At 32.5% G+C, this 127,073-nt stretch overlaps 2 protein-coding genes across 2 annotated transcripts; one reads left to right on the forward strand and one right to left on the reverse strand.

Moving 5' to 3' along the window:
- Positions 1-1,181: 1,181 nt before the first annotated feature.
- On the reverse strand, positions 1,182-95,525 carry LOC129220127 (clathrin heavy chain 1-like). The gene is given in 32 exon segments (XM_054854471.1): positions 1,182-2,463; positions 3,646-3,721; positions 13,918-14,139; positions 14,669-14,842; positions 14,844-14,951; positions 16,833-17,114; positions 17,198-17,316; positions 29,933-30,089; positions 33,252-33,416; positions 33,766-33,923; positions 35,490-35,682; positions 37,619-37,802; positions 38,956-39,336; positions 40,362-40,627; positions 40,706-40,924; positions 41,485-41,555; positions 42,295-42,475; positions 43,251-43,322; positions 45,800-45,892; positions 47,266-47,403; positions 47,482-47,664; positions 47,783-47,875; positions 48,927-49,127; positions 49,218-49,415; positions 56,460-56,633; positions 57,480-57,593; positions 74,747-74,908; positions 74,983-75,101; positions 80,950-81,099; positions 84,261-84,272; positions 87,760-87,967; positions 95,275-95,525. Coding segments are annotated over 32 exon segments (5,022 nt in total). The 5' UTR covers positions 95,320-95,525; the 3' UTR covers positions 1,182-2,359.
- An 861-nt stretch (positions 95,526-96,386) lies between these two features.
- On the forward strand, positions 96,387-119,468 carry LOC129219902 (60S acidic ribosomal protein P2-like). Its single transcript, XM_054854217.1, has 4 exons — positions 96,387-96,519; positions 103,490-103,662; positions 114,004-114,090; positions 119,372-119,468. Exons 2-4 carry the CDS (start codon positions 103,491-103,493, stop codon positions 119,446-119,448), a joined length of 336 nt encoding a protein of 111 aa, XP_054710192.1. The 5' UTR covers positions 96,387-96,519; position 103,490; the 3' UTR covers positions 119,449-119,468.
- Positions 119,469-127,073: the final 7,605 nt, after the last annotated feature.

The raw sequence follows: 127,073 nt of genomic DNA on the forward strand, positions 1-127,073 counted from the left end.
GTCAATTTCTTATATTTGAACAAAAAAGTATAAAATAAATTGCAAAGTGGCTGTCAACAAATGTTGTCATGTTTTGAGGAGAGAAAGAGGATATGTGAAGCTGTGACAGAGTGATAATGGGGTAAAAAAGTATGACACATTTTTGGTTGAAATAAAAACATTTAAAGTTACAACATTTTGTACCGAAAATTTTTGATGTTGACTAAAGTTTAAACTAAGTCCCATTTAAAAGTTTCAAGTTAAGAAAATGTTCCCACGCATTTACACCTCAAGGAAAAAATAATGAGTCGTTTTCCTTTTCGTAAAATTCGAACAATCTTAAGAGAACGTAAAAATACTGCAGCTGCCCAAAAGCACACCAACAATCTTTGATTTTATGTCTCTCCTAAGTTGCTAAAATAAAAACAAGTGTAAAAGTGTGGAGATGCAAACTCTATATACTTGGCAGATAAACAATATTATCAGTCCCTACATACGTCCCTGACAAAAAGAATAAATATCTACAACAACTTTGTTTCTGAATTGCATGCGTATATCTGTATGTAATCCAGTGCTGCAAGCGACAAAGGTGAGACAGGAGATAAGGTAGAGTTTAACACAACATATAAGAAGGTGCATAATATTGGGGGGGGAGGGGGGGAAATAAGAAACTGACATCATTTTTATGGACAGCCCTAAATCTGATATATTTATTAAAATAAAAGTTACGTTAAAAATTACAGAATTAATCGGTGTTTGACTCTCAAGGGGTACTACTAATCTGCTGAATTTCATCCCAATCTGAATTTCCGAGGCCGTAAGGTCTCCTTGTAAGATTCGACATAAACACTTTTATAGAAATCTTTAGACTTTAAGTTTAACGCATGCAAAATAGCTCAAACTGATTTTTATTATATTGGTTGTTCACCTTGTAACACAGATATACTTTTCGATAACCTTAATTTATTGGATTTTTTAAAATCTAATCTCAATAACAATATGGTAGAAGGTACTTAATTCAATTACCAAATTACAAAGTAAGTCTTTAGATTTCAATTTTATTTAAAATAAATATATGCAATTTATTACATATACTCACAGCAGGGGAAAAAACGTATGTACTATGGATTTTTGCAATATCAAGATTAATAATGTAATGTTAAACTTCACATAAGTAAATGGATTTAATTAAAAACACTCCATTTATATATTCTTATGTTTATTCATATAATTTTACAACTGTATAGTAAATTATATACACAAATGCATTCTGTAAATATTAAAGAAAACTGCACACAATTACTAATTTTTACATTTTAGTATAGCTTTTGAAAAGCCAATGTTGACTAACTGCTTGTAATATAATAAGCACAAGGCTCTTTTTTAAACGTTTACCATAGAAATATAAAATTTACTTGTTTTGCATAGTTTCTAAAATTTTTTTATTCAAATAAAACCTTTTGTTTAAGAGCCCAATTGCTATGGTTAAAATTTAAAATAGTTCTCCCCCTTTATTTTCCTTCATTGAACACAGACGGAATGCATTTAACTTGATAAATACAACACTGCATATTCGAAATTTAGTCTAGATCAAGCTACAGAAAATTCAGGAAGATTCTTAGCTGTACGAAATGTACACCACACACTTCAGTATTTGTAGTCTGCTCTCCAATTGCTCACATTGAAAGGCAATATTCAGAAGATACATCTCTTAGAATACATTACACTTCATCTACTTTGTGGCGAGCCTTTTCAGTTATATTTTTTAATACGATGACAAAGCTTTGTATTAAAAAATTCAAACATTAGACATATTTTGTGAATAATTTGATGAAAATATAAATACCTAATTTATAAAAAAATTTATAAAGAACAGATTCAACAAAGTATATAACAAATATAGTCCAACAAGATGAAATAACTTCAACTTAAATACTACATTCACAAACAGAATTACTTCATACTTATTAAATTTTCCTTTGGTAATGTTAAATATCAAAATATAATTGGAAATTAGTTTAACAGAGTAAAAGACTCGAAATATCCCATCACCATCTGATAAGAAAAAGTAAGAATAAATCTTAAGTTGAATGCATAAAATTTAAGTGCTCCAAACGTCAAAGAGGAAGTAAACTTAAAATTCAACAATTACTAGAGTGATGACAAGGGAGAAAAACAATAAAAAAACATGAACTATTGACAAGATGAAAAAATGTAAGATTACAGTTCAAGTCCATATATTCTATTTCACCCTCTTTCTGATCATAAACATTTAACAGGTTGTAAACATTTAAATAGTTCTATGTCTTCCAGTGCTGGCCCTGTACCTGCAGGTTTTGCTTGACTCCACTAATTAACAGAAGATGCTACCTTTTGACTTCTACATACCATAACCTTGATACCCAGGCATCGGAGGTGCATATGCTTGGTAACCACCACCAATCATACCTGGCCCAGCAGTAAGCATGAGTTGGGGTTCTGGGGCTAGTGGAAAAAAAACTTCGTTACTTAATATGTCTGAAATTTCAGGGGTGAAATCAATTAAGAAATTTTTTAAAACTAATGTGACCGCATGATAAATATTCATTTGCAATTATGCCTCGGTAAAGTTCAGCAATTAGAAGTTTTTATTTTTTTGTTTGTTTTAGTTACAATATATAGTGAGAGAAAAAAACCATTTGTTTTTTCAAATTTTGTAACAATTAATAAAAAAAAGGAGTAGTAGTTGGAAATTTTTCGTCGGTCCTAAAAGTGTAGTGAACCAGAAAATGCTAAATAGCTTTTAAGTAGAATGATGTTGTGTTTTGCTTACCCATTTTAATAAAGTTCCAATACATTTAGGGACTGTTCAGCTCAATATCACTGTTTTTTTAAAGGAATAGACTTCAACATTATGAAAGCAATGGAAAAATTATATTTCTTTTTTCAAGATTGAAAGAAATGCTAACTGATGGCTTCCTTCTTCAAAGAATTTGGTTTTGGGATGAATGTAAAGGTTAATTGAAGATTAAAAATGGAACATGCAGTAAGTGCTAAATAAATTTTTTTTACAGGGCATCAAAAATAAAATTCTAGGCGATTTGTGGCACTTACTGCATTTTCCTTTTTTTTTTTGCACTATGGACTTGCAGTATAGACCAACGAAGATAAATAACCTTCAATAACCTTTAATGACACTTACTACAATCTCCACTGCATTGGCGCAACTCTTGCCCCACTGCCAGATCCTAACAGCATTATTTTAACTACTTTTAAGGGGGGGGGGGGGTGATAGACACATAGTTTACCACAGTGAAATGCTTGGCATTTACTTCATTTTGAAAAAAAAAAAAAAGCATTTATTACCTTTTTCCATTTTAGTCTTCAACTCTTGAACTCGTGAACTTGTGTGTCTGTGAACTTGTCTTCTCATTTCTTATTTATTGATTCATTTTAATTTAAAGCTTAGCTGGAAATAACACTGATTTTACCTTTTTTTTCTGACAAAAAGACTAATTTTATCACCCTAATAATTTTTAATCATAATTTTTGAGGTTTAAAAATCTAACTGAATAGCATATAATTACATCAACATTTCAGGATGTCAAAACATGTACTAAAATAACAGGATTTTTTAAAAACACTTAAAATGGTAAAATAGATAATCAAATTAGAATTTACACTTACCATAAACTATTGGTTTTCCCTCATTTTGAGCCGATTCCTCGAGTCTCTGCGTTTCCAACTCTTCTAACTTATCCACCTGTAAATTAAAAATGCATATTGTTAAAAAAACTATGCTGAAACAAAAGCTGTCACTCAAGTAAAAGTAGCAGAAATTAAAAACAAACATTTAAAAAAGCTCAAATATTTAGACATAAGCAAACAAAATTATTTTTCAAAAGAAACTAAGCATTACACACGGCATTTTTAGTAATCTTTAAGGGAGCAGAAAAAAAAAAAAACAACACAGTTCAACAATATATCGACTTTGGCAAGACATATATGCAGGGCTCATAGCAATTGAAAAAAATATATAGGAATTTCGGAAAAGTATAGGATCTAGTATGTTTGAAGCACTGTACAAAAAAAAAAAGAAGCAATTTAAAGAGTAACAGATGCAAGAACAAAGGAATTTTCGTCCCCACGGACACTTATATAAATCATGTTTAAAACAATTTTAATTCAATTAAGCAAAATTGTGTGTGCATGTTTATTTTTTTTTAAACGTGGAATTCTACATGAAATTTAAGAGAACTTTATTACATTTTTAACGAGATATTATTAGAAGCATACTACTAACTCAAAATACCCATTTACTGATTATTTAAAGAATTTTATTGTAAAATGGTATGAAAAGCATTTGCAAAATTCAGATTTTAACTCATGTGCTTCGAAAAATGGATCTCTCACTGATTACTAAAACTAGGTAGTAATTAATTTGGACATTCTTTTTTTAATGTCCCTTAATCCTTCATATTGGTGCCTCATTGCTTCAATGCTAACACTAACGATGAGAAAGCCAAGAGCACAGAAGTCCCGCCTCACTGGTTTTGTCGGACATTTCCAGAGAAAACTATTACAAAAAGTGTCCAATACTGCCTCCCCTTCATTTCACTATTTACTGAAAAAAACTAATTTTACTAAATAAAGGCAAAGAAAAGACTGCGCTAATGCATCACGTTTGCAGGAAATTGTAAGTCTCGTATGCTAGGTTTAATTGAAGCAGCATGTTCGATTTTCAAGTATTCAGCAATTTTTTAATGCTAAAACTGGATTTTGAGAAATTTATTCATTCAAGTGGCTGATTCAACTAAATAGCGCTCACTGTAACAGCATTATCCATAAGTTACAGTTAATGTGAGCATAATACATGTATAAAGGATGAATTTGAACTAATCTGTCAAACGAAAGGGGGTGTTTGAAGAGCCCAACTGGAGTATAGAACTATCCATTATCCTGTTCAATTTTTAACACCGTAACCGAGTTTCGGTAGATAGAAAAAGAAAAAACTAATTTCTGAGATTAAGAATGATTCCTGAAATTCTTAGAAAACCTACACACAACATAAGAACATATTGGAACTAGTATGTTGTGGCCATCACGAAACTTTCTTCTATATCTTTCTTATAATTCTGAACCCTCCCCATGCTTAACGAGGAAGCAATATTCCCAACAAAAACAAAATTACACATGCAAAAACTTGACGACCATCCCAATGTCTGAATTATTACAAAAGCAAAGGAAAGAGCGAAAATTGAAAGTTATTTTAAAAGCCTTGCTTGATTTAATTACAAATATTTTATTTGTTAACAAACATAAGATGGCAACAGTTAAAAATTTTAAATCATTGGGATAATATTTCCGGCCATTTCCATACAATTAAAATCACGAGAAATACGCAGACGACAATCTATTACGATTTATCTTTCTTATTGTTGCATTAATAAAGCTATTTTTATTCGCAAAAAAAAAAAAAAAATCAACACCTCTTGGAGCGATTGGCGTCAAAATTGAACCAAAGTCTGTTTACATATGGATTCACATATATTCCAAATTTCAACCAGAACGTAGCATTACTTCTTGAGATAGGGCACTCACAATGGAAAAAAAGAACGGGCTATTGCGCTACCCCCTTTTTAGCTGTTGACACCAAAATAAAAACTAAGGGCTACTTGCCGATAAATTTTTCTTTCATTCCGTTCATTATTTCTTGAGATACAGCAGTCACATTTGACGACAAAAAACGTTCTATAGCTCAACCCCCGTTTGAGTTATTGACACCAAAATTGAATCAGCACCTGTTCTTATTAATGGCAACATATGGACCAAATTTTGTTTGATTCCGCCAGTTACTTCCTGAGGAATAGCAAGGCCGCGTAACTCAAAAAACATCCCAATGCTCCACCCCCCTTGGAGGAATTCGCGCCAAAAACCAATGGGCACAAGTTCACATAAGGGCACATATGTGTACCAAATTTCGTTCGATTTCCTGCGGTAGTTTTTGTTGTAGAGCGGCCACAAAAAACTGGTCACACACAGACGTGACACACACACATACATACACACACACATACACACACACAGACAGACAGACATTTTCCAAAAATAGTCGAAATGGACTCAGTACACCTCAAAACGTTCGAATCCGTCAAAATTCGAAAATTTGCACGAATCCAATACTTTCTTCTATATATTAGATATAGAAGAAAGTAAAAAGCAGACAAAACCCTATAAAAATGACTTTGTTCATCGAGATAGTTGCATTTTTCAGCGAGCTACAAGCTTTGAAACATTCGAAGTACTCAAAGTTGAATTGGTATTAAAATAAGTACACAGCTACCACCGTTCATTTGAACTACATTTAAGATTATGTGTAAAAATAAAAAAGCTTTCAAAATCTTTACAGCAGTACACTTAAGTTAACATGACATAGGGGAGACTGGAGATACTTGATCCCTAGGGATACATGATCCCATAGCCAAAAATGTACCAAAATCATTAAGTAGAGATTTGAAACCTGACAATTATATTGAAGTTTTACTTGTACATAAAAACTGGCAACATTGTTTTTTTTGCTAGCCATTTTTTGTTTTAGCTCAACTGATTGTTAATAATAGAAGTATGTTCGTAAAAATCGCATATTAGGGATACTTGATCCCAGGGATCAAGTATCCATATGACAATATAAACACAATGAAAACAATATAAATGTTGTTTACTTAGTTGAAATTAACTTTAAACATTCAAAATTATGTTAACATAATAAAATTTATCATAGTTCGAGTGATAGATTTAAAAACTCACTGCAGTAAATGATAAAAAATTAAAATATCAGTTCGTACTTTTAACCCACATAACACCTAAAACATATAAAAATGAAACTAACTACTGATGAATTATGTTCTGATTAGCCAAATGAGCTTGAACAAGTTGAAATACATGTCAAATTCTTGTTTGAATGAAAATAATTTCTTTTCTTTCTTTTTTATAATCCTTTTCTTTCTTTTTTAATTTCCTTCTCTCTTTCTAAAAATTCAATGAAATTCTTAATTTTATTATTGCAAGACAAGAAGCAAATATGATTTTCATGCTTGTCATCCTGTATTTTTTATTTGTTGGAATTTTAGCTTCATTACGCTACTTTAAAAATTTTTTAGTTTTATTTATAAAATATAGTATTGTTCACAACTGATCAAAAGCATCATAAGTTCATGAAAGCTGTGTACATATTTTTTAAATAAATGTCTAGTGAAATTTGAAACAATATTATTTTGTATTCACATTATAATCTAATAAAGAAAATTAGAAATGTTTTTTTTAGAAACATTATGTAGAAAACTAAAATCTATAAATAAATTGCCGATCTAATGAAAATTCTATTTATTTTCTTAGTGGGATCAAGTATCCCCATGAAGGGATTATGTATCCCTTGATGTGGAGATACATGATCCCTTTATGAAATTTTTGAAAAAACTTTTACCAAAACTATCTGTTAAATTTCAACTAAAAAAATACTGTTAGATAGAGGAAACAATTACCTTTGTTCATACTTAAAAAAAACCCTGATAATTTGCAGCAGAGGAAAAAAAAATGAAAACTAAAGTGGGGATCAAGTATCCCCAGTCTCCCCTACTATTTTTTAACTGTTAAAATAAATTATTTTGTTTTCAATTGAGATTTACATAGATAAATATATATATGAAGGGCTTGGGACAAGAACCTAATAAGCTACACTTATGAAAAAATGAGTTTTTTGGTTTACATGCTGCTTCGACATTCTGTCCAGCAATTCACTAAACATCAACTAATGTTATTGCTACGAAGAAACATAAGCTATTTTTGATGAAGAATATGACAAGCCATTTGCTAAGACGGTGGAACCTGGGAAGGACATGTCATGTACTTGGAAGAACTCTTTGAATTTAAAGAATCTGCTTAACAATTACAGTGATTATTCTTCTTTAGATTTTGATGTGAGTGTTGAAAATAAAGATAATCAACCTTCAAATCATGATTCATCATCTTCAGAACAGGTAAGTTTATAAAATAATTAGTTGCTAGTCATAATATTGCTGTAGAAGTTTCAGGTAATTATTTGGCAGCAACATAATATACATTAAATTCTCCCCCCCCCACAAATAAACACTGTCTTGAGTTTTTGAGAGGAAATTCTTCGTGCTGAAAGTTTATTTAATAATACCGTAAAGAATTTTACATAATTGATTGTAGGAGTCAATATTGTTGTAACCTTATAGGAGGATAGTGTGGCATGTCATTATTGCTCCTTAAATGTCCTCATGTTTATCCAGGTTTCTTCAACTATTTAGTCTCTTCAAACTTGGAAAGACATTGAATATTGCGGGCGCCAGTTGACTTTTCAGCTTTAGCGAAACACATCAAGTTTATTTATCAAGCATTCATTAAATTGAGACTTCTACAAAGTGCAGTTCATTCGAGTTAGTCGACCTGCTGATATTAAACTTCACGCACTTGAACCGAAGCAGTGGCGGATCCAAGAGGGGGGGGGGGCAAGGGGGGGCTATAGCCCCCCCTTGAGGTCCGAACTTAACTAGATAAAATCAAAATTTCCCAGACTTAATACTGCAATACATTTGCGAATTTCAATATGCATTACATTTAAATATAACTACTAAATATAGTGGCATATTAATAGTAGAGGAGGGGGGCTAGGAGACTGTAGCCCCTCCCATTGTCCCATTGGATAAAAACTTAAAACAGATTAAACTGATCTGCAATGGAATGGCTTGGAGGAAATAGTTTCGTTCCTCAATCTTTTTTTTTTTAAATCTGAAAGTTATTACTTTCAGATTAAATCAGCCATATATATTTTAGTTCCCAGGTTAAGGGGGCTATATCCCCCCACCCTACATGAGCTCAGAAATAACTCTAAAGGAAACTAATTTTTAAAACCAAAGATTTCAAATACTTCAATACTTTTGTGAATTTAAGTATACATTATATTTAAATAAATATATACACTGTAGCGCATTAATGGTGGGTTGGGGCTAAAAAAAACTGTAGCTCCCATTCAGTAAAAACTTATAACAGATTGAAATGTGATTTTCAATAGCATGGGAAGGCTTGGAAGAAAGCTTTGTCCTAATGCTATCAAGGTTTTTTACAAAATCATAGCGACAAAATCATAGCTGGAGGATAGGAACAGCTTCTGTTGTCAAAGAAATGACAGGAGCACCAAAAGGTAAAAGTCGGACTTTGCTCCGATGCCTGCAGACCTTAGCTGGGCTTTTATATACACCTGATTCTTTGACTTACTTGGAGCTATTTTCTAAGGCTAAAAGAGATGCAAAGTCCTCCTGGACTGTCCCTTCTACCCATAATTGGTACCAGGCGAAGTGCTCGGGAGGTGCATTATCTCTCAAGTGTGGTAGGCGAGATCAGACGACCATCACTAGGCTCATTAGTGGGCACCTAAAATCATTGACTTATTGCAATGGAAAAAAGACTTTTCCAACCTGTGTGAAGTGTGCCGACCATCAGGCCACCCCCGAACATATACTGAATTGTCTGGGACTTTCAAGATTGGATCTTTTGGCTGATCCAATGTTGGTGTTGGATTTTTTTTTGAGAGTGACTAATTTCATAGACCTGGTTTAGCGCTGCTAAACACCGGAGATTTGCAACAACAACAACAGGTTTTTTAATCTGAAGTTATTAATTTCAAATTAACACAGTTATATATGTTACTTTGTCCTCAGGTTAATGAGGCTATAGCCCCCCCCCCCCAACCTACGAGATCAGAACTTTGTGTTAAACCGAATTTTTGGAGATTTTAAATACTGCATCACTTACAAAGAGAGCCTAAAACTTTTTAAGCCTCCAACTTCAGAAAATTTTGTTGGGTGAGCTGCTGCTTTCCCCTAATGTCAAAGATTACTTAAAATTGCATTTTTAGTACACCATTTCCGAATATTTCTGGTAAAAATTTTCTTGCTTTTTTTTCCATTTTACATAATCTTCACCCTTTTTTGAACAAACATAGAATAAAATTTTATTTTGGCGTTTCAATTTCCAACTACTTCTTGTGTGAAATATTGTCGCCTAAATGAGTTTTAAAACATGTTTTTAGGATGGAAAAGGGCTCTCGAATCTCCTTCGCCTAACAATACTATAAAAAATCTTAATATTGCTTTTCTAGCTTCAATGTCGAAATTTTGTAAGGAAAGTCCTCAAACACTCTCTGTTCCCTTAATGTGACTAAAAACATTCAGTTTTAGGCCTTCAAGCATGAAACATTTTCTTTGGAGAAAACCTATTCCATCAAAATATAAATTAAAACTGTGTTTCCAGGACTTCAATAAACTTGTGTTTCCAGGAGAACATCGGAAATTTTCCCAATTCCTAAACTTAATCACACATCCACTAAATTGCGTCTTTCAGATTTCAATGACGAAACTTTTCCAGAGAGGGCCTCCGAACCCTCTTCATTTCCTAAACATCACCACTTATTATAGCCTTAAATTTGAGAGTTCAATCTTGAAAAAACTTCCGGAGGTGAGCCGCCTAGTAACGTAAATTCACCAGAAATTGCGCAAAACTCCTACTTAAAAACTCCAATTTTGAAAAATTCACAGTAAAACACCAAAGTATTCTTCTCCTAACACCCCCAAAGATAGCCTATAATAGTGTTTTCCTCGAGTTCTGCGAAAAACTTTCAGAGAGAGTCTCTGGACCTTCCCCATTACCTTAACATTATCGCAGATGACATAAAATTGAGTTTTTAACCTTTTATTTGTGCAAATTTCAGGAAAGAGCATTCGAATCCCTAATATCGCAAAAGAAAGCTTGAAATTGACTATAGTGAGGAAAAACTCAAGGAGGAACCTCAACTCCATCTCACCTAACTTTACCACCAAAATGCTCTGAAAATTGCATGTCATAATTTTTTCAAATTTTCATCCATGAGGGTTCTCACCCCGTTCACCCATCCGTTTCTTTTTACTATACCTTTCTCTAGCAATAGCTGGAGTATGATGTTTATACCCTAGCTTTTATCTTCACTTTTTTGATAGGGAGCCATATAATGTTTGCACACCTCTTCCTGTTATGCGAACGTATTTTTATCCACCAATGTAATAATCTGCTCAGCTTTATATCAGGTTTTTGCCAGAGCATGGTTTTATGATTACTCTAGACTCATGAGTACAAAGCTAGAGCTCTATCTCTGTATGCTGTATTTGACCTCTCTGGTGTTTGCTTGCAATTCCGTCTTGGCTCTGGCCATGGGGCGGTAATTTGTAGCTTTATATCCAACTGCGGTTCATATAGTATTTTCACACCTTTAAAATCTCTGTGAGACTACTTCTATTCTTTAGTATACTATATAAGTTTATTTCAAATATTTATTTTTTCCTAAATTTTTTGGGGAATTTTTTTTTCCTTGTGGCAAAAATTTCATATTATTTAAACAGGGGTGCCTGTTCCTCTAAGAGCGATGTCCCCCCTTATCCCAGATTGAGAGTACCCGCAAAAACGACAAAAAGACCCTCTAAAACAGTGACTCCCCACTTAGACCGAGGTTAGCCCCCCCCCCCCTAAGGCGTCACTCAAAACAGACGAGATAAAATTTTAATCACTCCTTCCATTCATTCCCGATTTATTAGAACTACTATAGTAATGAAACAATGAAGACAATGCGTCTGAATTATTATGGTATAAAATATAGTACGGTTTAACATATTCTAGAATTTTGTGAAATTTTATAATTTTGAATAAAATGTTGAATCTATTTTCCAAAAAGCTACTTTGGTCATTTTCACATAGACAACAAAAAATTCACTTTTTTTTATATGAATAGATTTTTGGGGCAGAAATGTGACAAGCCAAAAGATGAGCAACTTTTCAATCATAACTTTTGTTTTTCATAACTAAAACTTAAATAAGAATGAAAATGGATTATGTCATTTGGAGAAATATAGAATATATAAAACCAAAAAAAAAAAAAAAAAAAAAATTGTAGAATTTTCCAAGTGTTGGAAATGGGCTTACTGAAAAATTCACATTATGTGGCAAATCACATTTTTGCTTTAAGCGTTTCATATATATTTAAGGATCCACTTTTAATTGTTATCTGAATCCATGTTTAACAATAACTTGAACTTTAGGCTAAAAAGAAAACTTGATACGAAAGAAATACACTGGATTCATGTAATGGATCTCATGCCTGGGTTATACAAAGACAAAATACTGATATTGAACATCCTATCATGAAGAATTTCAACTATCCACTATAATATTAAAATCTGTTCGCGTCCGTCGGTCTGTCTGTCTGAAGATCGATCTTCTCGAGAACCACTGCGAATCGGGAGTCAAACGAGATACCGATCAATTTGAAATTTTCCAAAGAAAACAATAGGACCAATCTCATAATTGTACGACTTTAATTAGCAGAGATATTAATTAAAACGTTAATTGACATAACGCTATTCAGGAATTTTTATTTCTTTCCTGTTGCCATTTTGCATATGGGTGAGCAAATAAAATTCTAATAATTGTGTCAAAAGAGATTTTTTTGGCTGCTGTCCAAATCTTAAAACAACGTTTCCATCTAGAATTTCATTTTTAATTAGTTTAAAATTGGTTGCTCTATTCGGACATTTATCGTCTGCCCTTTCTTATTTTTTCACATTCAACGTTCTTAACTCTTTTCAGCATATGAAAAATGTTTCTTTAGCAATGTTTATTAATTGAAGTGTAAGTTTATCATTCACCGACCTCATATTTGGGTACATTTAGGATGTGCGACTAATTATGTTTATTTTGTTGCACTTTTTTCCGTCACATGGGTGAGTTTTCGAATTGTAATAAATCTTTTTCCTTCCTGTTTCGATTTTTGCAATACAGTTTGTATAGTTAAAAGAACACGTTAAATTAAGATTGTTTGGATTTCTTTAAGTGAAACACAGTTGAACAAAAAAGATTGTTTTTAAGGATTTTAACTAAAGCTTAATTGGAATCTGATGGCTTGATATTAAATTAATGCTTATTGGTATTTAATAAGTCAATAGTTATAAGTTATAAGTGCTTTAGTTTCACGTAATCAACAAAAAAGTGTGTGTCATTTTATGTAAAAAGCCGATTGTAATTGTACATAAATATTTCAGATATATTCTATCAGATTTAATTCAGTTTAAAGTGAGCAGATATTATAGTTGAGAATTAGGGTGGTTCAAAAACACATGTAAAAAAAAAGTTTCTCCTAGATACCGGGACACCCCTCAATATTTGTAGGCTTGTGGACAGAAATATACTGGAAGAATTTTAGCTTCCTATTTCAACTGAAAGAGGGTGCTCAAGCCCCTCCCCCAAACTTCAATAGTATAGGGAGGGGGTTGAAAAAAAATGCATCGAACTGAAAAAACAATGCTACATATTATAATATACACTAGAAATATGCATATACATTGCACTTAAACAATTATTTACAAAAAAACAGCTGGGGAAATTAAATTTTCTCAATTTGTGGCATTTTCTATGCTACGGCTGATGTTAAATTTGGGGGTCATTGAGCACCGTCTTAAAATTTGAATAAGAAGCTAAAACTTTTACAGCATAATACTATTGGTAAGTGTAAAAAAAATAGCGCGTGTCTTTGATTGCAGCTGAAAAAAAGTTTTTTTGAACCACCCTATTGAGAATGCATATATTTTTATCTTTTGTGCTAATTGAAAACTCATAACTTGTATTATTGATAAATATGATTAACGTTAAAGAGGTTTTTGCCAAAAATATGCTCTACTGGTGTTTTGCAAACCTTGCATTACGCGTAATTATTTACTCCTTAGCGCTTTAGAAACTGATGTCAGAATAATACAAAAACATCAATTGAACAGCTCTTTAATTTTTTAAGTAGCCCGTGCAACGCCGGGCACGCAGGCTAGTTGTTCTTTAAAATTTGAATGTAGTAGACAGACTTACCTTTGTAATATATTCCCTCATGACTTGAATTAGATATGGCATTGCAAAGTCTACAATATTATGCCGCCACGATAGCTCTAGAATAACATCTGGATGTAACAAATCATAGCACTGAAACAAACATGCAGCAAAACATTCAAAATTCTTTTCATCTAAAAACCATGACAATAACTCTTCAGCCACTTCTGCCATTTTGGATTCTGCTGCATACTCCATGGCATCCTACAAACGAAACGACAAAAATAACTTTAAAAATGACAAAGTTAACACTTTACAGAACCTTGTTTTTAATAATTTGTCTGCGAAAAATAATCTATTAAATTCAACATAGGATTGAATCTTAATTCTACCCAACTCTTACTCTCAATAAATTCAGGAATTATCAATTACTTTTCAATACTTTTATTTTTCAAGTGAAGTATTTGATAAGAATTTTTAAAATGCCAAAATCAACTTAATTATAAAAAGTTTTACTCAGATTTGATTAACAATTAGAATCTGTAAAATCCATGACTTAATATTACTGTCGCCAAAAACTAAAGGTAATGTGTAGCCTTAAGAAATGCATGTACAAAGTGGTCATTCCAGTTAACAGGAGAAAATACAATTCAAACTTAGCTTTGTTGAAACATAAAACAAGAGTTAAATGATCAGTTGCTATACCATGGATAAAACTCTGAATACAGACACAAGTTAAATTTTAAAAAAATTAAGCAGAAAAATATTAATTTCACTCTTACGAAAAACCTACCTTAAATAATCTGTCTTTTTTGCATAACTCAACAGACTGTTTCCATCTATTGTTCCCTTTATACAAGTAAGCAGCAATGCGCCGAAATTCTATCAATTCATGTTTCTCAAGCCGTTGAGCCAGAGCAATATTGTCGAAATTGTCAAATGCATCTATGGATGTTCGAAGACCCTGGGAAATCCTCTTCTTCAATCAGCAAACCATTCAAAGCTTCATTGATAGCTTTATTATTAAGACTTTGAACTGACCTTAAGTATGGTTTTACAAGTGGCAGATGATTTACCTGTAAAAATGATAAGTTGATATTAGTTAATTTAACAGAATGTTTGCTTTTCTAGAACTTCTGTTGGGAAAATATAAATTAGTCCGAAGTTAATCACGAAAATACTAACTAGTACTAATCTACTAATCCAAAGATTATTTTATAGTAAAATATAACTGCCTGCAAATTAAATTCATAAGATCATTTTAATAATAAATCGCAGCATTTCACAATGGAATCAGGTTCAACTTTATATCAAAAACCTGATTCAGAAAAGTATACCTGCCAACATTCAAAGAAAAAAATCCAGTAGATTTTTTCAATTTAGCAATATCGCTTTTTTCCATGTTATTGAGAGGAAAATAGGGATTTTTTTATTATCTCTTCAAGTACAATCATATGCAAGTTCCGTGAGTCATATACAGAGTTTAATTAATGAAAATATTAAATGGAAGAATAAAAGTAATACTTTTTCAATGAAAAGTTATTTAGGGAAAAAAAGAATTTCAATTATCTGTAAACATTCAATCATAGACAAGTTTTTCAGGTCTTCAACAAGATTTAATCTACTTTTTTCGACCACAAAGTGTCCAATAATAGCGGTCGTTTTGTGTACAAGAAGAAATGTTGTAATTAAGCAACATAGGCTTAGCGATGAGTGCGCGAAGCGAGATCGCAAACGTAAACAAGAATTGATGTTGCCAGATTCCAATGTGCTTAAGTTTGAAATTGAGTAGGAAACTTTCAAACAATGGAGTAAAAGCGCTAAAACGATGTAAAAATTTATTTTTAAAGGGGTTAATTTTTTTCATTTTCGAGAAAATCCCTAAATGAAGGGATTTTTTTTAGAGATTAATAAAAACCGGGAGATTTTCAATAAAAATCGGGAGACCGGGAGAAATGTCAAAAAATCCGGGAGTCTCCCGGGAAATCCAGTAGAGTTGGCAGGTATGGAAAAGGCTAAAATAATTCTAAAAAGATATATGGAATAAAATATCATTGGAGTAAGATAAATATCATCTGGAAAACAGTATGGAAACTTGAAGTGATACTAGCAAATACTCGCCAACAAAAGTATACAAATGACTTAAAAAATGCTAGCAGCACTTTTGCTGACTACATGGTTAATACCAGAGAACTCAATCTCCCTCACAAACGGATAACTAACACAAACCTGGAACTTGGGAACATCAAACCAAAATAGGAATAAAATGGACAGCAGAAAATGCTCAAAGTTTGACGTTAATATTTTATTAACGTCAAATGAGAACTTGCATTAAGGCGACACACAAATCTAGCGTCAGAGCAGAAGGCGTCCTGACTGTAAATATGAAGACTAACTCATCAACTTTGCAAAAACTGTAGACAAACGTTAAAAGACTAAAAAAAAAAAGACTAAATGTTGAAGGAACACATAAGACAGGAAATTCAAGTTGCTACGTAACTGTATACAAATCATAAATGAATTAAGTTAGAATATAAAAGATAAAATTCAGGAAAATTAAGTAAATGAACGAACATCTTGTGATATAAAATATTTCGTACAGCAACATACATTTGCTCCATAGTTGACAACCAAATGGTAAAAGACAAAGAAATAGTTCTGTCTCATTATGAAACTTATACTGACAATAAAAAAACAGCAAGTTGGTTAAACTATTTTGCATATACATAAATTACTGCAATTTTAAGTTTCAACAATTCTAAATACTAATGCAGCTTTGAATTTCAATCACAATTAACATAGCTAAAATTGCGATGATGGCATCATACAGCAAACACGGCTCCAGAACTTTTGTTTCTTACTGATTTTTTTAAAAAAAAAATATTTGCAGAATGTTATGAAGGAAATAAATATAGAAAACAAAGAAACTAAAGCTCAAAATTGAAGAAAATAAAAACCTTAGTGAAGTAGTTCACAGCTCTTGTATGATCCATGCGTGGAGAAAGAACTAGCAGAAGGTCATTGAGAAGCATTGGCTTAAAGTCCACATAGAATTGGATAGCTTTATAATACAGCTCTATATTAGCAACTTTAGTGATGATTTCTTTGAAGTGGCCTTCCCTCCAGGCCTCTGTTGGATGATGCATCATTGTTACCACAGCATTATCATATTCTTCATACTTATCATACAGAAACACTAACTCCGCCCACAAATGAGCTTGCTCAGCAGCTCTCAAAACCTAAAATAAATTGAAATGTAAGGCATCTTTTATATGAATAAAAGATTTAGGTACTTAAAATATCAATTGGTAAAGAAATTCACCTTTGGAATGTTAACACGGGACCAGAATAGTTCTAAATGCTCTTTCATTTTAGAAGGTTTATATTTGGAATACAAAATACCTAATTCTGTAAACATTCCCATATGTGCTCTTTCCAAACCTAGAAATAGAATAAAAGATAATATAAGGAATTGTTTTAATGAACAATGAAATTCTGGAATTTAACATTTATAGAAAGAGAATAGGCAATATGGTTTTATGAGCAAATGGAATTTAGTTACTTAAAATATGTCCCAGAAGTAAAAGAATAATACAGACAGGTTGTTACGGCTTCTTCCTTTTACGTGCAATGTTCGGCTTAATAGTTTTTCTGTTTATCGTCTGCGGTTTATATTTCTTTTTATGTATGGCAACAGCGAAGAATTGTAACGGAACAGGTGGGAGTTGGTGAATAACAACGTGGTAGTTGAATAGTTTTTTTCTCGCCCTACGTCGGCGGAGAACTGTATTATGTTATAGTCAATAAAATATCTTCCTTTGTTTAAATACGTTTTGGAATTAATGAAGTTTAGAATTATTGATTTATGAGATTTTCTGAGTGAATTGGAAGAACATAAAATATTGGAGGCACCCGGCGAGATAAGTGCTTTATACTAAGATAAGTGCTTTATTCTAAAATTCTTTATTCTATTTATAAAATCTGTTAAGAAGATAATTGGACGTCTTGAGAAGATTTAAAGCAGATATTTTATTTACTTGTATTTATTGCATAAGATCATTTTCCGATGTTTCATGAAAATATTATTATTTGAAGTATTAATTTGATTTGTAGAATATTTTATTGTTAATATTTTGATGCGTTCTTATTGAGGATTACACTTAATTTTTTGGAACTGATGCTGATTTGATATTGGTTTATGCGAGATGTATAAATTTATTTGAATTAAGAATTTGGACTTTAATTCGATTACTTTTGACTTAGTATTATGGAAGGGGCAGATAGAGCTCAAATAATAGCTTCTAGAGGAAGAATTAAAGCTTCTGTAACAAGACTTGAGAATACATTTAATGATATAAATACGAAAAATGAAGTTTTGATACGTATTCAAAGGTTAGATACTTTATTTACGGAATTTGAAAAACTTGATGTATTATTAGATGATAAAGATTCTGAAATAGCAGAATTTGAGGAAAAATATTTTAGATTAAAAGCTCAGTATCAAAATAAAATCGAAAGCTTTCATGTTCCGTCTCAGATAAGAGAAGTACAAATTAATGGTGGTGGTTCTGCTGTAATGCAAAATGCGGAGACAAATTTAAGTAATTTCCAATTGCCAAAGCTAAATATTACGCCTTTCTCTGGCAATTTTAATGATTGGATAAATTTTAAAGATCTTTATCTTGTAACAGTTCATAATCAAGATTCATTATCTAATGTACAAAAGCTTCAATATTTGAAAGGGTTGCTCACCGATGAGCCAGCGTCTTTAATTAAGCATATTCCCTTATCTAACGCTTCATATTTGGAAGCATGGGAAAAGCTATTGGCTAGGTATGATAAAAAGAAGAAAATTGTACAGTCTTTGATAGGAACATTTTTAGAACAGAAAGGTATCTCACAGGCGAATGATACAAATTTAAAGAACTTTATGGATACACGTGATGAAATTATTAGAGGATTGAAAGCTCTTGGTGAGGAAGCATCAAGTAGAGATCCTTGGTTAATATATTTAATGCTTCAAAAACTTGATGCAGAAAGTAGAAGGCTTTGGTCTTCTGAGACTGCTAACGTAGACTTTCCTTCTTTGAAATCATTTTTTGATTTCTTGAAAACAAGATGTTCGTCTCTTGAGTTAATAATGAACAACGAGTTAAAACAAGTAGAACCAATGAAAAATAATGTTGGTATAAAAAATCGCTCAGGTGTCAGAATTACTAAAAATTGCATTAAGTGCCATGGAGTGCATCCCTTGTTTAAATGCGTGAAATTTAAAAGCATGGATTTTAGTGGGAGAAAGAATTTTGTAAAACGAAACCAATTGTGTTATTTGTGCTTAAATTTGCACAGGGTATAAGACTGTCCGAATTCACATTTAAAGTCTATGCTGTGTCAAGCAAAGCACAATACATTATTGCATGAAAATATTAAGGGGAATACTGCTAGTGTTTCTGAATATTTAGTTGAGAAAAAAAGATTTCAAACTACCGTAGAAGAAAATGACAATCCACGAGAGAGTTTTTCAACTGATTGTGAACTTGACTCTAACAACGTAAATCGGGGTGTTATTTCCAGTACTTCTGTAAACAATACTAGAAGTGTTTCTTTTCTTCCTACTGCTCAAGTTGTAATTCAAGATAGTTCTGGAAAATCTTACACTTTCAGGGCTTTGCTGGATTCAGGATCTGAGTGCTCATTCATCAGTGAGAATTTAATGCATGTGTTACGATTAAGAAGAAAAAATGATAGAATTTCTTTGACTGGGATCGCTGAAGTGTCCGCTGGTCAAACTCGAGGCTCCGTAATGCTTGACATTGGGTCGAAATTTTCTAATGAGCGCATCGAAGTTAAAGCATATATTTTGAATAAATTAACTGCTCAGTTACCATCTGAATTTTTGGATTTAAAGGACTTAGGTTATATTAAAGCTATCAGTAATCTTGCGGACAAAGAATTCATGCGTCCGCAACCAATTGACATTATTTTGGGTTCCGACTGTTTTTTCACGATAATGCGAAATGGTAAAATTGTTGGTTCGAAGAATGAACCCATTGCCCAAGGTTATTGCTGGAAGAATTCTTCGTAGTGACATTTCGTCTCCCATTGCTCATTCGCATTTTATTAATGTCGAAGAAAACACAAATATAGATGCAATTCTTCAGAAATTTTGGCAAACTGAAGAATTACCCGTGAAAAAGAGACTGCTATCCGAAGAAGAGGAATTTTGTGAAACTCATTTCCAGACTACCTTTAAAATTAATGATCAGGGTCGATTTGTTGTCAAGTTGCCAATTTACAAAGATAAATCATTGTTAAGAAACTAAGAAAACTAGCTGTATCGAGATTATTTGCAATGGAAAGAAAATTCAAAACTGATAAAGAGTTTGAAGATGAATATAAAAGTTTCATGATTGATTATGAAAAATTGGGACTCATGACACGTGCTGAAACAAGCCCTGACTTTCTAAACTCTGATACATACTTTCTTCCTCATCATGCTGTTATCAAGAATGATAGTGTTTCTACAAAACTCAGAGTTGTTTTCGATGGTTCGTGTAAGCCACCTGATTCTCATTCCTTGAATTCTATCTTGGCTGTTGGTCAAACAGTGCAACCAGATTTATTTGCTATTCTCATGAGGTTTCGTATGAATAGAATAGCATTTTCAGCAGATATTCAACAGATGTATCGGCAAATTCTTGTTGATTTTGCGGATCAAGATCTACAGAGAATTGTTTGGAGGGAGTCGGAGAGTTCTCCAATTAGTGAATTTCGATTATGTACTCTTACCTATGGTACTTCGGCAGCACCATTTTTAGCGACGCGAGTGTTGCATCAAATTGGTTTAGACATTGAAAACGAAGATCCTACTGCATCATCTATAATTAGGAATTCTTTCTACATTGATGACTTAATGTCAGGTTCAAATTCGAACGAAGAAGCTATTGCAACAATCAAAACACTTTCTGAAGTTTTGGAAGCTGGAGGATTTCATTTGAGAAAATGGCGTTCTAATTCTCCACAAGTACTGTCTGATTCTTTGCCTACTTCACCCAAAGAAGTTCAAAATTTAGAGATTCATCCAGATGAGTGCTCTAAAGCTTTAGGTCTCACGTGGGACTCCTTAAACTACTGCTTTGTTTTTAAAGTTAATTTCAAATTTGAAGGTAATATTACAAAACGAACATTTTTATCGCAATCAGCCAAGTTATTTGATCCTCTTGGGTTTTTATCACCATGCACTATTTCTATCAAAATATTTTATCAGCAGTTATGGCTTTTGAAATTGGACTGGGATAGTCCTCTGCCTCAAGAACTTGCTACGAAATGGGAAGCTTTTCAAAGGAACTTTGAGCAAGTGTGCTACATTCGCATTCCGAGATGGATTCAAAGAACTAATAAGAACATTATTCTTCATGGTTTTTGTGACGCCTCAGAATGTGCTTATGCTGCTGTCACCTATGCAGTGCAGCCTCGTTCTGATGAGGAGTCAGAAGTAATTATTTTGACATCTAAAAGCAAGGTTGCTCCACTGAAGTCTGTTTCAATTCCCAGACTTGAATTAAATGGTGCTCTGTTACTAGCAAGATTGTATTCTTCGACAAAGAGCATATTTTCAGACTGTGATATCTCATTCCATGCATGGACAGATTCTCAAGTCGTTTTAACCTGGTTGTCGTCTCCTCCTCGTAATTGGAAACCTTATGTTTCTAACAGAACTTCTGAAATTTTAGACTTAGTACCAGTTAAAAGTTGGTCGTTCGTCCCAACGAAGGAAAATCCGGCAGACATTGCGTCCAGAGGATTAGCTCCTAAATATCTTCCGGATTGCACAATTTGGTGGAAAGGACCTTCGTGGCTAAAATTAACTGAAGAAAGCTGGCCTAAACAACTACATAGAGCTGAAAATTCAGAAACTGTCTTGAAGGAGAAAAAGAACTTTAAATTTAGTTTCAATACTTCTGTTAATTGTAGTATCATTGATAACTTATTTCAGAAATTTTCTTCATTTTCTAAAATTATTGATATATTAGCATTTTGTTTTAGGTTTATCTCAAATTGTAGAGTGAGAAATCGTAAGCCAAAACCAGGTATTTTGAGCAATGATAAGCCATTGCCACTGACTACATCTGAAAGAAAGCAGGCAGGTAAAGTGGTAATTTCTTATATTCAATCTGCGTACTTTAGCGATGAAATTGATTGCATCAAGAATGACAAGTCTCTACCATGTAAAAGTTTATTGCTAAGTTTATGCCCATTTATTGATAAGGATGGCTTGATTAGGGTGGGAGGAAGGTTGCAAAATTCGCAGCTGCCTTTTAGTGCTAAACACCCAATTATTTTACCAGCTCAGCATAAAATTAGTTCATTATTAGTTAAACATTTTCATATGTTACATTTTCATGCTAGTACTACTTTATTACTAGGTATTTTGCGCCAACAATATTGGATTATAGGTGCTAGAAAAATTATCAAAAAATGTATTCATAACTGCGTTATTTTTTGTAGATATAGATATTCTGTTTCAAAACAAATAATGGGTAATCTTCCTGTAGATAGAGTTACTCTTACTAAACCGTTTTCAGTGTGTGGGGTAGATTATGCTGGCCCAGTTAGTATTTTGAAGCATAGAGGTAGGGGTGCCAAAACTACTAAAGGTTACATAGCGCTATTTGTTTGTTTTGCCACCAAGGCTCTACATTTAGAGTTAGTTAGTGATATGACATCTGAAACTTTTATTGCTGCTTTGCGCAGATTTTGTTCCCGAAGAGGAGCTCCAAAGCACATCCATTCTGATCATGGTACTACCTTTGTCGGGGCTAAAAAACAGTTGTCAACTATATATAACTTTGTGTCCTCTATTAATAAAGATGAAAAAATAAGTTATTTCTTGTCCCAAATGAATATTGAATGGCATATGATACCGCCACTTAAGTCCTCACTTTGGTGGATTATGGGAGGCAGGCGTTAAATCAGTAAAATTTCATATAAAACGGGTTATCGGGAATACAAATTTAACGTTTGAAGAACTAACCACTCTTCTGACTCAAATCGAGGCTTTACTTAATTCTCATCCTCTCATTACACTTGATGATAGTGATTTGAGCCAGTTGAGCATGTTAACACCCTCCCATTTCTTGATAGGTGAAGTAATTTCTTCTCCTCCTGAGTATGTACAGGAAAGTAAGTTGTCACTACGCTCTAGATGGGATATTGTTCAAAAAATGAAACTTGGATTTTGGAAAAGATGGCGTGTGGACTATTTGAGTTCACTCCAAAATAAAAATAAAAATGGAAAACTAAGGACATTAATTTTGTTGTAGGGGATATAGTCCTCATAAGAGAGGATAACGTTCCTCCTTCTATTTGGCCTTTGGGTAAAATAATTGCTACCCATTCAGGTAAGGATGGTGTGGTAAGAGTTGTTACTTTAAAAACTGCAAAAGGTAGTTTTAAACGGCCAATAGGGAAGTATTCGATTTTCTAATTTCATTTTTATATGATAGAGTAACATACATGAATATCATCTGCGAAAAAATTTTTACGATACGACTAATACTTTTTTTTTAAATAATTTTTTAACGTTCACGCGCGAGTGACGTCATTTGCTTGTTAACGAAATCAGTCCTTTGACTGACGTCACTGCCGCGCTGCGAGGCGGTGGGGTTGGCTAGGACAAAGAAGTGCTTGGCGATCTTTGGGGGAAAGCGCGGGAAAACAAGAGCCTTCTAACAGCAGCCAGCAGCGCCCATAAAAGCAGGGCTGCGGAGTCGGAAGGAAAATGGCCGACTCCGACTCCGGACTTTTTAAATTTTTTTTATTTTATTTTTTTCAACTCTGTCTCTCCCTTCAGGGGAAGGGGGCCTTTAAACAGAGATTGAAATATTAATTCCTTTTTATGAAAATTTCGCATTTTGTTTTTTATTGTAAACCCAAGACGCATACAACATTAGAAATTCAATTTAAAAATCAAATTTTCCAATAGTTACGAGTTAAAAAGTGAGATGACATAAAAATCCCTTTTAAAAAAATTGAAAAGGATTGCCTGTAATTTGCCCCCCCCCCCCCCCTTTAATGTCTAACAAATAGATATTAACCAAATCGTGTTCTTTCAATTTTTAAAAGCTGTTACTTGAGAGAGAAAAAAGCTTTTTTTCTAAATCCAAGTTCTTGAGAGGGGGTTTGATGGCACCCAAAGTAAATTTCAGAGTTTATAAAAAATATAAATATTTTAATTTTGAAAATTTTCGTGAATATATTTTAAATTATATTTTATCAATAAAATTTCAACGAAAATAGGGCTCATATACATCAGGAGCTTATTTTACACAAAATGCGGCGGTATACAAATTTTTACGAATAGCTTTTACTATACCTATATTTCTTCTTCGCTAAATTTTTTATTTAAATTTTATTGGCTGCTTTAGAATTAACCTTAATATGAAGATTTTAAGATTAACTGCAATTATTGAGTGTTGTAATCAAGAAATTATTTACACTTATTTTGTTCTATACTTTTTAGTGAGAACCAAATTTATAGAAATAGTCTTATCAAAGAAAAAAACATTAAATTATTTCATCAGATCTTTTGGATTCGTGCTTTCGCTGCAGAACTTCTTTGAATTTGCCGATCACTCTTAAAAGTTTCAACCTTAGCTACGGGCTTTGATTTACTAACTTGTTACGTTTCCTTACTACTTTATATGAGATCGAACAAAACTATATATATATATTGTATATATATATATATATATATATTTTTTTTTTGTCGTGTCCATGGACAATTAAATGGCTCCGTGTGTCTTTAAGACTGCGTCCGCTAGCTGCAACGCATCTGTGCTGTAGAGAACCTCTCGAAGTTCTGAAGCCAGTGGCACCATACCCAGCTGCAGAACATGTGGGATAAGGGCCGGGCACTCAAGAATGTGATCCGGAGTCAGTTGGGCATCGGTGCAGTTCTTGCAGGGAATATAAGTTCTCGTTTTGTCGGGAAGAATTTTCATCCCTTTATAGTGGCTTGTTCTTAATCTTGCAATTGTAGATGTTAGGATTCTGGGGCAATCAAAGTCGGTGATGAGGGGCTTCTTAAAGGTATGTGGCAGAAGTCTATGTTTTGCGACAGCATTTGAGTCTGCTACCGTGATGGTGGTGCAAGGTTTGCCAATGTTTCTGCCTTCTTTTGCTAGGGAATCCGCACACTCATTCCCTTCAATATTCACGTGTGCCGGTATCCATTGCAGCATGCAGGATTTTCCGTTGCCGTGCAAGTCTTCGAGTAGGGCATTTATGGCAGAGGTGATGTTGGTTGCTCCGTTTTTGATTGCTTCTAAGGCCGCTTTTGAGTCAGAGAAGATTGCCAATCCATCAGTTGGGACTGAGATCTCTTGATTGGTCATGTAAAAAGTGAGTGCCTCCTTAATCGCAAGAAGTTCGCTGGTAAAGTTAGAAGCAATTATGCCTGTGTTGATATTATGTGTATATCTATCTCTATTTGGAAGGAGGAAGAGAATGCCAGCACCTCCTTTGTTGAGGGATATGTCAGATGAGCCGTCCGTATAGACAGTCACAAAGTTACCCTGGGAGAACTTTTCAATCGTCTCAAGGCCTTTTTGTCTGAGTGTTTGTGGGTCTTCTTTTTTCGAGCATGGCTGTAGGAGGTTCAAATTAATCTTTGTTTCCTTTGGTGGCTTTCTGGGAAAAAGAGGCTCTTACACAAAGTTCAAGGTGGAATGCTCTAACTTTATTTGGCTCCTGATGTCTCCATCAAGTTAGAGCGTTGATGATCTTTTAAGCCTTTTCCTGTCTTTCCATTCGTTGAACACTCTGGTGGAGATATGGTCTTTATTGTAGCAATGTAGTTTGTTGGTGAACTTAATGGTGGTAAGATTGCGCCTACACTCCAGAGGAGGCAGACCACATTCCTGTTCAGCTTTTTCGTTATTAGTGGAAGAGACTGAGCTAATAATAATTTTTGATGCTCGCTGTTGTATTGAATCTAATTTAAGTTTGGAAGTGGCGGATGCCGGACACCAGATTGGGGCAGCATATTCAAGTTCTGTTCTAATAATAGAGCAATAAGCACTTTTTAGGGCTTTAGGTCTTGATCCCCATGTAGTTTCGCAGAGTTTTCTAAGTATGTTTAATTTTTCAAGCGCTTTGTTAGAAGTTTGTTCAATGTGCTTTGAAAAGCGAAGCTCAGGGTCTAAGGTTACACCGAGATAGGTAGGGAAGAAAACCCTTTCGATGTTGGAGTCTTCAATTTTAATATTTGCATTAAAAGTGCCTCTATGTCGTCTGTCAGTAGAGAAAATGCAAAAGTTTGTCTTATCAGCATTTATGGTCAACTTGAGCTCTTTTGCCCATGCGGCAATGCCCCTCAGAGATTTGTTCAGAGCCTCCTCTGATGCTGCAATGTCTGCGTGAGTATGCCATAGAGCGACATCGTCTGCGTAGCATGTGATTTTCGTGTCTGGATGAATGTGAGGGTGAATGGTGTTCATATATGTAAGAAAAAGAAGATGACTGAGAACTGAACCCTGAGGTACTCCAGCCCACAGTCTACGTGACTCAGATAGCACACCATTGAACTTAACAGAGAATCTCCTGCCTCTAAGAAAGTCATTAATCCAGAGGAGTGCATTTCCCTTGATTCCAGAACTGTGGATAATGTCTACCAGTTTTTGACGCCAAACTCGGTCAAAAGCTGAAGAGAGGTCTAAAAACACTGCGACAGTTTTCAAATGAGGCTTTTCTTGGAAACCATTGATTATTGTTTGACTCAGGTAGAACAACTGGTCCACAGTGCTAAGATTGGCACGATAGGCTGTTTGATAGAAATGAAGAATGTTGTGCTCCGTGAGATACTTCATAAGACGGCAGTGGATTACACGCTCCATAAGCTTACAGAGAATGCATGTCAGGGATATAGGTCTATAACCCTTGCAATTGGAAGCATCCTTTCCCGCCTTGAGGATAGGTATGATGATAGAGCTCTTCCAAATCTTGGGCAATTTGCCACTGCGCCAGGAGATGTTAAAAATGTTGAGTAAGTACCTTTTGGCAATTTAAAAAAACTATATATTTCTATTTTTATATGAAAGTGATTACTTGAAAATGTTAGGCAACAAAACCGTTCGCTGACAGTTGCTATTAGTTAAGTTAAAAAGCAAGCAAACTAGAGGACGGCTACAGAAAGTTCGGAAAGCACTCAAGTTGGCTGATTGCCATAATGGCAGTTATTTTCTCATTAGTATCTTCTTACACACGTAACCGAACCAATTGGTAGTCAATTTTTAAAAAATGCAAGGAGAGTTAATAAAAAGGAAAGAAAAAAAGAAGCCCGGAGTCGGAGTCGGCATGTGTTCTAACGACTCCGACTCCTTTACCCCAAAATCAGTCCGACTCAGTCTCCGACTCCACAGCCCTGCATAAAAGGCTAGTGAAAATCCTTTGCTGTCTGTAGGGTTTAATGCATTCTGCGATTGTTTTTAATTTGATTTTCTTTGTCATGGCTAGTAGAATCAATTACAAGTATTGCTTCGTTCCTGGATGCGTATCTACATCTAAAAAAACTCCTCACAGGCGATTTGTTATTGTTCCGTCCCAGCAGGATCTTCGAAAGAAGTGTTTTCAAGTGTGTTTATTAATTAAAATTTGAAAATGAAAATTTGCACTGCATTTTAATTAAAAACTATGTCAAGTGAGAAATACAGTTTAAAATATATGTTCACAACTGTTCATAAATAAATGTTTAATAAGCATGTGAGATATTTTTTAAAAAATGCAAGTAAACAAAGGAATTTAAACCCTGCACAATACACTTAAATAGAAAGTAATAGATGCATTACTATTACCATTTTAATAACAATGCAAAAACTATTAATACTTTCTTTTTAACATTCAAACTATCTTCAAATTTTAACTATTGCAAATTGATAATTTAAAAATACATTTTCAGTTTATCACCAGAAGCGTTTCTATATATACAAGACCTTTCTCACATGCAAAAAGGTACTTATTTTATGAAATGAACACCATTTTCAAATTTATTATTTTTATCAAAAGAGCAAAAAAATATATTTTTCCTTTTTTTGCTAAGTTGCACAAAAACTCAAGGATAATAAACATGTATTAATGGATTTAAAACAATTTTCCACAAAAAAAAAAGCAGATCAACTTTTATCGCCAACAAAGCGAAAAATTTTCATGCAAAAACTGCTCTAAAACTTAGTACTGGAATCACTTGCAGTAGGGTTGTTACAAAATGCGCGCCTCATTAAAAGCCGCCAAGTAAGAACTGGAATAGCGCTCTTACATTGTAATTTATATATTCAGATAAAAAAACCATCTACACATAAATGGAAATGATCAATCTTGATAAGGGAAACTGATGCGAATAATATGAACTGCAAACATAGACGGATATGTACGTACAATTTTAAAGAATAACAATGGTGAAACTTTGTTGTTTCACTCACCGTACTTCTAGGACATTAAATCTCTCGTCCTTTCGAAAAATGTCAAACACCATGAATGACTTTACTTGAGGAAGGTTATTGGATTGACCTTTCGTGAATCCTAGCTCCATGATGGAAAAAATGCTGGTTAAAGGCTTTAAAAAGGCTGAAAAAGACAGTGCTATTCACCTCCTGGTAGGCGCAACACGGCATGGAAATGGAGATCTGATCGGAACAGGGAAATGACGTCAGCTACTGACGTTTTAGGCCACACCTCTTTTTTGCGCATCGCTCTTTAAAAAAATCATAAAAAATCAATCGTTGGTTTTAAAAATCCGGCCATAGTGAGTTTTTGTGTTTTGTAAGCCTGTCAACAATGTGCAATAGTTAAAATTGGAATATTTGATAGGTTGATACTTCCTTATTGTAAAATTGTGCAAACTTCCAACACATCAAGAATAGTTTCTTGATGGGTGGGAGTATGTTACGGCTTCTTCCTTTTACGTGCAATGTTCGGCTTAATAGTTTTTCTGTTTATCGTCTGCGGTTTATATTTCTTTTTATGTATGGCAACAGCGAAGAATTGTAACGGAACAGGTGGGAGTTGGTGAATAACAACGTGGTAGTTGAATAGTTTTTTTCTCGCCCTACGTCGGCGGAGAACTGTATTATGTTATAGTCAATAAAATATCTTCCTTTGTTTAAATACGTTTTGGAATTAATGAAGTTTAGAATTATTGATTTATGAGATTTTCTGAGTGAATTGGAAGAACACAGGTTGTTGATGAACAAAACGTAATTCATAAATGAATTTACCCCTTCATGTTACTCATTTACTCCACTAAGAGCATTACACATGGTTATGAGTTCTAACATAGCATGCATACATGAGCATAAGCAAGTGTTTTTCCAGTGGAACACACTTTATAAACAAGCTTAATTAAAACTGAATTTTTAAGCTAACTAGCTTTTAATTTTTTTTTAAATTTTATTCTTTAGTAATGACAGAAAATTGAGACTATTTAATAATTTATGCTGTCATGTATTACTAAACTAATTTTAAGATATGGATCAAGTACCTTAAAAAGGGGAAGGGAACAGTTTAATTTATGAAGGTATACATACAATAAAAGAAAAAACAAACTTCAAGCTAAAATAGGCAAAGGTAAGCCCAAAATGTATAGCTCAAAATCAAAAGAACAGCTTTAAAACAGCTTTTTAATGCACTTTTATCTCAGTCGTTTCATAGTAGAAATTTTATACTTTTACTAACAATTACAATTGCTTTATTCAGTTTCATAGTACATAATGTATCATCTGCAAATTTGTTACCAGGAAGTAAACGAAGCATGTTGGATTAATAAATATTTCATTTTTGAAAGTTTAACCCAATGATAAAATACAGCATCCACGATAGGCCACTTGTTAAAAAGTGGTCAATATTCACAGTCCCTCATTACTGGACATTACACAATTTTACTTGCAGTTTTAACATTCATACAGATGCCAATAAAAATAATCCCCATGAATACCAAGGAACTATCTATCATATATACACAAGAGCAAATATAGAGGTTTTATGATTACTGAAATGACCATACCAAGGGCTGCTTCCAAAAGACTAATCAGCTCTTCAAAGTATCCTCTATCTTGGTAATAATTTATTAAGTCTTCAAGCTCATCAGCATGTACAACAATATGAAGACCACACATTTGGGCTAATCTGAATTCTTCATTATCAACACAAGCAAAACAAACCTAAAAAAACCTAGACTTTAGTACAACTGATATCACAACTTAAATAAAACACTAACATATATACATTTCAGAATCTATTCAATGTTGCTAAATTTGAAAAGAGAGCCCCCAAGTTTCTATTACTATATGCACATTAACTATTGTTACAAATTTTGGGAACATAAAATCAATAAGATAAGGGAGGGGACTAAATACAGAGTATGCCGATGAAGCTTGCTGTTTGGAGACAAGAAATAACTTTCACTGCAGTTGCTCTTTTTCTTTCTATCTCCACTCTTTCTTTACCAGTGGTGGCATTTGGGACTTATGGGAGGGGGAGGGGAGGTAAAAAAAAAAGAAAACTAAAAGCCAAGAAATTTTCATCGGCAGCAAAATTTTCAAACTTAGAAGTACAAAATTTTGTTTGGGCTAGTTTTGAGAATATTTAAGCAGATAAGTGAAAATTGATGAATATTGTATATAAACTGTCCCCGAAGAAACTTACACATGAATTAGATTTATATTATTTACCCTGAAATATTTTGAGGTGTCACAAACACTTGGTAATAATTATTAAGTATGGCTAGTTAAAGTAAAATAATTGATTTACTAATACCTAAACTATACATTTACTAAAAATTATTGTTTGTGCTAAATAATGTTTTATAAACAGATATGCAAAGTAAATGTTCTGAAAATTTTGAAGTTTCTGCTTTTTTTGAATAATTTCCAGTTTAAGCTCTTAAATTTGATAATGAAATAAATTAACCATAAAAGCAGGTGCCCCCCTCTCCTCGCCACTGCTCTTTATCACACATAGCTTTCAGTGCCATATTGTGAAGAGCGACTGTCAGCTGCTGGCTAGTGAGGTTGTCTTTCTTCAACCACGCTTGTTGCAACATGGAGCTTTTTCAAATTTAAAAACTAATTTTTTTATGAGCAAAATAGTTAAGATTTTAAAATCCAGGGTTCATACTCTATTTGGATGAAAAAATTCCATGACTTTTTCATGACTTCAATGAAAATTTTCATGACCTTGTTACATGAAGAGAATAGTACTAGTTAATCTCAAACTTGGTAATATTTGGAAATGAGAATTAGCAAAACGTCTGTATGAATGCCACAGCCTCATTGGAGCACTTACTTGTAATGGAAAAAATATAAGTGCACACTTAAAAAACTAAACTAGTTACCTTCTAGTGTCAACAGTGCCTTTAATCATCCATGTAACTTGACAGTATTTTGGTTCTTTGAAGTAAAGCCACATAGTTTAGTTCTTCATGTTTCTAAACCAGATCTTTTTCGAAAAAACCATTCAGTAATGAATCAATCTTCCGATTCAAAAGTATATTTGTTTTGTTTACAAATTTGCATATTTTCAAATGCATATAAATTAATAGGTTCAGAAATTCCAGAACACGTTTAATTCCCGACATTGAACGTAGCAGTGGGTCGCATGATTTAGTTTTGGGTGCCGTACGTTGGGCACTACTGTTTTAGGTCACTAGAATTCCTGTTTTTCTGTATTCTATCGCCTGACTTAAGATCTTTATTTTCTAAAACATTCAACAAATTAAGATAAACTCTGATAAATTAAAAAAGTTCTTACGAGTGATGGAATCAAACTCGCATGCAATTGGTTTTTTTTTTTTTTTGAGTGGGCGTGGCAAAACTAAGAACGTGAAATTTTGCTACTACAGAATAATATGAAACATAAGAAGTGTTGAAAATAACAGAAAATTCGAAATAAGTGATGTCCAGGCAGTAAAATCACATTGCAAAAAATGGCAAGTAGCTGCGATAGAAGTGGATGCAATGAGATTTCAAAATTCAGATTTGATTTTTGGATCGTTCAATTTTCCACTTTTAATAGCTTTTATGTGCTATACTGTTAAATCACTCAAGATTCCTAATGCTCCTTTAGCTACTGTTCCCTTCTATTTGTCCAGGAAATTTTTCCATGACTTGAAATAAATTTCCATGACTTTCAATGAAAACTTCAATTTTCCATGACTTTTCCAGGTCTGAAATTCTGTTATTTTTTTTCCATGACTTTCCAGGATTTCCATGACCCGTACGAACCCTGAAAATCTATCAACAAAAAAAATATTACTAAGTTAAACGATACATTAGTTTAAGTTTATGACTCCAGTATAGTAGGGCTGTTTAGAATATTTTATTTAAAGCCATTTTAATCATGTCTACCTTACCACAATGATATACACTAAGGATAACTAGTTTCAATCCTCTGAATTTTAAACGCATGTGTTTGTAACCAATCGTAAGTGGTTCCAATTTCAACCGATGCTTGATCCTATCTGTGGAATGCCAGTGAGATTTGTGTGTGTGGACTAAAATTATCTTTTACTTACTGAAGTTCCATAAGAGATAGTATGTGCTTTGTACATTAGGATGTCATGTGCTGAATTTTTCATTCATATTCTACTCAGGGAGCTGAAATAGTGAATTCCAATCAAAATATATTTTCATGGACTTCTCCAGAAGTGAACTGGAAATATGGCAACTATTGTTTAAAGAGTGGATATACTACAATTAAATTCGTATTTTAAATTGGAGAGATTTTTATAATATCAAAATTTATGTAGCATATAATTTGTAAAATAATGAAGTGTTTTCAATATTTAAACAAATGCTTCATATTTTTGAAAACTTTACCATTTAATTCTCTAATGACACCCGCATCTTTAAATGGCTTGTTAATATGTTTAGTTCGTTGAACTTATGATTGAAATCAAGTTTTTTCTCCCTAAAAGTAGGTTAAAACAAATGTTCAATTGCAATACTTTTTGTGTAATTGGATTGATTTGATTGTACAAGCATTCTTTTCAAGAAAGTTACTCTTTAAAAATATTTATTGATAAAATGCCATTTAATGTTTCTGTTTATGCTATTAGGGGACTGAGGAGCTTTCTCAAATTTGAAGATTATTTTCAAGAGCAAAATAATTAGGATTTTAAAATTGCAAAAACATTACTAAATTAAGTGATGCTTCTTTTAAATGATATGAAATTCTATTAATTACTCAACAGAAGATTTCTACCATATTTTTGTACGATAATTTAACAAAATATTACAGGATTTTATAGCGATTATTATACAACCAATTTTTTTTGAACAAACACTACATAAATTTTAGTACTAATGATGTCAAAAAATAATTACTTCTTTCCAGGTGCGCGTAGAGTTGGCTTTTCTAGCACTATCCACAGCTCCTTGAAATTCTTTTAGATGAACCAAAGTTATAGCCAAACGTGCAAAGTTAGACACATTGTTGTACAATAGCTTAGCAGGCTCATAAAGACCATCATCAAAACAGCGATCACCAATCTACAAACAAAAACATTCCACTTATGAAATCTGTTGATAATAATGTATCAACTTTTGACTCTTGAACAAAATAAGCCTTTTTCAGACACATTTAAGATTAACCATTGACAAAATTCAGTGCCTATGATAAATAACAAGGAAGAAAAAATTTTCTTTTTTCTACAAATTCAAATCAAGTTAAACATAAGTCAACATAAGTCAAGTTAAACATCGAGATGAAAGGTTCTAAAGATTATATTAACACAAAAACAATTCAAAGCAAAAAATGTTTTGTTTTTAAAAATTTAAAAATGAGGATATTAGTTCATACATTTAAATGTTAAAAAATACTTATGAACATAACACTTACCTTTTGTATATCAGCATGATTAGGTCCTGAGATAAATTCTTCCAAATCTGCCAAGCGGTTTGTTTTTGCATAAGCATAAATTAACTCTGATTCAACATAAGATTCACGAGCTTTTTTTCGTGCCATTTGAAGATACCGTACTAGATCTTCCCAGCTTTCTGGAAAAAGTAGAGAAAAGTTTAAATACATGAAAAAAATTGAAGTTTTGAAAGAAAATCTTCAAGTTTTAAAAGATAAGTAAAAAAGCAACTCAATGCTACTAATTAGTCAAACTTTTAAGGAATATTGAACTAGAGCTTTCAGAATGCTTATGGTGTAAGATTTTTATCTCTATATAAATAAATTATAAATATGGTTCATTTTAGTTCTACTACCTATAAATCTTAAGTGAGATTCACTTTTGAACTAAGAAGAAACTGAACAGAGAAGTAATCGATCAAAAGGGAACATATCCACTTCAAGAAAACTTTTTTTTTATCATTTTCCCTATCTTTAAGATAACCTTAATCAAATTCCCAGCCTGTAGAGGTCTAAACGCAACAAATCCATAATTTATTAGAGGAGTAAGTTAGACTTTATCAAAAGATAATAAATCCACCCTCTACATTTTTTTTCAGGTCATTTAGACAAAAAGGGAACATACCCTGATTGAATCTGTTAAGGGATCTAAGGACCTTTAAACTTCAAAATTTTCGATTTTCGTGGAAAAAAAAAGGTTACGCACAGTTTAATTTTGAACAATTTGATACCTTATTTATTACTATACGCCAAAAACTTTTTGAGTTATTGTAAAAATGCCTAAACTTTCCCCATAGAGATTTATGTTAACAGTAGCTGTTTAAGCCTCTTTTTCTCAGGTGCCGGTTTCTTCGGTTTTCTCGTATTGCTTGCGCGCATGATATCTCAGAAAGTTTCTTATATATATCCGTAAAACTTTTAATGTATGTTTATCTGGTTTATATTTATGACCTGAACCTAAATTAATTTACTTTTTTCAAATTATTTATATATTTTTTTGAAATTTGGTAAGTTAATATCGAAAATTTCCAAAATTTTGGGTAAAAAAAATTTATTTTTAAATATTAACTTTAACTTTTTAGTTGAAATTTAGGTTCAGATCGTTAAGATGTATCAGACAAACATGCATGAAAAGTAATACGGAAATATATAAAAAACTTTCTGAAATATCATACGCGCAAAACGAGAAAACCGAAGAAATTGACACCTGAGAAAAAGAGGCTTAAACAGCTGCTGTTAACATAAATCTCTACGGGGAAAGTTTACGCATTTTTACAATAACTCGAAAAGTTTTTGGGGTATGGTAATAAATAAGATATCAAATTGTTCAGAATAAAATTATGCATAACATATATTTTTTCCAGAAAATCGATAATTCTGAAGATTAAAGGTCCTTAGACCCCTTAAAGGAAAACTTTCCTTTTTCGAAACAGCATAGGTCAAAACCTTCCAAATCACTACCTAATATTTCAGTTTTGAATTGGGAGAAGGAAATGTCTACTACACAACCTTAGGGAAAATGCCACCTAATGTCTGCTAGGTGGCAGGTGATCTTTTGAAAAAGACATTATGCAAAAAACAAATTTAAAGACATTGACATGTTTGAGCAGCAACTATAACGCAGCAATATTAAGAATGTTAAATTTTAAAAAAGGTTCAAAAGCAAAGCTTTAAATACTGATTTCCATCTTAAAACATTTCCAAACCTGTTTTATGGGAAGTTTGCACAACATCCATATACGCGGATGGATCACCAGCTTTAATGTATGAATCGATGGCCTCTTTTACCATGCCCTGCTGCAACTGAGCTTGAGCCAGCAAACTCCAAACAGCAGGCTCATTGCATCGCTCCGCAAATTCATAAGCTCTGTCCAAGTTTTGTATGTGTTCAATTAGCACCTATAAGAGAAAATTCCATTATGTTTGTAATATTATATACTGGCCCATATAAATTCATGGATGGTCTAACTACAAAGCAAAATTTTTGGGCCACAGAAAAAAATTTAAAATTAACAGAACAAACGACTTAATTATGTTTAATGTGTAACAATTTGAAAGTTAAAAAAGTGCAAATGTTTGTTTTGCTCCTTAAGTTCAATCAAGTTTCTTGAAAAGCAATTTTAAATAAAATACTCCAGACCAAGATCTGGCAAAACTGGAGATTGATCACATTAAATGGCAACATTTTCTAAAACAGTGAAACCTGTATAAGTTGACCACTTTGCGATGCAGTACTTTGGTGGTCAACTTAGACAAGTGGTCAACTTATAGAGGGTAGTAATGAAAACTTTTGTAATTTCTTGTCCCATGCATTCATTTTTTAACTAATTGGAATACTTTTAAACTTACTGTCATTGTTTAACATTTTTAAACAATAAGAAACAAGCTGATGTGTGCATCACATGACTTCCTTTTACTCCAATTTAATGTCATTTCCCCCATTATTGGCAGTTTTAATGTGATTCAATTGTTAACTCTCTAAATATCACCAGTGTCCAAATTGAAACCAAATTTAAAATTAAAAAAAATACCAAATTAGTCACCAAGTTGGTGACAAAATTTGGCGACCAAAGGACTGGCGGTATATCGCCAAGTGTCCGACAAATTATAACACCACTTGAGTTTACATCGAAATTAAGTGATTCCCCCCCCCCCAAAAAAAGGGGCAAAAGATCCCCTTAGGAACATCCGAATGCAACCAAAAGAGAAGATCCACAACTAGGCCCCACTAGGAGTTGACGTATCAAATTACAACTTTCTAGGACATACCGTTTTTGAGTTATGTGAGATACACACATACATACGGACGTCACAAGAAAATTCATGGTAATTAACCCGGGGGGTTCCTCAAAATGGATATTTCGGGTGTCTGTAGGTTCTTAGGCATATATCCACGTGTGGGCGGGTCGAAAAAAAACTCAACATTCATTCGAGGGTGAGAAAAATGGAAATTAAGGCCGATTTTTGAGTGAAAATTTTTTCGCGAATACAATACATCCTTTTTTGTAAAAGGAAGTAAAAATGTTATTTAAATATTTTTAGAGATTATTTACCAGAATGACACGTAAAGTATCATACAGATTTAAAATTTCTGTAAATCAATTTAAAAAAAAAAAGCCTCATTGCTTATAAAAAAACTCGATATTAACAATTCCTAAAAATTCATAAAAAGTCAAAAGTGACTCAAATTCTTCATTTGATTTTTTCTTTCACATTTTTAACCATGGTAATCTACTTTTCAATAAAATACCTTCTTATTGAATTTTGGCGCATTTTCTGGCACTTAACATGAGCCCAATAGATTTCGATGGAAACAAATATTTATAGGTTTTTCTAAAATGTCCGGTTACTTATTTGAGGCAGAACTGATGAAACTTTTAGTACAATAATGCTTTTGCCTAATGGTCCAACTTACAAAGGGTATTTTACAATACTTCAAACCGAAGCTGGTGTATATTAGTGGTCAAGTTACAGAGGTTTTATTTCATTATATAAGACAGGACTAATTCCGTTCCTGACAAAAGCGGTCAACTTAGACAGGTGGTCAACTTTACAGGTTTTACTGTACTTATTTCTCATGTTTATTTTTGTACTGGCATTAACCAAAATACTTAATACATACTAGTTTCAAACCATGTTTTCAAATTTTTTTTAAAACTCTGCTTGTTGAATTAGGGTCTTTTTTTTTCGACTTTTACATGACATTCACGAATGATAGAGTATGTTTTATTTTTGAGCTAAAAACTACATTATCTGTCAGTGGCTGAATTGCAAATATATGATTTCACTGGTAACTGCAGAGAACATAATGCAATGAAATTTATGTAGAACTTACTTGAATAGCAGAAGTGTTAACATCAAATTTTTTGAAAATAGCAAACGCTTCTTCATATAGTTCACTACCAATGGCAATATTGGCAATATCAGGTGCATCATAATTATCTAATCTATTGATATATTCCATTACTCTGGTTCGGTCTGCCTTAATCGCTGTTAGAATTAGCAAGTTTTGAAGATTTCTGAAAATTCAAGAGGTCTATAAGTTATTACAATAGAGTAAAATAGTCAAACAAAGTTTTAAAAGTCGAATTTGAAAATAATAGATAAAAACTGCAGTTTTTAATTATTTAACAAAAAAATTTTGTTTTTCAGTTAATTTTTACCAAGAACCATGTTATTATTTGCTATGCTACAGAATAATCGAAATTTGTAGAGCAATAAAGTATAATTAATATTTAAAATAAACATTAACTATACTTTAAACAAAAGAATTACAAATGAAAGTTTATTTTTACACTATTGCATAGCAAAAAAGAAAGTTTTAAAACCTCTATTTCTAATCTGTTTTTAGTTTTGGTTCAAGAATTATGTACAATTTATTTTAATTATCAAATTAAGAGCAATGAAAAACTTAATATTCTGATATAAATCTCTGTAGCATTATGAACTAAATTACGTTTTTTAGCACTTGAAATCCGGTCAATTTTCTCCGAGTTTTTGCCATTTTAAGACACTGTTCTGAGAAAATACCAGACCAACTCTTCAGCTTTATAATATTAGTATAGAAATTAATTTTCCCATTTTCATAACATTTTTATTGTTGCTGCACTCCTATTAGTCATAGTGTAATGTTATATAGCCTGTAGACTTCCTCAATCAATGGACTATTCAACACAAAAAGAATTTAATTCGAACCAGTAGTTCTTTATATGAGCGCGTTCAAACTGTTCAGCTTTTAATTAAATAATTAATAAGAAAAATAAGACTGATGTGTATACATATTTTTTTTACAAATCATTTTTGGCATTTTTTAGGATGTTCTCTAAAATGTACTTTCCAGATTTGCCTCATGGCCGACTCGAACCTACACTCATTGGATCACGAAGTCTGTGTTTTCAGGTCAAGCCACCGTGGCTTCGCATGTTTTGCTTTCCAAGCACTTTATATTATAATATAAATTTTCCTGTTTTCATAATATTTTTTATTGCTGCTCCACTCCTATTAGTCTTTGTGTGATGTTATATAGCCTATAGCCTTCCTCAAATGGACTATTCAACACAAAAAGAGTTTTTCAATTCGAACCAGTAGTTTCCGAGATTAATGCGTTCAAACAAACAAACTCTACTGCTTTATATTATTAGTATAGAAGATAGGAATTTTACCGAAACATACCTGTGATCACTAAAGACAGAATTTTCTAGCACAATTTTTTCAAGTAATTCTATTAGTTCATTTGGCAAATCAGCAGTCATGAAAGCTTTCACTGTGACCGAGATATCTTCTGGATCCTGAGTCTCAGATAAAGCAGTTTGAACTACTTGATCTATGAGTGGTCTTCGATATTGATTGTTTTCATTCAGAACTTCAGTCCACAATTCTTGATCTCTTCTTTTCACGAGGTAACGAGCTTCACTCTTAAAGAGAGAGTTTTCATTGCACACTTTAATAAGTTCTCTGTCACACTGTCCACGTTCATAGGCTATGCATGCAAGATGAGGATCCCTTTTTTCACAGTATTTTCCAACGACCCTGCTATCATAGTACTGATTCTCCCTAAAATTTATAAGAAATATTTATAAAAAAGAATTTGAAAATTTTAAATTCAAAATTTGCATGAAACCTTAAGATGAAGGATTAGTTGTACAAGTAAATTTTTAAGCATTTTAAAGAATTAACGGCATTTAGCTTGCAAACCCAATGCAAATAAGACAAAGGAAAAGGAAGTTCTAAATTTTTTTTATGGTTGTAATTATTGCAAGAAATTTTAATGCCTTAAGTTTCCTCTCTGAAGTTATATCACTGGAATACATTTTTTGCGCTATTAGGAATTAAGTATGCATTCTTTGAAAGTGCTATGCATTTGAAAGTACATGCAGAATTTTTAATGTATTTTATCTTCAGAATCAAAGTGATAATGAAACAATAAAGAAAATAGAACAAATATTTGATAAATAAAGAATATGCTTCCAAATCAGGAGAACTTTTACTCTGATTAATTTAATTATACTGCTAGTTGGAAATCTTGTTTGATAAGTAAAAACAAAACTAAAGTTCAAAAAAAAATTTTTGGTATAACAATTTTTGGAATAATCTACTAAAAATAAAAGACTAACATTCTTCTACAAAAGAAACATTCAGGTTAAAAGCCTTGTGGTTGCTTTTTGATCTGAAAATTATATGCTTAAAGCTCATCTTTGTAGATAACAGAAGTCTATGAAAGTTCGTGTGTTATTGATAATTGAACAATTTAGCAGTCAAAATGATTAATTCCAAAAACGGATGCAAAGAAAACTAATGAAGGTTTGGTACACTGAAATAATTAGCCACTCCCATTACATTTTCTGTCATTACATTGTTAGAAATACTTATGGAGTTTTATTTATTTATTTTTTTTTTGAAAAAAATTATTGGAGTTAATTTCTCTTTATGATTGGATCATTTACTAGTTGAAACTTATGCTCTTGATTGAAGTTTCTTCCCTCAACTCGGGATTCCATTATTTCTCATAGCAGTTCTTGTAATAGAAAATTTACTATTGCATACCGGGAATAGATACACACTAAATAAGATATACTTACTTTAAGAATCTCTCAGGATTATTATTGGAGTCTATATAAATTTTAGCAAGAGCATTATGAGTGGCAGGTTCAATACAACCTTCATGAACCCTCGTCTCTAACCATGGCAATAGCAACTTCAATCTGTTTCTTTTTTCCACTTCCTCAACAAGCTCATCAGTTGAAAACTGACCACGTACGACCATAATCAAAGATTTTATTACATCTTCTGAACAGTCAACATCTAACAAACCTCCAATCACAACAGGCAATCTTGATGGATTCACCTAAGACATAAACCAACCTGATATATAACAAGATTTAAATTCTAAAAAAAATTATTTAGTACATGCAACTATATTTACCTTCTGAACATAAATTTCAATGTACTTCTGCAAATTATTTCTATACAAATACAGTACTAGATCGTGTACAAAGTCGAATCTGTCACACACAATTATCAATGGAAGCTGATCCGTCAGCTTTGCTTCTTTGAGGAAATTTTTGACTCTTTCAGGGTTGTAACAATTGCTTTCTCTGCAGATACGCTCAACTTCTTTAATTTGACCAGTTTTGCATGCAGACTGAAATGAGAAAGTTTAAATTCGTTAAAAACATTTTCACATGCAAAAGTTAGCAACACTCACTCTTCAATCTGAACAAGGTGAAAGATTCAAAAAGACAAAATTAAAATAATAAAAAGATTTACAAGAATTTAACCTTTTGCACTCTTTTCCCTCTCCCAAATTTGTTACCAACAGCTTCTAATATCTTAACTTGTTTGCTTGAGTTAACTGGATACAGTTGAAATGTAAAGACATTGCATTGTCAATATGCAAGTGATATATATTAGTATGGACTTGAAAAATTTAAGTAAAAGGATTGTCACATTTTTAATAGAAAATGTTTTGAAAAGTTTTAAGCTAATCATCTAAATAACCTGACATCAAAAATTATTTTGAATAAGGATAAAAAATTTTCATCTTTAAGTCTTATATAAGTAGAAAAACAATTATCACTCTTTATTGTTTCTTATTCATTCATCTGAGTAACACACTAGGAGACTTCAAAACTTGAGAAACACTGAGCAAGATTACATATACTATTTGAGGACTCTATACATTTAAATTAAAATCATACTAACCTGTATGTATTTAAAATGAACTTCAGGATCTTGACTAAAGTTTACAATGGAACCAAGAAAATAAAAAAGGCCTAAATAAATAAAGTTTTAATATTTTTAAAATTGCAATGACAAAGTTCCTACAAGCATTTAACAATGGCATATTAACAAACAATATTAAAGATAACTTTTAAATACAATAAAATTTGACTCTGCCCTGAAAAGTATATTGTAAAACTCTGTAAAATTATGTTAGCAAAATGTTGAATTATTCAATACTCGAACTAGAAAAATTCACACAGTTAATCATAAATCTCAAAACACCAATGTATTTATTTTCAAAAATAACAAAAACTTATGCTGAACTAATTTTAAAACTCCATATTGTAAACAGTATCAGCAGTTGCAAAATATTACCAATGTTTCTGAATCAGAATGATAAAAGGAGATTCTACTCTAGGTCACGCTCTAGGTTTTTACATGAAGCTTTATTGCACTGCGTTACATAAACAATGTAGTATTGGATTGCGAATATACGAAGTTTTAGATATTTTCATAAAGTCACGCATATTAAAAATTAAATCAATTCTAATTGGTCATGGATACCAGCACCAGTTCTTAATGTTGCTGTTGCTTAATTTAAATATCTTTGCACAAGTGCTGCAATATAAATCAAACTTGCATATCTCAAATTCGATCATTGACATAAAGTTTCAGCTCTTGCTCAAACTTTTCTGGTTGGAGGTATTTTTGTGCATTAGAGTTTACATTATTACTAAAAATATTAAAAATTGTCCGGATTAAGATTTCAAACAATCGGAAAGATTTTACCTTCATAACTTTTAAAAGATTCAAACAAGTCTATTAAGGCAGTTGTTGTAAGTTGCTCATGATATTTTGTTGCGACTTGAACACATATTTGCAGGTTCTGACGAATGTTATGGCTAAGCATAGCTTTCAGGCATTCAATTGAATCTTCTACAGACAGTGAACCAAAATAATTTACTAGCCACTGTAATGAAATAAAAAAATTACGTACATTTAATCACAATTCCAACATTATCTTTAAAGTTAAGGCGATAATAGAAGCTATTAATTTCCTTAAGATGTTTAAAAAATAAAATGGATTTCAAATGATGGACATTACATATTAGATTTCATACCCCATATAGCAATGGGTATCTTTTTTCAATTTGCTTAAGTTTGCATTACTGCTAAACAGGGTTCCCACTAGAGGAAAAAATATGGGTGAGAAAATCTCGCTTTTTGTGGAAATTAGAGAGCTTTTTTTTAAAAAAATCCTATTCAATTAAACAGACGTGACAAAACTGCAAGAAAATGTTGCATTGAAATATTTTTTGAATGCGCAATTCTCATGGTCTCACGCTCTATTGGGAACATTGCTGCAAAAATTTGCCAGGCTTGGGAATTGTCAGTGATGAAGAAATTCTAAATACACAACCATATGAATTGTGTCCTCACATGGACTTAGGGGGATCATTTGCAAGTACATGAAAGAATATATTAAATAAAGTATACAGTATTTGCTATTAATATGTCAGTTCATAAAACTATCAGACATTTTCAAAATTACATAAAACAGATAAAACTTTGCGTACCTCGAGGAAATAGATTTGTGAAACAACATTAAAAAGTTACAGTTTAAAATAAATTAGTGAATTTTTTTTGGAAGAAATCAATTTAAAAATAAAACTTAAAACAATAAAAAATATTTGGTTATCAAAGTTGAAAAACTCTATAAAGACAGATTACAATGAAATAAATACCTCTGAATTTAATAAATGGGTGTGAACAATAGCTCTTTTGATGTCATATAGATCAGTATAATGCTCTAGTGCCTAAAGAGGAAAAAGTACATTAAACACATTTAGATAACATATTTATTGCTGCATAAAATATATTCATTAAAAAAGCCAAGAGCTATAAAGGCAAATTTCACATAAGAAGCATTGCCACCTCAGACATTAACTTTCAACCAGAGACAACAGCCAAAAGAAACTGTCAGATATTTTACATTAATTGAGAAAAATGATTCTGAAATAAATTAAACAGAATTTGAAGTATCATAAAATAATTATTTGCTAATTATATTATACATATTAATAGAAATATTCAATGAAAACTAGGGGGTGCCCTCCATGAGGGATGCCTCCCACCCCTCCTTTAAATGCTATCAAGTACCTTCTACAGAATGAGATCCTCACAAAAGGGAAAGAGACCTCTTAAAACATCACTCCTCTAAATATCATAACTTGCTAATTCCCCTAACTGTGCCATCCATTCTGTATAAGAGATATGCTTTACAAACCTGTGGTTTGTTTAAAAGGCAAGTTTTTTTTTAGAAACAATGATTTCTGATAAATAATTTTATTTACTTTTACAATTCTACAGGTTTTGGGATATACCACCAGTTTTCAGATAAAAGAACACATCCAAATGAATCCAAGATGCTATTTTCTGAAACCTGTAACATCCCTTGAAATTGTTCTGAATGATAACTATAATTATGCACACTTCCACTGCATCTAACTGAAAGATATAATGTATTAATGACAAAAAAAGCGATTCTGCACTATACCTTTCAATTTGCAGAATCTTCAGACAAAACATGCTAAATAGGGACTTTTTCGGAAACCAATTCTTCATCTTGGTTTCATATTCAAAGACTACTTAAAGATAAAAAAAAAAAAAATTCTCGTTGAATCAACAAAGTTTGTCCGATTATGAATAATTGGCTAAGCTGAATCCCTAATTTGAAGGTTTAGAAATTTTTATGCTTCTTCTTAATCTTCCGACTGCTTTGAAAATAAATTGTTTTATGAACATTACAATTCGGTTTTCTTTCCGTTTACTCTCCCAATCAAATGAAAGACAGACTGAAAATTTATAAATTTCAATAACAGATATACATAATCATTTTAGCTTTTTACTCAGCATGCTTTAATTGAAAAACTGAACTTTTACCTACAAGTTTCTATACTTGGATAGTAAATAAAATACTATTAAACTTCAGTGATATTTGCAGTAAAGATAAGTACATGCCAACATTGGGCAGGTGGCAGTCTGCAGAGTTGGCAAGAGTTCAATTTAATATTTTTACATTAAAAAAAACACATTAAGATACAAAAGCATACTACAGAGAAGAATCTCCTGGTAGATGAAAGACATACATTATCAGATTGTATAATTAAGATTCTAGAAACAAACTACAATCAACAATAGCCGATTTTAATGCCATCATTAGTTATTAATCAGTTATTTATTGCACTAGTTGAAAAAAAAAAGTTTGAAACTAAAATCATTCATTGTATTCAGAGGTGGCGAGTGAGGATTATAAGTACAGGGGCAAGAAATTTTTGGAAGCTGAAGACTACTTTTGGTTATTTATTTGAGTTTGGAGAAAGTATGGATTTTTTTTTTTTCTGAATGATATAATTAGTGAGTGATTTAAGGGGGGGAGGATTCGGATACTTTTCCCCGAAAAAATTTCGAAGCTGAAGTATCAAAAGAAATGTCTTCGGTGATGTAAAGATAATCTCCTGTAAATAATCTCGCAACTGGTTTCTTAAAAAAGAAATTTTGGAACAAACTCAGGACAAGGTGTTCAGGGGTTTTCCCTCCCAAATTTTGCAGAGTTAAATCTTTTTAAAAATGCTATTTTGGAATATCTTTGAATGACTTCATGAGGAAGGAATGAGTTTGGAGATTCCCTCATTTATTTTGTGGAACTGATAAAGCCCTAAAACATCGATTTTAGACTTCCTTTGGCGACTTCAAAGGAAAAGGTGGAGGACTACTTTAGAATCGGTTTATTAATTCGAGGTTTAAACACTCATTTTTACTTATTTTTACTGATGTTAGGGAGAAGCGGGTTTGCTTCCTAGAAAAAATTCCAAAGTTAGATTCTTATAACACAAATTAGGCCCTCTTTGAAGATACAAGAAGGAGGCAGTGTGTTTACAAGGGTTCTCCTGCAGAAATTTTTTGAAACCAAAGTCTAAAAAATGCAGTTTTAAGCTATTGTTGGATGATCTCTCCAGAACTTTTTCAAATTATAATTTTTAAAAATGTTCAGGCGATCTACAATGATAAAAAAAGTGCGGGGGCGGTGGCCCCCCTTGCACCCCTTCCCCCAAATTGCCACCACTGATTATATCATTTAGAAATAAAATCCATACTTTCTCCAAACTCAAATAAGAAGTGATTCTTCATGAGCTCACTTATGAACATTTCCAAAAATGACTCAGCACCAATCCCACACAAAATCTACCAAATTATCAGCTAAAATTGAGTTAATTTAAATAAAATATCTTACCCTTTGCAATAGCCCAGCTTTTTCGCATAGTTGAGCAACATGTGCCCGATCATAGTGCGTGAACATTTGATTTCCCAATATTGCATCAGCAACCTGGAAAACAAATATGAAAACATATAGAAATTGAAACTTAATACAAAATATTACAGATCTCAGAAAGAACGATTTGCAGAATTAAGAATTAAAAAATGCAAAATAATAGCAAATGTTTAATTCAAGAATGTCTGACCACTTTCCATTTCTAACAAAATCTGTTGATTAAAAGAGATGATCAGTCACCATAGCCTTTCTTTTATCTTTTATTTGAACAAGTGTTTAGTGAAATGAATGAAAAAAAAAATTAATTTGAATTTTGCCCTCTTGAATTCAAATTATGTTTTTCGCAATCACGAGTGTGTGTTTATGTGCGTGTGTGGGGGGGGGGGAATATGTGCGTTTGTGTGTAGATGTGTATGTGTGTGTAGGCATGTGTGTTTATGTTTGTGGGCAGGTATGAGTGTGTGGATAGTTGTATGAGTGTTTGTGCGTGGGGGGGGGATGTGTATGTGTGTGTAGGCATATGTGTTTGTGTCCAGGCATGAGTGTGGGTAGTTGTGTCTAGGTGTATGTATGCGTGTGTGTATGTGATGGTATGTTCGTGTTTGTGTGTATGTGCGTGCATGTATGTGTGTAAGTGTAGGATATTGACGCAACCTGGAGACTGTTTTCGCTAGAGGAGCAGCATCGTGAGGTGGCCGATCGACGGTGGTGCTGCAGAGGGTGCTGGCGGGAAAATAAAATCATAGGAACGCCAAAAACAGTCAAATGAAAGCAATCAATGCTGCTCAAAAAACAAAAGCAATTATTTTTAATACTTCTTATAGGAATGAAATGTTGGAGACGTAGGGGGAATTAAGCCATTTAAATTCATTGGGATATACTCCAGAATGTTTCAATTTAACTTTTTTCTCAATGATTTTTTCTAAATTTTTTTTTCTAATTTAATTTTAGTTCAGGAAAAAAGGTATTTATGTAAGTTATAAAGGCATGCATGTATATATCAAGGTATGCATATTAACACCAGACATACTTTCAACATAAAGCTTATTTTTATGTTTGCAGGGCTGTCTTCTTTAACTGCACGTAATCAGAAGGACTTAATGTTCTGAATTATAGTACCAGAATAACTACATTGTAAGTCCTTTGAAAAAAAAATAGGTATTGACTAATATTTAACACAGCAAAACATCAATTAAGTTTTTTAAATGCTAGGTATTTTTTTATAGGTCTGCCTTCCCATTATTTCTCACTACTCTTGCAATTAAGTATTCAAGTATCTAGCATCAGTTGCACTACCAAACATTTAGAGTTATTTTGAAGTTATAATACTAGAATAAGAAATAGACTTAATACTCCCTCAAAAACAGTTCAAGTGTAAGTTCTTAAAAATAGAATTATCAATTTAAAAAAAACTATGAAAAACTAACCTGGGGAGCAGTTACAAGATTCATCTCTAAGAGTCGAGTTTGTAAATTTCCTTCTGACGGTCTGTTATTCTTTAACGCATCTAATAAGAATGCAGTGCACTGTTGAACTAGATTTTGCTCCATAAAGATATCAACAATCTGAAAACAGGATATTAACATTATTTATAATAATATTATTCAAAATATTTTAGTTCCTTAAAATTTTTACATACATACTTGGTTAATATCAGCAAGTGGTTCATCATCTTGTACTAACATTTGTGAAAATGATGCTCCCTGGTCTGGATTTATTCTCATAACTTGCCTCAGTAAACCAACATAATCTGGAGTAAATCCAACTTTTTTAGCGTATAGAACAATTTTTTGAAATTGTCCAGTTTCTGCAAAACACTGAATAACCTACAATAGACCAAGAATATTAATTTGCATTTTAAAACATCTTAGGTTTGCTATGTTAATTATATATGTTCAAAATATGCACACTAGAAACTTAAGATTGAATAAACATAGAAATTACCTTATTTGGCACATTTGCACGAAGGTACACTGATAAAGCTAACGTTGGATCTACTTGCTTTACTAAATCACCAAGTTCTTCACTGCATTCCAACTATTAAAAAAGCATGTTTTTATCACAATGTTAATATTTCATTGAATTCCAATCATGCACTAACAGCAAAATATGTTTTCATTTGAAACACTGCCCTAATAATGCGCAAACATTGCCTTCCAGAATAGCAGGTAGGATTTCACTTTAAAAGCCTCATAAGCCAAAGAAACAAACTAATGTGCAAGAATACTTTGAATACAAAGAAATTCAAGATAAAAATATAAAAAGCAAGGAAAATAATGCTTTTCAAATCACTACTCTTGCACTATTTTTTAGAATACATACCATGAAAGTGACAATTAACTCTTATGCGAGTGAAAAAATGCATTACTATATCTCAAATCAGAAAGCCTTGCTTTTCAAATAAATCCTGTTTACTATTCCTTTGCCTACATTTCCCACCTCTAATGTTACATTTTACAGACAACTTAAAAAGTCCACTCACCAATCTTTAGTATCTTTTCTTAATTTAATGCTCACAGTTACCAGACCATGAAACCCATTGGAATTGGAGTAAAAACCCTAAGAATTTTGCTTAACATTTCTCAGTTTCTAATCAATGAGGTTTGTGTCTGTTCCAAAACTAAATAAGAAGTAAATCAGGTAAGCTACCTGGATTAACCAAACCTTGGATTAGTGAGACTCCATTGTATACATTGATCTAGTCCGAAATTTAAATTTTCTATTTAAACACGCAATTATACTTTGAGAAAAATAAAGAAAAGAAAGAAAATAGTTTCGGTACCCAATTTCAATGCTAGATCCTTTTTTATAATATAAAAAAGATAAATTATAAAAAAAAGATTTAAATAGTTATCAACTCAAATAGAAACTACGCAAATATTAGTTTTGCATAATATTTCATTATAATCATATTCAATATCATATTCTTTGCCTCAGGATTCTTCAAGGTTATTTTCCAGGTGTGTCGACGCCATGCTTAGATACGTTATAAACCTCTTAAACACATAATCTCACGGTAAGAAATTAATTTCTTGAATCTTACATGAAATGTCTTACAAGTATTTTTTTAAAAAAATGTCTTTCTTACCTTATCATCTTTCAGCCATTTCTCTAAAAGTTGTTTTCTACCTTGTTGTAAAACAGGACGACACAACTCTAAGGATTCAAATTTATTCAATTGACCTTGATCCAAGAGAATACCAAAATACTGTAACAAAGGAGCTGTTTGACCAGCTTGCGTAGGAACTTGTTGAAATCTCTGTATTGTTTGTGGTGTCCTTAAAATTCCCTTTAAAGAAAAAAAAAAAAAAAAAAACTCAATGAAGAACAATAACAAAAAAGGTGTACAAAATTAACCTACCAAACAAAGTTAACCTACCTTTGGGGCATTTGCTGCAACTTTAGCTGCCTCAGCATACTGTCCATTTGTAAACAGAGTATTGAATTTCCTAACAAACAAATCCTCAGCTCCAGATAAATTATTTCTTACAGCCATCCTCAAGGCAAGATCGGGATTTTGCAACACATTATTTATGTAAGGAATGAAATTTTCTTCTTCAACACTGACTGAAAGAACCTAATAAAACAAGAAAAAAAGAGTTAAAACAAATAAAGTATGAGTGCTTGTGATGTTCAGAGGATCTACAGGGGCCTGAGTGATGATTACAGAAATTTTAGGACAATTTTCATAAAATTTTAGGACAACAAAAATAAACTTAAATGTATTTTATAAGCTTGATTTTCGTAGCGGATGATAAAACTTTTTAAATTCTATCTTGAATATGTGCCTTGATCACAATTGCATTATCTGCTATCAATTGCAATTCTATCTTGAATAAAATGTATTCAATCTTTTATTCTCCAACACAGTGACACATTATGAAATAGAAGTATATCACATACCAGTAGGATAAATATATGTCCAATTGCTTTTTGACTTGCCTTGTTGTTTCATTGAAGTGAATTGCAAAGAATGATGAAAAAATATCCTTAATAAGGAGAGATTTAAAATAAAGTGCAAGTCCAAAATTTACTATGTACATAACTTTTATCAGATAATTTGCTATTTCAGAATCAAAAATGTCCTTGTAAATTACAGATAAACCATTTAAAGATGAAAATGAATGATTTTTTTAAGGGAAACTAAAACTAAGAAAATCTCCACTTTCAAAATTTTATCTTGAAGTGAATTTGGAGCAAAAGCTTTGGATTGCTTCATCATAATAAATTCGTTTTCAGTAGGAGTTTCACAAGGAATTCAAAATACAGCTTGATTTTTCAAGCTACTTGTCAACCCCTTATGTCTCGCCGCATTAGCATTAGACAATGTGAAAATCCTTGATTATCAATACTGGAAACATAATGTACAACCAGTAATTTCTTTTTCTGCATCGCACCATGCGCTGATCTTGCATCCATTTCTGTCTGCTTTTTCCAACAAGGAAGAGAATTTCGTTTTCCGTGGCATTTCAATAAAACAAATTAATATTTACATTTTTTAAGCAAAATGTTAGTGACTAATTTTAAAAATTACATGTGCAAGAAATAATCCAACTTCACAGAACAGCAAAGCACACTGCACAAACCACACACAAGATAAGCTCTATGAAAATAAATATTATCTCCACCCTGGTGTCAAATCATTTAAATTTTGCTCTAAATAAATTTTTTGAACCAACTGTTTACATTTGGGTTCTAACTCAACACATTGTATTTATTTCATTTCAATTAGCTATGATACCCCCTCCCGCAACTCTTCTCTCTGCGACGGAACTGCAATCCGAGAGGAGGGAATATTCCCCCCTCCCTTCCCTGGTTCGCATATTTTTTATTTCTTTTCAAAGGGGAAAAACATCAAAAATATCAGACAGGGTTCATACTCTATTCTGATGAAAAAATTTCATGATTTTTCCAAGACTTTTTCATGACTTCATAAAAAGTTTCATGACCTTGTTACACAAAGAGAATAGTACTATTTAATATCAAAGTTGCCAATTTTTGGAAATGTGAATAAGCAAAACTTCTACGTGAGTGCAACTACCGCATTGAAACACTTCTTTGTGGTTGAAAAAACATTAGTACACACTGAAAAAACTAATTTCGTCTTTTTTGTCTTCTTTACATAAATTTAAGTGAAGTAAAAATACAGTAAGTGCAATATAATGATTATTAAATGTCTAATATTTTCTTTAAAAAAGGGTAGAATGATAAAGAATGGGACAAAGGTTGAGCGAGTCATTCCTAAGTATCAATAAATTTGCTTTAAAAGTTGCCTTTTAGTGTCAATAATGCATCTTATCCATGTAACATGACAGTATTTTGGTTCTTTAAAGTATATTCATGTTCTTTAGTATATTCATGTTTCTAATACAGATATTTATAAAAAATCATTCAGTAGCAAATAAATCTTGACTCAAATGTACTTGTTTACTAATTTACACATTTTCAAATGCACATACAGTCTGAGTAAAAACTTTAAGTCCAGTGCACTGTTTTGAGAAATTGAACACACCTTAATCTTAGGATCAAAAAGTCATATGAGTGATCATTATTAACCTTAAATACAAGTAAAAAAGACAAAAAAAATTAATTGTAAGAATTTCATCATCAGAAAATATTACAGATCAATATTTGAACTTGAGTAAAATCTTTAAGGCCAACATAGAAAAAAGCATATGGACAAAAATTCAAATATTTATAAGCTTGTGTGGGAACCACATTCCTTCAAATATTCTTGTTTTCATGAATAAAACTAGTTTTTGACAAAATTCGGGATGTATTTTTTACCAATAATCTTCGATAGTAGATTTCAGCTCTATTGATGAAATAAAATGACTCTTCTTGCTAAGTCACCCAATAAGTTCCCTATTGGGTTGAGATCTGGAGACTTAGTTGGTATTTCAAAGTTTCAACATTGTTTACTTGTAGCCCATTTTTTGCACTGTTACTCAAACGGATAGATGCATTGTTTTGCTGATATTTTCAATTTTCTCCAGCAATAAATTCAGCATTTAGAAAGCTGACTTTGGAGGACATTTTGATATGCTTGTGAGTTCATTTTACCTGAAACAAACGCAACTGAACACACACTATTGTAAGCAAAGCACTCAAGTTCTGACAGAGCATCCATTTAATTGGCGTTTGTAGAATATCTTTTTCCTTTCGTAAATCATGCCAATAGTACTTCCATCCGTTTTGTCCATCCAAACTCCACTTCTTTCCGTTAGTTTAAATTATTTGTATCCATTGGTTATCCCGTCATGATTTCCTAGCTAAAGTTGAAACGCTCTATATTGTGCATTTTCAATAACTGAAGTTTACGCAATTTTGCAGCATTAATAAAACTTCCACACCTTCTAATTGTGTTATATATTGTTTTTGACAAACATTTAAACCTATCTCCTGAATAAGTTTCCTAGTTGAGTACTTTTCAGGTAATGTAAGTTTCCAAACTCTTCTTCCATGACACGAGGACAAAGCTTAAAGTTTTCCCGTTTTTTTTTTACCCTAATGGTGTTTAAATCAAACAAAAATGTTGACGTCAGTCCTTGACCTTTTTGTTTTTTCGCAATACTAAGCCTACTTATCCTTGTTTAAGAAAAAGTTTCAATCTTCCCTCTTTCTTGAACAGTTAAACTTTTTACCTTACGATATCATCACCAGTAGGACAAAAAATTTGAAGAAATTAATCACAAAACTGCAAGTTGAAGGGTTTCCACAATCTTGTTAACTGAGGTGACATTTATTCCAGTATAAATACTTGCAGTTTTTTAAAAATACTAGTGGCCTTAAAGTTTTTATTCAAGATGAAACACTTAACTTTGAATAAACCACTGCTTTTCTGGTTTATTGCATGCTTTACAAATCCTGTCTGTTGCGTTATTTCTTACCAATGAACATTAATAATACAATATTAAAATCCCTTTAGCTTCTTTTTCCTTTTTTTCAAAGAAAATTATACTAACCTTAAAGTTTTTACTCAGGCTGTAAATTAATAGGTTTAGAAATTCCAGAACAGTGTTTGATTCCCCTGAAATTGAACCTAACAGTGGGCTACATGGATCAATTTCGCCGGCAGTATATTGGGCACTATTGTTTTAGAATATTAGAATTCCTCTACTTCTATTGCCTCATTAAAGATCTTTATTTCCTAAAACCTTTAACAAACCAAGAAAACTCAGGTTTGCCCACCTAGGGGACACACACAGAGAACATAACCCTTTGGGAATATTCTGTAATCGAAAAAGTAGGTGCATAATTTGACGCCTCAAGAGTTGCCTCTACAAAATTCAAATTTTCCAACAACTAACCGTTTTTGTGTAATCAAAGATACATACATACTCATGCACACACATCGGTAAATACATCATAAAACTTGACGAAATGGGTTCAGAAAAAATCAAATGCACATTTTGCTTGCTTTGCACACATAAATAAGTACGAATATTGAGAAAAACTAGTCAAAATTTGTTTAGATGCAATTAAATGGGAAATTTATGTTGAAATTTGAGCAATGCATTTTTAGTTTAGATAATAGTTCCTTTTCTTTACGCAAGGAAGTAAAAGTTGCTGCTCCATGTCGTCAGATTTAGTGTACTTTCATCTTGAAGAACTTCCAGATAATCAGAGTTTTCATTAATCCGAGACGAGGTCAGCCCCAATTATCTCGGATTTTTGAGACTATTGTATTTCAATACTATCTTCAAATGCATAAACATTTGCTTGCTCCTTTCAACACATCACATCTCAAGAAACGTTATTTTTCAGGAGAGTGATTTTAAAGTTTAAAAGTAAGATATCATGAAGTAAAACACTATTTCAAGTCAATGGTTGAACTATTTCTTACGCATAAGGTATTTTTCATGAAAATCTGATGTTTCCTGTTTCATGAAGAAGAAAGGTAAAAAGCGCAAGTTTTAAAAAGTTGCAGTTTATTTACAATATTCTTGCACTAAATTTCAAAGATACTATTTGAAATATCTCTAAGTATGTTATTATTGTGAAAAACTGTTCTCCTTACAATACAGACATAAATGCAAATAGTGCGTTCTTTATTAACACTAGAAAGACGGAAGCGGTCATTTTGACTGCAAACTATTTTCAAATGCTCATATTTGCTGTGTTTCATTTTCAAACTTTTTCCTTCATTGACTTTTCCTAACTATTTATTAAGATTTTACAACAGTAATTTTTTTTTCTTTAGGATTATTGTTATAGTTGCTATAAATGTTTATACCTAAAAAGACTGACTACGGTCATTTTGACCGCTAAGTGAACCTTTTTTTATGCATCCGTTTTCTTTTTTCTCTTATCAGTTGTGTGTACTATGGACTATTGTTAGTTGTCAGGGTGAGTAATGTTCTTTTGAGCCTGAGTAGTACCTGCTGGTCAGGTTTAATTCTTTGCACTGTTAGGAAAATGCAAAACACCTGCTGGATGCATGGTTTCAGTTTTCTGTTATCTGCACAGGGAGCAAAGTTGAGAAAGGTAAATTTTAAAAGCATGTGACTGGACACGTGAAATTAGTTTGGGTCTAAAAAGTAGTAAATATAAACAGGTAAATTCCAAAAATGTAGGCTATAATTGTACACCAAAACATGTGCTTGAAGCATTGACGTTTATTTTCTTCGATGATAATGAAGTGCTTGGTCACATAATTATCTTCATGATGTTGAGAAGAACCAAGCCAAACTTATAGGAACATTAATTCCTAAAGCTGTTGCAGATTTATCTAAAACAGATTATGATTCGAATGAACAGTGACTTATCTGAAGAGAAATATATTCCTAGCGATGAGAATAGTTTGCTCTCATGAGATTATTGCGAATATTTTTCGGAGCCTAGATTTGCAGGAAAGAATTGTTCTTCTGAGTTAGAATCAGAAGAAACCTCGCTAATAAATCTGATGCTCAAAATATAAAAAAAAAAGGGGAAAAGGGTCCAATGCCGAAAAAAAAGGGGAAAATTTAAAAAACAGAACTCCTATTTCTCCAAGTCAGCTCCACTGATCAATTTTGCTGCATATAAATAGGTATCTACCTGAGGAAAAGGATTAAAATAGTGTGAAATTAAACTATGCAGAAATAAATCTACGAGCATTTGTTCTGATTGCCAAAAAAAAACTTTTAATGGCTAATATACAGGTGACGGACGTGATAGCATAAGTATTTCGAAATACTGTAAAAGATAGTAATGTACGGTATCTTGCGATATTTAGATATTTTTTAAACCAAACACATGCATGGTTGATTATAGTACTAGTTAGTTATTACATGCTAAGAAAATTTCCTTTTTTGTACAAATTTGCTCTTTCTCAATGCCAATTGTGTAAATCATGTGTATTTCACTTCATCGAACATAAAATTAAAAAAAGCTATCTGAGACTTAATTGCAGACTATGTTACGATTAAATCGTTAAATTAAATTCCGACATGTTTAAACAAATCTTTTCTATGGTTAAAAATCCCGAAAGGAGAAATTTCCAATCTTTTAAGTATGGCGGTCAAAGTGACCGCTGCTAGTCTTTCTAGGTACAGTAAAACCTGTAAAGTTGACCACCTTTGTAAGTTGACCACCCGTCTATGTTGACCGCTTTTGTCAGGAACGGAATTAGTCCTATCTTATATAATGAAAGAAAACCTCTGTAACTTGACCACCTCTCTATCTTGACCACCTGTCTATCTTGACCACTAATGAACCCCAAATTTGGTTTGGAGTATTGTAAAAAACCCTTTGTAAGTTGACCACTTGGTTTATTTTTAAAAATTTTATTCAACAAATTATTATTTTTATTATTTTTTTTATAGCTTCCCAAGAATATTTTTGAGGCCAGACCAGCATTTTACCAACTAATGAAACAGCAGCATAACTAAACCTCCTTTTGAGTTTAACCACATGGGAAAACTACTAAGAACCCTTTTATTCTCCAAACTTGTTTTTCTTATGTTGTTAAGCGAAAAAAATTTTATTTTTTGATTAACTATAATTTTTTAGGAACTATTAATATAAAATGATTAACTTTTCATGAACAATAAGACTTTTTTTTTGATCAATTTACTGAAATTTTAAATTTTCATAACATACTATACATCATTCTGGGAAAATAATCTCTAAAAATATTCGAATAACATTTTATATTATTGATTCAAAGTAATGCTAAACAATGAAAGTGAGTTGAACAGAAAGAGTAAGTGTCAATTAGGCAAAAAATGAATGCATGGTGCAAGACTTACAAAAAAAAAAAATAAATAATAATAATAATAATCATCATCATTACCCCCTTTATAAGTTGACCACCTGTCTAAGTTGACCACCAAAGTATTGTACCGCAAGTGGTCAACTTACACAGGTTTCACTGTATACGCAAAATGCCGTCTTTCTAGTGTTAAAAAATAAGAATGAAAAACTTTGTGTCCAACACTGTTTTCAGAATAAATAATATCTTTCACTAATAGAAACTTAAATCAGTCTCAGTGAACTGATTTGGATCATCCCAAACTACCTTGAACCAACAAAGATTTAAATCCCTGCTACACTGGGATAATTTTCAGATTCAAACAAAATATATTTGATCTCATTTCAGAGATACTTCAGATATATACATTAAATTTAAAAGTTTTACCTGTCCTTTTCGGTTCACACCAATGATTCCAGCTGTTGCTTCATGAGGTGCCGTGACGAAAATTGTGTCGCTGCTAATTCTGTTCATGTAGATGCACGTAGCACTCTCAATATCATACAAATGAATATAGCCGTATTTTGTTATCAGATAAATGACATCATGCTTTGAACTTATCTGTGAAGAAAAAAAAAAGATTAAATATTAACTTAATGTATCAATTGTGAATTAAAATCACTGGACTCAAATACGAAAAGAAACTTTATTTTAATTCTGTTCATTTGAAGATATGAGCTTGGAAAAAATATTAACTAAAAATAATGAAGATATTAACTGGTTTCAAATTATAAAATAGAGTTTAGTTTTTAGGGTTGACCTTGCTTGCTATAATATGAGCAGAGTTAGTTTACATAACTGGTGTATTTTTAGTAGCACATCATAATTCAATGTCGCACAATAAAATCTTACAATTCAGAAAAAAAATATTTAAATTTGAATTGTAAGCTATAATAGACTTCAAAAAATCAGTGAAAAACCACAAATCGTTTGATAGTTATTTTAGCATTTGAGGTTAAATCCACTGATATCCTATAATACAAAACCTCGATTTTCTCAGATGCTTCTTTTTTCTTTTTCAAGATGTAAGTCTAGTGCCACTGGTAAGCAATAGGTAAGGAATTTTAAAAACTCCTCGCCAGGAGAAAATTCATGCTTGTTACGCCTAAGATCTTTATTTTACATGCCTAATTATCAAAATACGCATAGATTTTGTAAATAAGCTTTTAGTTTATTAAAAAAATTTTCTTTTCTGAAGAAATGTGTGAAACACTTTTGTGGTTCATTACTTTCAGGGAGCAGCAAATAAAAGCGGGTAACTGGAAAAAAAAGACCAAAATATCAGCAGATGGTAGAAAAGCAACTGGAGATTTCCACAAAATCACTATCTAATGTATACTTATTTAATTTTTTAATATTTTTTTTTTTAAACTTATGATTACACATACATGTATTTTGATATCTTACTTGCATAGCAACAGGAAAATCATTTTGGGCTTCAGCGGGGAAAAACACATCAACAGCTTTTTTCGGATAAGGCTGATTTCCAGCAGGAGCTTGACCAACTTCAATTATGTGCAACTATAAAAAAAGTACCACATATTACATTACATAAAAGAAAAAATATAACTTCTAAGATAAATATAGGAACAATGTAAGATATTAGTGGTAATGCCGACATGTACCATAACATAGCACTATGTACTAAAACAATGTAAGAATTCTTGTGGTGAATAATGAAGCACATAAATTAATCATTTGCAATTTTAAGTAAAATTTAAAATGTGGGATTACAAATTAAAAATGTGACAAAACCTTTTATTAAAGTGTATTAAAGACATTAATTTCTTTTCATATATTATCAGAAATATTGCAAAAAGTAACAAAATTATTCGGGTGAAGAACTCTCACCTACAGAAGATTCCCCCAAGGCTCAAACTGACTATGATAATATGTGCTATACTTTTTTTTTTACGCAATGCAAAATTTATTATACGAGGGTTATTCTTAAAGTAAGATCCGATTTCTTACAAAAAATGAACAGATATTTTCCAAAAACTTTTTTAAATTGAATTCCTTGCATGTTTCTCTATTTTTCTACAGAGCCACCATATTTGTTTAAACATTTGTCATAATGTTCTACAAGCTTTTGTATGCTTAAGTCATAGAAGTCTGCCGGCTGTGAAAATAATCCGTCTTTAACTGCTATTTTCACCTCGTCATCTGTGGCGAAACACTTGCCGCTGACAAACTCCTTTAGGTAGCGGAACAAGTGAAAATCACTCGGAGCCAAGTCCCGACTGTACGGTAGGTGGTTTATCTGTTCCCATTCAAAAGATCTGATCAGATTTTGAGTGTGAATAGTAGATTGCTGTCACTCATCGCATTGGGGCCATACACTTCGTTTATCCGTCAATGGATTTCTGCTGCTGGAACGTTCGTTGCTGTTAAAAACCGAATCACCATTTGTATTTCACACTTGGCGGGCCGATCGATTGTTTTAAACATTTTAAACTGGCACTGTACAAAGAACACTGCATCAATACCAATGCAAATGGCGTCGTTTGATGAACAAGGCATGTCCGGAATCCGTACGCATGCATATTTCAATGTAGGCGCGACATTCAATTGGATACGGAAATTCGGACCTTAATTTACGAATAACCCTCGTATCTTTATATAAGCACTTTTAGTGGCTCAAAGAAAGCAAGAAATTGAATGCAAAGTTTTAATAGATACTTAAAAAAAAGCAAAAGGCATAATTTGCTAAATGCATGATTAATGAGAAATATCTTATTTAAATAAGCTTCAAAGTATGCTAAATTTACAAACAAACACCAATTCATGCTCATTTAATAACATTTCTGTTCAATCTTCAACTGCAGAACAAACTACATTTTTAGCTGCACTGAATAAACTTTTTTCATATGCTGAACCTTTGTCTGAGATATTTACAGTCAATTGAAAAGTACAATTGAAAAGTTTACAGTCACTGAGTGATGGGTTCATTTTGCTTCTGTAATGAATGAGTAAATGAAACAAATTTAAAACCATTCATTAGTTGCTTAGAGCTTCATTTTCTGCAATAGAAGATTTTATTATATTTAATTTAGTTCATTCAAAACAGCGAACAGATATGGTGTTATCAAATATTTGAGATACTTTAAGAGCCAGTTTTTATAAGAGTCAGGCAGGTCGGATACATGCCATTTTTAATTGCGCTAAAAATTTTACAATGGTTTCTGGGAATGATTTTAGAAAACGTATTTTTTTTTCTTCGAAAAAACTTTTTTGTGACCCAAGAAAATTCCAAAAGTTGGTTCCAACTCAGGGTTTTTTCCACAAATCAACAATTTTTAGCATTCAATTTTCTATGCATTGAGCATTAGAAAAAAATAATCTTTGTGATCACAACATGATATTTAGTGCCTCAAATGAAATATATCTTAAATTTTATGACTGACCTTCAGTGGACCCAAGGGCTGGTTGATGTAGGAATTTCTAATCACTATGCAAGGTTTTTATTTATTTTTTAAAAATTAACTTGCTTGTTTAAGTTTTACAAAATATATACAAGACAGAAAAGTTATATATCATGCCAGATTTCAGCACCAGAATGTTATATTTTAAAGCAGTACTAAAAGCGCAACTTGGTGAAAAATATGGAAGCCAAGTTTTGAGATTACAATGAGTCCTTTTTAATGCAAAAAGATGTAAGTAAATGAAGTAAATGGATGCAAAGTGACGCATTCCATTCAAAAGCTCAGGTACTCTTCCATTTAAAAAAGATTCCTTGAAATCAGTAGCGGGAGAGAGGTGGCACACCGAATGACATTAAAAGAGGATTTCATAGTTTATACAAAAATAAATATTTTAATTCTGAAAACTTCTACCAATATATCTAAAATTATATTTAATTCAACAAATTTAGCAAAAACAAAGTGCAAAATATGGCAGGGAAAAGAGGAGGTTACATACATCTAAGACAAATTTTGCATAAATGGATTCGCAGTTTATATTCCTTCCAAAATATTTACAGGGATAGAAGTGACATTTGCCAACAAAAATATAGGAAAATATAGGAATTTTCTGAAAAAAATAATAGGAATTGGATAGAAAATATAGGAATTTTCTGAAAAAATATAGGAATTCGATGGAAAATATAGGAATTTTTTGCAAATATAGGAATTTTTCGAAATAATATAGGAACATTTTGAAAATAAAAAAAAAGAGGACATACAGGAATTTTTATAACAAGGCAGGCCAGTAGGACATTTTTTTTTCAAAATGCAATACAGTCGAACCTGTCTATCTCGAATTTTACGGCACATAAGAAAAATTCGAGATATGGAGGCTTCGAGATACAGAAGTTTTGAAAAAAGTTCTAAAAATAAGTAATTGGAGCAGTGACTCGAAAGTAAAACTTTGGGAGCAATTTTACTAATCAACAATGTCCCCTTCCTCTCAGTTTCAGAATGGATTTAATTGCTGGAAAACTTGCTTTTTGTACATAAAGTTTTAATTCTGGAGGATTATGTGACTGCTAATATTAAGAAAAGTGCTTTCTGTCTCCAAATTCCAGTCAATAAAGATTGTTGTGGATGGGATTCAAGAAAGACACTTAAGTCGAAATTCGAGTTATGAAGGTTTTCAGAAAATTTCATTCAAGACAAACATGGAGGAAAACATTGAATTAATACTTTATGTGCAGGGAAAATGAAAAACTTCGACACAGAGAGGTTTTCGAGATAGGCAGGTTCGAGATAAACAGGTTCGACTGCACTACTATTTGATTAAAAACATGTAATAACACTACCTGACATAAGTGCAATACATACGCATAAATAAGTCTAAAAATACAATTCTGCTTTGTTCTTAGAATTTTAAGCACTTAAGCATCTTGTCTGATTCCATCCCGTGAATGACCAAATATGGCAACTATGTTTCACACGTAGCTGCTGGTCCGGTAGCTTTCCGGTTGGAAAAAAAATGATAGCTCCAGATTTACCCTATTATGTTGTTTGTATATTTATTTTGTGAATGAGCTGCTTTTGAATGTGGAATTTTGTGAATGGGGCCGCTTTTACGATGCGTAAATTTGTGAAGGGGCAGCAAAGCGGACCCAATTTGTGTCTGGAACGACCCCAAAGTGTGCATGTCTTTCCGACTTCCTCAATTCTTTTAAAATCGAGAACAGCTTTGCGTATTCTTTTTTGAAAACTTGGCTGTGCGGCCTCTTCAGAGGCATTATTATTAAAATGAACGTTTAGTTGATACGCGAACTGCAGCACCTACATTCCACACAATTAAAACCAAAACAATCGAAGTTGAGATGAGCTATCCCGCAAGTAGAAATAATTGCAAAAGTAGCCAAACGCAAAGTTCCGAAAAAAGAAAAAAAATCGTGCGTGTGGAGACCTGAAACGGTAAGTGGCCGGAGAGCCCTTCCTAGAATGACATCATCAAAACCTACACAGCCCATGCGCCCATCATGATCGCCCAAGTTCATCGACACCGAGTTCGAAAGTGAAGTTTCGAGGACTTGCGCAGGAGCTTCATGGGCTCAGAATTGAGCTGCAGAGACGAGCTAAAGTCAAACGCTGCTCCACTCAGGAAGAAACACGGTACAGGGCACTCAACACATTTTAGCTTTAGAAAAGGAAGGAGACCATTTTCAATTAAAAAGAGGACTAAAGAGGACCAGTTAGGATTAAAAAGATGACCTTGGGAGGGCCATTCATTTAATTTCAAGGAAGCACCAAAAGGCAAATTAGCTGCCTGCTGCTAAATCCATGAAGATAATTTGTTAATTAACCATAATACTGAGATTTTTAATGATACAATTCCTTTATCTTCTGCACAACTGTTCTTTTTATCCAATGAATAATAATATTATTTACACAAACATTTGGATGGCAGGGGGGGGGGGTTGCTGGTAGTCCCACAGAAGGATAGATGAAGCTGTGCTTCATCTTTCCTTAGTTTAAAAATATTTTTGTGTTTTTCTGTCTTGTAATGCTTCTTAATAGCATTATACCCTTCACAACCGATATGAATCTATCACACACCAAACAGATCTACTGTATTCAAAGTTTTCCTAAAAATGTCTGAAATGCTCAATCACAAAGGGAAGCAGATCACATGAGGCTTAGTTTTGCAATTTTCATATTCAAAGTATATTTTCAAGAAGCATAAAGCTTACATTAAAAAATTACTCCATGATTGCAGGGCCATGAGTGCTTTGAACTTTTATGTGGGGGAACAAATCCCCCCTTAGCAGGCATCATGCCGCCTGCCTTGTCTAGTGGTCAGAGAAGTCTGACTGCGACAGGAAGGTCCGTGTTCGAATCCCGGCTCGGGCATGGACGTACTTTCCTTTGTCCTTTCTTTGTGTGAATCTAATGTTATGCTGTGGATAATTGCCTACCCTATAAACTGGTCCTTATGACATGTGTGTACTGTGGAAGTCGGACTTCACACCAAATGACAGTGCGGTTGGAAAAATGAAGCAGCGCATCCCAAATTGCCAGCCTAGCTGGCACATGAGAACAACAGCAGGCATCATGACAATGAAATGATATACACAAATTCAACTTGATGAAATTACATACTTCAACTTTGTTTCATATACAAATGCTACTTTAAAATGCTATGTACTCAATTATTTAAATTTAATATCCCCCCCCCCCCACACAAAAACACAGTAATAAACGAAAATAAGCAAAGAATAATCAAAATTAAGTTTGAAAAACTAAATAAACTCGAATTAAACACAAAAATTATTAATTTTTTAGTTATTTAAATAAAAATTAAAACGTATCATGTCAAAATAACTTCTAATTGTCATAAATATAAAAATATTTATAAGATGCAAAACTATTGAAAGCTCACAGAAGCATATTTTCACGAACCAAGTTCAATGTTGGCATGTTTCCCATAAAACATTTATTTTCTACTAAATTAAATATAAAACATGCTAATCTAAGGTGGCATATGGGAAAATAACATTCGATTGGGAAAAATATTTCAGCCTTTACATGATTCAAAAAGATTGAAATTTCAAACACAAAAAGCAATTTTCCACGAAGTCCGAGTAAGTTCATGATTACCGTGGTTTCCAAAATAATTCCTTCGTTAATTATTGAAATTAAATGAAAAATAAGCTAATCTAAAGCAGCATATGTCAAAATAACTTCCAATTGTGAAACACATCAAAATATTTATAAGATGCAAAAGGATTGAAATTTCAAACGCGAGATGCAATTTTCCGTGAAGTTCGAATAAGCTCAATGTTGTCATGGTTTCCAAATTTTTTCCTTCTTTAATTACCAAAATTAAACGAAAAATAAACTAAACTAAGGTAGCATATGTTAAAATAACTTCCAATTGTGGAACACATCAAAATATTTACAAGATGCAAAAGGATTGAAATTACAAACGCGAGAAGCATTTTTCCGCGAAATCCGAGTAAGTTCAATGTCGCCATGGTTTCAAAAATAATTCCTTCATTAATTATTGAAATTAAACGAAAAATAAGCAAAGCTAAGGTCATGTCAAAATCACTTTGAATTGTAAAAAGCATCAAAATATTAACAAGATGCAAAAGGATTGAAATTTCAAACGCGAGAAGCAATTTTCTGCGAAGTCCGAATAAGCTCAATGTTACCATGGTTTCCGAAGTAATTCCTTCGTCAATTATTGAAATTAAACGAAAAATTCGCTAAACTAACGTAGCATATGTCAAAATAACTTCCAATTGTGAAACACATCAAAATATTTACAAGATGCAAAAGGATTGAAATTTCAAACGCGAGAAGCATTTTTCCGCGAAATCCGAGTAAGTTCAATGTTGCCATGGGTTAAAAATATTTCCTTCGTTAATTATTGAAATTAAATGAAAAATAAGCTAATCTAAAGCAGCATATGTCAAAATAACTTCCAATTGTGGAACACATCAAAATATTTATAAGATGCAAAAGGATTGAAATTTCAAACGCGAGATGCAATTTTCCGCGAAGTCCGAATAAGCTCAATGTTGTCATGTTTTCCAAATTTTTTCCTTCGTTAATTACTAAAATTAAACGAAAAATAAGCTAAACTAAGGTAGCATATGTTAAAATATCTTCCAATTGTGGAACACATCAAAATATTTACAAGATGCAAAAGGATTGAAATTTCAAACGCGAGAAGCATTTTTCCGCGAAATCCGAGTAAGTTCAATGTCGCCATGGGTTAAAAAATAATTCCTTCGTTAATTATTGAAATTAAATGAAAAATAAGCTAATCTATAGCAGCATATGTCAAAATACTTCCAATTGTCAAATACATCAAAATGTTTACAAGATGCAAAAGGATTGAAATTTCAAACGCGAGAAGCAATTTTCCGCGAAGTCCGAATAAGCTCAATGTTACCGTGGTTTCTAAAATAATTCCTTCGTTAATTATTGAAATTAAACGAAAAATTCGCTAAACTAACGTAGCATATGTCAAAATAACTTCCAATTGTGGAACACATTAAAATATTTACAAGATGCAAAAGGATTGAAATTTCAAACGCGAGAAGCATTTTTTCCGCGAAATCCGAGTAAGTACAATGTTGCCATGGCTTCCAAAATAATTCCTCCGTTAATTATTGAAATTAAATGAAAAATAAGCTAATCTATATCAGCATATGTCAAAATAGCTTCCAATTGTCAAAAACATCAAAATGTTTACAAGATGCAAAAGGATTGAAATTTCAAACGCGAGATGCAATTTTCCGCGAAGTACAAATAAGTTCAATGTTGTCATGGTTTCCAAATTTTTCCCTTCTTTAATTACCAAAATTAAACGAAAAATAAACTAAACTAAGGTAGCATATGTTAAAATAACTTCCAATTGTGGAACGCATCAAAATATTTACAAGATGCAAAAGGATTGAAATTTCAAACGCGAGAAGCATTTTTCCGCGAAATCCGAGTAAGTTCAATGTTGCCATAGTTTCCAAAATAATTCCTTCGTTAATTATTGAAATTAAACGAAAAATAAGCTAAGCTAAGGTCATGTCAAAATCAATTTGGATTGTAAAAACATCAAAATATTAACAAGATGCAAAGGGATTGAAACCTTAAACACAAAAGCAATTTTTCGCGATAAATCAAGCCGAATATATATATGTTCAGAAAATTGCACTATTGAAACACAATCCAATGATTTTTGAAAGAATTCAAGCAATAAAGAAACTTTTCATACATTTTCAAGGTTTTCAAGCACTTGAAAAAAAAAATACCTTTTTTTTTCCAATAACCTTTCAAGGTTTTTTTAATGAGCGTACGAACTTGGTTTAACACGCGCTGCGGCGGCGTGTTTGGGTGTACAGTAACTTTTAACGAAATGAAAAAACTTTTAAAATGTGATATTTAAGTAAAAACTATGTAAAAGCGGACTAATCAGACTGAAATGTTAAAAAGCGGTCTAAAGCGGACTTTACCATAAAAAACGAACTTTGGCGGGAAAAGCGGACCATTTGGGAGCCCTGCTGAGATAAAATGGCGTCTGCGCGTCGCTCGCGGAAATGCAGTAGCAAAAAGTCGGGGGAAAAGTAAAAAAAAAAAAAAAAAAGGAAGCGGAAACTGAAAATATAGGAAAATATAGGAATTATAGGAAAATAGGAACCTTTTTCAGAAATATAGGAAAATATAGGAATATAGGAACGCTGCGATGCCTGTATTTATGTGTCTTCCAAACTTTTATTATGCCACAAAAAAAAAGTTGTTTCTGAAAATGACAAATTTCATATATTTACCATATATTTACCTTAAGCATTTATAAAGTTTTTTCTTTTAGTTGTGGGGCGGTGGGGCAGGAGGGGGTTGGTGACACTAAGAGTTAACGATCCATGCGACATCAGTGCTAGGAACTCCATTTCTTGTAATGCCAAAATACATTTTGCTCCTTAAATTTTGCTTTTTTTCCTGGCAAATGACTAAATGATAAACTTACTAGCTCATTAACATATCTTTTGTCTATACCAGGCTTGGAGTCAATTACGAAAGAATGTAATCGATTACAAGCTTGACAAAGAGGAGATTACATTATGATCCTCTGCCAAAACATAATTACAATTACAGCAATGATTAGATTATTTTAAAAATGTAATTGATTACATTTAAGATGTGCCGATTACGATTTTGATTACGATTACTGTTCAGTTCTGTCCCACCCACGGAAGAGGGCACCACCTCCCCCCGACTAAAAGAAACAAACTTCTGTCTCCTCGGAATAACGGGGAGACTGGATAGGATCGTCCGCCTCTTCGGACGCTTATGTAAATGCTCCAACTCATTCTTTAATTCCATCAAGTAATAAACAAAATCCATTAAACCAATTCATGTTTCCTATTTTTGATGTATCCTAACCATTATTCATTACCCTTCCAGCCTTCCAAATACGCTCTGCGGGTAAGTCATCAGCATTTCTTAACTATTTTTATAGGCAGTGCCAGCTCCTTAAGATCTACATTCCATGTTAACTATCATACATAATATTTTTTGGTCCGTCGATACCCTGAGCCTGCCTTTTTAATTCATTTTTCTGAGTCTGTATCAAAAGTTTTCATTTTCTAAAATGCCACCCAAGGCAAAACCAACGGAAAATAAATTTAATTTAATCATTCGTGAAATTGCTAGATTTCAGACTAAAATAAAAGAAGAGCTAGATGATTTATGCCTGTTAGAGGTCCTTAAAGATGAAATTCTTAATCTTGACATTGAGTTAAATGATTGTTTTAATGCTCTTTTTGAAGCAGACTCAGACACTGAACTCTATGATGATTATGCAGAGCATAAAGATATAATTCTGACTATTCGCTCAGCAATAAATCGTCAAATTTCTAAAATCAATGAATCTCATGAGAAGCCTAAAGAAATCAAGTCTCAAATAAACATCAATTTACCGAAATTCGATCTTCCATTATTTTATGGGAACATTCAAGAATGGTTGTCGTTTAAAGAAATATTTACGACATCTATTATTAATAATTTTGAGTTATCCAAAATTCATAAATTGCAATATTTACATGCTTCTGTTAGAGGTGAAGCTTCTAGGCTGATCAAGGGATTCAGTATTTCTGATGCTAATTTCTCCCAAGCTTGGGAAACACTTACAAACAGATATGATAATAAACGTGAATTAGCATTCAGTCTAATTTCAAAGGTTTTTGATATAAAGAAAGTCAAAGTCGTGACTGCAAAATCATTGCACGAAATATTAGATGTATGCAATGAATCTATTAGAAATTTGAAAACTCTTGGTTTCGAAATCAACTCATTCGTCGACATTATTTTGATTTATATATTAGAATTAAAACTCGATGATTCATTACGCCAAAATTGGCAGTTATCTCTAGATGATAAAACTCTCCCAACTTATGACTTATTTGTAAAATTCTTAGAAAGGCAAGCGAGAAGTTTGCATGCCTTAAAAGACAATTCAAAAACTGATAATTATTCTAAGAGCGAGAATAAACCCACTGCCAAGAAAGCAGTCATTAATAATGCTATTGCGAAGGAAGAAATAATTGAATGTGTGTTTTGCAAGCAAGGGCATAAATTGTTTCAGTGTCCTCAATTTACAAAATTGCCGATAAATTCCAGATGGGAATTTGTAAAATCAAATAAACTATGTTCAAATTGTTTACGTCCAAACCACTCAAAGGAGTCTTGTTTTCTATCTGCTAGGTGCAAGGTCTGCAAATTAAAACACCACAGTGTTTTGCATTCATTTCAAGTCACTTCCTCAACTGCTCACGCCAGTGCAGAGGGAAATTCAGAACGACCTTCAACCTCCGCTTTAGCGGGTACCCTAAACCCAGAAGGGAGTTTAGCCTTGGGGGGGACAGCTTCTTCTACATATACACTCTTGTCCACCGCTGTTGTGAAGGCTAAAAATAGAACAGGAGCCTATGTCGATTGCAGAGTCTTAGTGGACGGAGGTAGTCAAAATTCTCTCGTTTCTAGAGAGTGCAGTGATCGCCTAGGGCTGACTTTGACAAAATCGGTGCATTGCATTAGCGGAATCAATGGCGTGAAAGCGGAAACTTCGCTCTTTGAAACGGAGTTAACATTTACTCCGTATGTTCCAGGAGAAATCTTTACAACTAAGGCATTAGTAGTAAATAAAGTTACGTCAAATTTGCCTAATTTTGAAATTCCGGTAGCTAACTGGCCTCATATTTCAGGGCTTACTTTGGCAGATCCGTTATTTTTTAAACCTGCGCCTATTGAAATTCTTATAGGAGCTGACTTGTTTGCGGAATTAATTCTAGATGGAGTCATTATGGGTTCAAAGGGAGAGCCTTCAGCTATAAATTCAAAATTGGGGTTTTTGTTAACAGGTAGAGTTTCCACTCAAATTGAAAGGAAAGACAATGTTTCCAATTGTAATTTATTGCTTGATGAGAGAGAATTATTTCAAAAATTTTGTGAGCTTGAATCGATTCCAAATGATCATTTACTTTCGAATGAAGATCAAATTTGTGAAGAAACTTATAAATCTACAGTAATTAGGAATTCTTCTGGTAGATATTCAGTAAACCTACCATTTAAATCTAATCCGTCATTTGGTGACACTCGCTCACAGGCTTTAAAACGTTTTGAATGCTTAGAGAAAAGGTTGAATAAGAATGAATCGTTTAAAAATCAATACGTTTCGTTTATGAAGGAATATTTAGAATTAAATCACATGGAGAAAATTCCTTCCGACTCATTAACTTTTGAAAATTGTTTTTATTTACCTCATCATGGGGTTTTTAAAGAAAACAGCATCTCAACTAAACTGCGCGTTGTTTTTGACGCTTCTGCAAAATCTTCTCTTGGAAATTCGTTAAATGATGAATTATTAATTGGTCCTAAATTACAAACTGATTTATTTAGCCATTTAATTAAGTTTCGAACTCATAAAATCGCATTCTCTGCAGACATTGAGAAAATGTTTCGCCAAATCAATATGTCAGAGGAACACTCAGATTATCAGCGCATTTTATGGAGATTTTCTCCTCATGACCCTATAGAAGATTATAGACTCAAAACTGTTACCTATGGCACCGCAAGTGCCAGCTTTTTGGCAATTCGGACACTGAAACAATTGGCGCATGACGAAAAACTGAATTACCCATTAGCCTCTGAAATCACTTTAAATGATTTCTATGTTGACGATTTATTGACAGGAGCCAATTCTAAGAATGAAGCTTCGGCTATAATTTCTGAAATTAATAACCTAATGCAGAGTGGTGGATTTACTTTGAGAAAGTGGTCATCAAATTATCCTGAAATTCTTAATGATCTTCCCGATAATGTAAAATCTAATTCTCATTCTGTGATGATTCACGATGACTCTCTAAAAATTCTTGGAATCATTTGGACAACTAAAACTGATTCTTTTAAAATTAATGTAAATTTAAATCTAGAGGTTATTTCTAAACGTCAGCTACTTTCGGCTATAGCACATATTTTCGACCCCTTAGGGTTTTTATCCCCCTCCACTATTCTTTTAAAAATTCTTCTCCAGCAACTTTGGAAGGATAAACTTTCTTGGGACGATCCCATTCCAGTCAATGTGCTAAATGTTTGGAACAAATTCAGGGAAGAGTGTCACATTTTAAATGACATAACGATTCCCAGATATATCAGTTGTTATAGCTCTTCACACTTAATTATTGAGATGCATGGATTCTGTGATGCCTCTATAAAGGCATATTCTGCAGTGATCTATACCAAAGTAATTAGGCCAACAGGAGAAATAAAGACCAACCTAATTACTTCAAAGGCTAAAGTTGCTCCTGTGAAACCAGTGACTATACCACGATTGGAACTTTGCGCTGCCGTCCTACTGTCCAACCTTTATCGGGCGGTTTGTTCAGCTTTGAATATCTCAATTTCGAAAAGATTCTTATGTACCGACTCTGAAATTGTTCTAAGCTGGTTGAAAAATCCTAGTGCAAAACTTGATAATTTCGTCAAAAATAGAATTGCGAAAATTCAAAACCTAACTGATGACGTTACATGGAAGCATGTATGTAGTGAAGACAATCCTGCGGACTGTGCCTCACGTGGTATATTACCGAGAAAATTACAAAATCATGAACTTTGGTGGTCAGGTCCCTCTTGGCTATCTGAAGAATCATCCTCACCAGAGAACAAAGAACAACCTGTAACCCATGAACCATGTGATCCCGAAAACTCTATAACCGCACATGCTGAAGTTCAACAAATTCCTGATTTTATGCTTCATTATTCCTCATACACTAAACTCATACGAGTAGCAGCATGGATTCAACGATTTATTTTCAACCTGAAACATCCAAATTCAAAGCATTTAGGTTTCCTATCTGCTGATGAACTACATCACGCTACTCTTACTGTAATACGAACTGTTCAAGGAAGTGTTTTCCACAATGAAATAAGCTCTTTAAAATGTAACAAAGTAATCCCACGCTCAAGTAAACTAAATTCTTTAAATGCGTTCTTAGACCAAGGAGGTATCTTGCGAGTTGGTGGCCGACTGTCCAAGAGTCAGACTCTCTCCTACGATCAAAAACATCCGATGCTGCTGCCAAAGAACCACGTAATTACAAAACTTATAGTTCGGCATTACCATCTTACATACTTGCATGCAGGCCCACAATTGCTTCTGGCAATACTCCGTCAGAAATTTTGGATACCTGACGGAAGATCCGTAGTGAGAGAAGAAACAAGAAAATGCCTGACTTGTTTCAAATTCAAATCCAAGGCGAATCGGCAGATAATGGGAGACTTGCCACTTTCAAGAATAACACCTTCTCGAGCATTTCAACAAGTCGGAATCGATTTTGCTGGCTCCATCCTCCTAAGACCTAACTTGAAGCGCTCCAAAATCAAGATCAAGTCTTACATCTGCCTAATAGTTTGCATGGCAACAAAGGCCGTTCATATTGAACTCGTGTCAGACTTAACTACTGACGCTCTAATTGCTTCCCTTGGACGTTTTTTTGCAAGACGAGGAATTCCATCCGACATTCACTCCGACAATGGCACCAACTTTAAAGGTTCTGCAAAATGTCTAAAATCTTTATTCCTGACTTTCGGGGGCGGAGGATGTTCAGTTCTGTCCCACCCACGGAAGAGGGCACCACCTCCCCCCGACTAAAAGAAACAAACTTCTGTCTCCTCGGAATAACGGGGAGACTGGATAGGATCGTCCGCCTCTTCGGACGCTTATGTAAATGCTCCAACTCATTCTTTAATTCCATCAAGTAATAAACAAAATCCATTAAACCAATTCATGTTTCCTATTTTTGATGTATCCTAACCATTATTCATTACCCTTCCAGCCTTCCAAATACGCTCTGCGGGTAAGTCATCAGCATTTCTTAACTATTTTTATAGGCAGTGCCAGCTCCTTAAGATCTACATTCCATGTTAACTATCATACAATTACAGACTCGTGGAAGAAAAATACATGAATATTATATATTATTCTCATTCCTCGTTTGCGGTAAGTAGGTCATAGTTGAAAAATTATGATTTTGATTGTGCATTTAAATACTGCATAACTAATTTGATAATATATCCTGCATTAGTAATTAGATATCCCATATCTAAATGACTCGAGCCAGCATATATGAATATTGTACATGATTTGAATATTCATTGCTATTTTGCATACAACCAAAACTTTACAGGCTACGGTTTCTAAAATTTACGTGCTATATTTCTACATTCTATTTTCTACAATTCAATATAACACTATTTAATTCAGCACAATTATTGAGAAAAAAAAACTATGTTTTTTACGCAAGATTTGTAAAACATGCATAGCATTAAAATATATTTAGATAGTATAAATAAATGATATGACAGTAAATGTTCAAAAATAAATACGTACTGCATTTAAAATAATTGTTTATTGCATTCCAATAGCACCAATGTTTCAAAACTGTCAGGTTTTATTCTCTGAGAAGTATAAAATTTTCCAGAAATGCCGAACAAACACTCAACTAGAGCAGATGATGCGCAAAGGTGCAATTTTACTAAGCAATGGGTACACATGAACGTTTTTTCCCCAGTATTTTAGGGGATCAATATCATGCCCATTTGGTGCGGGTACGCTGGTTTGTAAGCTTCACTTTCAATTTTCTCTATTATGAAAGAATTATCACTTTTGGAAGTGTGGGCCGGTTTTTCCAAGAATACGAAGTTTTTTTTTGAAGGCAGTTTTGGCGACACATCTTCTGTGAATGGAAGTAAAAAAACACCGAAAGGCATATATGTAATTATTTTTCGAAACTTTCTCTAACCGAAAACATATGCTTGTACTGTTCATATTGTTCTCTTGCTGAGACGGTAGCTTTGCTTGTTTACCTGTCATTGAGTGATGAAAAGGAAAATTAATGACGAATCCTTGAAACTCCGTGAGAAGAGACAACGCAGGGCAACGTAAACCCTGTCAATGGCACCTACAGGGTACAAATGACTCACGATACGGTTTGTTTATGATCCTCATTTCACAACCGTCATCAGTGCCCAAGGTCAGCAGTGCTCTCCTTACGTTTCTATTGAAGTCTTATCTTCTTTTTCCGGATGCCATCTCCTTTACCATTGTAGAATCTCAGCTAACAAGTTTTCACTTGCAGAAAGTCAAGATTACGCAAATACAGGTCCAAATTACGATTATTGAAATTTAGATTACAGTTACAATTATGCAAGAAACAGTTGATTAATTTACGATTACAAGATTATGAGTGTCATTGCCAGATTATGATTACACAAAAATGTAATCTATTACTCCAAGCCTGGTCTATACCTAAGAACACGTGTGCAATTCTTACATGTTTTGGGAGAAATGAAAGTCGAACTTTTCGCACCTTCATTGTTCAACCAGATTGGATTGACACAGCTAATTAATATTAGTGTGAAAAAATTAGAGATTAAAATGGCAGCAACCCCGGAACGAGGTCTGATCATTGGAACAGTATTGATACATCGGTTTTGAGAAAAATTCTAAACTGGTTTAACGATGTAGGATGCACACCGGTTTTTCGTGATGCATCGTAAAGCCCTGAGGACCCGTCAGGGATGGCTTAACTGTGCTGAAGAAAGTGAAAAGTGTCATGTTTGAGGCCTCCTGGTTCTATGCACTGAGGTTCAACCATAGTTTTTGCAAGAAACTTCTGTAATTATATATGTAAATGCATGGTTAATGCTCACTGCTGCAAAAAAAAAAAAGTTTTTTCATCAAAATATGTGACAGAAAGTGTACTTTTAAGGGGCCTGTATCTCAGTGGACTGAGGATCAGTATAGAACTCGATGCCTGCATTTCAAACTAGAATGTATGTATGTCTTTTCACAAACAAGTTACAAAATTATGGGCAATGGTTCTGCAGGCTTGCAAAATGCACTTCAAGATGAGGAAATTGCATACGAGTTAACGACGCATCCAGTTAGTTGTACTCTAGTTAAATGCTTTGTCTTGCATCTTTTTTTACTGTCTCACTAGTCAGTTAGGCAACCATACCCTTGTTTTATAATGCCATAAATATTGCTTTTATCATAAGGAATAAAATATGTTTTAATAATTGTTTGCTATCATGTTAGTTTAGTGCAGAGAAAATAATTTGTAACCATAATGTACAACCTAAAATGGAAGAAAATAAGCCATTAGCAAACGAAAAAAGCTTTCTTAACTAAAATATTTCAAAATATACCTAAAACACCTTCAAGAAAGTTACAAATAACTTATGTTTTTAAAATAAGTCTAATCAACTACTTGTTCAACTACTTCTGAAATAAAATATAATGTAAAAATACAAATTTGCATGAACTTTGTGTAATCTATTGTACCCCTTTAAAATGAAATCTCAAAATTCACCAAAGAGCCAACCCTGGGGGAAGTTTAAACCCGGATATGTTGATAGAATTGAAAACTGTATAGTTCATTTTACTGTTTTTGAAATACGTATTGTGTTCTTGAAAAAAATTTGCCCATAGTTCTGTCACTTGTTGTGAAAATACACACTCTAGTTTGAAATGCAGGTATCCAGTTCTACATTGACCCTCAGGGCACTGAGATAAAGGCTTATGAAAACTACACCTTTTAGCATTTTTTGATACAAAAACTGCCATTTTTTGGCAGTGCAGAGAGTGAGCCATGCAACTAATGAGAGTATTGAAAAATTTATGTATATTATTACACAAAATATATACAAAAACCATGGTTGAGCCTCAATGCAGGGAACCAGCGGGTCTCCAACATGGCACTTTTTAATTTTTTTGGACCAAGTTTGGCGACCCCTGAAAGGCTGTACTGAAGATCAGTCATAAAATTTACGACATATTTCAATTTAGGTACTAAATGTCATATTGTCAACACAAGAACATTTTTGGCTGATGCTCAATACACAAAAATAATCGAACTTTAAAAGACACTGATTAGGAAAAACCTCTACTTCGGGCTGCACTTTACGAATTTTTACAGGTCTCGAAAAAAATTTTGGTGGAAAAGAAAAATACGTGTCTTCTAAAATCTTTAAAAGAATCCACTAGAAAAATTTGAGCAAAATCAAAAATGGTGCATGTCCGAACACCCCATTTTTGCCCGGTTCTTAAGGACTTGAAATAGTTGATACAAATTTACAAAAACTTCAGATGGGATTACTAGATTTTACTTTCTATAGTGATAAATAACATCAAAATTGATGGATAAATTTTCATCTACTCACTTTGCCTCCTTGAGCTGTTCTAACAGCAAAACAAAAAAGGGTTGATGGTTCAGGATTGCCTTCCAGTTTAAACTGAGCAAAAGCAGCAGCATGACCTTCTATAGGCTGGCTCACTTTTCTTTCAACAGAGTAGAGTTGCATAGCTCCAACGACTCGATTTTGCTGTAAAAAAAATTAGGATAATTTTTGTTCATGCAAGCTTAATTTAATCTTACAATGATGGTTTGCTCTCATACCTGTGCGGAAATGCCGATTAATAGCAACCATTGCAGTTTATGATCACACCGATAGTTTATTATTTGGCAGCCAGTTAAGCTGGTATGTCTGTCAAACATCTTTTGAGGCTGAGATTCACCTTAAAATATTGATACAAAAAAGGTCAACAAAAAATATTTGCATCACAATTCTTGGAAAAAAGTATTCCAGTTAAATTCAACTACAGTCATGCTGTTTACAACTAATGTTTAAGGAACCTACTGGAGGTTTCATTAAAGCTGTAATTTTGTTATAAATATAATGCAGAGTAAAGTATGAAACATACTGCACAAATATTTGGTTAAAAAAATTAAATTTTAAGCTCTTACTTTTTTATTAATTAAGAATCTAAAAGGTGTGCAGAACTAAAACACTTAAGAAACTAAACACTAAGAGGCTTTACTTTTACTGTGTACCACAGGACAAACGAATTTTTAAAATGATTACTGGTTGGCAATAAATGCAATAGCTTTAAAATAATGGAATACAGTAAACTCCCGATTATCCGCGGAATTGGGTGGCACAAGTGCCGGGGATAATAAAAATCGCGGATAACCGCAAAAAGACTAAAATGGGGGACAAATCAGGTAAAAATTGTCCTATCTCAAATTCTTAACTGTATTGATGCATAACACTTTCTGCAAACAGAGAAAATATATATAGAGTACAGTACAAATGTTTTGTATTTTTGCACAACTGAACTTAACATCAATTACAAACAAGTGTATGTACGATGAAGAACGCACAATAATAATAATAATAAAATTAAATCAAATCAATCAATCAAGCAAAAACAACAGAGTGTAAATTTACAATTAAAAAAAACCAGCCACTGGTATTCTCTTTTTACTGCGAAAATACATGTTCGTGATTGTTGATTGATTCGCGGATAATCCGCCCCGCGGATAAACCGCTAGCGGATAATCGGGAGTCTACTGTACATACAAATTATACAGCAAAAAAAATTTCTTTACGGACATTAAAATGATAGATCCTAAATTACATTTAGCATTTACACATTTACATTTAAGTACAACTCTACGTAGCTAATGCTCTTGGTGATCATGTAGACTTAGTGATGTGGATCGGGTAAATACCCAGTGGGTAGGTAAATATTTTTTGGGTATTTAGCCAAAAACTGGGTATTTTACATAAAAATGCAAAAAGTGAGTCTGAATTTTTTTTTTACAAATCTAAGTATGAAATAATTGGTAAAACTGATACATACACATGTATTACACAGTTTATAATATTTTTTATTGGAAGACTTTATGAAATTATGGAAGAAAAATATCGTGAACCAAAGAATCTTTCTTTTCAATGTCATAATTGGACAAGTATAAGCAATTCAATTATGAACTTCAGGATTTCAAAATCATAATCTAGGTTAGTCATATCCAAAATGAAAAAAAGGAAGCATGAGAAATGCTTGGAAGAATTTACTGAGAAGTTATTAAGACTATGATGTTATTTATTTATTTTATTGCTGTTTAAGTGGTAATGTGGCAAATATAGAAACAGTTTTCACATTAATAAGCAAAAAAAGAAAAAAATGTTTTCTGTTGCCTTGCTCATTTGCATTTGCTCCCCAGTACTTCATGATGAAAATTTATTTTTAACTATTTTTAATACACGCAATTAGTGATATCGGGTGGGAAGGTAAATATTTTTTTGGGTATTTATCCTAAGGCAGGGTAAATTCCCTAGTAATTGCGCATTTTGCCAAAAAAAAAACTTTAGGTGGTATCAAAAGGTGATGATCAAAAGTGATGATGTAAAATTAAAGATTAAAAATGTTAAAATATGTATAATTTCTTTAATTAAAGGCGTAATGAAATCTTATCAAAAAAACTGTCAGAATTTAGAATGAAATATTCTAAAACTTTAATAGGATGGCATTATAATTTAATTTTTTATGGGGTAAAGCAAAGGGATTTAAGTTCAATTTTGTCACATAGATGGCACTAGCACAACTTTTCGTTGATTTTTCATAATATCATGCTACTAGTTAGTTTTGGCTTTAAGTTGTAATCAGTTTGTCCAAAGCTTCCTAAATACTAAATGCCTGTCACATTTGCTTTAAAAATGATCCTCCGCCGGTACACAAACAACGCCTGATGGCAATACATGGATGGTGTTGCTATGACGATGGATCCAAGCAATTCAAATCAAATCGTTAATTGGTTAATTTTAAAATTTAAATTTAGAAGTTAGCCAGTTGATTTCTCAGCTTTTAATTTCTAATGCTTTCGACCTTCGATAGTTGGCAGTAGCCAGAAGACCAAAAATATGCTTACTGGAATCATTTTGCTCTATGTTAAAAGGGAGAATGCCATAGGCATTTAGTATGTAGGAGGCATTAGTTCGTCACTCACTTTGTATTTGTACTGGTAAAACTTTAAATTTTGCTTTGAAAAGTGAAAAACAAAAAAGAAAGATGGGGTCATTGATTAGGCATACCCAACACATTTAATGTGAATACCATATTAGATTGCTAAGTTGTTTCACACAATAATTCTTTAAATATGTGATTAAAATACAATTTTTATGCAAAAATTTGTTTTGTATATTGTTGGTTATATATATACATAGTGAAATACAGACAAAAGTATTTTAGTTGAATATAAATTTTTTGAATAAATACCCGGGTAAATACCCATTTTGGCTATTTACCCAGGTATATACCCTGGGTATTTACCCCTAAAAATAAATACCCAGGTATTTTACATCACTATGTAGACTAAATCAAAATAATATCGAAAGTCATGAAGTTACAACACTCGACATATTTGGTCTCTAAACAAAGTAGCTTGAAGAAATAAGACAAATAATTTTCATATTCCTGTGATCATAAAATGTTTCCATACAAGTAAAATATTACATTAAACTCCTGATTATCCGCAAGTGTATTATTGGTACATTGGTGGCTTTCCTACGGCCCCAAAAGCAGAATACTTGACAATGTTCTGCTCATTCTGGCCTGATTATTCTTCCACATACTAGACTAAAATCTCAACATTCTTTTCTTTTTGAGTGCCAAAGACTTGCAGAGGCCTTTGAGGTCTCCAACTCCAGACTTGGCATCTATAGACCATCTTTTTTATACAGGCCTTCTGAGATATGCTGCAGCTAGGTTTGGTCTGGTACAGCCTGTCAAGAAATCAGATTTTCATCAGACAGATGTACTCCATTGCTTTGGCCACAAATACATGAGAGGTTCCCTGGTCAGGATTGGTTTAGGGCTTATACTGCCGGATCAGCCACTCCTTTAGCTGGTAGAGGAGGTGTCGATGCCTACTCGAAACATTTTAGTCTTCAGGAGCCTCTCGACACTTGGGCGGATAACTTCGATGGAGAAATGAACGTAATTCTTATGGCCATCAGATCTATTGGAGAACCAGCTGAACAAAATATTGTTCTCTTTGTTGATTCTCAGGCTGCGATTCAGACCATTACTGATCACAATCTATATCCTTCAGAACTTGAGTCTAAAAAATCCATCGACTCTTTTGTATTCTGGAAGAGAGGTTGTCTTCCAGTGGATCCCAGGCCATTGTGGCATCTATGGAAATGAACGAGCAAACATCTTGGCTATAGAGGCTGCGTCTCTGCATCCACCTTCTCGGCCGTTTCCACTTAGAAATGCTAAGCGACTTCTCGCAAGCAAAATCCAACATGCTACAGTCTCTGCCCTGAGGAACAAAGCTGACGGAAAGCCCTGGGCTTGCCTTCTGGATGATGAACAGCGTACATGCCTTTCTATCCTTCCCAGAGCCCTGGGAGTTTCCTCTTTCTGAACCATTACTGGACATGACTATCTACAGGCCCATTTACATAAAATCAACCTGGCAGATTCACCTCTCTGTGTGCTCTGTGAGGAGACTTCTCCAATGACAGGGGAGCATCTTTATAGTTGCTCCTCTTTTCATGATATTCATAATTGCGATGACTTCCAAGCCCTAACACCCTTTGAAGCCACTTCATTGTTATACTGGACAGCAAGACGCCTTATGTTTGAAAGAATGATGGTGGGCGTAATTTAAAAAAAAAAAAAATGTTCTGCAACATAAAATCATTTGACCAAAATTGTTCTGCAAAAACTTTAAGCATTGTATACACAAGCAAATAACATGACCTTTTCTACAAATTGGGAGCCCTAAATCAAAATCTTTTCATACACAGGCATTTTTTTTTTTCTTCAGATTTTAAAATTTTACTGTTGCTATGCATTTCTGGGTAACCTAAACTGATTGAGTTTTGCCAAAAATATTTTTACCTGCATTTTAAAATGCATAGAAAGAGCAAAGATACAAAATTTCATAAAAATCCAAACCCAAGTGTCAAACCAAGTTTTTTTTTTTTTTGGTGAATTTTACATGGTATGAAGGAGCAATTAGAAAAACTAATAAATAAATGAATTAATTACTAATGTAATAAATGAGTCCAGTTAAGGTAGCATAAAATAAAACACTTAAAAACTTTCTAAATAATTGAAATATTTTCGGGATGCAAAGGATTGAAATCTCAAACTAGACATGCAATTTTCGGCAATGGAAGTGTTTTAATGTTGCCATGTTTCCAAACCTTACGTTTATGAGTCATTCCCCAGATAGCATAACTTTTGAAAGCAAATATTTTATAATTTCGAAACTTTTTGTTTCCTTTTTTTTTCCATTCTTACATGAAATGTTATTTACTAGAAGTAACCACAAACAATGACCCAGCTAAATCCAATTATTTAACTCAAAAGTAAAAAAAAAAAGCCTCACGGAAATAAAATGAAAAACTTTTAATGTTTAAAAATAGAGGCCAGTTTTATATCAAAGTTGTAATTTTGTTAATTATGCAAAAAATGTGCTACTTTAATGATTAGTGGGAATCTAATATTAAGCTCATAATTTAAGCTTAATTAAAGTACGGCATTTTCGCTAGCTTTCCACCAATTTACAATTTTCGAGAATTTTAGATTTTTTTCTAATTTAAAGAAACCTGCAGAATTCATGCAAAATTCCATCTTCAGTTGGAAGATATTTGCAGGAAATCTACAGATTTTCAACAGCCATCTGTAGAATTTCTGCAGAAAATTTGTCCAAATCTCTCACATTTGAACAGAATTGTTCTGCAGCTGAGGCATTTGTTCTGTGATGTACGTCGCAAATTTAGCAGCATTCTGCTTTGGGGCTCACGACCTTTCAGTTTCAAAAGTTTTTTTGTTTTTTTTGTATTATGATTAACTGAATGCAGATAAATTTTAATTTCTCAAAGTGAAAAATCTATTTTTAGAAATTCCTATTAGGTCTTTTGTCTCCCTTGCAATAAATTTAAACCTTCAAAAGTCCTCCTGAAACCAGATTTTTTGCAGTACTTGATTTACTGGTTTTTAAATCTAAATTGTTGTTTGAAACCTGGTTTTTAGATCTACCCTACTTATGTAGGTAAACTAGTAATCAGATTAGTTTTCTTTAAAAAAATTCCTCACATGCTTGGTCTGATTACTTTTGTAAGCGATTTGCAACAATAAGCAATCTTTTCTTTTTTTTCACATTTTTTACATTCACGGTTTTTCACAGTTTTCAGCTAAATTTTAAATGTATACATGTGTTATTGGCCTTTTAAAAGCTATTGCATACATTAATATCTTTCTTTTTACCTATTTTGTAGAATATCCACAAAATTCGCTAATACACGGTTAAGGTATCTCTCTATTCAGCAGATGATCGGGAGTTGAATGAACTAAATATTTTTATGATCTTCGTACCTTGCAAAATATAGAGCATTTTGATTAAAATACTAAATGACTTAATTTATGAGAATGCTTATTTCAGAATGAAAATTTGAAACATAATACAGATAGATAAAAGTTTACATACATCATACACTATTTAAACACTTAAAATTCAACATGATTGAAATTTGCTATATTGCTACGGGTTAAATTTAATAATTACCTTCCATGCTCCAGTGAAATACAGCAGATTCAGTCACCAGTGCAATGGTATTAACATTAATCCACTTCCAAAACACAACATCTTCATTCATGGTATGAGCTTTCATTTTACTTTTCATTTCAATGTTGAAAATTTGTAATGTTCTCACATCTAGATGATAAAACAAACTCTCAAAATGAAAAAAGGTCGACAGAAAGCTTAAGTTCAATAATTAAAAGATAAGGTAAAATTAATTTAAATGTTTTACATATCGCCTCGGGCTTGGGACCGTAGTAGTGTGTTTTGCCGTCTCCTGGGGATGGTTTACTTAGTAATTATTTTGTACTACCAGCTATTTTTAGCTTTTTTCAACCTTTTTATAAAGTATTAAATTAAACAAATCTATTAAATTTAACTACCCTTTATTAAATTTAATACTTAACCACCCTTACAAATAGAATAGACATCATTTCATTGTATTACTCATTAACTATCACAATGCAGCAAAGTTGTTACGCGGGAACATGTTATAAATGTGGCAGTCTAATATGTAACCCAAGTCTCTTTTTAATTGAATTCTAAACAGAGATTAATTTTTCATATGGAGATAGGAGTGGTTTAGCCAATGTAAAGTTATAAATTGATTGTTTAATATCCACTCCAAAATACGTTAGAGCGAAAACCTTCGATAAATTTCCGACCTTTCGTAGATTTTCGATTTGGCTTTTTTGACAGACATAACCAGATATTTCAATTGTTTTAGTTTAAAATTACGAGGGGAAAACAAACTTATAAGCAATACAATTAAGGATGTGGAGTCATTTCAAGGAGGGTTAAAAACTTCAAATTTTAAGTCGTAAATAAAAGTTCATATTTTTTACACGGTAACAGTAAGGCAAGGTAATATTTTTTACAGGCAGGGTTTAAGAAGAGTTCTTTAACAAAATAGTTAAAATCAGAGAAGAGGTTTGAGCAAAAGTTAAAATGTTGAAAGTTAATGAATATAACCATATATTGTTCTCAAAGTGTCAGTGTGCTTCATCTCGAATAGAAACTAAATACAAAACTAGTTCTTGAAACCTTTTAAGAAATAGACACAGGTGTCCCACGAAGAGCACTGTACTTGAAAAACAGTTTTGATATTAGACAATATAAAAGTTGATTTTAATAATGTTAATATTGTTTTGATGTAATGAGATTTAAAAAAAAAATTGAATATCATTTTTGTTACCATTCCTTCTTTGAATAAATAGAAGATATCATTTTGCAAACAATAAATAAAAAATGTACCAATGAATAATTTTATTGAATTTATTTATATTTTTTATAGTTGTTAATGCTGCTCAAACAAACTTGATAGCTGCATAAATCTCAGATTTTCTTAACGATTGGTATTTTGTTCTTTGTAAATGAAGTTTATAAAGTTTTTTTTTCCTTTTCACAATATCAGAACTGTTTGCAAGCTCTAAAAAAATTCTGTGGATGGAGCTTATATGTTTGTGTATATTATCTGGGTCTGTTGATTTGCAGTATGTTTTAATTTAAACCTTATGGAGAAAAGTTTTTATGAAAGATAAAATATAATTTGTCCTTTTGCCAAAAGTTGTCAATATGAAAAATTGCCCACTAATGACCTATGACCAGTGGCGTAGCTAGACCCGACTTTCGGGGGGGGGGGGGGGGTTACTTCTTTTATATATATATATATAATATATATATAATATATATATATATATATATATGTATAATCGCTTGGAATTTTTCCCTTTTCTTCTTTTTTTTTTTCTTTCTCTACTCTCTTCTTTTTCTCTTTTTTTTGAGACTAACTTTTCGGGGGGGGTTTTGTCCCCAAACCCCCCCCCCTTAGCTACGCCCCTGCCTATGACATTTGTAAGAAAGCATATTGTATAATACTTAATACTAGAAACATTATGAATATTCCAGAACGCCTAATTTAAGAACTTTATTATAGAAAAATTTAATAAAAATACAGTGTACCGTATTTTCGGGAGTAAGCGCCGCGGCGCATACAAGAAAAAAAGTAAAAATGACGGTGCGGCGCACATAACGGGTGCGGCGGATACAGTGTTTTTTTTCAAGTTTAAAAATAAAAGTTGAAAATGCTGCTAACAGATGGCACCACATCGTTAGCTATCATTTTGCGTTCGTACATTCTTGGCTTATCTTTTTTTACGGAATTTTTTCAGAGTTGCTTTTGAAAATGGCTCCTAAGTAATTGAAAAGTTATACTGCAGCCTTTAAGTTTAAGGTAATAAAGGCAGAAGCAATTGGAAATGGTTTTGCTGCCAGAGAGTTTGGCATTGACGAGAGATGTGTTTGCTGTTGGAAATTGGATAAATTAACCATCGAAAGTGATTGCCAATCGAAGGATGCCGAAGACAAATAGTACAAAATGGGGATTTTTAAATATTTCATTATTGTTAATTAAAAATACTAGCGAGAAATAAAAAAATATTTTTTATTTACATTTAATCCAGCTTTCTTTACTACTCATTGTGCTTTTAAGTTTAATGCTGCATGCGCGCTTATGGAAGGTGCGGCGCTTATTCCCGAAAATACGGTACATTTTATTAAAGTTCAACAATTTTATCTCTATATATGAAAAAAAGGTCAAAGAAATTATGGAACGATGTGTGTGGCAGGATTGCACCTAGGAGACCTTGTACTTATACTTTTGTACAAAATTACTTCCAACCTTTGGGTTTTCTTTCAATACTATTCAAATTAGTTTTTTTGTACTTAGTTTTTAAACTAAATTTTTGTATAAATTTCCTATTAAAGGCATCAAAGATTTACCACACCCCCTTAATATTTGATTTTGTTCGAAAGTTTTTTTCTGCACCAAATCAAGCTTGTTCCAATTTTTCAATTAATTAGGACAGCAGTTATTAAGCGTTTCGATTTTAATGAAAAGTCCTAGGCTTTGCTCAATTCAAGCCTGGAGCTAAAGTTTTCTATGGGGGATTTTCATTTTGTTCGAAATGGAACTCGAAACTCATTTTTTAATCAGATTTTTTCAAATAGAAGATTTAAATCTTTACGATCCAGCTAACGTTGGGCAAAGTCCCCTAGCATAACTAAAAATAATAATATAATTTCAAAACTAAAATTTAGGACCGAAAATTTGTTTAAGAAAAATAATTTCTGATTACATAATTAAAAAAAAAAAAATTTAATGCAATGACTGATTTTGTAATTAAATTAAAATTTTACATAAAATCAACTCAAAACATTTTGAACACAATTAAAGAAGACATAGCTTAGAAAATTATACTCATAGAATACTTTTTAAAATATTTGAAAAAACTTACTTCCGGCTGAAGCTGCAAAAGTAAAAAGAAATAATATTTTAGCTTAGATATATAATTTATGAATCACATAAAATCACATTAATAGGACAAGCATTCATTTGCATTAAAAATATTAAAAATCCATTTCTAACAACCAAAATGCATCAATTACATTAATAAATACAGGTCATTTGCATAGAAATGATCATTTTGAGCTCAAGAAATTCAGAAAAATTCCAGTGGATAAACACTGTTAAGACATTTTATATAGATAGATGTATACAATAATTTTGTAAAAAACTATTATGTCCTGTAAAGTTTACAATATTTAAATAAATAAGTTTCAAAAATTAAAAATTTTGCATACATTCCATAAAAATATTCAGTAATTTACAGAAAAAAGTATAAAAAAAATTTTAATTTTGAGTAAGAAAATAAAAATATATTTAAAATAAAAGAAAACCTTCTGAATAAATAACTTAAGAATAACACCCTTATTTTATGCGTTAGTAAGAGAATGTCAAAGTGAAAAATTTGTTTTATAAGATTAATCACATAAATACAGGGTGCGATTGAGAAGTAACCAAACTTTTGCTGGAACAACAATTTTGTTGAACTTTTTGACAAATGCAATTAATATTATTCGAAATACATCCCTTGGGCTTTGATATACCGGCGGTAGTGGTTTTTCTACTCTTCAAAGCATTTTTTAAACAAATCTTCCGGGATGGCATTTAGATTGTTGGTTACACTGTTTTCAATACCCACTGTCAACTAGAAACTCCTTTCCTTCAGGTGTCTTTTGATGAGCGAGAACAAAAGTTCGGGAGAGACAGGTCTGGGATTCCAGCACTTCACTACTCATTTGCACACGCGTTTCAATTTGCTCGGTGGTCAAAACCTTGGGATCCAGTATCGCGCACACCTTTATATGTTCAAGTCTTTGGTCACAATTTTTGGAACGCTGTAGTAAGTTAGATTTAACACTTCACTCATCTCCCAGAAGCTTGCATGATGGTTGATATTCAAGAATTCACGAACCCTGTTCACTCTTTCACCAGTTTTTGAAGTCGAAGGCCTACCTGCGTGTCGTTCGTCTTCGGCGTCCTTTGAACGCCTTATGCCATTCATAAATTTGTGTCCAGGACAGAACATCATTTCTGAAGGCTTCTTAAAACAGGTCCTGGGTCTCGATAAAGTTTTTTTTTGTTTTACATAAAACTTGATTGTGAAACACTGATGAATCTCTTTCGTTGCACTCATCACATGGAAAACGTAAATGACTGCAAAAAGAACCTTCGTGCGTAGGACGATATTTACTCACTAATTCATGTTGGGTCTGAAAGAACAATATCAGACCCACATTTCCAACCAACACACATTATTTTTTGACGCCTGGAAACCACACGGCGCAAAAGTTTGGTTACTTTTCAATCATACTCTGTATTCTTAGACAGGAAGTAACTTGTGATTATTTAGTTTTGTTGAATTATTTTATTTAGCTTTTATAGATGAATATAGGCTCATGTAAAGAAAAATTACCCAGTTTGATTGATTTAAATTTTTCGAGAGACAAATTTTCAAAACGTGGTGATGAAAATTTGTTTCAATGTTCGTCACCATCAACAGTAGTAAACAATTAACATTTTACTATGAGATTTTCATTATATTGTTAATCTGGGGGGTTAATTTATTATTGAGAAGGATTCGGACAACTCACTGGAGACCAACTTAAAAATATACGTGTGAAATTATTTTTCACAGAAACTAGAGAGGGAATGACATTTAGAGCTTTTTACACTTATATAAAACACATTTAAAAATAAAACATATAAATTTTACTTTTATTATCTTGTTAAACTATTCTGAAAGGTACTTAGATCCCTAAAACTATGAATAAATCCTAACATTCGTAAACCATAATGAGGACATGAAATGAGTTTCTGTGAGAATGACCCTACACTAAACAAATGCACAGAGAGATTTTACTATATAGTAAAAAGTCTAATGATAACATTACAACAGTCTATCAAATCAATGACACATCACGTTTAATAAAAACATTGTGCAACAATGACCATATTTTTACAATAACAAGAAAGCCACTTTTCAGCTTGAAATTACTTTAAAACTATTTTAATTCATATTCTAATTACTCTAGAGTCATATTCAAATTACTCCTGTACAAATTTTGCATCATGCAGAAAAACCAGGGCTTTCTTGATACATAATTTTAAAATGTATAGTCATATTTTTACTTAGGTATTACAGGATCTATGCGAAATTTTGCTCAGTATTGGAACCAACTAATCCAGTGAAATACCAAATCAACAAAATGTGCTTTTTAACAAAATACATTTTCAATCCCAATTTAATGATAATTACGCAACTTGAAATCCATTACAACAGAATTCTGGTTACAAGGAACAAAACTTGCGGCTCTTTAAAATAGGATTTCACTGTATTGGGGGCCAGCGTAAGAAGTAAACTGTATTGCATCTTAGTTTGTGATTTAAATCTTGTGAAACAAGTATCAATATTGTAAATTACATCAAAACTATGGTGTCAAAAAAAATTAAAATAAATATTTTTTAAGACAAAACTAATTGTTAATGCAGTGTACTTAATGATTTTAGACTACTAATTTTATTAATGAATAGGGTGCAAATAGTTTTAATTTTTTAATGGTATAAACTAATGTTTTGAAGTTTTCATATCTTTTAGGGAACCTTTTTGTAGAATGTATTTTTAGAACCACACATTTGCATTTTTTTTTTGTAGAAGATAAGTGATAAAAAATTGTAACTGAAGTCATTGTTCAAACCTTTTTAAATGCACACATCAAATATTACATTTTTTTTCATGTTGAAAACATGATTTAGCAAAATGTCATAAAACTGCTCCTCAATATATCAGAGTTTGCTCATCAAAATAAAATATTTATTTTCCACCCTATTAGGGTTTAAATAATTAATCTGAAAATAGAATATTGCATAGTATTAGGTATAAGGTCGAATACCAGCTCTTAAAAGAATCGGAGATCAGGAAGAAGGTAAAAATTAAATTAGAAGATTACAACAAAAATCATTGGAAAATTAAGTTATGAGGTAAATGTCGGGAAGAATTTCCGTTTCATAATCAAAGATGAAAATTTTAAGCAAAAGCTGAAATTGATGCAAATGGAACTGCTTGCAGTTGGGGGGGAGGGGGGGGGGAGCGACAGCAAGCAAAGGGCAATAAGAGAGAAAACTCACAAAATTTGGTGCCATAACAGCTCATAGGGGACAAGGCCTACCCTGCTCCACTCTTTTCGTGACCGAGGGCTCTGAGGTGCAAGGCAGATGTACGGGTTAAGGGGCGAGCTGAATGCAGAACTCCCAGTATTACGATCTCAAGCACTCCTGGCACTAATTTTATTGACCCACTGAAAGGATAAGCCAACCACACCAAACTTGGGAACAAAACCCGGGTCTGCAGCCTGGAAGCTTAAACTGAAAATAATTTTTAATAAAATACTCACCTTTTAAAGCAATTACTTTTGATGCAGGATTCATTATAGCAGAATCTGCAGATATGGGACGACGAATGGGATTAGTAGGATTACTCATATCAATGATGACAACTTGGGCAGATTCTCCAACTTTTTCTCGTACACAAATAAATTTATCAGACTCCATAGTTAGGTTATTGAAAGTGATGTTTGTAGCATTTATTCCCACAGCAGTAAGCTAGAAGAGAATTCAAAGTAATCTTTAAACCCTATAGATAATTTCTCCAAGAAGAACATAAAACAATAAGCACCAACAAATCACAATCTCCCAAAAAGTTTATACAGCTGATGCCAGATCAACTTCTTCAGCTCACAAAGGAAAAAAAATCACAAAAATGAGGTCATCAAATCAAAATGCATCAAAAACTAGGTACACCATTGGATATGCATAGTTCTATGATAAGTTCTATCATTACTAACAAACATTTCACTTCTTATTTTAAGAAAAAGCATCTGAACACATATAAAAAAATTCAGATAGTAATGTTATGGTACGCTGACCTTTTAAACTAATTTCTTTATAGAAATAAGAGCAAAAGAAGGTAAAATGATAATTTACATGACAAAGATAATCTATTTCCCTGAAATTTTCTAAGCCTGCTACTGAAAATCTTATGAAACAGCTATTTATAGGGTAGACCGATCAATGAAAGAACACTCTCTAGCGAAGACTTTACTTTTTATTAAAAACACAAGGTTTAACATTTTTATTAAATGAATCGGCAGAAGTAATTTTCTTTAACCAATTTCTAAAGGGAAAATTAGAAAATGCTGCATTTATCCACCCTTTAGGACGTTCATTTACTGGGACTCCCCCCCCCCCACACACACTAAAAAAATCTGATACAGAACAACTAAAGCTCCTCTAAATTTTAAAAACTAATCAAATATATCGTTTAAAGTGTGTTTACTGTCCTGCGGCAAATTTTACAATATTTAATGATGCAATGAGTATTTGAAAATGTGCTCATTCACTGGTCTGTCAACATTACCTTACATTGAGTTTAAAAGGATTTCTGTGATTTGCAGTTCGTAAAAAAGAATGAAAAATCTGTGCTTCAACTGTTGGTGTATCCCGAGAGGGGGAAGGGGGGGGGGACTGCCCCCTAAAAAATTAACATCAAAAAACTTATTTAAACTTAAAAAAATTAGATTAGGGGGACCTGGGGTAAAATGGGTATAGTTGCATTTTTCTTCATTTTATTTTACTGGACAACATTTTTTGAAAATAAAAAAATATGATGAATATATACATATCAGGCAACATTTTGAGTTGAGGAAAAAAAATTAGCAACTCATTTACCATGCTTAGCAACAGTTTTAATTTTCAGAACACAAAACAATGCATTTATAGTGAGTGATAAACTTCTTTCTAAAAAAAATTTACAGGAAGATTTTCAGAAGTTTTTTATTTGGATTTGATAGAGAAAGAGTTTTTCTAACAGAAAACTCAAAAAATAAGTAAATTTTAATATTTACAAAAATTTTATAGCACTTTTAGTTGTATGGGGTAAAATGGGTATAGCTAACATTTTCGAGTTTAAACGAGATTAAAGACATTGAATGCATGAAGATTAAAAAACTTTAATTATCTTTGCAAGACAAATGTTAGATATTATTCATCTTTTAAACTAAAAGTATGTTTTTAAAAAGTTTTATAAATAATTACTCTGTATTTATTTGTTTTATTTTAATTACTATGACTTACGCCAATTAGTACTTAAAGGTATTACATTCTTCGATTTTTATCGATATAGTTCATGATTACTGTACGTTAGTAATTTACTGTAAGTTTATTATGTATATGGTTCATTGCTACATATTAGAAAACATAGTAAGTATTGATAGCTAATATGCTGTCTTTAATTTCCTTTTAAAACTACCAACCTCCCATGCTCAGAACATAGTCTAAGTACAACCTCACACACAATCACAACAGAATCCTTATGTCTCATAGCAAAGTTGTACTGAATAACTAAATCCTCCTGCTATACCTCTTGGTTCGAAGCCATTTTTTAGCACTGGTAAGGAAATGAAAAATTTACAAAAAAAAAAAAAGTAAGAGTCCAAACAAAGGTGGGAGAAATTTTAATTACAGAGCAGGTGGCTGCGAGATTGTACACAAACAGGCAAGAGACAAACAAAACCAGAAAAAATAAATAAATACACATAAATTAAAAAAAAAAGACATTCACAATAATTGATAAAATAACTAATGAAGTAGGAGTGAAAATTAGTGGTTCTCCTAGTTGTTCATCCCAGCAATTGGCGACAAGGTCCGTTGTTAAATTTGTGTAATTTAAAGGTTTAATCACTGAAATCTCAGCTGAAGGTGAATATACTGAGAAGTTTGCTACAAAATCATCTGCCAAATTATCCTATGTGTTCCCCAAGAGAGACAACATTGATGTTGTGCAGGCATCACCAAGTTGTAAAAATACTACTTTAGCCAAAACGCAAGTCTTTGCCAATGCGCCTTTTGTTCATAAATTTGGTTCTGTAAACATTTTTTGTGGTTGTTTTGGATTAAAGTTTTTATTCTCCAATGCAATTATACTCAATTAAAAAAAAAATTTCTCCATTAGTTAGTGTAGTTCAACTTTAAACAGCATATACCCATTTTACCCCCGAAGCACGGGGTAAAATGGGTATACACAGGGGTAAAATAGGTATACCCCTTTACACTAAATTTAAAGTAAAAAGTTAACACAAGCAATGTCCAAATTAGACCTAAGATACACAATGTATAGAATATTGAACAAAAACACAATTATATTTCATGATATTTCTGCTATGGGTCACTGAAATAAAAAATGCTGTTTTTTATACCCATTTTACCCCAGGTGACCCTATTGAACACTTGTTTCAATCTCTAAACTTATCGAGGAGTAAAGCTGTTAGTGACTTTGCTCCTGATTTTTAAAAGTGTACATTTTTTCTTTGTGTTTGAAAAGGGAAACTTATTGATGTTTAGTTCAGTTAATGTCACTTTTTTTATAATTTAATTTTTCTGTTTTAAATAAAAATACACATACCATACAACATTGCATTAGGTTAATGTTTCTAATTTTCATAAAGGATAAATATCTTGGGTTAAATGCCTACTGATGGTTAAAATATAAATCAAAATTAAAAGTGCTTCTAAATTAGCCCTGCTAGCTACAGGTATACCTCCTAATATTTTAAAATTTCATGTCTGTTTAACATTATTCTAATTTTTACAACAATATGCGAACTCTACTCAAAAAAATCAGATGAAATTGTGAAATTATTTTAGGAATTTAGAAAAAATAAATAATCTCTCAGAAATTAACTAGTAACTCTTGATTTTAGGACTAAAAAACTGGTGAAGAAATTTGTAGCAAATAGTCATCACTATCATTGATTGGCTCTGCCAATATGCAATTAGCTTATTGATGCCTCTGAAGTTGTAACAATAAAATATTTGTTCATACTTTTTTGAAATAACATGTTGTCAAATGCTCAAGGTCAAAAATGACAGTGAATGACCTTGAAGCTAAAATCTATCTAGGGCAGTGGCAGATTAACCACATCGCAAATTTTACAATTGTGGCTAAACATTCAAGGGCATTCAAAAATGCTCCTGACAAATATTTTACCAAGTTCTGTGGTAGATGAGCCGCCCACCCCCCTCCCCCTAAAAAAGAAAAGGTAACGCAACGAGCACCAAAATCCATAAATCTGCCACTGTCCATTTCGAAAAACCCTTTCACAAAATTGCGAACTTTAAAATTCCACCCCTTACAAAATTCTTAAGTGCAAAGCCAAGTTAAGATTTGGTCGTTAGATGGCTGAAGCTTTGGTCCTTGCACCATCTTTAATTTTTACAGTGAGAGGAACAATAAAATTTTATTGTCAAAAACTTACATGGAGATATATTTTATTTTTAATATCAAATAAGAAAAATTGTTTTATCTTCACAAAAAAAGAAAGATAAATATTTCTATTTATTCATCAGTGCATTATTCAAGGAAATACATATATATGTTTTTGAAATCTAAGACTTCTGCTAACTTTCCATGACTCATGGGATGCTATTTTTTTCTAGAAAAAACATACTAGCAAAATGTATGCAAATCCAAATCTCTTTGCGAATACAGAGGTACAACCATCTGTTCTATCCTTTGGACATATGTTTCTAACAATTCAAATTAAATAAAAAATATAACTGAGCTACTTTTATAATTAAAAAACAATGCAACAATGAAATGAATAAAATTTACCAAGGAATTTCCATTCTATTGCATGGACATATCCAAAAACTGTTAAATGGGGGTGCAATTTTTTTTTTTACCTGACCTCCGACTACAAATTGTGATGACTGACTAAATTTGCGATGTACGTCGCAGAACAGATTTCTGAGCTGCAGAACAATTCTGTTCAAATATGAGAGGAAAACTGACAAATTTTCTGTAGAAAATCTGCAAAAACTACCCTGCAGAAAATCAGTAGAAACTGCAATTCAGAAAATCTGTAGAAATTGAAGATTTTCTACAATATCTTCCAACTCAAGATAAATTTTGCAGAAATTCTGCACATTTCTTAAAATTAGAAGAAAATCTAAAATTATCGCAAATTACGATAATTAGTCGAAAATCTCGTGATGTTGAATCTGATGTATCCTTTGCAGGACTTTTCCCCAATCGTTCTTCATCCACAGCAATTTCCACAATACACTTATGTTTTGGAAACGCAAACATTGAAACATTGCCATCGGCGGAAATTGCGTGTCTTGTTTGAGATTTCAATCCCTTTGCATCCAGAAAATATTTCAATTATATAGAAAGTTTTGATGTGTTTTTCTATAGACAACCCAAACTCTACTCATTTTATTTATTATTTCAATAATGTCTTTATATAGTAAGAATATTTTAATTGCTCCTTCATGCCATGTAAAATTAACCAAAAACAAATGTGGTTTGACACCTAGGTTCTATTTTTTATAAAATTTTGTATCTTTGCTCTTTCTGTACATTTTAGAAAACATACAAACTATTTTCTGGAGAATCTCAATCGGTTTATGTTTGACACCTTGTTAAAGTCTTTTGATTTTATAGTTTTCATGACCAACTAATTTTCCAAATTCAATGCTCTTTAATTAGCCATTTGGTTGAAAGCAGTGATGTTTTCGAAAATCTCATTTTCACAGAAATAAATAGCAACAGTCCAGTTAAAAAAAAACTCCTATATGAAACCATTTTGATTTTTGACACCCAATTTGTTATAAAATGTCACGTTCTTTCGTGTACAATGCTTGAAGCAGAACAATTTTGGTCAAATGATTTTACGTTGCAGAACATTGTAAAGTATTCTGCTTTGGGGCGATTCTGATTTGCACTTGCTGGAGAGGAAGGTTGGGGGCACATAATATTTATTTAAAAACAATACAGAGATTCAGTCAAGGAGATCTTCAAACATCTTTTCCCTTCTTTCTTTGATAGAAGTATTCTAAAATGGCCTTTTAGGGATTTAATTTCATGAAATTTATGGAGGAATGTTTTCAAGATGATCATATTGAACACATACCAAAATCTGCTAATTAAAAATTTATTTAATCACCAAAGTTCAAAACTGCTGCCTTTTTTCTTCAGGAAACCCAAGTCTAAAAATAATGGGGAGAGGGGAGGTCTTAAAGTTAATTTACTATACCAATCACCGTCAAGGGTGATAATGTTTTTCTATGCAACATCCAAGAAGAATAACTCAATAAGATCAAAAAACCCTTCAAAATCAACCTTCCAAAAACTTCAACTTAACAATTTATGCTGGAGTCTGATGGCTTTTGGGGGAAAAGGAGCGAGTTGGGAGTTGAAAGTTAAAAATTCCAAGAGTCTAAGTGTCATTTTCTCTCAAAGCTTGGAGTCAGAATGACCGATTTAAGAGTTAAAGGATCAAAATCGGAGTAGAAGGCTCTAAAATTTCTAGAGTCGGACATTTTCTCTCCCACTCCGCAACTCTAGAGGATATTTCGATAATTGGGAATATGGTACGGTCGTCTCATTTTTGGCATAAATAATTTTATTTTGGTAACCCTGCTGATTTACAGTAACCCTAAGATGTTAATAAATGTTTCAAATCTCTTTGTTTTGATTTGCAAAGAAAAATACCTCTTGCGCAGCCACTGGAGCCTAAAATTAACGCCAATGAAGAAAAATCGCCAGATTCCCAATTATTGAAATATACCCCCAGCTCTAGTAAAAACCAAACTAATGGAAACCAGAATACCAAATCAACCCTGTCAGTGGTTTGGTCTTGGAAAAAAAAGGTCAAGGGACACTTACAGGTATGAACATAATTAATGAAATCAAAAAGCGCCGAGATAATTAATAGTAAATGCAGGAGGATGCTAGCGTAAAAATAAAATGTAAGCCCTGCATTCCCTCCCTATTTCTACACTGAACCCCATTTCAAGCAGCCAAGGAAAGATATTAAATTAGTTAAGATACATAAATTATGTAAATGTTACTTTTTTTGGGGGACCATAGTTTAGGGCCCTGGCTTGCTCTCTTCAGATCAGACACTGTGTGGGCAGTTTTCATTTTTTTTTGATACACCGAACATGCACAAGCCGGTAACTTCAAAAATAAGGCAAAGGATATATGTTTAAAATATTTTATAGGGGAAAACAAAATAAAAATGCGTAATTACACTATTTGTCTAACACGGGAGGGGGAGAAGTCCAATTGATAACCCCTCCCCCCTGACTGCCCGCTCTTGACCCTCCCCCCTGTAAAATTGAAATGACAGGTCTGATTTATTTCATTCAGAGTACACTCGAATTTTTGGAAATTTATTCACTTACTAAACACATCACTTTCCTAACAAAAAACAAAACTAAAATGTTTCTGAATCTTTAAAATAGTGAAAAATACTGGGGCTTTCAGTGAAATAGATTTCTATCTTTTTCCTTTTTTCTGAAAAAAAAAACTTGTTTAAAAAAAATTAAAAATGCTGCTGATCTCAAACCCAAATTTTTAGCCATCAAACTTAACCACTTGATGCGCTTTCAATGTTTTGAACTATAATTTTGACTAGCATAAAAACTTCACCACCAAAGGTTGAAGGGAAAATGTGCGACTACAGTAGAAATAGTTACACGTTTCAAATGAAATTTTTACTCAAAGTTAATCTTAATAGTTATAGTTAAGATAACAATGTAATTGACAAGAAAAAACAAAATGAAACTTAAGCATATTACAAATAGCAAAATAATAACATTTAGGGGCGTTTCATAAATCATCATGTTACGTGGTGTAATCAGATTTATTTCAAAGATAGTGTTCTGAAAATTGTTCAATATACTGCTTGAATAATCAGTGGTTATGTATTTTGCTTGTTCTATAAGGTGAAACAGCATCAAAATATACATAACTAAATTCTTAAAATTATATTAATTGGAAATATCCGTTGCTCATGCTCTGCGGTCATCAGCCTCCAAATATATTGCTCTACTTTTGAACTTACCTGCAAATGCTCTTGAAAATGGATTGGTAAACCTTGAGTCGTCATGATGAACGCTAGACGTTCAACTTAATATGGAAAAAAAAGGGTTTGAACACTCAAAGTAGGGATATTTAAATGTCCAACAGCTTGACATGTAACCACCTACTACCACCTCCGCATCACGACACAAAATGGCGTTCTCAGAACACCGGCTTCTTCATTATAATAAATAGTCCCAAATGTTTTTGACCCCAGTAAAGATTCGAAAGCCTTTGTTAAGAATAAAAAAAGCAGTTATTTTCTTTCCATCAATTTTCCAAACATTTTTGAGGATAGTTAAAGAGAAATTCGTATTCTTTTACTTTAACCGCGGAAACCCACAAAATTTCGTCTGCATTATACGCCACATCTATACATTTTTAGCAAATTGTAATAAACATAGAGTAAATAAATAAGTTTGCACTTATTGTTTTAAAACTTAATTTTACAAAGTTAAAAAATAAGTCGCAAAAGAATTTTTTTATTTATGTTATGAGTTTTTTAAAACAATTTAGGGACTCTATGTAGGACGAACACCTGTGATGATTATTCCTCGTATTTCTTAAAGAATTTTCAGATGTTTTTGATTTTAATCTATGAATTTTGAGTTTGAAAAGGAATTTCTACACGTTGGGAGCCCATTCTCTAGCAGTTAACTTTGGTTTACGCTGCAGTCGCATGCATTGCAGCATAGGGGAGCAGCTAAAAGGGTTCCCCTTTTTCCCAAAGACTCTTTGCTTTTTCCTCCTACTTCCTCCCACCGGCCGGAACCTTTGATCTCGGTTTGTTCAAAGAGCTGCTATGAATTCCCTTTTCCCCAGGAGAACATAAAAATAGGTCACATTTCCCATAGCTTGAAACTACTAGATTTTTATGAAGTGATTGTGAACTCCCCGTTTCTCAGCGAAAACGGAATCATTTCTGATAAGAGACAATCACAGAGCTGAAGATGCAACAATAACTAGAATTAAGTAAAATCTCAACCGATGTAGTCATCATGAGAAGAAAAAATATATTTAGAGCTGAAAATAATTTTGGTTTTCTATAAAGAACAAAAACCTGCTGCTCCTTAAACTGCCTATTACTTATCTTTACGCTTTCTGAAATTTCACTGTGACTGTGATTGGCATTCGCAGCTCAATCTTCATCGTGATTCGTCTTTTGCGTTTTGTGTTACGTGTGAATTTCTCGTAAGTGGTCCCGTTTCGTGTCCATAGCGACTTAAAGGTAAATATGTAATTAAAAATTGTTTTGAAAAATAAGTCATCAGTTTCTATTTATTCTGTAATGTTTTAGTTGTCGAAATAAAATGAATGAAGAAAGCTCCAACTAAAAGACTTCGTGTTAAACCTAGAACCACGTGTTGTAACCATTTTCCTTATCTGCTACTTAATATCACAAATTGTATATTGAATGTGAAATTAAATGTGTAAAAGTTAAGTCGATTAAAACGTACTGGAGTTAGAGATCGAGTTCAGCACTTTAAAGACTTAAAATCTTTTCCTTGTTCCTAGCAAATACAATCACTGTGCTATGAATAATACTTCGTCGTATTACGTACTAAAAAAAACTTGAATATGCTAAGAATATTTGTATAGAAAGAACATTTAAGATCAGTAACCTTGTGATTCATACTTATCTGAATTTAAACCATTTCAGGGGTCTGGCCAGAGCAAATTTGGGTCCTTTAACGGACCCTTCACAAAAATCCGATCAACCAAAACGGACCTTTCACAAAAATCCAATCAACCAAAACGGACCTTTTCACAAAATCCCGATTAACCAAAACGGACCCTTCACAAAATTCTGATAAACAAAAACGGATCTTTCACAAATTGTTTATTGAAAGAGCAAATCTCAGATTAAAATAATACAGCATTCAGCATATTTCCTGTATAAAAACGATAATGGTTGGAACTTTTTTTAAAGTTAAATTAGAGGAATCAACTTATACACAATCAGCTAATTTCGCAAAAGAAAAAATCGGCACTCCTTTGATGCTCCTACATGCCATAAATAATTACTACGGCCAAATAAATATAATGCCTGTTGTTGGTTTCTTTGAAAGAAATTAACAGCTGAAAGTCAGTTTGGTTTATAATTTTGCTTGTTTGTTTTATGCAGCGGTGTTGTTGTAAACTTCTTTGAAAAAGCGTCAACATTCTCTGAATAGGCGTAGTAAGCACTTTTCCCCCGACTCATGATTTAATAATCAATAATATACAGCGAAATGAACTTAGAACTGCAAAGGGTAGTAGGGGGGGGGAGGGATGTGATCGCTTCAGATAGGGTTACCAAATTCAAACTAATCACCACTTAGCGTCAGCGTCCAGGGCCATAAAAGTTACAAGGGCTAGCTCAATCCTTTGATCTTTCCCTTCCACCGCCGAAAGGACAGCGAGAGTAGAAAACTCGTTTTTGACGTCATCGGGTACACTCCGCGGGTCTAGGGGCCTTATGCGGGACAATCCAGTGTGTGTGTGCCCAAAGAACTGCTGTATGCCTTAGCTAAAATACAATTTAAAAATTTGTTCTCTGTACAAGGGTTGTTAAAGAAGCAGTTGAAGGGGCCCAGGCCAATCCCAGACAAGCTTAAAAATCACTTATTATGAATAAGGATATGAATATTGTTTTCAAGGTTTTTTAATTTGGAAATGTCTCATAACATTTGACTAGGGTTTTTTCAGAAATATGCTCCTGCGCTATATCAGTTGCAGGTCATTTTTCCTCCACGTTATGCTAAAGTAGACATTAAAGGTCACATTTTTTAGAATCGAAAATATTTGTGTGTAATTATATTTGAAAGTATTGAAAATGCCTTCACGTGCTGATGGCCTAGTACTGAAAAAGTTCTGGAAACTTAAGCTTTCCTTCAAAATTTTCAAAGAGCTCAAAACACATCAAAAAATTGAGAATACAACCTTCTTTTCTGTTTTTAAATGCTTTTTTTTATGGAATACTAAATTTGAAGCTGCTTCAATAAATAATTGGAGGAAGAATTTTAAAAAGTTAAGATAAAGAGCTAGGCAAATTTCATAAAATGTGGTGTACGAAGTTATTTTTTAATGCAGGATTTGGTTCAACCCTGTCACATTGCAAGTTAATGATATTTAATAAGTTTATTAACGGCACTGTGAGACCGTAATAAGTTTCCTTCAACCGTAAAATTACAATATCTAGATGTAATGCATGAAATTTCTTTGTAAATATTATTCAATAGATTTAACTAAACAATTTCTTGAACACTGTATCCCCATGCTTAAAATAATTAATAATTCGCATGTAAAATGAGCACCGTATCGTGATTATTTCAATCGTGTATCTATTTTTGTAGGAGCTTTTCTTTTCTTTTTTTTTTGTGATCATTTAAAGCTTTCAAATCAGATACATTAGTGTTTTTGTGATTGTACAAAAGCTTGGACATTTACCGTATTACCCCACATTATCCGGCATGCCGCAAAATTTGGGGGTTACCAGATTTTCAATAACACTTGCCTGGTCCTTTCCGGCATGCCGGAAAAATCGAGGTTAGGAAAAAAATAATAATAATATAAAAAATATATGATCAGCTTAAAAATGAATATGAATTCTTTTCATATCTTATTGATATTAACAAACAGTTTAATTTTGTGAAAATATTTACTAACAATGCCATTTGTTATTTTAACAAGAAAAATATTGTTTGATAACAAATAATTTTATAAAAATTAAATTGAAACTATGTAAGCAAACATTTAAGCAGTAAGAGTCCGCCCCTAAACCAGTGCTAAATAATTTACCATAGCTCTTCAATAAATAAAAATTAAACTTACCTCTCTGAAAGGAACCTAAAATATTTTTATGTAAAAAAAATATGAATAAATCGCAGTAACGATGATTGTTTCTGAACTGATTACTTTATTGGCATGTAATCAAATCCATTAGTTATGTCCTATCATAAATAGCACGCACATGTTATATGAAATGCACATTTATTTTGAAAAAAGGTTACTTTCGCGATTTATTTATTTTTTTACTTCCAGTGGTTTGACTTTTGATTGGACCGGAACGGGAAAATTTACTTTTGTTTTAATGCGAAATAAACCCCGAATTATCCGGCATGCCGGACAATTCGAATTTCTCGGCGTGCTGGTCAACCTCGCTTTTTTCCGGCATGCCGAATAATGCGGGGTAGTACGGTAATTGTTCTTCTGTATTGGAAGACTAATTTCCTGACCTATATAAAAAAGCTGTTGAACTTTTTTCTCGCGTAAGAACATTTGGAAGAATCCGATATTTGAACGAAAAACTTTCTGATTACAAAAGGTACGCCGACATTTTTTTTTTTTAAATGGACTTTATCACAGAAGAAAACTTTGTAGAATATTCCGAAAGATTTCAATTAATTACTGTAACGTAATGTTTTGTAGAATTCAGACATGAAGAAATTTTTCAGTCTACAAATAAGTTAGCTTTATAAATTTGGCGATAATCATTGAAACTTTAAACTTGGTTTACGTTGCTGAATTTCAATATTTTATTTATAAATTGAAGTGAATAAAATGTTGATTAATAATTTCAGTAAACACCCATTAATCTGGGAAAACCATTTAAATGTACATACGGTATAAATGAAGAACGCGCTAGTACAATAATGTATTCTTGTAAGGCTGTATTTTTATTTTTTTAATTTTCTTTAATGCAGCTTTATATTTCATTCTCTTGAATTCAAAATACAACTTTTACTGTGTTCAAGTATTTTACTTATGTACATTGATTGAATTTAAAGGTTGTTTTGTTTAAGTCGTTTTAAACAATCTAGATGACCTGGATCCTATATTAGTCCAGGTTAATGAGGTTCTACTTCAGTTTTCAAAAACAACGTTTGTTAAGATTCTTGTTCAGAGTTATAGTTACTTCGTAAAAAATAATTTTCTCTAAAACATATCGGCAGTATTTAGATTCAAATGGTATCGCGAAATTCAAATATGTTTTAATTATTCCTTATATCAATCTTATCTCTTTCATTTTATTTGAGACAAGATTGAAATAACAATGTTATTAATATTATTTAAAGCCTAAACTGACAAAATTATGTACACACGAGAGGAAACTTGACAAGCACAGTAAATTATTTTCATTTCTTTATAAGCTCAATTTTATTGTGCGAAATTTCCGCTTTCTACCCCTTTAAATCAGGAATATTGGCTAAAGAATATCCAAAAATACACAAGAGAAACTAAAAATTTGTATTGTAGATTTTAATCAGGTTTACTGTTTTTCGTATCGCTTATTAACTTGTCGATGGGACTCAAAGCATTTACCCTTGTATTTCATTCCTTTTTGAAGCTTAACCCTCAAGAAATAATATAAAAACGGGAAAAGAGTGAGGAATTACGCACGCACGCACAACACAAATGTCCCAGATCGAGTGTACCTAGTGACGTCACTGGCACTTTCCCCCTCCGTTCCTACTTTCGAGGCGCTAAGACCTAGCCCTTCCTCTTCTATGGCTCTGGTCAGCGTCTAGCGGTGCGATGTTTAACTGTTTATCGCCATTAGCGTCTGGCGGTGCGATGTTAAACTGTTATTTTGGGAGAAAGTTATATGGGTTTGATTTTTCGATGCTAAAAAGGATAATTAACTTAAAATAAACTCTTTTATTTACCTTTTTTTTTCTATAGATGCCTACATTTTGAAAAACGAAATCTTTTTACATCCGATATGAGAATCATATTTCATTCTTTTTTCAAGCTAACTTCACTTTATTAGGATGCAAATAAATGAAAAGGGTTCATTATTTTTGTAACAAAGCTTATTTCAGGTTTTAAAGCGGAATTCCATTTTCTTTTATGAGTCAATAATTAAAATGCTGAATCGATCGTTTATTTTTTATTTTATTTATTTATTATTATTATTTTTACTTCAACTGTGTCCAGATATTAATGATATGTTTATTTTAGGGCTCTAAAATGCAATTCTAAAATAATTTTATCCAAAATATTTATTTTACAAGCCGTTTTTATACTTTTGATGCCTTCACTTTGAGGATTGCAATCTCTTTGCATCCGCTATGGGAATCTGATTTTTCGCATTTTCGATGTTTAGTACGCTTAGTTAAGAAGTAAACAAATAAATTTTTTTTTTTATTTTTGTAAAATCACGGAATTTATAAGTTTTAAATGAAACTCTGTGCTCTTAAACAGTGTCTTGGGTTAAAAATTTAAATGCTGAACCCCTGACTGATTTTTTTTTCTTACAGTTGTTTTAAATACTATACAAATAACATTTCTAGTATAATTTAACATGATGTAGAATAGTAGATAAATATTGATACTTGAGGGGTGCCTATCTCCCCCCAGTGAGCGATACCTCTCTCCCCCCCCCCCCCCCAAATACTAGAAAAGTACTAAAGAATGATATTCTCAACAGAAAAGAGGGAAAACACTCAACTTTAAGTGTCAATGATGCAATTTCCACCACCTCAAGAGTCTAAACTTCCGTTTTTGCAAAAAAAAAAAAAAATTTTGCAAAAATATTTGATTTTTCACAAAATTATTTGATTTTTCACAAAAAACGGACCCTGTGAAAAATCCTGGACAGACCCCTGCATTTTCACTGTTGCACTTTTGATCCAACTTGTTGCTGGTACAGAGAGGGATGCTCTATTTTATTTCAGAAGTTTCTGGGCTTAAGGTAAGAATAAGAAATATGTCAAGAATGTCTAACGCCGTCTGTAGAACTAGAAGCTTGCCTATTCTCGGAAATTATTGCACACTTACGCTCCCCTGATGATTTATGCAAATGGAACAGCAATCTTTTTGCATCTTATTTTAGTTAATAATATTAAATAAAATATTATTACCCAAAAATATTCTATAAAATTACAATGTTGACGAGACAAGTGGCAAATAACTTTAGCGTCAAAAGAAGTCAAGTTTGCATCTTGAATTATCAAAGTTAGTTTTCATGGGGAATACTGATCATAAGAATAAAAAAAGCATTGGATTAAATAAAATTTCTGAATGCATTGTTTTACTCAAAAGTATTAAAGATTCTACATTTTTCTTGAGCAAAAAATTTAGCCCCTTTATATAATAATATAGTCTGTTCAAGGGCTGTTAGTGCACCAAAAATTTTGGGCTGGCAACATAATTTCTAACTGGAAAAAAAAAAATTTTAGAATCCCCCCCCCCCCGCTTTGTTCTAAATATCATTAACAGGGATGTGCCAAAAGACCGCTAAATGGACTTATCTGCTCAAAAATTGGACAAATTTGTTCTAAAAGTGATTTTTAAAGTTGCAGTTCCTCTAGCATATCTGGCAGATTATCAAGTTAACTTGTTTTTACAATTTTTTTGAATGCCTATTTTTTGCGCATTTCAAAATTATCCAATTGCATCCGCTTTTGAAAACTTCGTTTGTTTTAATTTATTATGATTCTGTTCCTTTGACTTGGAAAGGCCTGTATTGACCATTATTTTCAACCGTTCTTATCTTGAGTTTTCAGAAGAAGAGGGCTTGTACTGTCCGTCTTTCACGAGAAAAGCAAAGCTCCCGCAGCCAAGTCTGAGCCCTTCTACTGCCATAGAAATGGACTTCGTTCATTTTATCACGTCACACATGTTTCTGTGTGTGAAATATACATAGTTGCTCCTGAAGTGGTGCAAAATTTATATTTTTGCTGCTCAATCTGCTCCAAATTTGCAATTTTTCTGCTGCAGTCTGCTCTGAATTTTCATTTTTCTACTCCAGGCTGCTCCGAATTTGCAATTTTACTGCTCCAGGCTGCTCCGAACTTGCAACTTTATTGCTCCAGGCTGCTCCAAATTCTAAGTTTTACTGTTCCAAGCTGTGCCAAACACCATTTTCCTGCTTCCAAGATTGCTCCATAAAGGAGTTTTGGTCGGCGCATCCCTTCATTAATCAAAAGTGGCACCCTTTGCTCTCTCAAAGAATTAAAATCATAATTCAATTAAGTATCATTCTTAAAAATGTCTATATACTGAGTGAGCATTTTACATGGCGACCACTTACAGAATTTACAATAGAATGGAATCCAACATTGTCCGCTCGTCCAACTTGAAAATCAAATCTTACCGATAAAAATTATGATTTTTAAGCCCCATTCTGAAAGAAATGGGAAACATTAATTGCCAATTCTATGCATATGGATTATTATTATTTTTTTAATTTTAATAAAATGCCTTTGTTTTAGAATGCGTTACGTAGCCGCTTACCTCTTGGCCTCTTTGGGAGGAAACAAAAATCCATCAGAAGCTGATATTGAGAAGATCCTTGGAAGTGTAGGAATTGAAGTTGACAAGGAAAGGTCGAAGAAGGTTATCTCTGAATTGAGTGGAAAGAATGTTGAGGAAATAATTACAAATGGTATGCTATATGGAATCCTAAATATTAAAAGATTTTGGAATGTAATTACTAATCGGGGGGGGGGGGTGAGAGATACCCTCTGCTTTCTCGAGGAATTGCCCAATTCACAAAAGCATTCAAATCCTTTACAGGAGTAATTTATAGGATGTTGTAAAGCTTGACTATAATTAAAATTCTTAATTGCATAAACATTATGTATTAATGTACTTTGAATGTGGACATAGTATATCTAATATTTAAAGTCAAATTAATACTAAACCTAATATAATTTCTCTGACATGCTGAAATAAGGTGTTTTAATTAATAACATTGTTATAATGATTAAAACACTAGGACAGGGATATTAAATAAATCCATATCTCATTTAATTTTTATGAATTGTTTTATATTTTAACTAAAATATTATGTAATTACAAAAATCATAAATTTTATTGACGAAATACAGTTAACTTTTGAATTTCTCAATGCAGTCTCGGCTTTGTTCTTACATTCATGATATACTAGCTGAAATAATGCTTTGATACTAATGGCCCATACTTGCCGGCTATTCTTTTTAATGGGAGACTCCAGTTTTTTTGCTTCTATTTCCCGTTTTTTGCGATTTTTCTCCCAATTTTGCAGTTTTTTCAGTGAATCATCAAAAAGTTTCACTTTCTTCTCAATATATGGTGCCCCATTCAAGTCATCTACCAATGAAGAGAAATAAGAATTTTTCCAATTAATAACTCATTTAGTAAAAATTTATTTTTTGGAAACCTTGCATGTTTGCATGACGTACTTTGCCGAAAATTGCAACGGAGTTCAATCCTTTTGCATCTTAATATTAAAGTTATGTTAACATGTGCTATCCTACCTGTACCTACTTATTTTGTTTTATTTTCATTACATAGTGGATTTTTTTCAGGTTTTAGTGATTAAATTTTTGAAGCTACTTTTTTGGTAGAGACTGGGATTGTACGAAACTTTAAGCAAATTCTCATTATTTGGTTTTTTCTTTGTAGTATAATTTTCTTGTTGCTACCAAATAGCTTAAATCTATGAAAAATCCCCATTTCATTTTAAATTTAGTATTTATGTTATTTAAAAGCATAATTTAATAATTCTGTTGTGAATATATGTTGCTGGTGAATCATCTATATAGCTCTAGTAGAATGTTAGAGAGCCATTAAGTAAGAAATAATTAAAGAGTTAACTTATCCCTTTGGAGGGGCCCTCTAAAATATGCTGTTTCCCCGCAAGGCTTAATTTTAATATAGTTCCAGAAACTTATTCTGGACGTTAATTCTTAAGACCTACAAAACTATATCATTTCTAGTCATTTCTTGGGGGGGGGGGGATGGTTCATGACATCCCACATTCCACATTATTTTTTAGTTGATTTTACTGATTAGACTGTATAGTGAAGCACCATTTGTACATTTTTGAAGGAACTATGGAAAAAGTATAAATAAAAAAATGTTATGTATATTAGAGGGTACTTCCCTAATGTGATTAAGATTGTCAGATCCTTCTAAAGATCCTATCCATGATTCATACTTTGTTTAACATTGCATACATGATATCGATTCATAGCATTATATTTCACTTAACTGAACTTGCTTGTTTTTATTTTAGTGATTAGTTTCAATTCTGGGCAAAAAGTACCCTATTGTAATAACCGTTAAATTTGGGGTTATTTTTTTGTTGCTCAAAAAAAAATAGTTTTTAAAGTCATGCTTTCCCATTTCATGCTATTAATATAATCAACCCTCGATTTGATGAAAAGTGAGATCTTATTTTATATTCCGTAAAATCCCAAAATTAACTCCCCTATCAATTATACCCCTCCCCCCTTTTCTTCTGAAAAAAATTCTGATCATCTTCATTTTTCACTCCTTCCAAAAACAAAAAGGATAATATTTTCTGCTTTACTTGAGAAGCATTTACAGAGGTTTAGTTCCCTCCCCCCCCCCTCAGCCCCAATGTGCAGGTTTTCTTTTCTAAAAAAAAAGGAAGAAAACAGAATGATTTGAACAAAAGAAAAAAAATGGTCTCCATGGTTTATTCCTTCCAAAATGTCTAGACTCCTTTTGATGCTAGGGCGCCTTTTTTTTTTTTTTTTTTCATAGTATTACAGCAGAAATTTATGACTGTTCTGCTTTTTATTTATTTTGGAAGGAGCATTTTTGTTCTGACTTGTGAAAATGAACAATCTTCAACACGACACCATTTTGAATTTTGAAACGTGGCGCCATTTTGGAAATGCATTGTTTAAAAAGAAGTGCGAAACTTAAAAATAACTTTTTTAAAGGAAAAATAAAGTAATTGAGCAAGTTAACGATCATCAGAAATGTATATTTCACAAAATCAAATAAGAGATTCGTCTCTGTTTGCGTACGCGAACTTTGCAACGCTGAGTTTTCGAAATAACGATCTTCGTAGCGAATTGACAGCCGTGATTGCAATTTTTGCTTTTATTCTAAAACAAGAACATTAAGATTTTGCTTCTTTTACTGTAACCTTATTACATTCAGTACATAATGAATTTTCAAGCGATAAATTATAGGGATTTCGCCAACTAAGATATAAAATCCTTTCGAAAAAATGGCGCCCACATGCAATTTATTACTAGAAAATTGACAGGTTTTTATTATTTAATTTCTCACTCTTCATTAATATTAACTCTTATTTAGTTATTTCTTTTCTGTACTCTAAAATTAATACTAAAAACAATTATTTTGTCTCATTTTCCAAAAAAATCTCGATTATACCCCCCCCCCCCCTTCTGAAATTAACAAGTTTGTTTTTGAAAATAGGGGGGGGGGTTACTTTCAGGATTTTACGGTATATATCTGGTGCAAGGAATAATTCTTTTTATCATGTTAATTTGCATTGCTTACATGGTTTTAGGTGTAAGATAACTAATAGTTCATTGATTTCAAATTTTGTCATTCTTCAGAGCCGATTCTAGATTCTACCCTGCATTACTGGGCAAGAAGTGATTTCATAATTGCTGTCTAATCATTGCAGGGTTACATTATCTCTATGTTAATCAGGTGAAGGATATGATTCTTTCAGCTTTCATGCCGTAGACACAAAATTTAGTAATATAATTTTCTGATATATATTTATTCTGAAAATATCAATGTTTTTGGTATTTATTTTTTGAAAACATTTCAGTATGGAAGGTATTTGCACTAAACAATATTATTAATTTATTAAATTATTTAAAATTATATAAAAGTAATATACAGTAGAGAAATAAGCTGAGATAGAGCAAAGGAAATAGTTCCTTCTGTAAAATAACGCTCTTCACTTTAGAAATTGGATTAAACTCGCACATGGTGTAAGATAACTAATAGTTCCTTGATTTCAAATTTTGTCATTCTTCAGAGCCAGTTCTAGATTCTACCCTGCATTACTGGGCAAGAAGTGATTTTATAATTGCTGTCTAATCATTGCAGGGTTACATTATCTCTGTTAATCAGGTGAAGGATATAATTCTTTCAGCTTTCATGCCATAGACACAAAATTTAGCAATATAATTTTCTGATATATATTTATTCTGAAAATATCAATGTTTTTGGTATTTATTTTTTGAAAACATTTTAGTATGAAAGGTAGTTGCATTAAACAATATTATTAATTTATTAAATTATTTAAAATTATATAAAAGTAATATACAGTACTCGACTGCAAGATTGCTTGTCAATAGAGAAATAAGCTGAGATAGAGCAAAGGAAATAGTTCCTTCTGCTTTGTTCGGGTAAAATAATGCTCTTCACTTTAGAAATTGGATTAAACTCCCACATGGTGTAAAACTAATAGTTCCTTGATTTCAAATTTTGTCATTCTTCAGAGCCAGTTCTAGATTCTACCCTCAGGGTTCGTACAGGTCATGGAAATCCTGGAAAGTCATGAAAAATTAATATTTTCATTAAAAATCATGGAAATTTATTTCAAGTCATGGAAAAATGTCTTGGGTAGTAAGAAAATAACAATAGATAAAAGAGCGCTAGAAATATTGAGTGATTTAGTAATATTGCATGTAAATTGAACGATCTCAAAAACAAATTCGAGTTTTGGAATCCAATTTAATCCGCTTCTGTAACAGCCGCTCGCCTATTTTCATTATGTGATTTTACTACTGAGGCATCACTTATTTTGAATTCACCATTTTCAGCACTTCTTATAGTTTATATTCTGTAGTAGTAGAAATGCACGTTCTTGATTTTACCACGCCCCCTCAAAAAGTGTAGTTACATTGCATCCAAGTTGGTTTCAACTACGTGTAAAAATTCATTAATAATTTGATCAGAGTTTATCTCAATATGTTCAAGGCTTTAGAAATCGAAGACTTTAGTCAGGCAATAGAACATGAAAATAGGGGAATTATAATATTCTAAAACAGTGATGCCCTATATATAGCTCGCAAAACTGATTATTGTGGCCAGCTGAAATATCTGGTTTAGAAAAATGAATTTACTGAAAAACGCGGCTTCACTTTAATGAGCAAATATACAGTCAAGTTACGTAGGTGATTGGTGCACTATTGACACCAAAGGGCAATGTTTTTATGAAGTGAATTTATTATTGAAAACTTAGTAATAATGACTCATTCAATTTCTGTCCCATTATTACTATTCTGCCTTATTTATTAAATATTTATTAGACATTTACGCATCAGTGTATTACATTTCACTATATTTTTACTTTACTTGGATTTATATGCTAAATACAAACAAGACTAATTTATTAGTTTCTGCAATGTGCACTGATAGTTTTTCATTCACAAATAAGTGCTCCAATGAGGTAGTGGCATTCACGTAAAAGTTTTTCTCAAGCTTATTTCCGAAAATTGGCAAGTTTTGACATTACATAATACTATTCTCTTTGTGTAATAAGGTCATGAAATTTTTTATGAAGTCATGAAAAAGTCATGGAATTTTTTTATCCAAATTGAGTATGAACCCTGTACCCTGCATTACTGGGCAAGAAGTGATTTTATAATTGCTGTCTAATCATTGTAGGGTTACATTATCTCTATGTTAATCAGGTGAAGGATATGATTCTTTCAGCTTTCATGCCATAGACACAAAAAATTTAGCAATATAATTTTCTGATATATATTTATTCTGAAAATATCAATGTTTTTGGTATTTATTTTTTGAAAACATTTCAGTATGAAAGGTATTTACATTAAACAATATTATTAAATTATTTAAAATTATATAAAAGTAATATACAGTACTCGACTGCAAGATTGCTTGACAATAGAGAAATAAGCTGAGATAGAGCAAAGGAAAATAGTTCCTTCTGCCTTGTTGGGGTAAAATAACGCTCTTCACTTTAGAAATTGGATTAAACTCGCACATAGTGTAAGATAACTAATAGTACCTTGATTTCAAATTTTATCATTCTTCAAAGCCGGTTCTAGATTCTACCCTGCATTACTGGGCAAGAAGTGATTTCATAATTGCTGTCTAATCATTGCAGGGTTACATTATCTCTGTTAATCAGGTGAAGGATATGATTCTTTCAGCTTTCTTGCCATAGACACAAAAAAATTTAGTAATTTTCTGATATATATTTATTCTGAAAATATCAATGTTTTTGGTATTTATTTTTTGAAAACATTTGCAGTATGAAAGGTATTTGTATTAAACAATACTATTAATTTATTAAATTTAAAATTATATATAAGTATACTATACTTGACTGTAAGCTTACTTGACAATGGAAAGGAAATAGTTCCTTCTGCCTTGTTCAGGTAAAATTATGCTCTTCAATTAAGAAATCGGATTAAACTCACACATACATAAACTTTTTTAGTCGTAATTTGTGTCAGGGGTTAAATATTTTCAATTTTACAAGCGAAGCATTGCAGATCTTAACATCCATTTGAATCAAACTCGTCAGCCAATAGTAGCGCATAGACGGATGGCACTCTTATTTTATTTGTGAAGCAAGTGGGATGAGTAAGTAGCTAGTAAGTGTGACGTTTTATCTGTTAACTTGGGTTTTTCTTCCGTGCATCGTGACGTAACTGTCAACTTAACTCTGATCCTGGATCATGTGTAAGATACTTAAAGAATTTCTAAGAATTTTTTTTCAAATTAATTAATTTAAATACTTTCACAAATAAAACTTTTCTATTTGTTCTTTACTACAAACAATGGACATACAAAATGAATTTTAAACTTTTAATATTTCTCAAGTATGAACGGCATTAAAAAAAAAATTTTCAAAGGTTTTAAATAAATATTTAAATTTTTACTTTAACTGATCAAGAAATAACTCAAAATACCTTGACTAAATCCAGTCATGTTTAATTTTCTCAATATTTGTAGATTGTACAGAGGAAACTACTCTAGCTAAAAAGCTTTCATGTGAATTATTTTCTGCAAACAAACACATCGCAAATCTCGAATAAACAAGGTATATTTTTTAGAAATTTACAGGTTTTCCAAACTGTTGGACAGAAAATAGAAAAGGATGTACAGTACTTTCACTGTCTTAAAAAAAAGTTTAATATTTCTTACTCTGTGCAAAGAAATAGAAAAACAGGCAATATAAAATTCCAAGAAATGTCATGATTAAGCTGGATTTCAGTAAAATGGGATTTAAACATGAGGTTCTACTGTAGTTTTGCATAACAAAATGAAATACAATAAAGTAAAATGCGATGAAAAAAATATAGTAATTAAAAAAGAACAATAGATTTTATCATTTGAGAACTAACTCTGCCTAAACTGTTGGTAGTAAAAAAAAAAAATCAGAATATCCTTTCTAAAATAATTTTTTTGTTCTTTTTTTTTTATTTTGAAGTAAAATGATAGACAATTTGATAAAAATATGCTTAAAATGGAAGATCTAAAAGGTCTAATTTTGGTAACAAACATACCGGTACGACCGTTACCATTGATCTACCCCCCCCCCCCCCCTTTTTTTTTTGTCAAAATTATTTTTTAGTATGTTGTTGTGGAACTGAAACTAAAAGTAAGCCTATGATTTGGAAGCTTCCTGCTAAAAAATAAACTTATGGCATAATTTTAACTGAATTTGGTAACGGTCAGGAGTACCAAATTCAGTTCGGGTAGGAAAAAAATCATAAGCATTTTTAGACGTATTAAATTTTTTGATGAAAAAAAAAATTATTTACTATTCAATACCTTTGAGTATTAAGCAAATAAAACGGGTGAAAAGAAAAAATATATTTGATTTTCCTTCTTAAATACATAGTCTAACTTATCACCCTTGTGTACTACTGTTTCTAACTAATTGATGGTTGCCTAGACATGAACTCGAAACAAAAATTCTGTTGCAAATATAAGCATTAACACACATTCAAAATCTGCAAGCTTTCACCTTTAAAATGAGGTAATCTAGTTTTTACGGCTTATTTGCCCAGCCATTTCCAGTAAAATGGTTACCAGGGACTGCGTTAAGCATTCACCAATGCAGTAAAATCGGCAAACAGATATCTTCACAAAATTTGGACCCCTAAAAACGAACCTTTCACAAAACTACCATACTAGCAATCACTGAAAGTTGTTTTATCCTCGGACCACTCCGAGCAGATTGAGGTGCGCGTTAGCATCAAATCAGAGCGTTACCGTCGATCGGAAGGAAGGATGATGTTTGCCTCTCGCTGATTGGATATCGAGTGTGCAGCGTGGCTACCGAGTAGAAAGTGTTGGCGGATGCCTTCTTGAATGGCGCGTTTGTTTCATTGTGTTCGATGTCTGAAACATCAGAGTAAGATAGGAATGAAGTCTTTTTTTCGTTAAAAGCTTTTATTTCTACTCTGAAATTTATTAAAAAATGATAGATATCACTTAAAGTTGTTTTTAGCCATTTTTTCCTTTACAAAATTCCATATGATTTGTGGAAAAACTACTTAATTTGCATTTTTTTTTCTCACCAAATTCCTTAAAATGGACAAAAATTCCTGGATACACACCTGCCCTTATCTTGAAAACATTGTCAAAAATTAAGTTGTACTTCACTTTCTGATTAAATTTTTGCAGACGAAAACCAATAAAATGAGTTAGTCTTTGACTAAGACTTTTGAAATTTGGCTAATTAACTGGCGAACAATTCGAAATGCTTAGCGCAATCCCTGGTTACCCACTGTCTGCTGCCAGTCAAGTGCTTTATTCCTTTCCCTGATCTGAGTGACCAATTGTCTCCCATATAAAGTTTTTTTTTTTAACTTGTTGCTAAAGGAAATGTTCTGAATCAATCAAAAGTTAAACAGGTTCGGTTGTTCAATTTTAAGTGCTTATAAGCAGTTTAGTGAAATTTTAAAACATTGATTATATATTTCTTCAGAATAAAATTGTACCCTACATAAGTACATTTTATTTCTAAAGATACAGTTTTGCCTAGGAAGGGAGAATCCAGATTTAATTTGCATGATTTTCACAACAATTGATTGAAGAAAATTTAATATCCATGTCTAGATCAGAGTATGTAATTTCATTAACGATAATATTACAACTAGCTTAAAGAACTTGAATAGGATTTGTTACGATATAATAAATATTAAAAGATTGAAAAAAAATCTTAAGTGGACTTGCCAGATTTCTGAAATGTTCAACCAGATTGCCCCCCCCCCTTTCCCCGCAGTATTTAAAAGTAAACATCCCTATCTGGTTATTAGAGTAGTTCATTTAGGGGTGTGGGGACCCGACCCTGAGGGGGGGGGGGCTAAAAAACAAGGGCAAAGAAAGAAAACCATTCTCATTCAGCCGTACTATGTTGTCTGCATCTTAGTTCAAAATTAGAAATTTCCGTTTAAAATTGAGTTTCACGTGTTTGATTCAGATGAAACATTTTTCTGAATTTTTTAAAAATATTTCTTATTGGCAAATGACCATAAAACATTCTATTTGGGCAAAATATGTGACAAAAAACTACCTGGTGACTAACTCAAATTCAACGAAAAGTGCAGATAAGCAATGCAGCATTGGTAATGTACACTATACGACCAAAAGTATTGGTACACTTTTCAAAAATCTATCCAAGCCAATATTGCGAATTAAAATTCGACTTTTTAGATCGCTGATAACTTTTTAAATTTTAAAGATATCCAGCTGGAATTTCATTATGAGTCGCAGGATCTGTCTGGGCTTAGCATTATGAAGGTTATAAATTATTCGTGCATGCACAGTAAAAAATTAATTGATTTAAACCTTCTTATTTCATAATTTTCTATCTTTTGGATTTTAAATGTTAAGTTTTTATATGCTGTCGGCTATTAAGAAAGTTTAGTAACATTTGAGTGAAAACTGAAGGGGTATTTTCACGAAAATATATTAATTCTAAATCGTTAACTTATTTCTGAAATTTATAGCTTATTCTCAGCTGTTTGAAGTGAATAAAAGCCATATGTGAAAAATTACAGAGCAATTGGTCTTATTTCTCGAAAGTATCCCAGTACTTTGGTCATAGTGTAGTGTAAAACAGGGATTTTTTTTTTCACTGTTCCTGTTGCCACCCTGTTATAAGTTCCTTTAGTAAGTATAAAAACTCCGAATGAAGAATAGAAAAGTGAACAATATTTACATATACTTTTCATTCTCTAGGACTTGGGAAATCATTTTTGGTTTTAAACTTGTGAAAATTCTCATAACCTAATCCGATATTAATTTTGCCAAATGTTTCAAATGCAGTAATCTTTTACTGGGATGTGAAGTAGACTGACCTGGTCAAACCAGGATTTTTCTGAAGTGTACAATCGCGGGACACTGAAATCCCCTCCCCTCTCCTGGCTCTTGAGTTCATTCTTTCCGTTGTGAACAAATGGTTACTATTAATAAACCTCCTTCAGGTGTATAATATGACACAAGCAGATTAATGTAAAAATTATATTTCTGATTTATTTGTATTCCTGAAGTAAAAATTTTCACTAGCCAATCCCATATTGATTTTACATGTCAATGTCACAAATAGCTAAGTAGTATGATAAATAATTCTTGGCTGTTAGTTATTTTAATGACTGATTTGGTTATCACTAATAAAATTTATCTTTTACTGGGAAGTGAAGTAAAACTGTCAGGTCACCAGGATTTTGTCTAAAAAACTGGGACTGTCACGGTTAAACAGTGACATCTGGCAAGCATACCATTAAGCGTGAGTTGTGATGGAATAAATTATTACTTATCATTTTATTAAGCAGCTCTGATTGTCTTCTGATCAATTGCTAATCAGTCGGTTAGCTTATTTTAAGTAAGCTTAATGTACATTTAAAATATATATATTTATATACATATATCTAAAGAAAGCATTGTATGAATTAAGCAATGAATGAAATTTGTTAGCTACTTGCATCCTCTAAAAGTGTCCTACATTTTCCAGGAAAATCGAAACTTGCCTCTATGCCTGCAGGTGGTGGTGCAGTTGCTGCCGGTGGTGCACCAGCCGCTGGTGGATCCCCTGCTAAGGGTATGTACTTTTTGTGCCTGAAAATTGTATGCATTTACATTTTTAGAGTCTTTACAGAACTATATTCAAGTATTTGAAACCATTTGGTAGTATTGGCGCGCATTGCGATATATTCTTGGAAACATGCCAACAGTAAAACACTTGCATTGCCAAAAATTACCTGTCTTGTATGAGATTTCAATCTTTTTGCATTCTGAAAATGTTTCAATAATTTAGAAAGTTTTGAAGTGTCTTATGTGCTACCCCAGTTCGACTCATTTTATTTTAGTAATTTATAATTGCTCCTTGATGCATGTAAAATTAACCAAAACAAACATGGTTTTTGCACATAAGGCAGGGGTCTGGCCAGAGGATATTTGGGTCCGTTAACGAACCCTTCACAAAAATCCGATCAACCAAAACGGACCTTTCACAAAATCCCGATCAAACAAAACAGACCCTTCACAAAATTCTGATAAACAAGATCGGATCTTTCACAAATTGTTTATTGAAAGAGCAAATCTGAAAGCAAAATAACGCATATTTCTGTGTATAAACCAATAATTTTTGGAATCTTTTTTTAAGTCAAATTAGAGGGATCAGCTTATACAAAATCGGCTAATTTTGAAGAAAAAAAAAATCGGCGCTCTTGGGATGCTCCTGCAAGCGATAAATAATTGCTACTGCCAAATAAATATAATGGTTGTTTGTTTTATCACAGCTAATTAGCAGCGGTGTTTTTGTAAACTTTTCTGAAAAGGCATTGGTAAGCACTTTTCTCCACTCATGATTTAATAAACAATAATAATATATACACTGAAGAGCCAAAAAAACTGGTATAGGCATGCGTATGCAAATAAATTGATATGGAACCAATCAGAATACGGCGCTGCGGTCGGCAACGACTATATAAGACAACAAGAGTCTGACACAGTTGTTAGATCGGTTACTGCTGATACAATGGCAGGTTATCACGATTTAAGTGAGTTTGAACGTGGTGTTATAGTCCGCGCACAAGAAATGGGACATAGCATCTCCGAGGTAGAGGAGAAATTGGGATTTTCCCGTACGACAATTTCACGAGTGTACCGTGAATATAAAGATTCCGGTAAAACATCCAGTCTTCGACATCGCTGCGGCCGAAAAATGATCATGAATGAACGGGACCAACGAAGATTGCGAAACATCATTAAACGTGACAGAAAAGCAACCCTTCCGCAAGTTGCTGCAGATTTCAACGCTGGGCCATCAACAAGTGTCAGCGTGCGAACAATTCAACGAAACATCATTAATATGGGATTTCGGAGCCGAAGACCCACTCGTGTACCCTTGATGACTGCTCGACACAAAGCTTTGCGCCTCGCCTGGGCCCGTGAACACCAGCACTGGACTGTTGAAGACTGGAAACACGTTGCCTGGTCTGATGAGTCTCGTTTTCAACTGTATCGAGCAGATGGACGCGTACGGGTTTGGAGAAAACCCCATGAATCCATGGACCCTGCATGTCAACAGGGGACTGTTCAAGCTGGTGAAGGCTCTATGATGGTATGGGGTGTGTGCAGTGGGGCTGATATGGGACCACTGATACGTCTTGATGTGTTGTGACAGGTGCCACGTACGTAAGCATCCTGTCTAATCATTTGCACCCATTCATGACCATTGTGCATTCCGACGGACTTGGGCTATTCCAGCAGGACAATGCGACAGCCCACACGTCCAAAATTGCTGCAGAGTGGCTCCAGGAACATTCTTCTGACTTTAAACAGCTCCGCTGGCCACCAAATTCTCCAGACATGAACATTATTGAGCATATTTGGGATGCTTTGCAACGTGATGTTCAGAAGAGATCTCCCCCTCCTCGTACTCTTAGCGAATTATGGACAGCCTTGCAGGATTCATGGTGTCAATTGGATCCAGCACTACTACAGACATTAATAGAGTCCATGCCACATCGTGTTGCGACACTTCTGCGTGCTCTCGGAGGCCCTATACGATATTAAGCAGGTGTACCAGTTTTTTTGGCTCTTCAGTGTATATGCGAAATGAACTTAGAACTGCAAAGGGATAGTAAGGGTGAGGAAAAAATATGAACGCTTCAGATAGTGTTACCAACTTCAAAATTATCACCACTCAGCGTCTGGCGTTGAACCTTTATAATGACTTGATTAGAAAATATTCTCATCATTTTGCTAGCTTGTCAATATTTGCGTTTTTATGGGTGCAGTGCGATGTTTAATTGTTATTTTGGGAGAAAATTTTATGGGTTTTGATTTTTCGATGCTAATAAGGATGATTAATTTTAAATAAACTCTTTTAATTACCGTTTTTTTTTTCTTTAGATGTCTACATTTTGAAAAAAGCAATCTTTTAACATCCGATATGAGAATCATATTTTGTTCTCTTTTCAAACTAACTTCGCTTTATTAGGGTTCAAATAAATGAAAAGTCTCTTTATTTCTGTTAGAGCTCTCATTTCAAGTTTTTAAAACAAAATTCCATTTTCTGTTATGAGTCAAAAATTAAAATGCTAAGTAGATGGTTTATTTTATTTTTTGGGTCAACTGTGTCCACAGATATTGATATGTTTATCATAGGACTCTAAAATGCAATTTTAAAATAATTTTATCAAAAATATTTCTTTTACAAGCCATTTTTATACTTTTGATGCCTTCACTTTGAGAATTGCAATCTCTTTGCATCCACAATGGGAATCCGATTTTTCGAATTTTTAATGATTATTACGCTTTGTTAAGAGGTAAACAATTGAAATATCTTTTTATTTTTGTTAAAATCACGGAATTTATAAGTTTTGAACAAAATGCTGTGCTTTTTAAGAGTGTCTTGGGTCAAAAAGTATATCAGGAAAAAAATCCAGAATGATTTTCTCGACGTAGAAGAGGAAAACACTCAACTTTAAGTTTAATTAATGCAGTTTGTGCCATCTCTAAATTCTAAAATTTAGTTTTAATTTAAAAAAATATATATATGTTTTTTGGGGGGGGGGAATTTTTTGATTTTTCACAAAATTGATTCCTTTTTCACAAAATTATTTGATTTTTCACAAAAAACAGACCCTGTGAAAAATCCTGGACAGACCCCTGTAAGGTTCGAACATTTATAAAATTTTCAATCTTTGCTCGTTGTAAGAAGATATTTTTATTTAAGACCTGATTAGTTGAAAAGGTCATATTGGTTGCTTGTGTATAGAATGCTTGATATACTTGCAAAAAGATGTTTTGCAAATGATTTCACATTGCAGAATATTGTCAAGTATTTTGCCTTTGGGAGTAGAACTGCATATTTTATCTCAAGAAAAAAAATATTTTTCTTAGCATTCTGTATCTGGATTTTAGTTTTTATTTGCAAAATTATCAGTTATTTAGTTTTACTGTCTGTTAGTTTTGTATTTAAAACAGATTAAAGAGTAAGTGATGCTGAAGTACATTTTTCAACTATATCTATTTTAAATTACAATATGGGCAGTTAACATTTCGGAGAGTGTATTCTAAGGAAAGTTTTGCGACTAAATTATTTAAAATATTTTTAGCCATGTGTTTTTCTCATGGAATTTCACTTTGAGCTTGTACTGTCCCTGTAAGCCAGAAATTTCATTAAGGTTCTTTTAGTTTTTTAGGGAATCATCCAGGTTCCTCTACCAAGCTATAATTAGTTTTGCTCTTGTATTTGAATTTACCTATGGGTTTTTCTTTCTTAGTAAATATTTTTTTTAATTATATAAGATGCATGATCATGTTCAAAAAGTTTTTTGCAGTTTCTTTTTTTCAACTTCATAATACAGTTGACTCTCTCTTTAACGATGGCTTTTCACGGTCTCTTCTGGTCCGCCATAGTGTTAAAAGCATTCTATTTAAGGATGCTTTCTACCTAAGTACGATTTTTTGAAAGTTGTTCCCTTGAAAGTCGTTAAACAGAGAGCCAACTGTATTTCAGTTCTTGATTATTACTATTTTATTTTTTTTAATCCTTATGTAGCCGTTTTAACTATGGCATTTGAATTTTAGAATACAGTAAAAACTCGATTAACTGAGGTTTCTGTTAACTGAGCCGTTAGTAAAGTTTGTTTTTAAAATAATGTAAATTTTACTAAATACAGTAGGTGTTGCTTAATGTGATCACTTTGAGACAAATACAGTTTAACATTAACCGATTGATAACAATACCCAAAAAGAATCTAGGACACACACAACTAAGTCTTTTTGCCCATTTTAAAAGCGCAGCTTTTTGCAGCATTAGCGGAACATTGACTTGTTCATCATTTTCCCTGATATTTGTAAACCAGTTTCAAAGCAGATTCAACTTCGCCCCTTTTCTAGCACGGTTTCGCTTTTAGACTTTCGATTAAAGTTTCTAGTGTAACTGAGCAGGGAAAAATATTCTGCTTTACTGATAAGAAGCAAACTTGTTTTCCGGGAACTACTCTTCAGGATTTGTCTTTGTATTTATTTTGATTAAGAAACAAAATAGGGAAAAAAAAATTAGTTTATGAATAAGTGATAACAATAAACGAAGACTGATTACAATATCCAACTTGTTTAACACGTAAATATACAACTGTTCCGAGACTTCGTGATTCTGATAACATAAACCGTGATCACATTAAGTGGCACCTACTGTATAATCAATTTTCAGTTTAAAAAAGAATATTTTATGGGAATTTGTTTTTTTAAGTGCATGTTTCAATATTTAACTTGGCATTGTAAGAAATGTCGATTATTTTTTAAAAAATTAATAAAATATATTTTTATTTTAGTGTTTTAACTGTAAAGCATTAATTTTTGTGTTCATTTTCATATTTTGAAAAAAATATTAATTGTGTTTTTAGTGAATTCATTTTAAAAATTTGCTATTCTGGTAAGTGTTATGCAAAGTTTCTATTAACCGAGATTTCTGACATCCAAGGCACTAGCGGTCCCTGTTAGCTTAGATAATCAAGGTTCTACTGTAATAATACTTTTGGTTACCCCTGCTCTTGTTAAGTTTAGAGTTCGATAGTTAAGACATTTTATTTCTTCATACCACTTATGCCTTGCAACTATAAATATATCATTTTTTGTGAAGAAATGAGCATTGATTAACCCTATTGACACCTATTATCTTTCAATTCTAAAAAATCTCATCTGAGAAGTTTTTATAGCACTTATTTGAATTAATGTTGAAGCAATATGTAGAGTAGATAAAATAAAAATTTCGTATTTAAAGTTTACTTTAGTTTTGTGAAGTAAGTCTGTAATAAAAAAAAATTCTCTATTTGCTTAAAAAATGTTTTTTTCTCTTTTAACAGAAGAAAAGGTAGAAGCTAAAAAGGAAGAATCTGATGAGGGATCAGATGATGACATGGGTTTTGGCCTGTTTGACTAAATAAAGTTTTTATACTTGTATTTTCATGTGTCTTGTAATTTAATCAATTTCTACTAATGACTTTGAATCGATTGATACTTTCTACAAAATTAAACGAAGCAATGTGAAATCATTATTTGGAAAACATTACTGCGTTTCTACAGGATTCGTACACTCTTTACAACAGAGCCGTGCCCAAGGGGAGGGTTTTAGGGGTTAAACCCCTCCCATTGGAGAAAAAATAAAAAAATAAATGAAGAATTGTGCTTATTTGACTTAAAATTAGCTTTCATGTTCAAATTTGTGTACAGAACTTTTTTTTAAAAGCATTCTCTGCCTGGTGACTTACGACACTGTCTTCTCTTAATCAACTAAAATCATATTTTGGAAAAACAGAGATGGAGGAACAGTTGAATGGGCTGTCAATACTTTGTTTAATATTGCTTCTCATAAGGGGTTTTGATCTGGGCCGTTTCACAAAAAGCGATAACTGTTGCCGCTCTGTAGATGCAAAGTAATTGCGTTTGTTAATGTAATTTACAACTGCATCAAAACTCTTCCTATTTAGTTTGCTAAGCATTATCTTACAATATTAAAACCTGAAAACATATGTTATAAAAGAGTTTGTGAAATTTTCTCAGTACTTGTTGCAATATATTGCACTGTAAACAGATAATAGGTTTGAATCTAAACAAGCAGTAAAATGGATAAATACTGAGGTTTTCTTGCCCAACCAGAAATTTCCTTCTGGGAGGTGGGGTTCATAACGAACCTTACATGTACAATACAACCTCATTTATCCGGACTAGATAGGACCAAAGACAATCCTAATAAGCGAAAATCCTAATAATAATCAATAATATTCTTAAATATGCAGACTTATCGTTTATTGCACCAAAAAACAATGCTTTCTAACAAAACTATATCATACCATTTTTTCTCAATTACTTCATCAGTTATAATTCAGCTGCAATAGTATTGGGCTGACATCCAAAGTATATCATATTGTTTGCTAAATTAGTACTATACTTTATTGTACGTCCTTTGCAGGAGTAGTATGCTTAATTGAAATGAAACCGAGTATTTGGCGCATTTAAACTTCTGTTCTTGAAATCATAATTTTAAATAATTATTTGCGTAAATATAATTTTTCTACAAATTTGATCCGGATAAACAGGCGCTGGCTAAACGAGGTTCTGCTGTGTGTAAAATACATTAATAGAATAGGCAGTATATTGCTTAAAACCTAATCTTCTGTGAATTTGAACCATTCCCCCTCCCTCCAAACTGCTAAGCCCCTCATTGTGACCTTAAACAGTGAAGAATTATTTGCACACTGAAGTGTGTTTTCCTGACAATGCAACTAAGAATGAAAATAATTGAAGCCAAAAGCAGGCCCGTCATTTGGGAGATTAGGGGGGGGGGTCAATTGCTACCCCTCTCCCTGGATTTTACAAACACAGGGATGTGCCGTCCTAAACTCGCTTTTAGAGCAATCTTGGGAGCAGGAAAATGGTGAGTTTGGAGAAGTAAAACGGTGAATTTGGAGCAGCCTGGAGCAGTAAAATTGCAAAATTGGAGCAGCTTGCAGCAGCGAAAAGTTAAATTTTGCATCAATTTGTAGCAACTATGTATATTTCACGCACAGAAACATGTGTGACATGATAAAATGATAAAAATGGAGATTAAGGATGCAAAAAACCGTCTACTAATTGAAGCTCTCTTAATTACATTTGTTTATTTTTATTTTATTTTATATTTGTTTATTTATTTATTTTCTTTTTTGTCTAATATTTTTCACAAAAAACAAGCCATGTCCTGCTCTACTTTTTTCTTACACTGATTTAAATTCAGTTCACATATTTACTTTGCTTAATACATCACTGCTTTTGTTCACATTTAAGTTTTGGTGTTTGATATCTATTTTTAAATTTTGTTTGCTTTTATGTAGTTCATACATATATGTAAAAGACACAAGATATATATGCATAAAACTCAAAAACATTCAAGAAGGCTAAAAAAAAAAAGAATAGTTAAATTTAAGAACTCTACCTCAACAAATTACAAATGAGTTTTAAAGAGCTATTTGTTAATCTTTTTTTTTTTTGGTACCTGTAAGTTATATACTAACATTTGACCTTATACACATAGTCATATATGTTACATACTGAGCTACTTGATTAACAAATCTGAAGATCAAGCAAAGGAAACCATTAAAACCTTTAATTTTTAACTATTTGATATTTAATCACAAAATTAATAATGAAATTACAATGAAAAAAAATGCTTTTGAGAAATGATGTCGTAAGAAAAGGAATTTTAAAATACATGTGAAAAAATAAAAATTTTGAGGCTGGCTCAGAATATGGAAATTAATGCTTGAGTCTCAGAAACTTTAAATGTCTGCATTTTCATCGCCAGAGCATTAGAATTCCCCGATTTTTGCTATCTTATGTGTCTCCAACCAAAATTAGGGATCAATTTTCTGTCCTAAAATCTTAAGAAACCCAAGATTAAAAACTGGTGAACAATATTAGTTTTTACACATGGCATTTGCTTAGATCAATTCGGATGCAACTAGATTTGACATTGAGTGGGCGAACTTAAAGTCCTCTTCTTCTGAAAACAAAAGATAAGAATGGTTGAAAATAATGGTCAATGCAAAATTTTTCAACTCGAAGGAAACGATCACATAATAAATTAAAACGATTGAATTTTTCAAAAGCGGATGCAATCGGATTTTGAAATACGCAAAAAATCAGGGCTATATAAAAAAAATCGTAAAAACAAGCTCCAAATGCCTAAACTTGATGATAATCTGAAAAAACTGCCAAATATGCTGAAGGAACTGCAACATTAAATGCAAAATCGCACTTTTGGCGCAAGTTTGTCCGATTTCGGAGCAGAAAAGTTCATTTAGCAGTCTTTTGGAGCAGTTTGTCGCAACTGGCACATCCCTGCAAACATGATGAATTTAAGCATTTTTGTACATATTTTGTTGTTTTTTCAGATAAAATGTATCGATCAAACGCTTTGCCCCTCCCCTTCAAAACAAAATATTTTGAAGAGACAGGCCTGCAAAAACCCCTCCCTTTATGAAATCCTGGACACGGGCCTGCTTTACAAACTCCTGCTTTTTAAGAAAAAAAAAATAAGGGCCTTTAAAACTTCTGAATTTTGTTATATCCTTACCAATTCCTTATTTTTTTACTCTACGTGGGTTGACAACACATTCTAAAGCTGAAAATTTATTTTAAAAAAAAAACTTTTAAAATGTTTATTTTCAATAGTTTTGTTAGCATATTTCAAAAAAATTATGGGGGGGGGGGTGTAGAGGTTCATAGTTTCAGAAATTTTTACTTTGTCCACTGTCACCCCCCCCCCCCCCCCGGTTCCCTTTTGAATGCTCACGACGGAAGGGGGCTGGGGGTTTCGGTGTCCGGGTTGAACATTTCGGTAATCTGGCAAGCCTATCTATTATGAGTAAACTGAATGAATTCAGATTGCTTTATTTTCAAGGTTTTTCGCCTTCCTAATTGAACACTTGAATCCATTTTAGAGCTTTTCAAGGGCGTCCTTATATGGGGCAGGCAAGTGGGGACTCAAGGCGCCCCCCCCCCCCTTTCCTTGAAATTAGAACTTCCTTGCTTTTAGTACTTTTTTTCTTTGCAAAAATGTAAAAGCCTTCAGCTTTTGTTGACTCGATTCTGATAAACATTGAAAACTGTCAAATTTAAAGAAATTTTTCTTCTAAAAAGTATGAATGTTTATGCCTGCCAACTCAACTGTTTTTGCTTCCATTTCCTGTTTTTTACGATTTTCTCCAGTTTTTGCAGTTTTTTCAATCATCAAGAAGTTTTACTTCTGAACAGATGGCGCTATTTCCTAGTCTACCAATGTCAGGGACTAAAAATGCTTCCAATTCATAACTCATTTTAGTAAAAATTTAATTTTTTAGAGACTTTCCGCATTGCATGTTCAACAAAGTACGTGCTTCGCCGGAAATTGCAGCAAATTTCAATCCTATTGCATCTTGAAAATATTTTGAGAGTCAAGTTATTTTACCAAGTGCTACTCTTAAACTACTTATTTTATTTTCATTAGATATTGATTTTTTCTTCGGATTTTAGTTTGCATTTTTGTAGCTACTTTTTTAGTAGAAACTGGGGACTGCACAAATTCGATCCTCATTATTTGGTTTTTCCTTTGCAGCCCTTTTTTTTTTTTTTTTGCTGCTACCAATTAACTTGTATCTGCAAAACATACCCATTTTACTTAAATTTAGTATTCATGTTATTTAAAAACATAATTTAATAATACTTTTATGAAGGTGTGTTGTTTGTAAATCGCCTATATACCTCTAGTGGAATGTCCTGGTTTTTTCCCTCAAAGGTTGGCAAGTATGAATGTTATACTACTTCTAGGAATGACGAGTAGTTTTTGTACTATTAATAACAAAGCATGTTTTATGCAAAAGATGAAAGAACAATTTAATAGCTGAACACTGGAACCACTATTTCTTAGAATTATAATTTTCACTTTTTAAAAGAAAAATTTTAAAGAAAAGAATTAATCAGTTTTTTACGTTTATCAGCGTAGTCACACAAGGTTTTAAATTGTCAAAATTTTGATCAATTTTGGCGATTGAAATAATTTGTACAATTTCTTCCAAGGGAAAATTTAATTTTCTGTATTTCAATTTCATATGAGTAATCTTATGTAAAAATCAAACGCAAGCTTCGCTGAAAATTGTTTGAAGTTCGCCCCTTTGTATCCTGTAAATATTTCAATTATTTTGATAGTTGGAAGTTATTTTAGCCTCTTTACTTTCAGTTGGTTTATTGTAGTTCTTATTTTAGCAATTGATTTATTTTCGCAATTTTTTTTTTTGGTTAAGAAATTGTTAGTACGTGTTCAATCGATATCACTTATTTTTTATTCATCATCAAAATAAAACGTATTTTAATGGTTATTCCCCCCCCCCCCCCCACCCTCTCGTATTTGAATTTGATTCCGAGACGGCTGAAGTCGAAGAAGCAGTAAGTGAATATTACACTATAAATTTAGCATGTTTGTTCATTTACTTAATGTATTAGACTAGTACGTATTTTTTCTGAAATAAGTTTTGCAAACTGAATCTTTAAACAAGAACTTAGTCCTTAACTAAAATGAACTCCTGCAAAACTCGTTACTTTTAATTTTTAAACTTTAGTATGAATTCGGTACAAGGTGTGTTCGAAAAGTTCGGTGAATTGAGCCACAAAAAGCGAGTTCCCACAGGTCCTTGAAAATCCTTTAAAGTTTACTATATTTCAAGTTCCACTGTTGATTTTTTTCCCCCCTGAAATTTGACATTTCAATGATTAACTAAGGTTATTGTTGATTTCAATTTTTTTTAATTTTCAAAATATCGAATATTTTTAAAAAGCTTTCCCTGCTTCTGTTTTCTTTTGAAAAAATTGAAACAGCAAAAAAGTTGATTTGCCTCGCAATAATACATTAGACGAGCATTTCCAAGAAATTGCATAAACCCTTTGCAGTAACACATCCTTCAAATAAATGTGAATCTAGATGTAAACAGGCGAAAAACATAATTTGAATTCAAGGTGTCAAAATTCAAATTATTATTTTATTTTATTAGTGTTTTTTTTTTTTTTTTTTTGCTTTTATTCTCAGCTAAAAGGTTTCGCCAAATTTGTTTAGGGTTATAGTTTTAGTATAGTGCGAGCAAAGTATCCTTGGCGAGATTCCGCATGTTAGTTAAACCATTTTTAATTTTTATCATGAGTGGAATAAAATGGTAGAAAGATTAACAGAATTCGATAAGTAAAAAGAAATAATGGTAGATCAATTGAAAAGAAAACTACCACCATATATCCGTGAGAATTTCGTTGATGATTTGCATAGCATGACATAATTAAATCATAACTCAGAAATTGGCTGCTTAGAACTACGAACTGCGTAATTTGCATTAATTTCTAACGTTTAGTAATGCTTCTTGAATTCTCATTTATTTCTACGTGGGCCAGAATATCAACAAAACTTTGAAAATTAATTTAAAAAGAATAAAGTGAAAAAATCATGCATACGAACAAAATTTACTAGCAATTACCTCGCAATAATACATTAGACGAGCATTTCCAAACAATTGCATAAACCCTTTGCAGTAATCCATTTTCCCTGCCAAAATTTTGCAGACTGATGTCCCCCCCCCCTGGTATTTCCCTTGTATTTTTGTAAATTTCAATTACCATTTGAAGCTTGAATCAAAAATTTTCTGTGGTGGGAAGCGGGCTGGCACATCATTTTTACCTACCGGGGGAAACCTCCAAACTCCTTTTTTCTAACATCACTAAAAATCGGCTGAAATTGTATCTTTGAAACTTCAGTTCAGAAATTGGAACCTATATTTTCTTAACGTTCTCAAAGATGGCATACATTTGCGTTTTGAGACTTCTTTTCGGAAAAGTTGCCGTTGAAGGGACCCTCAAGGCAGGGCCCACCGCCCCTCCCATGTATCCTCATTGGTCTTTTCCAGAGTATCTTGAGTTTTAATCGATTTTTTAAGCAAAAGAGCTAAAATGCGGAGAGGGGGGGAGCTTTAGGAAAATGTCGGAGGGTTAATGTTCCCGTATTCTTTAAATTTAGAGGTCAAAAAGAAAGAATCCGTTCGTTCACTTAGAAAATGAACGACCGTTCTTTTGAACGGTGAGCAGTTTGGAACATTGTATTGATGCACTTGTGATAAAATCGCTTTTTTTTTCTTTTTGGAATTAATCTTTAAACTATTAATCTCAACTTTTTTTTTCTCAGTACAGTACAATGTATTCATTTCGAACCTTTTTACTTTCTGCCTTATTCCTCATTTTTCTTTAACAGTTGCAGTTCATTTGCAATTTTCCAATGTATCAGTGATGTTTTGTGCAACTTGTTTGCTCTACTTACAGAATGCTTGGACTTTCCACTTCCTGTCCCACGCACCTGCTAAAATCCTTCAAATAAATGTGAATCTAGATGTAAACAGGCGGTTTATTTTTGGCGCCAATCGCTCCAAGAGGTGCTGATTTTTTTCTTTTTTTTTTCTGAGCAATCGCGATTGCTTATTGCTTTTATTTGACTGTTTTTGGCGTCCTATCATTTTATATTCCCACCATCACCGTCGACCGGCTCTTCACGATGCTGCTCCTATAGCGAAAGCCGTCTCCAGGTAGCGTCCATGTCCTACGCACACATACACAACTACACCCATTCATGCCTGCACACAGATACATGTGTGCCTACATACACATACCCCTACACACAAACACACGCCTACATACACACACTCGTGATTGCGAAAACCATTTGAATTCAAGATGTCAAAATTCATTTTTTTTTTTTTTTACACGAATGAAAATAATGCAACAATAAGAAAGGTAAATCGTAATAGACTGTCATCTGCGCATTTCTCGCATTTTTATTGAATGGAAACATAGACTAATAATAAGAGTAGACCGAGCTTTCCCGGACTTGCTGATGAAAAAATTGGTTCATGGATACATCATGTGACTGGTTGGAGGCTTGGCGAAAACTTTGGCAGCATGGTTGCTACATGGCAACATTATCTATAGTTTGGCACTCGACATGTATTTTAAAACGTAATGTGT

The sequence above is a fragment of the Uloborus diversus genome, chromosome 4 (genome assembly GCF_026930045.1).
Source record: "Uloborus diversus isolate 005 chromosome 4, Udiv.v.3.1, whole genome shotgun sequence".
In the NCBI taxonomy this organism is placed as follows: domain Eukaryota; kingdom Metazoa; phylum Arthropoda; class Arachnida; order Araneae; family Uloboridae; genus Uloborus; species Uloborus diversus.

What these genes read in the sequence shown, in the direction of transcription:
- LOC129219902 (XM_054854217.1), top strand. Translation starts at nt 103,491, where the DNA reads ATGCGTTACGTAGCCGCTTACCTCTTGGCCTCTTTGGGAGGAAACAAA. An exon ending in TGAGGAAATAATTACAAATG is followed by an intron (nt 103,663 to 114,003) that starts GTATGCTATATG and finishes TACATTTTCCAG; the next exon opens with GAAAATCGAAACTTGCCTCT. An exon ending in TGGTGGATCCCCTGCTAAGG is followed by an intron (nt 114,091 to 119,371) that starts GTATGTACTTTT and finishes CTCTTTTAACAG; the next exon opens with AAGAAAAGGTAGAAGCTAAA.